General features: G+C 38.0%; 3 protein-coding genes and 2 long non-coding RNA genes across 14 annotated transcripts; 3 read left to right on the top strand and 2 right to left on the bottom strand.

Annotated features, from left to right (window-relative positions):
• Positions 1–8217: 8217 nt before the first annotated feature.
• Positions 8218–38536, top strand: BEND4 (BEN domain containing 4). Of its 2 annotated transcripts, none has more exons than XM_086891171.1 (5): positions 8218–8632; positions 16705–17271; positions 28188–28279; positions 31372–31612; positions 34820–38536. In XM_086891171.1, the coding sequence occupies exons 1-5, from the start codon at positions 8269–8271 to the stop codon at positions 35035–35037; spliced, it is 1482 nt and encodes a 493-aa protein (XP_086747297.1). In that variant the 5' UTR covers positions 8218–8268; the 3' UTR covers positions 35038–38536. The 2 variants fall into 2 exon arrangements, with proteins under 2 accessions (XP_086747297.1, XP_086747296.1); XM_086891170.1 differs by having other exon boundaries at positions 8227–8632; positions 31372–31541.
• Positions 38537–46195: 7659 nt separating this feature from the next.
• SLC30A9 (solute carrier family 30 member 9) lies at positions 46196–79866 on the bottom strand. 8 transcript variants are annotated; one of them, XM_086891164.1, is made up of 19 exons: positions 77330–78174; positions 77122–77232; positions 76059–76235; positions 73579–73641; positions 70729–70828; positions 69850–69942; positions 69550–69632; positions 68416–68474; positions 67657–67724; positions 65094–65196; positions 63256–63311; positions 61794–61929; positions 61316–61355; positions 60800–60871; positions 60231–60338; positions 59141–59306; positions 53807–53936; positions 51125–51238; positions 46196–49577 (listed from the first exon to the last, which is right to left on the bottom strand). In XM_086891164.1, the coding sequence occupies exons 3-19, from the start codon at positions 76219–76221 to the stop codon at positions 49533–49535; spliced, it is 1599 nt and encodes a 532-aa protein (XP_086747290.1). In that variant the 5' UTR covers positions 76222–76235; positions 77122–77232; positions 77330–78174; the 3' UTR covers positions 46196–49532. The 8 variants fall into 8 exon arrangements, with proteins under 8 accessions (XP_086747290.1, XP_086747294.1, XP_086747293.1 ...); XM_086891168.1 differs by having other exon boundaries at positions 77979–78091; XM_086891167.1 differs by lacking the exons at positions 77122–77232; positions 77330–78174 and adding an exon at positions 79409–79866.
• Positions 78586–83395, top strand: LOC147652982 (uncharacterized). Its single transcript, XR_015287464.1, has 2 exons — positions 78586–78676; positions 83263–83395. It is a non-coding gene; the product is annotated as an uncharacterized LOC147652982 (long non-coding RNA).
• A 2855-nt stretch (positions 83396–86250) lies between these two features.
• On the bottom strand, positions 86251–97368 carry TMEM33 (transmembrane protein 33). 2 transcript variants are annotated; one of them, XM_023925299.2, is made up of 8 exons: positions 97277–97368; positions 97121–97185; positions 95735–95829; positions 95127–95314; positions 94111–94178; positions 93212–93345; positions 91187–91270; positions 86251–89800 (listed from the first exon to the last, which is right to left on the bottom strand). In XM_023925299.2, the coding sequence occupies exons 2-8, from the start codon at positions 97175–97177 to the stop codon at positions 89671–89673; spliced, it is 756 nt and encodes a 251-aa protein (XP_023781067.1). In that variant the 5' UTR covers positions 97178–97185; positions 97277–97368; the 3' UTR covers positions 86251–89670. The 2 variants fall into 2 exon arrangements, with proteins under 2 accessions (XP_023781067.1, XP_023781068.1); XM_023925300.2 differs by lacking the exon at positions 97277–97368 and having other exon boundaries at positions 97121–97179.
• LOC111928074 (uncharacterized) lies at positions 97360–99493 on the top strand. Its single transcript, XR_015287463.1, has 2 exons — positions 97360–98082; positions 98198–99493. It is a non-coding gene; the product is annotated as an uncharacterized LOC111928074 (long non-coding RNA).
• Positions 99494–111003: the final 11510 nt, after the last annotated feature.

The raw sequence follows: 111003 nt of genomic DNA, 5'->3' as shown, positions 1-111003 counted from the left end.
TAGACTGGCACCACTCAAAATTACACAGGTCATTTCAGAGTGGTGGTCTCAATGTTTTTGAGTGTCACTGCCCTGTTGTTTATTTGGTATTTTTGTAAGTCTTACACAGGAGTGTTACAGAGAATTAGCTTGAGAAGTCTTTTTTTAAAATGGATTGATGATACTTTTTACAACCTCCTTTTAACAAAGCTAGTCATATTTGAATATTTAGGCTTCAGGAACTTAAGAGAAAAAGTATGTCCTCAAAAGCTTTAAAAATTATGAAAATGTCAGAGAACACTATAAAAACATAAAATAATTTTCCAAACAGAATGACACCATGGCTTTACTTCCTGATCTTTGCAGACCTCCCTGGGTATGAAGACAGTACAATCGAAAGCTAAGAATTTCCCCTTTCAAGTGGTAAGTGTAAGAAGTCCTTTTCTAGCTACAAAAGGCTATAAGATGACTGACTTCAAGGCTAACTTGTAAAGGATTAGACACTGTCCTTTCTCCATCTTGTTCCACACTGTAATGTCAGGGCATCTCTGAAGCTGTATGGCAATTTTAGAGGTTAGAAAAAATCCTTTGCAAAGACAGAGTACTGAAAAAACTGCAGGGCAGACACTTGAATAACCCAGAATATAGGAGTGATTGATGTAGCTCATCTAAATAATTCAATATTCAATCATCATATGAAAAATAAAACACACCATACATGTATTGTCATGAATTTGTGACACAGAAGTGTACTGTTGGACACAGGGTTTTATTTCCCTGGTCAAAGACACATAATACGTGTCAGGATTATAAAAGTTTAATATCATATGACAAGAGCAAGATATCTACTGTCTTTGGAGGTTACTCTTGAAGAATGTCACCATAGACTGGATGGAATATACCACTAATAAATCACAGCAATGTTCTTCCAATAGACTAAGTGATTTTTGAAAAGGGCAAAAAAAATCAAATAACATATTCAGCTAACAGGATTTGATCAGCCGATCATCTAGTGAATATTAAAAGAGCTGATCTGATGAATAAATTATTCAGTGGAAGCAGGAAAAATTAACAAATTATGTATTTGCTGAACAACAGCTAAACCATTCAGCACATATATAATTAAATATTTATTCATACATATTTATAACTAGTTCTTACACCTTTTTTTTTGTTTGTTTGTTTCATCCAGGTGAATAAAAACTCTCAACTCTTTTTTTCTTTCTTCTGAAGAAAGTGGAAAGAGCCTGTCTTCAGAAAGCTTGATCTCAGGTCAGCATCTCATTGAAGCCAGGTTCATTTGCATTTTTAATCTATGTAAGTGAACATGTGAAATCTTAAATGTGTGTCAGCTTTTAATATTTAGTTTTCCAGTTTCCTGGAGGCAAGTGTGTCTGTCTGCAAGTCTGCAGTTGTAAAGAAAGGCTGTCTGTGCTCATGCTTTGGTTAGATGATGTACTGGGGCAATGGATTTTCTTTCAAACCTGAACAGATATATTTTTCTATACTTGAGATTTCCAGGAGCCACAGCATCTTGCTTTTATATGTATATATGTTTAGAAAACAAAAACTTCTTTGTAATTCATGGACTACTCCATCCTTAAGAGAGCTGACCAGAGAGGATTTTTTTCCCAGCAAAATTACAGTAACCATAGTATTAAAAGTGGTTGAAGAAGTACAGAGACATAAAAAGAAATGAAAACCCAACAGCTTTTCTTTCCTTAACAAGCTAAATTCTACATAAGTGAAATGGTTGTTTGTCGAGGGACAGCTAGAAATTCTTCCTTGATTAGACACTCTTCTACCAGCTGGGAAGCTTTCATAAATTTTTAAATGTTAGTCCAGATTAAAATAATATAAATTATGTAAATTCTGATCTCACCTAGTCTACCTAAGGGTGGCAGAACCAGAATCAAACCCAGTAGATACTTTCAAGGAGAGCAGCCAATATGAGACTTCCTCAATTTTAAATTAGAATTCAGATAGAGCATTGACTAAAGTTAACTCTCACCTCTCTGTTGGTATCAATGGGCAAATTCTTCTGCTGCAGGTCACAAATTCACTGTCACATAGCAAAGAAACAAGAATATAATAATGAGGATGCTCAGGATATAAAGAGATTCTCATGAGAGAGTGATCACAAAAGTAAAGCTGATGGATGCTCGGGGTATTCTCATATTATTATCTGAGACAACCACACACATCTCATCAATTCTTTTTTTCCCAGATCCTTTACATTTAAACAAGTAAAAGCATACATTTTTTATGGAACATTATTTATTTGAAATGCTGTTCTGAGATCACCTCTGGATGTCTTTTTGGTAGCAACTCATCTGCATCTGGACAGGCAGAGGTGGGTGACACATCAGGTGAACTCCAGCCTCTGCAAATACAGCATCTTTGCATTTACCCTTGAGCAAACATGGTACCACCTATTTTTTTTTTTTCCCTAAGCAAATGTAGCTGGTGGTGGACACATTCCCAAGCATAAAGACTTGAAGAGTGATAGAATTCCTTCTCACATGAAACTGCAGCAGTCTTTTGGCTCTATTTCCACAAAATTTTGCCTGTACGTGCTGTTGCCTTTTTTTCCCTCATTTCTATTAATGTGGAATTCAATTCCATTTATGTTTCAAAGTTTTTGGAACCTCTCACAACTGAGCCATTTTGTGGTGCACCAGTCAGTGTGCAATTGAGGTCTCAGGAAACTCCAGCTTTTGCCCATCCCTTTCTTCTTTTCTGGACCTCTAAGAAATTATTTTTCCCCCAGCTTTTTAGGATCTCCCACAGGATTACTAGTGCTGCTTCTACATGATTATTAATGTAGAGGAAGTCCTTCATTTCAGTTCCAGGAAGTGGTTGAACTCTGCATTTAAGGATGCAGAGAAGCTGCATCCCTGTCTTTTTTCCTTTAAGTTTTAGGGGCTTCCTGAGAATGGGATAGTGACAAAAGGAAATGCAGGGAAGAATTTGCATCCTTCTGTTCCTAGGCTCTCTTTAAAGCTGGCAAAGACATCTAATATGGGCTGGAGCCTTACTTCAGCAAAGAATCATGTGTCATTCCCTTGTCTCCATCACTGTTGGTATCTTCAGGCATCTTTCAGGCCCATGTTTTTTGTCAGATTAAGCTGAGTTTGCTCAGTAGACACCACAAGGCTGCTCATGTGTATCCTGCTGTGCTTAAACCATAGTCAGGTTCCCCATCTAGATCAGTTTAAGGAAGATTCTTCTTCCAGCCGTTTTCCTCTGTCCATCCCATCTGTGTTTTCATTGTAACTGATGTGCACAGCTTGCTTGACAAAATTTGACCGTATTTTTGAACAGCCGCCAAGCTGTGTGAGTGCCGGGCCCAAGTGTAACACTTCAGTGCAAAATATCAATGGAGTCTCTACTTGGGGAAATCAGCATTTTCTACTCTCTTTGAGTTCTATCTCAGTGTGGCTTCTGACCTGCAAGGACCACGTTTTTGCAAGCCTGGACAACAGAGATTGGACAGTACATGAAAGGCAGAAGGCAGCAGGACCAGCGAGAGTCACTCAGGTTTAGTCCTGAAGCTGGATCCCAGCCTGTGGAGCACCAGCTCTGCCTCTAGGTGCACAGCCAGCAGACCTCTCAGGATGCTGGTAACAAATTGCCAGGCATGCAAAATGAGGACTAGGCATTGCAAAGAGTAGCTATGCAATATAGAGCAACTCTACGTTGCATGGTGATGGCCAAGACCAAGAGAAAGCACCGAGCTTGGGCAAGGGCTAGGGCAAGAGCTAACGCTTCAGAAAGGTGAAGCTACTTTAAAACACTCCAACACAGACAGTGAAGATTTTTTAGGGCAGATGGAAGTTTGACACATTCATTTTATCCATGATGTATTTCTAAAAAATGCTGAGCAACAAGTGTCCTATACTGTTTCTCCCTGCTTGAAACTGCTTTGTGTAAGCTATCTTTAATTAAAACAAGCTTTTTTTCATGTGTCCACAATTGATTCCTTAAAATATTAATAATTTTCCCTACATTGGGTATCAGAGCCATTACTTCTTCCTGTGTATCCTTTAACTATATTTAAATAATTCATTTATCCATTTTCCAGCCCCCCGAGAGACTTGGGATTTCTTTTACACCATGTGATCCCATTTAAAACAGAGGATATTTCCTCCTCCTAAAGTTATAGGGTATTTTCTATCTTTACAGTGTTTACTAGGCATGAGAAACCAGTTAGCAACCATTTTATTAAGACACAAATGTAGCACGGAAATATGTGTCTGCCTGTGTATAAATGCCCTTTCCACCACTCATCAATCTTTCACTAATTAGAAAGACAAAAATATTTTAAAACCAATTAATGTCACTGAGAAACATTCCAGTAATTCTCAAAATACAATGTAACCATGATAGATACATTTCAATTATTTCAAAGCATGTTCGCAGAGCACTGAGTAAGCATAAGGGAAAAGAAGGGGCTGAAAGCTGCACTGCTCGGCTGATGAATCTCTGACACAGGATGTGGATTAAGGTTTAAGTGAGACCAGCAGTTCACATTCTCCCTCAAAAAGCTCCTGAGTCACCTGATTATGGTGCAACCTTGACAAATATGCACAGCGTTGTCTCTCACAGTTGGAATCACCAAAGAGGCTAAAAACAGCACCGTGCACTGCATAATCTCTAACCTCAGGGGACAACAAAAACAGAGAATTGCTGTGTCAATCTCATTTCCTTGTTAGGCTCATTATCATAAATGCGGGCCTTTGGTTTTGAATGCCACACTTCAATAAGATTTACCTATCAACAGCTGCTGAAATATTGAATTCCACAGTCATCTTTTCCTTTTGATGCTTTCCCTTTTGTTTCTTTATCCATAAACATGAGCAACTGAGCTAAGCTTAAATTAACTAGCCGGGGTTAAATGTTTAGGGCAGCAAATTATGGCTAGCCTGCTTGCAGAGTGGTTTAGATTACAGAGGAGAGTTGCCAATCTCAGCTCTCATCATGCACTCCAAATGTGCAGAGCAATATTGGCAGTTCATGGCCAAATCCTGCATGCTTTAGTTATCACAGGAGCGCTGCTTCCATGAATAAGTGGAGGAAGATTTAGCCCCTGCTCGGAAGATAGAGATGAATCACACTTTTATTCTTTGAGTACCTCACAGTACCTTCAACACAGACATGTTCAGTGATTGATAGCCTGTGTCTAGATTGGGTATTTTTCTATATACTGACAAATATTCTCTTTGCAATGATTTCTAGGAGCAGCGGAGTATATACTGCAGCAATGTTGGGCTTCTTATTTTTCATTGTGCCCGTTGTCTTTGTTTTGATTAGGTTTTCTTCCGAGGGTCAGTTACTTCCCATCATTTTTCCGCTTAGAGTGCTCTGCAATAATCCTGTTACAGATCTCCAGCCCTTAGTGTCAGTGAAACAGTGAAAACTTGAATCAGTAAGCAGGTAGGGAAAAACACAACCTTCTCTTCAGGGTCAAATCCTAAGTCATGGCATAGTCTAAGGGAAATGAAGGTGTTTGGCTTTCTGAAAATGAGCTGCTGGTATCACCTAAGGCTTTTTTTTTTTTTTTTTTTTTTGGTTGATCAAGGTAAATGCTATGTGTTAACTGTTTTCATCCAGTGTGCAACCAAACTGGGTTTGTAATTCAGAGTTAAATGTTTGGTTAATAATAATTTCATGACTACATTCTGAGACCACAGGGGAGCAGTAGGCTGTGCCACAGGGAGCAGCCATGGAAAAGGGCAGCCCAAAATCACTCACAGCAGATACAGCAGCATCTTCCCATGCCTGGACACCATCACTTCATCCAGCCTGCCTCTTTGCCAGTCTCTTCCTTTGCCACACTCCTCCACTCCAAAGGCACGTAGTCCTCCTGCAAGAGTGGCTGCATGCCTGTACAGAGCTCAGGAGCAAAACGGTGTTTCCTTAAAAAAGGGCATTCCACAAAGGAAAAGGTGGGACCACCAGGGTTAAACACTTCTATATCACAGGACTGACCTGCAGGAGCCCATCGGATTAGGCACAAAACACAGTCTTTTGGCCACATCACCAGAGTCCCTCATCTGAAACTCAGGGGAAAACATAAAAGGAAAGGGGGAGACATCAACAGATTTTTTTGGGCATACATACCTAAAAGAACCACTGAGAGAAAACTAGAGGAAGAGCCAAGCTTTCCTAAAAGCAACTGAAGTGGGCGCTGTCAAAAACCTCAGCAGAAAGAAATTCAGCACATATTCCATTTTCCTCACAGATGAGGTCCCCACCTCATTTCAGTGGCTTTGAGCCCCATTGACTCCAAAGCTGTTTCTCTCTTCCTGTCCATGGGGAGCCAGCATCTGCCCAGTGATCTGCCTGGAGCCGGGCACAGAGGGCAGCTTGGAGGACATGACCTGTCACCCCTGGTTTTCTCTGTCTGTACGAGGCTCATGTTAGGCAAGGACTGCTTCTTCCATGAGGAGCTCAGGGGTCGGCATCTACACCAAGGAGTAGAAAGCTCTGTGAATATAGTTGAGACCTGAAAAAGTAATTTTGGGCTGTTTATTTGAATACAACTTTTAAGAGCATAATACTAATTTTATACAATATTAGCGCTGACCTCCAATAGCTGCTGTGGCAGAAGCCAGTCAGATGAGACAAGGTAGAGGACATATTTAATTTCTGAGTGGGAACAGTTTCTCTTATTTCCACATATTTCCAGTCTTTATTTTGCATTACAGTACAACCGTACAGTTTTCTTTTGTTTGTTTTTTTTTTTTAAAGCAGAAGTGATCAGACTCAGGCAGGAAACAAAGAGACTTACGATTGATTTTGCTTAGGTAAAACAGTTATTTCTATTACACTAGCCTTTACTCAGATGCTTTTGGCTGCAACAAGGAATCGATTTATTCTACTTGTCAAAAAAATCAAAACCAAAACTAGCCCAGCTCCTGGTACACCCTGCAGGAAAAGAATGCCTGGCTTGTAGAACTTAACTCCACTTTCCTGCAGTAGATGGGCTGAAGATTGCAGGAGTTAATTACCACCAGCAGAGAAGGGCTGCATTTCATTACCAGCGAGCCCGACTCTGACTAAATAAAAAAAGCTGAAATGGGAGAGCAGTGACCACAATAAGTGGCCAAAACTCCTCGTGATGACAGAGGAATGATTTCCCACTGCCGCCACTTAAATACAGCTAAGGTGTTCTGCAATTTTACTTCCACAAGCCAGAGGGTTTATTGTAATCCTGATAAATTATAGCAACAGAAGCAGGCGAGAAGTGGGACAGAAGAAAGGAAATGGTAATGCAAAATATAAAATTGCTTAGCAGAAAAGAATGGAGAGAGCAAGTGAGCAGTTTGTTATCGTTTATTTTTCTTCAACATATCATTCGCTTTCAGCTGCCTCCCATCTCACCCAGATCTCCACCATTTCTCAGAAACGTCTCTCGATGGCATCTCATTCTCCTCCTGTCTTTCACCATCGTTTCATTATTTCTTAAGTGTCCCTGAAAGGGCCCGGGCAGGCGACAGGGGGAACGTGAGCGGGGGACGCGGGACCAGCCTGCGCCCCACGCGTCCGCCGCACTTAAGCAGTTTGCAAAAAGCGAGCGGGGGGCGTTGCAAATGATGTTAAATGTGATTAATCTCCCGGATTCCTGGAAATCTGACATGCATGAGTTACGGCGAAACCTCTTTTATTTCGCCATGAAATGCTTTTGCATAATGAGAAAGAAAATGTCCTCTGTGCCCTAATCAACTCTGACAGGTCCTGGACTCCCAAATACTTTTATTTATGGCATTATTTATTCCACCTCTAATAACCGGGGCGGCGGGCCCGCGGCTCGCTCCGTGTGCGAGAGGAAGGCAGGGAAGGAGGGAGGCAGGGAGGGAGGGATGGCCGGCTGGCGGCGGGGCTCCGCGCCCGGCCGAGGGGACACAAACTTTTCGCGGCGGCCGTCGCTCGGCGGGGCGGGGCGGTCTCGCAGCCCGGGGTCCCCTCGGGCCGGCCGGGGCCGGGCGGAGGCGGGGGGGCCCCGCGGCCGCTCTTTCCCCGCCCGGCAGCTCACCTGCCCCCGCGGGGGGGTGCCGGGGGCGGCGGCGGCCCCGCCAGCGCCCGCCTCCCCGCCCCGCTGCCATTAGCAGAGATTACCCCAAACACTCGCCGGTCGCCGCCCGTCTCCCTCCAGGCATTGGCGCGGCCGCCTGTCAATCAGGCCGGCGCCCCGCCGCGCCGGGGCTCCGCCGTGCCACAGAGACGAGCCGCGGCGGCGGCAGACACAGCCCCGGAGCGGGGCCGCGCCGCGGGAGGCGGCGGAGGATGGAGGAGGAGATGCAGCCGGCGGAGGAGGGGCCCAGCACCCCCAAAATCTACAAGCAGCGGGGTCCCTACAGCGTCCTGAAGACCTTCCCCGGGAAGCGGGCGGCGCTGGCCAAGCGCTATGAGAGACCCACCATGGTGGAGGTGCCCCGCGGGCGCGGAGCGGGGCAGCCCTTCCCTCACGCCGCCGAGCCGCTGCCCTACGCTCCGCACGGCCCCTTCCCCAACGGGCCCGCCCGCCCCGGCGCTGCCCCCGGCGCTGCCCAGGGCCACCCCCGGCCGCCGCCGCCGGCCCCGAGCTCCTCGGGCCGCTACGGCCCCTGCCCGGCGGTGGCGGGGGGCGGCGGCGCGGAGCTGAGCGCAGGTACCCGCAACTCCTCTCTCTCCTCCGCGCAACTTCGCGGGGCACTTTGCAGCAGGCGGGAGCGGGATGGGCGCTGCGGGCTCCCCCCGGCGACGCGCAGCCCTCTCCCGGGCGGCTGGCGAAGGGCGCGACGGCCGCGGGGTCCCCGCGGCGGGGCTGGGTGCGGCGGGGACGGGGCGGGCGGCCGGGTCCGGCCGGGTCCGGCCGGCCTCGCTGAAGTTGGCGCGGCGGGCGGGGCCCGGGGCGGTGGGCAGGGGGCGGCGGGGGCTGTGCAGGACTTGGCGGGGCAGGCGGGCGCCGGCCGGTGCGCACCTGCGGGAGGGAGCCGGAGCCGGAGCCGGAGCTGCTGCCGGCGGCGGGCGGGGGCGGACGGGGGCAGCCCCGGGCCGGCCGCTCCGCTCCGCTCGGCCCCGCTCCGCCGGGGAGGGCGGCAGGCTGGGGCCGGCTACCGGAGGAGCTGCTGGTAATGGAGAGGCTGCTGATAGAGAGGTGGTGATTTTAACAGGAAGAAAATAGATCGGCTGCTTGCCTGCACCGTTTTCATAAGATGCAGTGACAAACAGGCGATCAAATTATTTTTTATTTTTTTTTCTTTAAAGGTGTAAGATACCGAGATGCTGAACGCGTATCTTTCCTCTAGTGATGGCTTGGAGTTAAAAACCACGTAGATCTTGATATGCAACCTAAATTTGGCATCAGGAAATGGGAAATTGCATCTTTAAGCAGAGTACAATCAAAAATGAATTACAATAAATCCTATATAATTGCATAGGTCATTCTCTTTAATGAGATTTTATTAACCTGACTGTCAAGCTTTTGAGTCAGGCAGATATTTTATCTTCTTCAACTGATAAAAGTGTCAGCTATAAACCACCATATAAATATTCATAAATCTACACATCTGTGGCAGCCTATCAGCATCATTCTTTTGGACATTAAAAGCATTCTAATTACTTTCTGTCTAGCAGAGCTGAAATGCTGCCTGTTATAGTATGTGCTTGGCAGGCATGATTGCTTTTGTTTGCCATCACAAATAGCAGCATCCTATTTTATATACTGATGGTCCAGAATATATTCAGGGTTTGACTGAACAGGATGAATATTATGAAGCACCATCTGGTTTTGATAACATCGGGTATATTAACTCATCTGTTAATTTTTGACACATCATTGATTTATTTATTTAGAAAAATTGGATCCTGTTTTGGTATGTTGCTGTTTGCCTTTGTAACAAATGTGATGACATTTCCTTACTAAACTGGGAGATATGCTAGTTAATAGGATATATGGCTATGTTTTAATGCCTGTTTTGGCTTAGAAGTAGCCTTGTTCTGGATGAATTTATAATGTCTTGTTACAAAAAATTCAAGTACTTTACCAAAAAAGTTTAACACTTGAATAGATTAGCCAGAGAATTCACATCTCTGGGGCATAGTTCCGTCATCCGTGGCAGAAGGTCATCTTTCCTCATGAAATTGCTTCTTATATGAAATGCTTAAATGGTGGTATTTAACTATTCTTTTTGGCCCACAATCAAAACACTTATGATAAATGTGACACCTACATTTCTTTACAGAAGCAGATTACGCCATGGAAAACATTCAGCTGTCTGGTCAGATGATATATGAGGCCATATTCACAGCAAAACCCTCTGGGCTTTGATGAGCAGAAGTTTGGACTTTCTTTCCATGACGACATCGTGCTAACCAGGCACTAGAGCAGGCTTTGGAGCTTGTCTTGGTTTAGTTCTGTGCTAAAGAGATAGTGAAGGAACTGCCATTCATGCACCAAAGTTCTCTAAAGTCCTTGTCCCTTCAACTGCATGTTCAGGCTTTACTTTATGTTCCTGTATGGGTCCCAACTCAGCCTTTCTCAGGTTTAAGTGCCAAAGTTGGTAAGAGGACTGAAGCACTTTCCTATGAAGACAGGCTGAGAAAGTGAGGGAACTATGAAATTCTGCCTGGATAAGAGAAGGCTGTGTGGAGACCTCATAGCAGCCTTCTAGTGTCTTAGGAGAGCCCACAAGGAAGCTGTAGAGGGACTCTTCAAGAGGAACTGAAGCGACAGGACAAGGAGTAATATGTTCAAACTGAACGATGGCGAATTTAGGATATGCAGAAATTTTTTTTTACTGTGAGGATGATGAGCCACTGAAACAGGTTACCCTGAGAAGCTGTGGCTGCCCCATCCCTGGCAGTGTTTAAGGCCAGGTTGGATGGGTCTTTGAGTAACCTGGTCTAGTGGAAGATATCTCTGCCTACAGCAAAGGCTTTGGAACTAGGTGAACTTTAAGGTCCCTTCCAACCCAAAACGTTCTGTGACAATAAAAAACAAACAAACAAACAAAAAACCAATAAGCAATGTTTAGATCTCCTGGTTATTTAATCCCAGAGGTAGGGATGTTTTGCTGAGCTATATGCCCATCCTTCCTGCTTGGTGATGGATTAACACCATGTACCTTGTTCTTGGGAGCTGTAGCACTGCTAAGATGAGCAGGAAGCTAGCTGGGACCCCAGTGCTGTATGTATGTGGAGAAGCCCCATTGTCCAGAGGCTTGAAATTCTCTTAACTAATGTGTGAGCCAGTTTAATAGCACAGGCTGCCTCTGGGGAACCAGAGTTGGGGTTTTGCCCCTGGAGAGTGAGAGCATTTGCATGTTCTCCATGCACCTGTGGGGTCTCTGGGCTCCCCACAGTAGCAAGTGGAACAGAGCCAGAACATCTCTTAGCCAGAGGTTCATCTCAAGTGTTGTAGGGAGGCACAGATCATCCCCTTAGTAGGTGTCCAGCTGCTTGTGCATTCTCCACAAGGCAGTCACATCCATGATGTGTACAGTTTTCCCACTTAGTTTATCCTCAGCACTTGGCAGGTGCTTACTTGAATAAAGTAAGTGGAGTGCTGTAGGGCAGTTTTGTAGGAACACCCACTTCCTAAGTTCAGAGATACCCCTTTTTGCTGATTCCTTCTCACTTGTGCAGGCAACAGTGAGGAAATAGCTAGTAAAACACCTCTGCTGGAATGCCTAACTCTGCCAGCAACTTAAACACTTAATGCAGTTGATTCTTAAACTTCAGGCATGACATTTCTGGCCCCTTGGGATTCACAGCTCCAAGTTTGCTTTTGAAAAGTGAGCACCTCAAACACAGTCACAACTAAAGATGCTTCCATATTTTTGCAGTTTTTGCTAATGGTTAGAACTCATTGCAAGACTAACCAGATTTCCCCTCAGGTGCTCTCTTAAGAGACCACTCTCACCTCCAGACTCCAGCAGAATTGCAGGGAGAGGGGCTAGAGAAAGGAGGAATAGCAGGAATTCTCTACCCAGTGCCATGGTGAAGAAAAATCTAGCTTGAGATCTCATCATGTGGGGAAAGATCCTGTATGAGAAATGTCATCTTAAAATGAGAAATGTGAAGCTGCACTGCAACACAATCCTTCTCTCTCCTCTAGAGGTTACTCTGACTGCTGCTGCTGTTGTGAGCCACATGGATGGATTCATTCAAAGCACCAGCAGATACCTATTTTCTTCTGTAAAACATCAGTTATTTATTAATCTATCCAGATTATTTTTCTAGTATGAAAATATTGTGTATCTCTGTCTTTGGTAGTATGTGCATTGGACAGTACCATAATCTACCAAAATCCTTTTCCTTAAGAAAGCGTGATGTAGACCTTGCAGTGCAGCTTAAAATTTAGGGTGGGCCTTCCTGGAGAGCAGAGGAAGAAGAGCAGAGCTGGTAACACCTGTTAGCAATGCCAAAACCATGGCATGTTTGAAACTACCAGTTTATAAAGTTCTGTTCTGCCCAGACAGAAAAACAGGTTGTTCTGTGAACTGCAAAGATGAAAATCAGTGTTTTGACCCTTCCATAGGAACTGTGAGCCTTCATCTGGAAGTAGCTCTCACAGATGAGTACTGAAATGGCCAGACGCTTGTAGTCTTAATCTACTGGACTGTCTCAATGATCTTCATGCAAAATGCCCAAGAAAACAATGCATGGTCATAGGAGGTGTCAGATGCTCTCAATTTTGTGACCTAAGCACAGATATTTACAGCAATGGTCATATCTAAAAATGTAAAAATTACCAAGTCTCTATGCTCGGATAAAGGCCAGTTTGAGGGGCTGAAGGTTGCTGCCCCAAGATCTCAATTAATAAAAATATTATAATAAACAAATCAAGAAATACAAATAATCAGGTGAGAGGGCTGAATCATTGCAAGGTGAAGAGTGAGATGATTGAAATTGCTAAGGAACCTGAACGTCACAATCTTGCTGAAAATTAAATACCAATGAATACATTCCCTGCGGGGGAGAATGTATGGTATTCAGACCCACTCAATACTTATAAAGATGACTTTTTAAACCAGCTTCCCAAGAATACAAAGGAAACTATGGAAAAGCCACAACCTGAATCCAGAGCCACTGAGACCCAACACAATGCTTATTAATAAAGCTGTCTGATCTAAGTATTGAAAAGATCCTTAGGTGTGGGAATAGCTGAATTTTTACCTGCCAAATTTTCCAGACATCTTTTCTGATGCATTAGTGTAAGTTATCAGATTCAGCTTCAGATGTTTGCTCATACTAAACCCTGTTTTCATTCTGGCAGTTGAATAGTTAAGAACTTCCCCTAGTCCAATGAGAAAAAGATGTGAAGATGAATGCTGTGTCTGGGAGCTGATACCCCATTTGCCATATGATAGTATCTTCTGGTTGCTTGCGGTCTCAAACAATCTAGTTAGGAATACTTATGTTTTTAGCAATTTAATCCCGTTCTCTTAGCACTTTATGGGTCTTATCCAGCAAGTCCACCTCCAGGCAAATGTCTAGTTAAAGTCGATAGAAGTTCTGTAAGACTAAAGACTCTGGGGTCTGAGACATTAGAATTACATGGTTGGTGAGCAAGGTAATAGGGAAAAGGCATATCACAATAAGACTTTAATAAACTGCTTACACTGTTTTAGTCCAGTGCAGTGATTTCAATAGGATCCTACTTTCATAGAAAATACATACATTATATTAAATCTATTAAGAATCATAGATTGGTGTTTATTTAGTAGTAATCACATAAAAACAACTTTTTGTCATTTCTTAAGTGATTAGACATTGCACAGTGCTTGCATTTCTAATTATAGTCAGTGTATAAAAGCTGAAATCCCAATTTCTACAATATATGCTAAATGGGCACCATTTGTTTTTATTTTTTTCTCCATCATAAGAAAGAACTGTTGTTATCATTCTCATTTAGGGTTGATCAGACTGTGGGTGTGTGCACCATTACTGGTGTAGAAGTCTCTTCAAATCAGAACCTACCTCAGCACAGAGACAGATATTTCCAGAATATTGCTGAGAGCATCCCTCGCTATTGCTGTCCAGCAGCCCCCAGAAAGAAAGCATTTGTGCATCTCTGGGTCAGCCTTTCAAACAAGCCCTACTTTGCCGTGGCTCATTTTTATGTCTTTGAGTATGGTTAAGAAAAGTTAAGAAAAAAAACAGTAATTGCTGTTATTGTGTCATTGTAGTAGAACTGATACTGAAGATTAAATCAATAATGTCATTTCTGGATAAAATTTCAGTTACATTTTAAGCCACTATCACAGTGAATGTGCCTAGTGCATTAAATTTTAGAACAAAACTAATAATTATTTTAATCTTTACTGGTGTTAATGTGTATTTTGGTATTCTTCAAAACTAGTAATTTGAATGTCAGGTTACGTTTTGCTGTTTTTAGAATAAACCGTAATATTAGAGTAACATCTCTTATGATAGTCTAATCCCTTTTTAGTTGTTTCATTCATATCTTGTCCCCATGCAACAAGGATATGCAAAGAATACGTAACTGTTTTGTGAGCAGGGACAATAATGATTAAAATACAAACAGTATAGATGACTTCAGGTCTGGAATCAGATTATAGGATTAAAATGAATGAAAAGCCATTCTGTAGTAGAATTGCAAAGTTCCAGTCAATATCATCTTGTAATAATTTTAAAGGGGAAATGTGGAAAGAAATAAGGCAAAGAAAGCACATCTTGCTTGGTGTTGCTAGTGATGCTTGAATTTCCTGATTTCATTTTGGCGTATCTATCTTAAAGCTGCCATGTCACTAGGATTCTGTTCTTTTAATTCATATTACATCTGCTGTGTTGTTTTGCAGTTGAATTGATTGTAAGGGTTAAAGACATCTGGCCTCAGGTTAGTGTAGAAAAAGAGAAGCACCTGGCACCTCATGGGCACCCACTTGCAGAGGGGGCACAGTGCCTGTGCATTTCTGCCCCGTGGAGTTCACAGTGTGGACAGAGGGTATTGCATAATGCTTTGGATCAAAGATGTGTTGTAGAAATCTGCCCTTGTTAGTCTGAACTCTTCTACAGGAGTGTGATGGTGAGGATACTTGAAGTGGTCTTAGGGCCACTGGAGTTCTTCCCATGGAGTCCCTGGGCAAACCCTGCATGGCCCCAGGCAGCCTCATGACCCAGCACTGGGCTGGGGCTTGTTCTGCCCACCTCAGGTTCCTGTTCTTTCAGTTTAGTCCTCAGGAGACCACATCTGCTGGTTTTGTGCCAGGGAGGTCTCCTCTGGCTGCATTTGAGACTGAAAGTATTTGTATGCTGCTTCAGCCCTGCCCTCTTCACAGAGATCTGGAGAATGGTACAAATGCAAATTAGTGTTGTTTCAAATATTCTTCAGGCCAGCTGTACTGGCCTCAGTGTGAAGTAGATTTTCCACCAGACAGTGTATCTTCTGGATCTTGAAGAAATGGCTGTGAAAAGTGCCACCTCTTAAAGGCCTGAATTCTGAACACTTCTGTTCTTTATGTATTATGCGTGTGATGAGGCTACTGATGAAGTTGCACTAAATGAAGGTTTGGGGTGCTTAGTCTCATGTATCTGTAGCAGGTTGCCTTTTCAAAAGTAAATGTGTTTGTCACTTTTTAAAAGTCAAGCCTGCCTGAGAAGTGCTCTCCAAAATTGGCAGCGCTTTAACCCACCAGTCTTTTTTTCTTATGCAAAATATTAGTTAAATCTGTTTAGATACCTAGAGGAAATTAGCTTTGAATAAGGTAAAAAAAAATGTAAAAGGCACTATTTTTACTGGGGAGCCTAACAAGTTGTGTCATAAATATCTTGGTTATTTTCTGTCTGGGTTCTGGAAGTATTCTAGCAGCTTGAGGTATATGTGTAGACATTGCAGAAATGAGCCATCCCACTCTGGAGGTTCAGCTTGTAGCTGCTGTTGCTCCCTGAGACATGACACCTCCTGTCATGAGAGGCAGAGCTGACTAGGTGCAGCACGGCATCCCTATCCTACTTCCAGAGCTGAGCTGCTGTCTCCAGAAACTGCTGCACAACCCAATGCAGAGTTTCCTGATTGTATGCAGAGCATCTTGAACAACTCTGCTCTCCACTGTGCCACACTGGCCTGCCCACAAACCTGTAGGATGCCTTTGCTTGATTTAAGAAGAGGGGTTTCTGCTTATCTCTCTGAGTAGCTCCTGGACACATCTGGAACCTAGAGCAAAAGGAACAGAAGCAAATTCCATAGACTTGAGGGTCAGTTGTGTGGAGTGTCCTGTGCCCAATGTCAAACAAGTGCATCAGAGACAAAAAGGAGAAAAAACAAGGCTTGGAAGCCTTGTTGGAGAGGAACTGGGCATTGGACAAAGGTATGGTGCAAAGTCCTACAGAGATGTACAGATAATGCCCTCCAGCAGCTTCAAATTACTTTCAGGGCAGTACTTACTTGAACTTGTAGCAAATTGGATGTAATTTGTATTTCTTCCCCATTTTCCTCACTTAATCCCTCTGAAAGATGTTAGTAAGCTGTGTCTATCATCACATTGCATTTCTGATTAACAGCAAGGGCACAAGGGCACTCTCAAAATAGAAACAGAGTCAGGATTGTTTTAAATCACAGTGTTGCAGAAGTATTAAAGCAGAAGCCATCATTTTAATATGTTCAGAAATAAAATGCATGCTACTGTAAACAGTTGTGTACATTCATCTAGCTGCTACTGCCTGGCATAACCTTTTGCATTAGGTTTCTGTGATTCATCTTTTCTTTTGTTGCAGAGAGTCGAATGATTCTGGATGCCTTTGCTCAACAATGCAGCCGGGTTCTAAGTCTCTTAAATTGTGGTGGAAAACTACTGGACAACAATCACTCTCAGTCCATGATTTCTTGTATAAAGCAGGAAAACCCAAGTTATAGTGAAAGACAAGAGCAATGTCAGCTCGGGAAAATGGTCCATAGTCAGACATCAGACATTTTAGACATAGAGATGCAGTATATGCAAAAGAAACAACAAACCTCAGCCTTTCTGAGAGTTTTTACTGATTCCCTTCAGAACTATTTGCTTTCTGGGAGCTTCCCTTCTCAGAACACCTCATCAATAAATGATTTTAGCCATTTGGCAGATGTGGATCCACTTTCAGCCTCTCCAGTACACACTTTAGGTGGATGGACATCTCCAGCAACATCGGAATCTCACGGTCATCCATCATCTTCTACACTTCCAGAGGAGGAAGAGGAGGAAGAGGAAGAAGGTTACTGCCCTCGGTGTCAAGAGCTAGAGCAGGAGGTAATTTCATTGCAACAAGAAAATGAAGAGCTTCGTAGAAAGTTGGAGAGCATTCCAGGTAAATAATCTCCTGCCACATAATGTTGCCATTCAGTGATAAAAATAGTGTGGGTAATAGTTTATTTCAAGTTCTAGTCATTTTTAAAGGTTGCATTCATAGTGATCAGACACTGGAATTTGTCTCCAGCCAAAATTTCTATAGCTGTGCCCAGTGGAAAGTTATCTGCTGATACTTGCCTCTAAGAATATTAAGTCCTACATTATTAAGGTGTGTTCTGGTGGGGATATACTTGTAATCCCAAATTCCAAATATCAGGTGGTTTGTCATACTAATTTCAAATATATGTTTCATAACTCTTTATCTGTCTTGTTCTGCAAGTGACATTGCAGCTTATAAACCTAATTTCCTTTTGGGGCTCCTTTTTTTGGTTACTTTCTACTATTCAAAGTTACATCCATAGTTTTACCTGAAATAATTTTGGCTATTACCTTGAACAGTTTCTCTTAAATTGCTGCTAGTTAGTGAGAAGCATTAATACATCTCCTTCCATTCATCTTCAAATAAATCTGAAAAAAAAATAAAAAAAAATAAAAGCCTAACAACAACTTTCCAGTTCAGCAATAGGTAGAAGCCACTGGGAGAGAGAAAGAAACAAATAGAAGCCCCTTCTGTGAAAAGCTTTTCTTGGTCTTTAGACCTAGGACTTCTCACTGTTCAGGTGAGCCAAGATACTTGAAGAGTGGTATGGGATAAGAACAAAGTATCTTGGACCTGTATTTTCTAAACTTCCAGCACAGGCAAAAATACACCTCAAATAGTAGTACTAAAAGGAAATAGGAATTTAGCAAAGAAAGAAGCATACAACATGCTTTTGTCATGTATAAACACTAGGGAACTGCTCCTTTTTTACCTGAATTTGTGGTGCTTGGGGTAGATCCATGAAAAGTTAATTGAATTGATCTCTGAATGGCAGAAAAGCATGTATAGTACAGTATGAGCTGCAAGAGAGAAAATACTTCAAAGATGCTAACTATGCAGAAAGGAAGAAGGCAGTAACCAACTACTGCCCCAAAATGTAGAGGCAGTTCCAAAATCTGAGCAAAATGCAAGCAGTAGTCTTCATAATTCTCCCCAGCTCTCAGTGATGTACTATGCATTATTTATATCACATCATGTTTTTCTTCTGTGCATTGGTCGATAAGGATACTGGCAAATCCCATAAGCAGCATTGTTCAGTGCAAGGAAAACCCAAAATTTAGAGTAACTCCCTCACCCCTCCCAAAAATACAGAGTTACCATAACTCATGCACTCTCACTGGTTTCAGCAGTGGTTAGTACATCATCTGGTACTGCATGACAAAGGGAATTGTGTGGATTTCAACTCCTGTTGAGTCTTACCTTCAGGTGTGTAAGACCAGAAATGGTCCTGTAGGGTCTGTAATCTGACTGACAGCTTTCATTCAGTCACCTGTGCTGAACACAGTAATTTTTTTGACTTTCACTAATGCATAACTTGTATTTGACTCAAGTGGTATCTCAGAAGGCCTCCAGTCTCTGGTGAGCAGTGGCTGTATCTCTTACCTGACATTTGGTTCCAGTGTTAATTACACTGGTGAAAATATGTGCCTTGTTCCTTGCCTGACTACCTGAAATCAGCTTTTAGCCATTGACTTTTATGGTTTGCTCCACTAAATGAAGTGCTCTATAGGTCTTGGTACTTCTTCTGATTGAAGGTACTTACAGACTGAAAACTGATTTAATTTCCATTTTAAATAAACAAAGTAAACAGTACTGTTTGAAACTCCTGAAATCACTTGAATCCTTCTTTGCAGTTTTTTGGTTTTTTTGCCCCTTCTGCTAATTTCTTTAAAATCTGTGCACTGGAAATGCATGCAATATGTTCCTGTGAGCCTGATCAAAGGTGAATAGACTCTTTGCTCGCACCCATGGTTTCTTTGGTGGGTTGTGCAGCTGAGCTTCTCATTCTGTGCACATTTCTTCCTAGAAGTACACACTTTGTATTTGTCTGTGTTCGTGTACTAAGTGTTCCAGATTGCTCTGACTGTCCCACTTGCCCACTGTTTGCTGATTTGTCAATTTCCATATCAGCCAGAATTTTTCTAATTGTTTTTAAATTAACTTTGTGATACTGGTTAGAAATGTTGAATAGTATTGAAGGTGTTGTTAGTCCTTGTTGGGCCTTTCTAGAAACATGTCCATTAATGATGATTCCTGCAATGACAAATATTGGAGATGTCAGTAGCAGGTACCTAATATATGTGTGGTCTAGTCTGCTGGTGTTGAGTGTTGCTACTATTGCAATCAACTAACTCATGGTAGTAGATTACATGTCCTTCAGGACTCCTTCAGGTATCTGCTCAGCCCAGTTTTTCAGGTGAATCTATACACTTATCTAGGAATGACAATCGGGTTAGTCTGGCAGGATCTACTTTCCATTAGACCATTTTGACTGGAATTAATTATATTCATGTTCTTTAGTTCTTTGTCATTTGAATCCTGTTGTGATTGCCTGTATTTTGCTAGGATTAATTCTGGGTTAAGCAGCAAGTATTTACCTGGGTCATCATATTTAGCCTTCATCTCCCTTTAAAAGTGATAAATGTGCATAATCATAGTCATTTTACACCCCCCATGAGTCATGAAACTCCTTATTTACAGTGTATGAAAGAAGCTGACAAACATAAAACATGTGCAAGGGGGTAGGACTTCGTCTGCCAACATAAAATCATCATCAGATACATCTGCTGCTTCCTGGTGACATATCCAAATAGATCTGAAGTGACCCATGTGTTTGCAGAAGTGTTAAGAGCCACAGAAGCTCTCTCAGATTTTGCTACATGGTAGGACAGAGATGCTCATGCAGTCACACAGCCACCACTAAGCAAAGTTAATAAAAAATCAACTAAAGGTAATGTCTAATTATTTTTGTCTCTAATGTTCATTTTCCTCCTGTGAGCTTTTACTACCAAAAAAGCTGGCAGAAATTTTTCTGTGACTTGAAATGCCCAGCTCTGTTTGTAAAGAGGAGCTTGTTCTCTGTCCCTTTTTGGGTTTTTTTTGGGTTTTTTTTTTCCCATCAAGATGTTGCATGCCTCAGGAGGGAGGCAGAAAGCCCTCTGCAGAGTGTCAGTATTGTCTGCCACCATCTCTAACATCAAAGTAATCTCAAAGCACAAACTTTCTTCCCTGCCCGTTCACCCCCACCTCATGCAGGCCATCCGATGGGCCAGGGAAGGCGGTGAGCATGGGGGAGAAGCCACCAAGGTGGCAGCTAGAGAGTGAAGGTTGCCACCCTCTCTCCATCGAGCCACTGAAAGAGCAGGATTTTTTTTTATGTAGTGGTTTCTGTTCTCATCCCTGGGGAGCTAGTCCAGAGCTGCTGGATGAGGCGGGCAGGGGACCCTGTGGGGCGGTGGCAGTGCCCTCCCCACAGTCACTGAGCTTCCCACTAGCAACTCTACCAGCAGGGTATAAAAGCACCAACCCCTCCCTTCTGCTGTATAATATGAATCATTTTATCCTTCTCCTGAAATACTTTGCATTTCTTTTTTTTACTTTCCATATGCAAAAGCCCTTTTAAAATCCATGAGAGTTTGCGATCTAAAAATAGTTGCCGCTATACGTCTCTGCCTCTAGCTTTACAAAGCAGGGCTCACAAAGAGACTACACGAAAAAGGGTGTTTTCTCAGCAGATCTGAAGGCAGTGACACTCTTTTTCTTTTTTAACAAATATTACAGAAGACATATTCTCCTGTAGCTTTTGGACACAGAAAATAAGATTTTTCAGTTTTCAGGAGTCTGCCCTGTTGCTGTAGAAGCCCTTCAGTTCTGTAGTAGCTTTTTGCCTGCAGCCTAGTATCACTCTTTGGCAGATCACCACTGGAGAGAAATGATTACATGGATAAAATATCCCATATATTTTGGTTCCTGGATGGGTAGATGTCTTCTTCTCAAAAAAACCCCATTTGATTTGACTGAAACAATACTTAAATTTGTGTGAAATCTTAATTGTTCCAGAAGAAAAATTTGTATGTCAGTGCTTGGGGTTTAAAGCAGTGCAACTTCTTTCAACTTGTCCAGTCTCCCCAATACTTATTTTTTTTAGGGCAAAATATTAACCAAACATTTTCAGTTTATTATGTTCAGTTCGACTGAACATAAGAGGAACATTTTCATTCAGTGTGTTACCTTGTCTTCTTTTGAAAAATAATTAAAGTTTAGGTAATTCCTGGAAGGAGTTTGGCAAACTTACCATTGGCTCTTTAAGGTTTTGAGGTCATTAAGAACAAAACAAAGTAATCCATCCACATGAGGAGAAAAGTATCTCCTAGTTTATTTTCTCTGTATAGAAATTACTGTGGCTGGGATACTTTCCCAGTAGTGAATTTAAAGACATATTTGTGGAGCTGCATACAAGATGTGGATTTCAACCATGAGGATATTAAACAGTTCTTCATTATTATCAGCATGATTTTCTCACACTTTTTTACCTGAAAGGGAGAATATCCAAAAAAGAAATCTAAATAATATTTGATTAAAGCAAAGGTCTATAATCATGAGGTAGGGTTTGCCTCTTGTTGCTCCCAGCTTTGCTGTGTGGTTTTGGATAAACCCGTCTGAAAGTAGTGAAAAGGTCTAAATTAGTAAGTAAATGGAGCCGTGTGTGATAAATACAATGGTTATTCTTACTTTGTTAGCCCAGCAGCAAAAAATACTCCAGCAAATAGCAGAGGGATGGGGAAGGAAAACCCCCCCAAATGTTGAGTCCTGGTCACCCATTAGAGACTGCATTCATGGTGGCTGGAAGCAGCCAAAGCGAAGTGAGATTGCAGGTAGGGTTAATATCAACGTAATTGGAAAAGTCAGACAAGTTTTCCAGGAGGTTTTGTATGCCCAAAGCTTCACTCTTCTTCCTGACTATTGGATGATCTAATAAAAGATACTACTTTTCCCTGCAAATCCTGTCTCCTTTATACTTTCAGAGCCTCATGTTTCCAAAGAGCCTACCACAGCCACAGTGTAGATAAAGCAGCCATCAAGGGTTATGATGAAAACTTTTTCATGTCCTTTTTTTTTTTTGTCCTTTTTCTTGATGTTCACATTTAACCACTTCTTTGGTTTCCCTTGATGTTCTGGATGTTTTGGTCTGATCTGTGGCCTTGTTCTGCTGTTCAGCTTCAAAGTGTGAAGTTGCTGTGAGAAGAGAGAGCCTCGAGCGCGGTCACTCAGTGTTTGGCACAAGAATCCCTTTGAACTTGTAGCACGGCTTTGCTTGCTGCTGGGGGTGACAGCTTACTTTGCTAAACCAACCTGAGTACAAAACTTATTGAAACATGTAATTGCAGCAGACCAGGGCTTGCTTTATCTGTTTTCTCTGCGTTTCTGGATACGAACCCACAAGAATTTGGGAGTTTTGTGGGGAGCTGAAGTTCAGCTTGTTAAGGATGAACTCCCAGGGCTCAACTTTGGTTTGGCCTTTGCAAGTAAACATTTGGTTTTCAGTGGCACAAACTGCTGTCCCTTCTCACAGGGCACTTTTTGGTTTCCCTGCTAGTTACCAGTAGAAATGTGCACTAGAGGAATTTACAGAGGATGTCCCTTCCAAAGCAAAGACTTCACTGCTGAACAGGATCACAAGAAGAGGCTCCTTCTAATGAGCAGAAGGAAAGTGAGAGAGCACAGGCAAAAATAAAAGCCACAGGAACATGTGGCAGCATCACTTAAATGAGATGCACAGCTGCCTTGTTTTATCTCTTTTAATCTGTTTATGCAGAGGTGTACATCCCAGGGGTGTATGGGAGGGGAACATTCTTTTTTCTGGAAGAAATCTATTGCAAAAGAAAATTTAAAGTGCAATGGCTTTTCAGATGCAGATTTATAGAAATTAAATTATTTGCCTGGAAAACACAGCTGAGAGGGATTTTTTAAGTAATGGGATATTTGCTTGAATTTTTCTCTGTTCCCTGTTTTCAGCTGGCATGTGGGTCACGTTAGGAAATCTTTAACAGCCTCCTACATATAATGTCAATTATTTTGATTTCTGCTGTATCCTTTCACTACAAATGGGTACTGGTTTTATTTCACCATCCAGTCACAAATATCCCTATTTGTAGGCTCTTGAGCACTGAGATCAGTTCCTCCACAGATTGTAACCCACATCTCTCCTTGCCCCTTGCTGTTTTTCCAGCTCATCGCACCCCAAACAACTTGCCTTCGTGGACCATCCATGCAGCTTTTGCTGGCTTTCAGCTGACTATAGAAATAAAAAACCATATGAGCTAAAATAATCCAAGCTGTGCACACTTGTCCAAATCTCAGGCAGCAAAGGCATCTCCATTAATGTTATAAGAAATTCACACAGCCCTGTGGCTCGTCAGCATGTTCCCTATCATTTGTTAGATCTTTTTGACAGTCGAGCATCAATTTAGAAATGGCCTGCAATGAACTCTGAGAGAAGCATCGCTCAAGGTCAAGTGAAGGAGGACACAGTGCAGTGCTGAGCCTGTCTTAGCTAACAGCTGCTGGCCTGAGTGGGGTGGATGGAGATGTACACCCTTCCCAGTTCTCCTCCTCACTGGTGAGTCAGAGGTAAATGGTCTTGAGTGCTAAGGGATTCATCTTCTGCAGAGCACCAGGAGGAATGAATACTAGCCAGTGGCAGCTACAGAGCACAAAATCTTATTAATGAACAGAATAACCAGATTTCTTATTGTCTGTTTATGGGGCTGAGGCCACTGCAGAGAGACACGCAGCCACACTGGGGGCGAGCCATCCCTTCTCACTGGGACTGTCTGATGCTGCAAGTGAGGTTGGAGATACACTTTATTTACCTTGGAGATGTGTCTTATTTACAGCAAGCCCAAGCATCTCTTCACAGAGCTGTGCCTTGGCAATATAAACAGCTCTGGAATATTTTACTCTGGAGGCTGCATTTTTGGGAGGATAAATGAGAGTTCTCATTTTGACAGATACCAGTGTAAGTGATTGTGTCCCAGTAACATTTATAAAGAGCAAAAACCCAGCTCAAACCAATAATAGATATGTTCTTGGCTCTTCATAAAACTTTGGAAATGATTATTAGAGGCAAAGGTTTAAAAAGAAAAAAAAAAAACCTAGTGGGTGATAGTAGGGAAACATTAAAAGCATGTTTCTGAAGGCCCCAAAAGACTATCTAGGATGAAAAGTTTAATGTTGGTTACAAAGCCAACCAGTTCAGAGGGAAAGTAAAAGAACAGTTAGAAACATAACAAACAAATCAGAGGGGAAGTTCATGGTGATGTGTAAAAAGCAGAAGTTTGGATCAGTGGCAAATTAATAATTAAAATGAAATCTGGAGCATTTGTCTAGAGAAGGCTTCCTTTCTCTGGCAAAATAAAGGAAAAATATGACATCCTAGTAACAGGATTGGACCATTATCAGATGGAAATATATTTTATCAGTAATAGGGAACTGCTCATTGAGTATTTCTGTTCTGGTACTTGTGAAGGGTAGCATGATGGAGTCACACCAATATAATGATGATGGTAAGCCAGTAGAAATGTTTTCCATTTCCATTGTAACTCTGGGTGTTATCACATGTTCATCATCAGCTTCATGTGGGGCTGCAGCCTCAGGTGCCTGTCTCAACTGCCTCCCAATGCTGGGACAGCTGAAGAGCAGTAGCTGCTTGTGCACCCCAGCTTTTCATCCCTAAGCACACATCAACTTACTACCAGAGGCACTAAGCAGCTGCTACCAAGGCATCATGTTTTCAAAACCATGAGGTTTGGACAACTCGCTTCAGGAGCTAAACCAAACATGAAAAAGACAATACCATAATTTTTCTGACCGTAATTTTTCTTTATGCTTTCTAATATTTTGGATGCTTAAGAAGACTGAAAGATGGAAATAGGATCTGATTTTTTTTTTTAAAGGACATGAGATGTCCTGGATGGTAATGGTTTCATTGGCCTGATATTGAGCCGAGACAAACTAATTGCACAGCTGATGCTAGCTTCAGTTAATAGAGTACTAAACCAGAATAATGGCATTAGTGTCGGGTAACATCTTGCCAAACTATGATTTTGATGAGATGAGAAGTTTGGTTGATGAGTATCGCCAATATTTAGGGTGTTATATTGTATTACAAAACTTTATTTAAAAATACAAATATATTTGTGTTTAGGAAATTTGGGAAAACTGCCATGATACAGTAACAGGCATTTTCCATTTCTTTTCCAAAAATTCTGTAAATCTATTTAAAGGAAAACAAAATGCAGACTTGAAATCAAGTTTATGTTCCTGTGGGTAGAAACTGCATCACTGGGAGATGACTACTTGAGTTCTACTGTGTTTTACCCACTGATGCTGTCTGGATTTAGTCCAGGGAGTCACTGTGCTGTGTGGCATCTCAGGCTGAGAGATCATAGCCTAGATTTTGTCATTGGCACAGTGTGTGACCACCACAGTCACTGTTCAACTATTTATTAGAAATTAGGATTCTCTGCAGAGAAAGCTGTGACAAGCTGTGCTGAATAAGCACTTGTTACAACATACAGATACCTAGAATAGCAACAAAGTCTTAAACTTGGATCGATAACAGCAAACACAACCTCCTACATGTGCCCTGGTTAAGGTCTTAGCCAGACCAGCCTTCCCTGGCACACCAGGTTCCCTGTAGGCCCTCCTCCTCCTTGCCCTTTATCTCCTGCAAAGACCTTGCCCTTTCATTCTCTGCTAGGCTACTTTGCCATCCCCAGTGTCCATTCTGAGATGCTGACACTTTGAGAAAAAAAAGGCTCTGGAAACTTCTTCCCTAATGGGCAGGAAAATTACTCCTTCCCCACAGGCTTTCTACTAAATCATAACAAGTGTTATCTCAACACAAGTTGGTATCTCTCCCACTACCACAGTTAGAACAAATCCCTGTTGGTGATGTCCTGATAGTGGATACCTGCATAAGCATGCACAATTATCAGCCCTTGGGGCTATGATCTTGTTAACTCTGTAGAGACCACATCAAAGATAGACAAAATAAATAAACAAGTAGACTTAGTTTATTATTCATCTTCCCAGCTGGGATGCCCAGGCCCTTACAAAGTTACATGGGGTTTGGTGTAGACAGTTCTCAGCAAAGAGAACATCTGCAGAGCTGTAAGAGGGACACAGCAACAAAACCAAAGCTCTGACTCTCCACCTCGTGCTGCCCTCTTTGTGGTTTTTTCTAGGCTTCAGTTAATATGGCAGCCCAAGAAGTCTGGATTTGCAGGTAGCACCTGGTGTTTGAAAGACTGAGGTTATTTGTACCAACAGCAAACAGTGCTGTGTCATGGCTTTAAAGTCAGAAGTGATCAGCATCCTCCAGTCACTACACCAATAAAATAATCATACAACATTGTGCTCAAAACATTACTGCTTTTATGAGGATACAAGTTTTTATAAGCATTGGCCAGCTTTTAATACTTTCATGTTTCTCACTGGTAATGAGAAGGCATTTTTCAGCAGCATAGTGTTAAAGTAGAGCTGCACTTCATCTGCTGGGGACACAACAGGTTAAGTAATTTCCTGTTGTCTTCTCACTTGAGCCCCATCCCCTTGGAAGAGCACAGGTAAACACATCCTTGGATAGCCTGCAGTGAGATTACTTACTGTGTGAAAAAACAGAAGCAGGGGTAAATACACTGGTGGGTTGTCTTTACAGAGAAGTTACTGTGGGGTGCAATAACAGGAATTTATTCATCATATCAGGAACTTTGCTTGACTTCTGTATGCAGACTGCTGGATGTAACTCCTCTTATCCCACTGTAAAGGGTCTGTTTTGCACAGAGTAATTTTGTTCTGCACCCTCTCTGCCTAGACAGGGCCATAGTAGCTGTGTGGTGTGAATGCCAAAAAAAGAGGGCAAAATACCCATAAATCCTACCTTCAGACATTCTCAGATATTTCAGTGCTTGCTTTCAGATTGCCAGCTTAAGATAAAGCCCAAAACACCACATTTTTTTTCAAGTGTAAAGAAATAATAAAATGCCAAGAAATAGTAATAAAAAAACTGAACACAAATATTTCTTCTGGGTTTCGAGTTGAAGCTATGATTAAATCCAAATACTTTAGAAAAACAACCCATACAAAATGTGAGAGTCATAAGGTACCTTAAAAACTATGCTTATTTAGTCTTGCACAAGTCAGTTTTAATGTTGGATTAATATCTGTTTAATTCTCCTATGGTGTTTCAGGCTCAGGAGAAAAGAGCTGTATTTCAAAAATACTCCAGAGTTAATCAGGGATGTGGCAGCATCTGCTTAAGAGAGACCCATAATTGAATCATCCCTAATTAACCTATCACCTCAACAGAAGGGAATAGGATGTTGGTACCACTACTGAAATGGATGAGAGTGATGGGAATGGAAAGAGGGGAGGACGAGGGCAAGGAGAAATAAAGCAATTTGCCTAACACCTAGTTTTATAACAAATTTGGGAGGAGGGAGGGAGTAGAAATTAAAGTATACAAGTCATTGAATCTCTTTAGTATATTTAATCAGACTGTAGTTTGAAAAACATTTGAGCATATTTACATGTTAATCAGTGCATTGTTAAGGTCCAAGGAATGTTTTCTCCTTTGTATGGTTTGGGATTTTTACAGTGTTTACAGATTTATTTTTTTATTATTATTAATATTATTATTACTGCTGACCTAATTTGTTTTTGTAGTAATTATAATTTCAAACTCAGGAAAAACCCTTTGAAAACTAGAGGGCAGGAAATAAAAGTAATTTCAGAGATCTTTTTATAGGAAATACAATACTTGTACATTTATTAAATTAAATATCTGCATAAATCAAAATTAGTATTTCCTATTTGAAATAAATCTCACAAACATAGAAAACAGATACTAAGGAACACTACTTGATTTAATACTGTTGTTCTATTTTGTGTTTTATAGCTAATATACAGTAATTGCAATTTGTTTCATGCAGTGCCCTGCCAGACGGTTTTAGATTATTTGAAGACTGTACTTCAGCATCACAACCAGCTTATGGTACCACAGCCAACAGAGCATCCAACTGAGGTAGGGTACAGTGAAAACAAGCTGCATCTCTTTATGCTTGATAACTCATCACAAACATGTAGGCAAAGAATTCAGTGGGCATTTAGTAGTAAAAAAATTGGTTAAAAACTGTCATTCTTAAGTACAGTAATCTCCTAAATGGAGGAAACACATCATTTATAATATAATAATCTAGAATGACTTTACTGAGCAGCACCTAACTCCCTCCATCAGCACCACGTGTTTCCTTGCTTTGGGTAGTTTTTCTCTCCTCTTTCTTCAGAAACACGGTGTTTGTGGGTAGAATTTAAGCTAGGGCTAGCCTGGTGACAGCTGTAGCTGTGACTGAGAGTGGCTGCACATGGTGTGCAGCAGTTCTGGGTGTGTATCACTTTGCTCCTCCATTCAGTTTTATCCTGTGCAAATTGATATATGCATATTTATATTGATATGTATTACTAGCTGTTGTAATTCAAGTATATTCCAAGGATTCATTTTTCTCTTTTTAATGCTCTTTTGCTTAACTAAAATTTTCAAAGACTGAAAAAACTTAGTCTGTTCTGTAATGTCTCACAAGGAATAGCTTGTCATAGTGTGACAGAATTTTTTATTCAATTAAACACACAGATATTAATCTTTTATTCATAAATTTAATCATGTACAAATACAAGCAGTATTTTGTATTTTGGTTCTTCCTTCAGAGTCTGCTTATTTCACTTCTGGGAGTTTTTATGTTTGTTTTAGTTTAATGACTGCTGGACACATCAAACCACATCATATATTTATTGAGAATGTTTTGCCCAGAAGTGCTTTACTTTCCAATGAAGCAATGAAAGTGTATCTGTAGCAGGAATCCAGTAATTGTTTGACAGAGTAGCATAACACTATATCATGCCTTGGAGAAGAAGGAGGAAAAATATCCTGCATTTCAGGGGGAGCAAGAGAGAAGTGTTATAAAATTGAGGCTGAGGAGTTACGTTAAATTTATTACCCTCTCCTCAGTTAATAGGAATGTGAACTCTCATGGAATCTGGATGTTGGGCCTTTCTGCACCCTGTTTTCATCAATGCTATATATATAACACAGAATAGCTTCTAGGATAGCTTGCTGCTTAGCAAAGCCACATCTGAACATCTGTCCTTAAGGCACGTGGGCGAGCCTGGAGCCTTACCCTGTGCCATTATGGGCTTGCACTGCACAAGCCAGGCCTGACAGGGCTTAAAAGCAAGGCAGTACCTACAGCTACCTGCAGCTTATACCTTGCAGGGGTATCAGTAAGAATGGTCATTGCTTCACTAAAGGGCTTTTTTAATAGGAAAAAAATAGGTTTCAGAAATCTAAGGTAGGAGAACAGCTTACTTTATACAAAAGGGAGGTGAAGCTAGCTGCTGAAAAATTAACTACCAGCGTGAGGATCACATGGTCCTTTGTACTGATGTAGTGGAACGAGCCAAGGGAGTACTCATGCCAGCTCCCCCTGGGACAGAGTGGTCACAATTACTTCAGCATAAGAGTATATTACCTCCAAAGAGCTCTTTCCATGCTGCCCCTCTGCTCTTCTTCCTTCCCCACCTCCTTCACAGTGTTGGGAGAGGAGCTGGACTGGATGGATTGTGATGTTCTTCCATGGCAGAGCTCTTCAGACTTGTTACTGGCTTGCCAGGGTTTCATGTGCTGGGCAAAAACTAAAGCAGTTGTTTGTGTCATGAATGGAGGGGCAGGAACTGACCCTGACCTGTTTGCAGTGACATGAGGAGATAGTGAAATGCAAATAGAAAGCCCCAAATTATAACATCCCAGTGATGCTAACTAACCCCACTGGGAGGTGGTGTGAGTCTAGATCGTACAGATTATCTATTGGTAATCTCAGCACACTCTTCACTAAATTCAATCTTCCATATATTTATCAAACTTGCAAAAAAAAAAAAAAAAATAAAAGCAAATACCTGAGGAAAAACTTCAAAGATGCTCTCAAACCATCTCCCAAGATGCTGTAATAAATATATGAAAGAAGGCAAGGATGTAGTCCTTAAAATAGTTTTCAGGTATCAAAGGCCTGGAAGTGAGAACTTTGCAGCAGTTCCATCCCACAAGTGTGGCATGTGGCTGAGTGCCTCACTGAGCACCAAACCTGTGTTTCTCTAGCTCACTGCAAGCTCCTGTCGAACCTGAGGGCTACACAAAGACTTCACTAATTGGGCTTCCAGATTTATGTGTTTTGATAAAGAGGTGTAGCTGTAAAAGTGAATGAGTATCTAGAATGGTGTGGTTTGGGTTTTTATTGTGTACTTCAATTATTTCAAGTATATTAACAGTACCATCTTACGTTAATTGGGTAATCCTGAACCATAGCATTTTATGGGCAACAAGAATTAAGTACAATTTAGGTACAATTGACTTAAGAGGGCTTATAATGTGTGTGGATTACAGGAATCCCCATAATTAGTCCCGCAGCATTCGTTTAATGTTGGAATATTGAAGCACACAAATTACGAAGGTTAAAAGCAAAATTTCTTTCCAGCTGACACAGTGGCATTTCTTTAAAGCTATAATTTGAGTTAATACAGCATTCATTAATAATAATGAAGCTTTTAGTTTTCATAGGTCCTTTATTTATTTTCTTTACATTTTTCACAGTAACATAATTGCTGTCAAGTTTCAGGTGTGTTCTACAGAAGTAATAAATTTATTATAAAAATAGACCAAAAGAGTCACTTCTGAAGGAAACTAACAGCTATGATGAAGTGATCCATTTGATCACTCTCTTCAAAGACTATTTTTTATGCATTTTACCACATTAAGAAGAAACATTACACTTAAATAGTATGCCCAGTTGCTGATTCTTAACTCTTTTTAACCTACTTGTGGAAGTGGAACTTATCAATAGCTACACCTCTCAAAACATATTCATCATACCTCACCCATTCTAAGTTCTAGAAAATGGAAATGTAATTTTAGAAGTACTCATTCTCTGTAGGAGCAATTACATGTTCATTTGGGGTTGTGTTTCACTGTCAGTATTGTGGATACTTAAAAACATATCTTTTATTGCAACTGACATCTACACCTATTTGCTTTGTAAAATAAGCAACAGAAATATTTCACTTTTTCAGGGGAGTAAGCAGCTGCTGAACAACTATCCTGTCTACATCACTAGTAAACAGTGGGATGAGGCTGTAAATTCTTCCAAGAAAGATGGACGACGGCTCCTTCGCTATCTCATCAGATTTGTTTTCACAACCGATGAGCTTAAGTACTCATGCGGCCTTGGAAAAAGGAAAAGGTCAGTGCAGTCAGGAGAGACAGGTCCTGAAAGACGTCCTCTGGATCCAGTTAAAGTAACATGTCTCAGAGGTACTGCATCTTTTCGCTCAGTGTCCACCATATGTGATCTCATTTCACCACATTGGCTCTGGCTCAGTAGAAGCATTTGGCTGACAGTTGCAGGACTAGAAGGGGTTTCACAGGCAGGTGACAAGCACCAGAAACCCTCCACTTTCTTTTCATACATACATACAAGTATGTATGTATGTATGTATGTATGTATGTATAATATATGTGGTTTGGGTGTTTTTGATGGGAAAAAACAAGGCCTCTTACTTAAGAGAGACAAATGCAAGGGCACATGACACTAATACACTTTAAAAAGCAGTGAAGCAAAACCAGACAATGCTGATTACACTCTTTTATAATGAACTCAGGTCCTTTGTTAACACCAATACACAACAGAACTAACCAGAGGAATAGTTACAGTCTGATGTCTAATAAGAACAAGAACACAGTGCATCATTGGGGTCAGAAGCTGAGTTTCAGAGTAGGTTTGAAAACATCTTCTAGGGTTAAGAACATCTGCAGGTTAATTACCTACGAAGTGTACACAAGCATGCTGTCAAGACTTCAGTGTACTTTTGGCATACTGATGCAACATTGCCTGAAAATGTTAGGGAACAACTTTCCCCCATGTTAGCCTAGAAAGGGAGTGGAATTTTGCAAGCATTTCACAGTGTCAGAGAGTGAGGATATTGCACAGAAAGGGTACAGATTGAAAATAATGTTGTGTACTTTGGTTTCCTAAAATTGTTTGAAAAGGCTGGTACCAAGCTTTGTGATAAAACATATGAAACAGGACTTTCTAAACCCAAAGTAAAAATATTTTTAGTATCAACATCTGCACTGTATAAGTGCATATGCTTATAATTTCTTTAATTAACTCATGATTAAGTTTATAGTATTTTTTTAAGCACATACATGAAATTTTGGTTGAAGTAACCTCAAGAACATTTTACTAATCAATGCAATGTAAAAGTCTATATTGTGGTCAGTGATAAAAATATCTTTTACTCCTTCAACTGGAGCCAAAGTGGCTATACATTTCAGATATATGTGCCTCTTCCCATTTAGGGTAAAAGAATCCAAAAAGGCTAAGTAGGTAAGACTTGTGGTTAGGGTACATTGATGTAACCAGGTAATGAACTCAGATTTTACATACAGACAAATTAGGCAAACAAGCTCCTTTTGTACTACAAAATAATCTTGTAAGCTGCTGTATGAGACTCTATCAGAGTTCTACCAGAGCTAAACTGAAGGGCAAGTCTATTACACACCATGCTGCAGAGGTCTAGAGAGAGATTCAGGGGTCCAGAAGGTCTGGAAAATGAAGGCTGGATACAACTACTTTAGCATTTACAAAGTTACTTTAAGTATCACCCAATAATTTACGCACAAGCGCAGTGTTGATACCCTTTTCATCCCCTTTCTCTCACCTGCCTCCTAAGACTAATAGTAAATTCACTTTTACTTGGAATTTTGCTTGTGGCCACTCTCTTTTCTGAGGTCCTGGGCATGTAGAACGTGGGGAGCACTCCTAGGGAGAAAGAGAAAGGGTAGTTTCTTTAATTATCAGAAGCTTGAATAGGAAGCCAAAACATGCAGTATGTAATGACCAGCTAAGAAAGCAGAGTAGACAGCTCTCCCTTTGGCCTTTTGTGTGTAGGTGGGAACATGACAACTTTCTCCAGAGAGTTGGCCACTAGCTCCTACTCATTTACAAGCCCAGGTAACAAGTGTCTGACTAATTCTCAACACAGCTAATTATGCCTTTCCAACATAGCAAGGAGTGCAAATTGGTTCTCTGTCTGCACTCAGAGTTTAAATATATATAAACATTTTTTAATATATTCCTATAACTGGCTGGTGTCTGGAACCAGTTTTAAAACATCCTGGCATGCTTAAATTCTAGCATTACTTCTTTACATGGTAACCATTTCTCTGAGAAAAAGACGAGTCTGTGGGGGCACATGTGAACGTAACTAGGTAGGAATTACTGTTGCCTGTGTGGATTTCCAGGGAAATGAATTTAAAACAGAGATTGCTATCACTTTTGCAGACACACTGCTGGAGGAGCTATGCAAAAATCACATCCTAATTGTCCAACAGATGAGATACCTTGCAGGCACGGGAACTCATGTAAAAGCACAGCATTCCCTGTCTGGAGATGTGGTGACAGTAATGAAGTTACCTTACACCACTTATTGTGCTGTTGGCTTGTCAACAGTAGAAAATAGAATTTAAAAATATCCTGGGACACACAGTGCTGCATGAGGGAATAACTAATGTTACAGAATAAATAAGCAGCTCAGTTTCTATATGAGGTACAGTGTATCCAATATCTCTAATAAGATGCCCTCACATTTAAAATCATATTTGGATGTTTCAAAGTCCAAATACACCTATTTGAGCTATGTCTAGCAGTTACAACTCTGGAATTGGCAGGGCACCTTCTGCAAGTCTAGCATATAGCACATCAAAGAATCTGAAAAATAAATTATAAAAAATGTAATCATCACATACAAATAGCTGTACGTGGCAGCAGCAGCTATTTAAATAGCTAAAATACACTCAGTACAATTCATTTTCTCCTGCATCTGTAAGGAGAAAACTATTGTAAGGCTCCCCAAATCAGCCCTCTGATCTCATTTAGCCATTTCTAAGGCCAAATTAGTCTCTGAAAAAATAGGTGTAAAATACAGGGAGGTGAAATAGCACAACTTAAAAGAAAGATATCCCAAACAGACTGGAGCACCAAACTGAAATAATGGCAATGACATTTTCCAGCAGGCTGGAGGGTCCTGCAGGTTGCAGGTGCTGAAGGAGCCAGCAGAGGGAGGTCAGAAAGATCCAACAGCGATCACCTTGAGGTGTAGAGACCAACAGGTTTCTAAAGAAATATGTCCTGGCTCATGTTAGCTTCCACACATATTGCACACGTTGAATCACAGCCTTCACTTCAAAGTAGTTCTTTGTATTTCCACAAGAAGGGATTTTATATCCAGGTCCCATGAGTCACCTAGTTAGCTCAGGTATAACAACATACACTGCATGTGGAGAAACACACTTGTGCGGAAATGAAGTAGGTCCAAGTGGCATTATCATGGCATCCCCCATAAGGCTTTACTTCTGCTTAAGTAGAGCAGCAATACCTCCTTTCTTATTTCCCATGAGCTTTTGATACCAGATGCTGCAAAGACAAGTTGCTTTTTACCCTTGCTTGTTTTCCTGCAGAGTTCATTAGGATGCACTGTACCTCCAACCCAGACTGGTGGATGCCATCTGAGGAGCAGATAAACAAGGTGTTCAGTGACGCGGTGGGACACGCGCGCCAGGGCCGCGCCGTGGGGACTTTCCTTCACAATGGCAACTCCTATTACGAAGGGACTGACCACCCAGGATCACAGGACGAGGTCTTCAATAGAGGTATGCAAGATGGATCTGGAGATTGATGGCAGTGAGAACCACATCACACAACAGTAGCAGCCACTTAATTTAGGAGAGACTGTTAAACATACTTAGCCCTGCAGTCATTTAGGAGTCCAAAGCATGTTTGAACACATACCACATACATTTCAGCTTCTCCATCCTACCGTATCCCAGTTAACAGAAAGAAATCCATTTCAAGACCTGCATTATGGGACTTCTCAGTGCCTATTATTTCCAAACCCTTCATAGCACACTCAAAGGGAACATGCAGTTCATTTCATCCAGTTGTAGAGGAAAGGTCATTTAAAAACTATAAAAATGTCAAGAGAAACAGCAGCTACTATCTCTTCAGCCTATTGATAACAATCCTAGGCCTAGACTCAAAACAGCTAGGTGCTATTTGCTTTCCCTGACTAGAAGATTTAAGTACAAGTTTGCACACTTACAAGGAAAAAAGAAGTGGTTTCCCATTTGCTAACAGAAAAGAACACAACTATAAATGCTACCTTAAAATACCACACAAGGTAGAAAATCCAGGGACTTTCTAAGCCAACTCTGTCAGGAAATTAAGCTTCCCGAGTAAAACAGCAGCACTCATCAACAGCAGAATCCTTCAAAGACCCAGAACAATAACAGGCACTTCTAACAGATAAAAATTGCATTGTATATCAGATAGACAGTATATTTATCTAGATTTCTAGAGGATTAGAGTTGATCATGACAGTTTTCATTAAAACAAGATTGCTAAAAACAAATTGCCATTTCAGAAGACAGATTTTCCTTTGTCTGTTCCTGTTCTGCAACCATATTACGTAGCTTTAGAGGCTTTAAATTGCCTTTTCTTGTTTTCACTTTAATTTGTGTTTTATATCTGTTCCTTGAATGAGGTGAGGCAGTGTGCTGGTTTCTCTCAGTGTTACGTTCAGGGAGGGGTTGGGCAAGAAGAACCTGGTTTAGTGTTCTGTAAAAGTAGGCATGGGATCCAGAATGAGAACTGTAAGAAAGGAGCTGTTGGAGCAGAATTCACAATGCTGCACAATATTGGAAGCAGATACTAGCTTTAAAAACAAAATTCAATCCACAAAATAAGTTTGATTTTAAACATTTAGGAGTCCATTGTCCCTCTAAATTGATCCACGCCAGAAATATGCAATGCCAAAGAAACGATGCCCTTTCCTTTCCACATCAGGGTGTTTCCATCTCCTTACCTTTGTGTGCTCACTCAGGCCAGTGTTGGCATCCTCCGCAGCCTGAACCAGCACTTCCTGAGGCAACATTTCCCCACTGGCAGGTACAGGGAATTGTGTTTTGGAAAGAAAGCTCACATCACTTTTGACCATCCTTAGTGCTACCTCATCAGCGTTGACTCTCCTGAACGCGTCTCTCATACTCCCCAGCCTTCCTCACCGCCTTGTGCAAGCCACAAGTGTAGCTACTAATGGCTCCTTTTACCCCCTCCTCCCCTTCCCCACCTTCTTCCCGCACCAGGGCAAGGCAGGAGGCACCTGGGCCCTTCCTCAGACATCAGGAAGGGCTCTCTGGGCTGCAGCACTCCTCGAGGCCCAGCCTGGCCGCAGTCTCTCCGAGTTCAGCTCCTTCCTGCCCTCTGCCTCCCCTTGCCTGTGGTTGTGACTGCTCTCTCCTGGCCCATGGGGCACCTTGGGACATGGGCTCACCCTGCACTGCCATAGAGAGGACTTTGCTCAGTCCCCATATGCTTTAGGCCCTCAAATATCCAATACCTCCCGGTTCACTTTCATTTTGGTGGGTTTTTTTCAAAGGGGGTTGAAAGGTACTCATTGGCCCCAAAATAATTAATTTATTTTCTAAAAGTCAGCTAGCAGTTTAGTCACACAGGACCTCACTAGACCAAGGGGTTTAGGACAGCATTCCTTCATTACAGGCAGGAGTTGACTTTCTTGGAGTGGTCACACCACGCGGTGGCCTCTGGAGGAGAAACTCAGTGTATAGAAATGTCACAGTACAGATATCCTATAGTAGCTTTTCGGTGTTGAACTTACACTTTTTTAAAAAGAACTATAATAGAAGATGTTACATTGCTCAGATGGTGTAAGTCTTGCTGGTCTATGTTTAATGTGGTGACACATGCCAGAACTATTTGGTAAAACATGTCAGAACGTGTGAGTCAACATTATACTGTAAATTTGTCCACAGCGATATGTATCATGCTGTATTTTTGTAAACATTGTGACTATTTCCTTTCAGATGCTTAATTGTATGATGTTTAAGATACAAACACTTTTTAACAGTCACAGAACAGAATTACTGAACTGGACAGACCTCTCACTTAATAACTGAAAGATTTGCTGAAATAACTGGTAAGCCTAGCTTTATTTTTAGTGTAAAAAGCATAGCCAGCATCCTGGAACCACTCACAATCCTCTACTCTCATTGTGCAAGATAACCAAAAGTATAATTTCATCCTGAAAGCCACTTTGCCACTTGAAATGGCATTGCAGGTTTGGACCTTTCTTTACAAACAAAATTTTGTCCTCAATTGCTTATGCGCACTGGCCAGTGACATGAATCATGGTCACAGACAGGCATTAACAGACACCAGCTCATATTTGTGTTCATGTTTGGTTTTAAAGTAACAGAGTATAAAAACTTTTGTTAGTTGTCTGATTTTGATTGCCATCATGGCCACCTGACCCACACATTTCATTTTAAAAATCCCAAACCTGGCACAACAACTTATTCCAGTTAATTTGTTAAATAGGTGTTATAAATTCATACACATTGAAGCATCTAAATATCTGCAATATGTTAGATATGGGACCTGAAATAATAGATAGCACATAAACCCTTGCAGAGGGAGATATCCATACTTAGGCAGTATGCTTTATAAGCCAGCACATCCCTTCCCAGTGACAGAAGGAAACTGCTATCTATCATGTCACTCCAGAAAGTCCCAGGAGGATAGAGATTCTTGTCTTATCCTTCCATATGCTTTAATCTTACTGTCATTTATGTATCTGCCTTCTCTCAAACTTTGTGTAGCAGCACCGCACGCCCATCTGTGCCAACATGCCTTCGCTATATTTTCTATGACAAATATTTGTGGAGAAACTGTGATTAAAAAAAAAACATTAATCCTGATATTTTTATTGTTATGGTGTAGTTAATTCTATGAATACTTTCTTATGCTGAAATTGATGATTGTACTGTGTAGAGTAAGTACAGGTTAGGGATAGACCTTTATCAGATATTGTACAAAAGAAAAGTGCATAGTGTAATATAGATTAGTAAGGTTTTTGTGACAATTTCTATAGGATGTGTGAATTGTTTTCTATGTGGCAACACACATTTCTTTTAAAGAATATAAAATCTTAGAGAATTTTTTAAACAGTCAATATTTTTTGATTATAAAGACATTTGTTACCTACAGTTTACTATTTCAGGTGTTAATTCTAATTTGAATATTGGTTTTATTACTACATACCTCCAGTTCCATTTGTTCTGTTGCATAAAAATGCACAATAAAAGTTAGTCTCTGGTTAACCTGTCTTTCTTTCTCTAGAGGCAATCTTGTGTCAGTGTGACAGCCATGATACCTGGGTCTCACTGTAAATGTAAATTAAAAGTTTTAGATTTACACGAAGGGCTAGAGCATTTTCTTTTGCATTAAATGCTTGTTTGGTATGAAGCACCAGAAAGCACAGTGAAAGATTACAAAGAATTCAAGTATGAATATAATATAAATAATTTTCACCTCAATGTACAACCACATAGATTTATGTGCTGGTTGAATAGAAAGACTGTTCTAAGGAAGGATCCATCTGCAATCTTAAAACCTGGATTTTCAAGCAGTGACGTTTAAATCCCATTTTAATTCAGAATCCAGTGATGGCTGAATGTATCCTGTTCTGTTAAACACTTTAGAAAATCCTGGCTCCAGATAATTTGTAGAGGAATTACAGTGACAAATGTTCACCACAGCAAACCAGTGCTGCTGGGCTGTGAGCCTGCCCACAGGCTGGTGTCAGCCACTTGAAATGGTTACCAAACAGTGCCATTGTAAAACAATGCTGCAAAATGAACTAGGGCTGGACAAGTATTTTCTAGCTGAGGGCCTTCAGCTGACTGGTTTTTTTTGTGAAGATCACAATTAGTGAGAACAGTTCACTAACCCCCCACCAAAATAATTTCAGGTAACTGAGAAATGGAGGTAGAAAACCTGTATTAATCCATCTTCAAAAAATTATAATTAGCTTCTCTTTGAAAAATTTTGACTTCCCAGACATTCAGGCAATGGCTGGAAATTTCTGAGGGTAGATCCAGAGGCAGGAGAGAACGGGGATGTGTAAAGCAAGCAGGGTGAAGGAGCAGTACAGGCAGAAACCCAGCAGGGAAAGCTGGCAGGGGAGAGGAATACCTAAGGGAACCAGAGGCAGCAGCTGGGTTTATGAAGCTCAAAGAGAGAGATTGGGTCCAACAGCAGTGTGTGGAAGAGGATGAGCATGAGAGGGGCTGGGCAGGCAGAGAGAAGGGGCACAGAAGAGGTACCTGGGATGGGGAAGAAGCAGTCCTGGGAAGTAACTGCAGTGGAACAAGCAGCACAGATGGGGAGTGTAATTCAATAATGCCACATTTCATCACTCTTCTTCTAAATACCTGTTAAACATACTGGTTAGACAATGGCTAAACTGTGCTCCTGCTGTGCAGCAGCGCTGGTGTCCTCAGAAGCATGGCCCATGCTGGCAGTTATCTCCTGAGGCACAAGGTGTCCCTGAAGAGAACTTCAAGGTCCAAGTCAGACATTGAATCTCATGAAGGTATTTAGTTTTTACCTCATTTGCTTTGAACAAGCTCACGTGCAAGCTCATATTATTAAATAAATACTTCATTAAGATTATTCACATTGCAATATCTTGTCCTCAAGAGTTGAGCTAGGCAACTTTTCTCTCTCTGCCTCCTTCCCTCTGCTGAGACACTGACTGAAGCCAGTGGACTGCCACTAGCACCACCAGCATGGACAACAATACCATGTGTACTGGCTTGCAAAGTGAGTTTCTGTTTGGAAACATGCACATAATCACAGAAAGAACTCCATAGTTCAAAAAGAACTCACCTTTCCCTACCTGACTCTTATGCTCATCGGTAACTACAAACAGTATGCCAGTGCTTCAGCACAAGGTAAGTGTGAATACAGCTCCACATAAATCTTAGCTATTGGTAGAGCAAACCAACACCATTGATGTGACCTGACCACCGCTCCTTGAGGCCTATTTAAATCAGAGGCTCTGTCTGGGTTATTTCCTAGCAAGTTCATACATAAACAGCTCTCCAGGGACAAATCTTCCCTGCCACACCAGGGAGGCCCTTGGAATACTTGGCAGATTTCAGTATATGACCTTGCCCTGTGAATGCAAAAACCCTCCTCCACAGACCCTTCAAGATCTGAAGCATAAAAGCAGCTTCTACTGCAAATGTATCACATTAAGGGAAAAAAAAAACCAAAAAAGCCACACCAGCAGATTAATTAGCTAAATCGAGAGGAAAAAAAAAATCTAACATGAACTTATACAACAATGTTGAGAAAAAGCTAAAAAACCCTTTTGTCCTTAAAAATGCTTTAAACTTTCCCACTCATCTGACAGATATAATTGCCTCAACCTAGGTTGTCTTTGTAGGAAAATGGAAAGAAACAGGTTTGCTAATGACTCAAAGTAGTTACCCATTAGAAAAGTTAATGTTAAATTTAGTTCCCATTTAGGAACAGGGTCAATAGTACAGCAGAAAAAGTCTAATTAAACCTTTCAAAAATGCCTGGCAGCAATGTGATTGAAAAGCTGAAATTCTTCCAAAATTAAGTGAGAACCTCCAAGAGCCAAAACCCGAACTATGTATTGAACTGATGGAAAGGGGGATTTTTTATTTGTTAAAGGATAATCCAAAGAAGCAGAGCAGCAAGTTCCAACACAGTCTCTTGCCAAACGGAATGTCAAGGAAACACCTGGGCTATTTTTCATATCCACAGCATCAGGAAGACTGTTGCAGGCTGAGACATTTCCATGAAAACAGTTGACCTTAGCACATGAGTAAACCCACCAAATGCTAGCCAGAGTGCACTGCACATCTCCCTCAAGGATCCAGAAGTGTCCAATTACCTACTCAGCAGATGGAGCACCTGGAACATAGATTTTGGAATTCATCTTCTCTACCTAAAACCCTTGTTTTCAACCACCTGGAAACAGGCTCTACAGTGAAGGGCAGAATCAATTAAATCATAAAGGGAAAGGAGCAGAATGGGTTCAAGCCACAGCCTTACTGGAAAGTCTTTCTTGCATCAAGGTTTCCAAGTTGTCCAAATTCATTAGGATATTATTCCACAGTATTTTATTTTTATTTTTGCTGAGATGCTGAGATAGTTGTCTTTCATGAGAAACACACATCAGTGAGGTACAAATCTGCAGCCAAAGATACCTACACACAACTACAACATGCAGGGACAGAGGTTCGTATATTGATGCATTTTCATGTGCATCAAATTCAAGATGGATTTTCTTTATGATTGCCTTAGAGAAAAATAAAACCTCCACATTTAAACCCTAAACTTTATGCTTTGTGTATCCAGAATAGCCTGATTTAATGGTGAACTGCTGTTCAATCAGCATTTAGGGTAAAAAAAATACTTCTTGAAAATACTGAATATCAGTTTACACTAGAGCAGTGAATAACATTTAAGTCACCTCAAGTATGACTTGAGAACCTTGTGACAAAGAAAACCTAGAAAAGATCTTACTAAGCCCTAATTCAGCATCAGAACTGAAGTTTAAACTTAAAAAAAATAAAATCGCAAAGAGCTTGGGTAAATCAATACACATAATTTACTGGGAGCTGAGCTGGCATAGCTTCTGTGAAAGCAGAAATTATGTCCCTTTTCCTAGGGTCTTCAAAAACAGTTTAATTCAAATGCTAAAGAAAGGCTTACATTTCATGATCTTTTGATAAGTCACTCATAAAATATTTGCAAAGACAGACAAAACTTATTCTTGAACACGACTTTTAAGATCACCTTCAACCAGCTGACTGCAAGGTCCCCCTTCAACCCATTAACCCCAATTTAACACAATTATTTTGGAATGGCCTTTCAATAAACGCAACAGACATCAAATAAAGAATTAATTTTGAAGATTCCAGGTTACATTATGTGAAAAGACAGAGCTCTCTCCCTCTTTCAAAGTGGCTGAGACCACTTGCTTGGTTATTCCAACAGCCCAAAGACAGCCCAGGATTTGAAGGTGACCTCAAACAGACAAGGGATGAGGCCTTCAGGTCAGTCACTTCTCTGCTCAGATGGATCTTGTGCCATTTGGTTCATTAGAGAAAAAAAGGAACACAATAAAACTTCCCTTGAGAAAGGGAGCCTCTTAACTATGAAATTAAATATCTTTAGCAATAAGGATACAGAGTGCATAGCCAAAATCTTTCCTGCAATATGTTGCTTAACCACTTCATTTCTGGTATCTGTTGAAAAACCTCCTTTTTTTCACATTTCTCCACTTCATCAGCCAGATTTCTGACATTTTTGACTCTTCTTTCCAACCACATAAAATATTTTCATGCCAAATTAGCAGTTCTTCCCATAAGTGGATAAATAAGCAGTTTTATCTGTTTTAGTGATAGAAAATGGCACTTAAGTGTACCAGACAGTACACTAAATCCTTTCTAAGCTGACTAATTTCAAGCTTTTTCTTAAGAGGCTTGGACAGCTTTGCTGGGATTGTGAAACTATGGTTACTATGCAAGCCTAACACTTAAATCCAACCTCTTCAAGGAATTCTTCATACCCTTGACTATTCACAGACGTGCAACCCATCTGTAGTACTTTCTTCATGCCATCCTTACATCTGGATCAGGACAGGTAGTCCAAACTGGAGAAAGAGCCAGCGGGGCCTCTGAGCTGCCTCAGTACTGAGGAAGAAATTGCCCTCTGAGAGCAGGAGGTGAACAGGATGAAAGGCAGAGTTGCCAGTGAGGTTCAGAGAAGAAATGCAGGGCTTGGCCAGCCTGGGCAGGTTGCTCCCTCAGCAAGCGCATGCTATTGAACAATGTGTGCCAGCGTTGCGAAGGCAGATTGAATAACTAGTACAAATAGATGGATAGAACTTCTGTTTTGCATCCATAAAATAATTATATGCAAGTTGAATTCAGAAACAGAGCAAATCATCAGCTGCTTCAAGCCACTGTTATTGCTTACTTTTCCAATACATGTAAAATTGCTTAAATTAACAGAACACAACCCTTACTGGCTATGTAACATTTTACTGAGTAATTACAACTTCCAGACATGATACAGAATGTACTGAATTCAAGTATAATTACAAAACAAAGAACATATGCAGGTAAGTATTCCAATATCTACACCTCATAAATCAAAATGACTTCCCCATACTAATATGGAGTAACCAAGACACAGAATGAAAAAGCCAACACACCAAAATGCCAGGCGCAGGGTAGGGAGGGGGCTGGTGAATCCGATTAAAAGGCTGCATGGAAAAACAGATCTTGACTTTGAGATTGCCCTTTGAAAGTTCTACCACAAGTGAAAAATCCTCACTGTTGACTTTGAAATTTAAAACCATCTTGGCAATGGCCAAAATGCTTTCCAAATGCTTTAGGCATTTTTCGAACACTTCTCACACAGTTCTTCAGCGTATTTCATTTGAAGAGAAACTTACAAAATCCCTTTTATACTACATCATTTATACATCATTGCTTTTTTTTTTATTCTGACTTCAGATTTGAAGCAGCTGATCAAAACCTCTAAAGTTTTAAACACAGTCTAAACTTAGATTACAAAAACCAAATTTATGCTAGATTATGGACCTGCATTCCACTATTTTAACAGGCACCTCCTCCCCAGAACAGAACTATTAATGCTGGCTATACAAAAATTTGACTGGGCTTACTGTTAGTGTAACACTTGTAAAAAGTAACCATGACCTTTTATTTTAATTGGTGGCTTTGATTTATGCAGGAAAAAAAAATGTCCACAAGTGCCCCACATAATACAGAGTATTTTCTGCCCATCTAGTATAATGTGCTGTAGTGTCTGTGGTATTTAAGACACATACATCCTTTTCACATTACATTTTGAATGTTTTATCTCCTTTTCAGAATGTGATTTAATTAGAAATCTTGCTTATCCACAGACATCTCAGCAAACTGAAATATACAGACTCATGTATTCATCAATGACTACAGTCCACTGCAAGAATTCTGCAGACCTTAGAACAGAGCACTTCTTTTTCCTCAGCACATTCAGTATGGTGCTTCAGTCATCTTCTGTCTAAAAGAATCAGTTAATTTTCTTTTTCATTCACTCCAGCTCCCACTTCCACAAGTAACATTATTCACCCTCTACTTCCCAAACACATACTTCACCAACAAAAACCGAGATTACAACATCACCCTTAGCATTTCTCAGTGGACCAACAGGCTACCTGCAAGGCTGAACACCATATCAGGACATAGTTAGACAGAGGCTCTGATTTTCAGTACAGGAATAAAAAGAGTTCTTGCTGACAGAATTACTCAACTATCAGAATATTGGTAAAAGAAAGAAAACATTATCTTACCTAGTTTTGTGCATTCTAATAAAATATAATTTCTTACTGTTCTTTACTTCTCCAATCATTATTTCTTATTTCTGGACAAGTTTTCTAGATGATTTTCATCTTTAGCTATTTCCAAGTGCTCAGTGTCTCGGGTCTTTTCCTTCCTTGTATTCTTTTTATCATATACACCTTTAGTTTAATTTCTTTTGCTTCAGCAAAGCCTGACTGACTGCAGTTTCTATAGACCATACATCCAACCTAGAGCGTCCGTTTTATTTTCCTCAAAGGACATACATTTCAAAAATTGAACTATTGTGCTTTAGAGACTGGATTCCTATTTCTGGTTTTTTATGTAATATAGTCTACTTTTGATCTTAATGATTTGTGTCTCACTAACAAGAAAGGAAAAATTACTTAGGCTACACAAACCCTCTATTAAAAAAAATATTTTTGGTACATCTCAACTTTTCATTTACATTATGCAGGTAAACTGCAAGATAGATAGATGTCAGTGGTACTCTCTATTCAGAGCCAACAATAAGAACAGAAGCAGCACAATACTTAAGCTAGAAGGGAAAAAAGCACACTGTTATTTTATATTCACTTTTGTAAGCCTTTAGGTATGAGCAAGAAGGGCAAGTTTTGTACAGGAGTCAATATTCATCAATTGTTCTACCATGCCAAAATGCCTCAAGAACATATGACCACAAAAAGGAAACATTTTTTTTTCAGATCTTAAATATGGTGCTCTGGTTTCCTCTATAAGGAAAACATCTAAGTCAAGCTTAGAAAAAGGATTACATCATTGACAATTTTCAAAAATTGACACACTTTGAATAGACAATGGCATAAAAACTCTTTGAATGAAGACTGTATTTGATGTACTCATCACTATTAGAGGTATTCTATAATGTATATTTTTTTTTCTTTGTAATAGAGAAAAGAAAAAGCAGCCAAAATTATTACATATAAAGAGGACACAGGACTCCAATTAATATATAACTTAGACAAAACATACCTAAAAACATTCCTGTACTCTCCTTTACCAAAGAGGGGGCAGTAGAAATCTCTCAAAAACTGAGTCTCCAGATACAGCTGAAAAAGCTGCACCTGACAGAACCAGAAAACTTGGTTTTGGCTAACATGGTTTGTAGCTCTCAGAACAGTAATCACTATTCTCAACTATTAATGAACAAGAAGTACAGTACAAAATTCACAGACCAAAAGCAGAATTTAGCCCTACATTTAAAAATATAAGATGTTCATAATGGCTTCTTCCTCTAGGAGTCACTTCAAAAAAAGCAATAAAATCTGTGTGGGAATTCAAGGAAGGAAAAAATAAGAGTCTAAAAAGCCTTCAGTTCAAGGATATGTCACAGGGAACAAAGAATGTAAACTTGTCCTTAAGAAATGTGTTCCCCTCACTACTTCTGGACCAGAATACAAACCACCAAACAGTTCCTGCAAAAAAGGAATCCACTGGGGTATTTACTACTACCACTGTATTCTTAATAAATACTTGAAAAGTGGAGGGAGAAAGGGACACCACATAAAATGCTGAATTCCAGTGTATAATGAAGACAACTTAGACTTGAAGTTCATTGCTGGGGGAAAGATAATCACTTCCAAATTTTATCTTTTACAGAAAAAGATATTTTACAGAAAAACATTATTAGTATCCAGCCAACTCAGACTTAAAATACATTAAGATCATTCAGCATATTGGAACACTAAGACAAGTTTTTCAACCATTGCAAGTTTTACAGAATTGTGAGTCACTGCACAGCATTGTAAGAAGTCTTCCACAAAGCAGAGAGGGCAGCCATACTTTGAACACAATTTGAAAAAAATAGAACCTGCAAGGCCAGTGTACAGGAATAAATTATTTTAAAACACCACACCTTAATTGAAAAAATCCTAGCATATAACTTTATTGTTAGGTAAATCCTCACTTCTTTTCCTTAAGATCAGTAAAAAAAATAATTTTGTAATTGCATTTGTGATAAAGAAAAATTCACTCCTCCACACATGTACATTTCTTCAATCTGAGGACTCTATCATGTAAATGTATTAGCTAATCATTTTCCCCAAAAACATTAAAAGAAGAGTAAACTAAGTAATGGACCCACATTACGTCAAGGTTTTGACTATAAAGACAGTTAAAGAAAAAAAATCAGTAAAAATGTCACATCTGTTAAAAACAATTTGCAAATTATAACATATAAATTAAAATGTAACAGCTTGGAATTACTTTGCCTTTCCAACCTGGCAGGCTCAACGAACCAGTTCTTCCATCCAACTGCATGACATGTAAACTTACAAGGTACTGCCAAAACCAGACTGCCTGCCTTTTTGTAGTACATCACCATCCAGGTCACTAAAAAAAGCAACTGTGTCCTCAGACTGGTCAACAGTAATGTACCCAAAACATTCAAGTCCTGGCATCTTGAATTTATCATATTGTAATGCTATAATCAGTAAAGTAACTGGGAGACAAGGAATTCAATTCTATCTTGGAATATAAACAAAAGGTGCAGGTGAGTATTTTTCTGACTCAAATAAGGAAACTAAGATCAGAATTCAGATTAATTACATCTCCAATGAATAAAAAAACACTCTATAGGCTTTTGGAGCAGATGTCCTGTAAGAATATAAGCTCATACCTCCTTTTGAAAATGATACAGGAACACTTTGCTATTGAGATAACATTTACTAACCTTGCAGGGAAAGTTCTTCCCTGCAAAGTGCACACTGACACTATTTATTCATCACTAACTCCAACATGCAAAACACTTGGATAACATTGGCTGTCTTCACTAACCTCTGCAGGAAGAACATTTTCCCAGTTTTACTTCTCTTCAGGTTTTTGATTTCTGAAATAACTGGTTTATTAATGTGTTTATACAAATTCAAAATCCATATAAATATTCTAGGGAGAAGAAACATGTTATGCATTACCAGATTCCAGTGCTCTTCATGAATAAGACTAATACCAGGAGAGTGCATACTGAGATGAGATGAATTTTACATAGAAGGGCGAGGAGAAAGGTAAATTATTTATAATGTGCTAAAATATGCCTTATTTATTTGATATGGAAGACTTCCAAATTACCTTTAAACTGCATTTTAAATCATCAGGCTTAAATATACTAACTAGTTTTACAATAGGAGAAAACTAGATAAAGTAAGCCTCCCTTTGAATTAGACATAATAAGGTAATATGCTATAAAGAAGCCACCAATGAACAGACATTATGGAAAAGGGTACCGAGGAGATCCTTTCACCCACAATTACTGTATGTGAAGCCCCATCTGTAACTTAACTTTGGAATGTTTTTCTGCTTAAAATGACCAGCATGCAAAGTGCTTTGCAGTTGTCAAAAAGGCATGTTATTTTAAATTCTCATTGTTCACTGGTAAGTGACTGCTAGTATGAAAAAAAAAATATTATAAAATACTTTTAGTCAAATCTGGGCATATTGGTCTCCACAATTATTTGCTGCAATGCTTATAATATAATCTTACATTGATTTTTGAAGACTCATGTTTCACATCAACATTTCCTCTTGCAGCAATTCAGCCATTAATCAGCAACTGAGTTACTAGGATGGTCTTATTACCACCTGTCACCCACAAGCAAATCTTATTTTACATTAAAGTGCATAAAGAATTTTCCTCAGTGCTATTTAAATATGGTTATTTAACTTATATTTCCACTTGCATGTTCAGTACTCATGGCCTTATTAATAATAAAGGCTGGGTCTTACAGAATCTGGTACAACTTGAGTACCTACTGCAGAAAGCCTTGAGACAATTGAACACAGTTCTAGAATTTCACATTTCAAAGTTATAAACTAATCACTTATCTCTGGATTGTTGAGAACCACCAGATAGAATTACTCTACTTCCCCAAACAAGCAAGGTCAAGTTATCAAAAAATTCAGAGTAAGTGGTTTTGAATTCAGGTAATATCTAAAGGCAAATAAATTAAAAATGCAATGTATTCATTAGTTTAATTATAAATAGATCATTTTTTACTATTATATATTCCAGCTACATCTCTCGCATCTTCCAGCAAAGACCATATCTGGCAATAGAGTCTATTAAAATATAAAAAGCCAAAAATGCCAGGTAACTTTTAATAAGCACTACCATAAATATCTCCCATATTACATCTGAAGATACTTACAAATAAGAAAACAAGTGTCAAAGTAGGGAAAAAACCAAACAAAATTTAAAGAGAGGAAGTGCACCGAAATTTGTATGCAGAAATTTTTCACAGTAAGTTAATGTACTCTGGCTAAACCCACACAGCTGGCTCCTCTATGGTGAAAAGCCTTGTTTTCCTGAAGTGCAGTTGAAATCTTAATGGTGGCAAAAAGCAGGTTTCCATGTCATGGTACTTGAGATAAGGCCAGTGCCCATTTGAAACAATTTATCTCATAGAAAAGAAAAACTGTGAAACAATCACACAGCTGAAATATTAAAATTTAAGGTTGGCAGGTTCCACTGGAACAAACTCTTCCTATCTAATCTTAATATCTCCCAAGAACCTTTAATGATATCTTGAAAGAAACTAAAGAAGTGCAAACAGACTGCAAAGGGACACAAATGGAAAAACTGTTTGTGTTGTATAGTTTCAGGCAGCTGTATTTGCCTAACTAAACCTCAAGTTTAAAGTTCTGAATCACAGTTGGACAGACTCTCCTGTGGAATTTAACTCAAGTAGCTTTTTGAAACTGATTTTGCCATGGAAATTTTTGTCTGCAAGTCTAGCGCTCTTCCAGAAACAGAAGCAGTGCTAACAGTCCAGGACGCCTACAGCAAAGGAAGCGAGGTATGGTGCTGAGGTCACTGCAATCTCAGAAGCTTTTCAGCCCTTTAAGTGACTTCTTTCCATGAGGGCAGCAACTTGAAGATTTCTCCTGTTCAAGTCTACAGTATCTCCAAATCCACATGACGAACATCAGGATTTCGTTGCTGAAATAAAATTTAAAAACAATGTATTGAAAATATTCAAATACATTTTTGCACGTGGTTACAAGTAATGTGTTTCTGGTATGATGTTGTCAACTGGATAACAAATCCCCTTTTTGGGTAACATAGGGACTATTTTAAAATGAGAAAGAGTTTCAATAAACATTGCCCATATTATAAGGCATTTTTGGAAGGCTAAGTCATCTTTTTATTTGAAAAATACTTTTGAGCATCATGGATAAATTAGTTCTTATGCTTTATAAAGTATGGAGGAGCTCTCAATTTTAACAAGGGAGTAGAGTTTTATATAAAACTCTTCAGAAACAGGTACATGTACATATACATATCTCACTTTCTTAAAGTTTTAACAGATACTTTCCTGAATAACAGGCAAGACTGCTGAAATAATTTGTTCTATGCCACTGAAGCCATTTATAAAGATTCAGAACACTGTTTCTATTAAGAAATATGCATTTTCTGATATTACAGAAATATGTTATCACCATTCCATGAATTCTATAATCCATGAGAAAGTCATGACTTCAAAGACATCCAGCAAGTGAACCTGACTAGCATATTTAGTGAAACATATTCAATACCAACACAATCCTTATATATACACCTATACCAAAAAGCAGTATCCATGTTTATAAAAAATTTAGGCATGATCCTGCTCCTCAAAAACCACACATGAAGAACTGATTCAGATGGTGCAATTAAAATCAAAAATAATCGTTTGATTCTTAAACAGGATAACCCTAGGGATAGAAACTTAAACTAGAATACTTATGAAATGTAACAAGCAAGGACAGATATGCTCTTGAGCAGTGTCTCACAGCTAGAAGAGACAGTCATGGCAGGACTGCATTTATCTGGAGATTAGTATACTTGAAGTTCTGAATTCACACCAGGAAGGTAAAACTGACAGGCCCCATATATTTACAAAATTAAATATAGGAACAACCCTTTCTTGCATCAGCTAGAGGATATTCAAATTGCAGAATTAAAAAAAAAAGACAGCTGAGAGGCTTTTACGAAGTAAAACACTGTGTGGCTTCAACAACAGTGAAGATTTTGAGTAGCAGTCCCATCACCCGGATATATTTGATACAATTCTAAGAACCAGTTAAAATAAAAAAACAAAAACAAAACAACAACTGTTTAACAACCAGTTAAAACAAAAAAACCAAAAACACAAAAAAACCACCCAAATTTACTTTTTTGCAGCCAAAACAGAATTCAACAGCCTATAAATAGTCTGACATTCTGAGAAGACATATCTAAAAAAGACATATTCAGGTCTAATGAATGAAAATTTGTTCTATGTTGGTACAAAATGGAACAAAAAATGTAACAAGTAGATCAGTAGTAAAGTAAGAATTTGCAGGTGGTCAGAACGTAGATAATATTATAGCAAGAAAAACTGCATTTGTAATATCAGCTTCTTTCCCTCTCTCATATTTACAAATAAAATCCCAGAAATTAGATGCAGCAATACTGTTTAAAATATATCACAGAATAAGCACTCACTAATAAGTAGTTAAATTTACCTTCAGGTCCTTCTCAAGTCTGTCTACTTCAGCACCCAGTGTGTCAACGATATTCTCACCATGCTTAAGCATAAAGGCTTCTAATTCTTCAAGGGTTTTCACTTGCTGAATTTCCTAGGAAGAAATTAAATTTAAGAGATTGAGATGAGGAAAAGAAAATAAAGAAATAACACTCCAGAGGGTCTTGACATATTTCAAGAGGGAGGAAAAAAAACCTAAACAAAACACTTCAGCTTTTGCCATTTACTCTCAAAACATCATCTGTTCTTGTGTCTCAAAGACACAGAAGAGTAGCATCTATTCGATAAAAACAGCTGGCTCTGTCATTATCACCTGCATTTGACACAAAGCCTTCTATCTTTAATTTATTTCCTCCTTAACTTTCTAAATAAGTTTAGATAATTTCATTCATTTTCTAGAAGTTTCTGAGGTATTCCTCACAACAAGGTAGAGCAGGGTACCCCCATGTATTCTTTCTCCATTTTCTACATTCTTGCTGTTTCATTACACTGCCTGGGCATCATATAACCAACTCATCTGAAAGTCCACAAGGATTACAACAAATGCTGCTGTAAATATGACTGCTCCATAATATCAGACTAAGAGACCAGCAGCATATGAAACTGAAGGAATGAGATTAAGGAAGACAGGATGTTAAACTCCATCCTCCAAAAAACCACAGACATAAGCAGCAGCAAAGCAGGTACTACAGTATTGCCATAGAATCCTACAATATTTTGAGTCAGAAAGGGCTTTAAAGATCATGTACTTGTTCCCCCACTGCCATAGGCAGGGACACTCTCTGCCACACCAGTTACTCAGGGCCCCATCCAAACTGGCCACCACAGTGAAGAATTTTTTTCTTATATCTACTTTATCCATCACCTTTCAGTTTAAAGCCATGAGCTTTCCTTAGAGGTCTCACATCAAGCTGCCTGGAAGCCATTTGTCCTGTAGTTTATCTCAGCTGCAGCATGTTTAGGACAAATAGGTTATTTCAAACAGACACAAACTATGAAGCAGCTAATTCTTCTTGTACATACGAGTACATGACAGCAACTTCTTTTGCCTTCTCACTACTCTAAAACTGAAGAGGAATAATGTAATTGAGCAAGCTTAAAAACATATCTCAACCACAATAACCTATGACTACAATCATAGCAAGTCTAACAAGAAAACAAAACAAGGTAATCTAAATGACAGTATTTCAACAAATATTTCACAACTGTAGAAAGAATAACGTTGACAGCACTGCTAGTTGAATGAGCTGCTTATTTGAAAAAGTATAGGTCAAAAGGCAAGCACACTGCTTTTGACTTTGGATTCCTGAAGCCTACTGAAAGGAGCCATCCTTCAATGATGGTTTTATAGCTGACATGAGCGCACTACATGAAACAAAATGACCTGTGTAAGAAACAGTTGCCAACCTAGAATCAATAGGGAAGATCTTTCCCAACAATACTTGAAGTATTGGAAGAACTAGCGATGCTTGTATACAACTGCCAAAGGGAATAGCAAGAAAAGAATAAAAGCTAACAAAGCCTTTAAAAGAAGACTGGAGTACTAAAAACTGCAACAGCAAATCAACTGGCAATATAAAACCAGGCAAACTTGCAGCATCTCAGTGGTACAGAGCTGGTAGCACTCTTCCTCTCAAAAATGTATTAAATTGAAATCCAGTAGATGAACAGATCAGATATTGCACTCTACATACACATACACAACTCTTATTTTGACATTAACATGTTTTTAAAATTGATTTAATGATTTAAAAATTTCAGTGTAAAATTTAAAAGTAAACGTAACTCCTAAGACATTTTTAATGGACAGACAAAATGCAGACATCTGTATTTCATTTTGAAAGGGTAGAAAATAAATTTTGTACATAAATATACATAAGCAAGGTATCCGTGAAAATAAAAACACTGTCTTGTCAAAACATTTGGCTCACTTAAAACTCTCCTTTTATTTTCTTCATACTTCACAGTTCTGCCATGTAGAATACAGCAGAGAACAGTTCTGAATTTCTGTGTTGAAAAGAGGGTTTAAGAAAAGCTACTCTGAACTATACTGAAATCAAGAGACTGACACTAAAGGATGGTTAATTTTTAAATGTCAACCCCAACACTGCATCACCAACACCCAGGGCAACACCATGGCTCTGCCAAAACGGGTGCCTTTTTGCAGGTGACAAGCTTCAAGTTTTAACTGCAGATCTTGTAATTCAATAATGTATTGGAAGAGTTATGTTCACATCAAATTTTATTTTTTTAAGAATCTGTATTTTCTAAGAAAACAATCACAGAATCATAGAATATTCTGAGTTGGAGGGGACACAAGGGGTATTGACTCCAACACTTATATGAATGGCCCATGCAGGGAGCAAACTCACAACCTTGCCATTATTAGCACCTGGCTCTGACCACCTGAGCCAATCTCAAGGATAATGAGTTTAAAAAAAATCTACCTTTCTGCGTCTCAGGCCAAAAGTAGGTCTTTTTCAGTACCACCTAATACAGTTATCTCTAAGTACATTTAAAACACTAACATAAAGTAACCCTGCAACCCTTCAAATGAAGAGGTGAAATGTATCTCATTCATTTGCAAGTCTTGAGTTTAGAGGTACTTGAAATTAGAAAGTATCAAATAGTGGGGGTTACAAAAGCAATTTTTTACACATACTTGTAGCAGCTGTTCAATGTCTTGTTTTTCCAGGTAAGACCGAGTAACAACACGTCCATCGAAGTCTACTTCTGCCTTAAATCTCACTTTGCTCATTCCCATGTCCGTGGCTTTAACATCATGAATTGCTCTGAAACACACACATTTTTAAAGAAAATGTAAAACAACACAGAACAAACCACCAGTTTATTTGATATCTCATGTTAACAACACTGTCATTGCAAAATGATCCTGCAATTTTAAAAGGTCAGTCTTTGACAAAATAGCCTCATTTTACCCACCCATTAAATATTTACCCACTTCCATTAAATATTTATTTATGTTTAACCAGTTATATTACTTCCACAGGTCTCTGCAACACCAATACATCTATAAATCATTGCAATAAAAGACAGACAACTAGAAGCATCACAGATTTAGAACTAGACTAACAGTATATTAAAAAAAATCCACAATTAAAAATGTGAGAACTTCCCCATTCTATGTTAAAAGTTGAAGTCCAACTTATCTTCCACTGCTGAGAAGTTTTTGTGCATATATGTGACGCTATTTAACAGTCTAGTACCCTAAATTCTAAGGAAAGGAACAATAATCTGTTGTTAATCAATGAAAGGACACATTGCAATTATAGAAGTGTCCTTTCCTGACATTGGCAGAGGCATGATCTTCTGGAGATTTTTCAAAAATACATTTGACATAAGTTATGGATATTTTGTTTGTAAATAATTTTTGATCCTTCAGAACTATTAATCACAGCTTATCAAAATACACCTGTTTGTAAATGCTGAAAATGTATATTTATTTAAAGGCTCCTAATAAATACTAGAAAATGAAAGCTCTAATGTTTATATTTTGGTCCTTTGAAAAATTCTGGGTTTCTGTAGCAGGGTTTTGTTTCTTGTTGGACAAATTCTAGTATGTGAATATAGGTAGTAAACAACAAGCTTTAAATTTTTCTGGTATAAGAAGCAAACTCGGGACCAAGATATACCATGATGAATTTCAAAAGTGATATAAACACAAAATAAAATACTATTTTTTTTCATAATTATATAAACAAAAACTCAGTTTATCTTCAAAGCCAAGAAAATTCAGAAGTGCCACTGCAGAGTAAGTTTCCACTTTTTTCCATCAAGGTCAGAAAAGATGAGATTAAAACCTGGGACACAAATCACAAGAGGTTCACATTTTTTCAATTCTTGCTTCTGGCATTTTCAAAGTAAAACAAGTATAAAGTATTTGAAACACTTTAAGTTTTATTAACAGAAAAATGCATTCTTGGCTATTTGGTAAATTCTAACACAAAATTTAGAATGCAGCAACACAGTATTGCAGCAATTCAGCAATACTGCCATTTATTTCTGTAAATTGTGCAATTTCATAGAGTCTGTAAATTTAGCATGCCCTTTGTCTTAAGCAAATTTACCCTTCCCAACTAGAAATGCTTCTTTGCATCTGAATGTTTATAAATCAGAAAAAACTTCACAGGCAGTGCAGGAAGAAAGCAAAAGGCATGTATGTTGGGAGGAGCCTGTTAGAATGAACAGCCAAAAAAGAACAGGAGACAAACTTTAAGATGAACAATCACAGGAAATTTTTACTTCTCATAATATTAAGGTTGGAGGAGAGGTAAGCATATTAAAAAATAAAGAGAACATGAACTAAATAAAGAGACACCAAAATATACATCTTAGTAAATATTTAAGCAGATGAAAAGAACTATCAGCTTACTCGTAGCAATAAAGACTTTTCAGCTCCATTCCAATTCACACAACTATTCTGTGGGAAGTTATCAAATCAAAACAGTATTAATTGGAGTAAAGTAGATGGCATCAAACTACCTCATCCCAAAGAAGGTATTTAAGATAACAGATGTGGTTAATAAAGAGAATTTGGAGCCATGTGATTCAAAAATGTTGAAGACATATCAAGTGCTTGTCAGAACTAAGCAAGAACAAGTAACATTTGAGATTTTCATTGAGCAGTAGACTGATAAAATGCAGTAAAATTATGCATATTCTATAAATGTGAAGGAAAACAGTCTAGCTTAGTGCATATAATCTGCCCAGGAAAGATAAGACAGTGAGTCAGGAGGAGAAAAATCACTAATCATTCAAAAATATAAATGTGTTAAGGTACAAAGCTTGCTTATGGAAGCTTCTGGATGGTTAGTAGACACCATCAATTCTAACTAGGGAAAAGAGCAAGTTTTAAATCAATGAAAAATTTGTCAGAAAACATCAAGTTACTGGTTTTGAGCAATTAATTTTAATATTTTTGTTTTTCATTTAAATCAGAATGACAGATTTTCCAGCACAACAGAAGAACAACTACACAACAGCTGTTACAATGAAGTAAAATTAAAGATGAAACTGTCACTAAGAATAGCTTACTCCTAGGAATCTGTGATTGAATTCCATAAGAACAGAATCAGGACAGAGTCTGTACCACATCACATATTTTATTTCACAGTTATGAAAGGCTAATCTCCCACAGTTCAGTTAAGATGAACACAAGAATGATTTATGCACCAAAGGTGTCAAAGAGAGTTAAGAATTCAATGTTTGTACAGCAAAAATAAAATCAAATAATTTTCCAGCTGAGAACAACTCTGAAAGTCTATTCAGGATCATGAGTTAAATATTGGGTACAACTAGAAATTACTAAGAAAAAATGAAAATAAAGGGGAATAAAGAGCCATGAGCCTAAAAGAGAAATTACGAAGTCCAACAAGCTGAAAGGAAAAGCAGAAGAAAAGGTCACTGAGTGTGATACAAATCAACTTTTTTTAAGTATATCAAAACCAAAGGGTAACATGGAAACAAGTCTGCTACTAGACAGAAATGGAAAATCGTTACTGATGAAACAGAATAGGAAAAACATACAGTAATTGGCTTCTTGACCTAAAAAAGCAACAAATATTAGTACAACAAAGCATTTGTCTACTAATAGCAGAGAAGCATATTGGATATTTAAATGGAATAAAAATGCTTCTAATCCAACAGGTTCCATAACTTATATTCAAGAGGTAAAAGAACTAAGAATAACTGTAAAGGTGCATTAATTTCTCATCTTGCAATACTGATGATAATTAAACCAAAAATAAACCAAATTAACAACACTGTGCCAAAATTTAAGAGTAAACAAGTCCATCCATTTAAGTGAGGACAACTTCACCTGAGAAGGAAAAATAGTGAGAAAAGTGGTGAGAAGAATTCTATATTAAGAACATTAATTCCAGTCATTAAGATTTTAAGGAATATAGGTCTTGTCAAACAATCCTGTTATAAAAAAATACTAAAACATCAAGATTTAGTTGAAAAAAATATCACCACCACAGAGATTTAATTTAATAGGACAGTAGTTAGCATTGTCTGATAATCAAATACTTCATAATTAGCAGTGGATCTTGATGTTCAGGCAAGCTGCTGCTAGAATAGTAACTTAAGTGGTGGTGCTAACAGGGGCTGAGGGAGTAGATATCAGAGCTCCTGGATCCTCTTGTCAATTTGGATCTAAAATACCTTCTGATGAATACTAACTGATTCCCTAATATATCTCCTTCTGATTTGGCAAAACGCGTCTAAAAATAAACACTGCAAACAATGTCTGAAAGAACAAGGGAGGAATATTCTGGGAGCTGCAAAAAGCATTGCATTGAGAATTGAAAACCCTGAAAGATTGAAATAAACAAGAAAGTATTAGTCACAGTTTAAGAAGCAGGCCAGTAATCAGGAGCTTCTTCTTTTACATTTGGTGTCAGAAGGATATGTAAGAGTACAACACACTACTACACATCTCCATTTAAGAAAATGTGAGTTTGAATATTCAAGAAAACACTGGCAACTCCTAGAAGTCCAAAGCTTATGATGAAAATATACAGGCAGCCCTTTGAAGAAATTCTTAATGTTAAAAGGCTTCCTCATTTCAGCTGCTATAATTTTTCCTTATTTCAGTCTTTGGTTTATTTGTTTCAGCTTTTTCCTCAAATTATACCTAGTAACAAGCAAGGGTAATGTAAATTTACATTGTGGAGAACTCAGATTAAGAGCAGGTGTGTTGCTAGAAGATGTACATTAACCAAGCTAGAGATAGTAAGCTGGTTGTAAAAACTTGGTCAAAGACAAACTGGGCACTGAGAGTAATCAAAGCTGGTAACGTAATGGCTCTAAGAAAGAGGTAACTGAAGACAAAATGCATACAGAGGGTATGATAAGCACCTAAACATGTTTCAGCTTCTAACCTCAAAGAAATAAAAAATTGCACCTTCTCAGAAGTCTTTTTTTTCTTTATTATTCATGCTTGTTTAAAATTAAGGTACTTCCTGTTTTAAAAGAAATGTCTACTGCAATAAGAACATGAACTAAGTCTGCTCAGTTGAGAAGTTAGAGCCACCTACAAAATGGAATACAATAAAAATGGCACATGGCCTAGGAGAAATTTTACTGACATGTGAAAATTCCAACAGAATTCTACTCCAAATAGCATTCTTGTTCAGTCTCTGCAATGAAGGGCAAGTCAACCAGAAGTCTTGCTTGGAACTGTGATGATGCAGCACTTGGTTTCAGTCAAGTACTCTGGTATTAACTAATGGGCTCAAAAATTACTACAAATAAAAAAAGCACTAGAATATTTCAGCTGATTTACACAGAAATATATTCCTAAATAAAGATTTAAAACAAAACAAAAGAAGTTTTTTAAAACAAAAAAAAGAAGTTTGCTTCTAAATCCAGGTTAACAGGGTAAAGCTAAAATAGCTCATTGAGAAGCATTTAAGCAAGATTTTAGAACTACAATGAGCTATAAGTATACTAAAAATTGCAGACTTGCTAAGAAGGAGAAATCAGCAATGAGTTAGTTTTATAAGCATTTAACATGAAGAATCCATTGAGTCATAATGCTACTGCAGCACATCCTGCCAACTGCTACAGAATTCCACACGCTGTGTATTAACAGTATCAGAATTTAAATATTTAAGTGCTAATAAACTATTCAAGCAACATAACAGTATCATTTAAATGCTTGCATTTCATGATTTTGAAAATAGTTTTAAGTTTGTGATGGCTTTCTCATTAGGTCGTTGTCAATTCCAGTAATCAATGTGACTGTTAGAATGTATCTGCTATGCTATTTCAGCTGTTAAACATCTGTGAGGTAGAAGTATTATTTTACTGAAAGTTTTAGCACAGAAATAGAAGTTAGCAATAATAAAGATTCTAGAATCCCAATATAGAAGATTCCACACTAAAAATAATCATCTTACCAGATTTCTCTCATAAAATGTTATTTTCTTGGGTTTTATTGATTATATTAGAGACTGAGTTGTAAAGTTACCTTACTACAGGATCGCTTTCCAGTAACTCTGTGAGCCGCTGCAGTTGTTCAGGTTCAATGGATCGTCCCAGCAGGGCCTCAGTGTTAGTGTAGATTAGAAATGCTGACACAGTTCCTAACAAAGTTCCAACACCTAGAGATCCCACACTGTCATAATATGGGTTTCCTAAACAAGATACATCAAATTAGTTTCACAGAGCATTTCTAAAACATATTAGAGAATCCCAATTTCACTACTAAAAAGAGTACATAGTTTTGAGGGGTTTTCTGGGGTTTGCTTTTTAGTGAGATTTTTTTGGTTGGTGTTGGCTTTTTTAGGTTTTTTTTAGTTGGTCATTTATTTTACTTTTTTTTTTTCTTAATTCAGTGGAAATTTTTTCCTACCGAGGAACATGATGACGCTGGAACAAAACAATTTATCATAAAGCAAAGCCTTAAGTCCCTCATGTCCCTTGACCACTCCTGTCTCCTGCAGAACTAATAAATTAGCAAATTCTTCTCCATATGTGTTTCTGTATGAGTAAACATAAATTTATACACGAAGTTCCATACACAGAAACATAGGTAGCAGCACAAAATTCAGTGCTCTTTATCAGTAACTCAAAAATTTGCAAGTATTAACTATATCTAGAATCCATTACTTATTAATAACTTCTAAACACTTATTCATGTTCAGACCTATAGAAATAGTACTGCGTTTTTAAGCTGATGAAGGAAACTAGAAATGAGATTTTAAAAAATTCTTCTATATAAAAAATTAAACTTGCAATTAAGTCATTAGAAGCCACAAGAAACAAAATCCCAGTATTTATTCTCTTTAAAAAATCAATACTTAAAAAGGGATGAAAAAGTAATCACCACTCTGTAGAAAACTTAACTATGCAACAAAGACATACTTTGAAACACTTGGCATACAGATCACCTTACATGTAGTAAAAAAATAACCTAGTTTGTATGACAAAATAGCTCCAAAATCTGCTCACATAGTGTAGAGACATATTTAAGTCAACCAATATAAACTAAATGCTCTGTGTTCGTATCATGCATGGGAAAAAATCCACATTCTGCCTGCCTCTGTGCAGAATATTACCTGTTAAAGAAGTCAGGCCCATACAGGTAGCAGCGACAGCCACACTCAGAACTGCTGCAGCATCCTCCAGTAACACCACGTTGGTACTTGGATCACGACTCTGCACAACTGCACACACAACAGAAACAAAGTTACATTGTTTGAAAGCTTAGCTTTACTACGTTATGCTCCGTGCTTAAACTATACTAACAACAGCAATTTAAAAGAACAATTTATGCAATTGTATAATTGCATAAATTATAAACTGGTGTAAACTGAATTTTTGCATATGCTCACACTTCCATAAATGCATTTATACATACACAGTACCAGCCCAATTATGGAAGCTTCTCAAAAATGTTAAAAAAAATTAAAAGGGCATTTATCCTGAAAAATACATGCACTTTGCCACCTATTTAAGTAGCTCTTAAATCAACAGTTTTCACCTAATTTGCAAAATGTTATTTGTTAGTAGACTAGAAAACAGATCAATAAAGGCAAAAGGAAAAGGAAAAATAGAATTTTTTTTCTATCATTATGCAAATGCTAGTGAACAGATTGTGTTTACTTACTGCTATAATGATACATACCATATTGATAAAATGAAAGACCCTTGGCTCGAGCACTCCTCCGAATTTCATTTATAGCAACAAGTAGGGTGGCTGAAACAAAAAAATTGTTGCTGAAAATTGCTAGATGCAAAAAGATTTGTTTCTATTTTGAAAAGAGGGAACTTTTAATATTATAGGAACGTATCATCAGGAAAGCTCTGATTATTGGTACTTTGAATAAAATATAGTTGCTTTCTTTTCTACAAGAATGTCTCCCATACAAATCAGAAGAGCTGTATTCATTGATAGCTTTATATTCATTGATACCAAAAAGGCAATCCATGTCTACTTTCCAAATTATGTGTTCTTCAACTTCTTATTATATAGACATACATAATAAAGAAAAATTTTCATGTTTCTTTTTGTTTGTTTACAGGTATTTGCAACAGAGCTCAAAACTTCACTGTGTAAACAAGGATTAATTATTACTGTAATTAATGACACTGTAATCTTAAGAGAATACAAATACTTAAGTAGAAACTTTAAAATGCATACCTCCTTCAGATACCAATGAACCTGCTAAAATGCAGTATGCCTGTATGGAAAAAAAAAAGTATCAGATAGGATACTATATTATGTTACATGCATATTTCTACAGGTCTCTTCAACACAGGCTATCCAACCATCCATTCCACAGCCACAAAGGCCACTGTGCTGTGTAACTGCCCCTAAACAGAAGGAAAACAATAATAATTGAATCATGCAATATAGTCCAAAACAGGAAAGGAGGACCTCTTGGATTGGGGGTGGGAATATAAAAGGACGATGCAGGGTTTAGAGAAGAGGTCATTTTGCTGCAAGATCAACTGTAGTTTAAAGATTTTTTTTATTTCTTAAAACACATTTTCATTAAGAATGGTTTGAGTTAATTGTGTTGGAATTCAAACCAACTCAGGAAGTGAATTGCAGATTATGCCACAATTTTTTCTTAAGTTACTGGTGTTAACTACAATACCAAATGAGATTAGCTTACCCAGAGAAGAGATTCTACAGGATGAGGGTGGAGTAAACCTATGATCCCATGATACCAAGAAAGTCCTGCACCCATCATGAAAATGCCTACTCCACTAATCAAGGAGGCAATATAGCGCATATTTGTGAAACCATACCTAGAAGAAAGAAAAATATTTTAGGAATACAAAATTCTACATCTCTACAAACAAATCTCAAAGAATGCCATTAATTTTGACATGTCTTAAATTATCATTATATGACATAGCATCTATTTAAGACAAAGCTGCAAAATCCAATCTAATCCAAGGGGGAAAAAAAAAACCTACTTGAAAAAGGGTATCAAATACATGCAAGGACATCAAGCATAAATGTTTTTCTAACTTGCTTTTAAACAGCTGTATTAGCTTTTGCACAATGACTGAAAAAAAACCCAAAATAGACAACATTTGTGTCACTTCTAGATTTTAGTGAAATGCTACTTCTAAATGAGGACTCTACTTCTGTGAGCAGCCAGTCTACGTAATTCATAAAGCTAATTTAAAGGGAATAAAATTTATACATTTCCCAGTAGTTCAGCTAACTACAGACAATCAACACTTGCAGTTTCTAACTGCAATGAAGGAATTAAAGCAATATTTAAAGTTTGTGTTTATTCCTTTTCTTTGGTTTTAATTCCATCTACAAACAGTGCATTTCTTTTGTCTATACTGAGGAAGAAGGGAAAGAAATGAGAGGGAGAAATGAGATATGATGAATTTTTGCACAAATTTAAGCTTTTTAAATTTTAATGATGCTGTTAATGAAAAAAAAGCATAACAAATTCCATAAATTAGACATATTTTTGATCTAGTGGTTAAAGAATGAATGGCTTGTCCAAACATATGAGGAGTAAAACAGGTGAACACCGAGAAAATATCAGAAAATATTGAGCTTATAACTTTCATGAGCTTGTAAGAACTTACCAAGTAATATCCCTATTACTAGATACAAACAAAGAGCAGTTTATGTCAAACACAATTACTTGTGTACAACACATTACTATGGTACATTGTGATTACTTATGGTAACTAGCTTGCATAAAAGCACTTTGTTGAGAAAAGGAAGAGAATAGTAATTTTTATTTTTAAAAAATCTTGTGATTCACACGAACAGTGTTTAAAAAGTAGATCTATTAGTTGGAAGAGGCAGAAGAGCCCAGAACAACTTAGAGAAAAAACAACAATTAAAATAAAATATAGCAAAAGTATATACAAAAAAAAAAACCCAGCATATGCATCAAACCAAACATATGCACTGAAACTACAACTCCTGAAACTTTAAAGAAAACCCTTTTCTGATTTTATTTGTTGTAAAAACAAAAGCAATACGTTTCAGAAATTATACAGAACAGCAAATTAAAAACAACAAGGTGATGCACAAACAAGAACTGATCTTACTCCTATATATAGTTACCAAAATCTTTATTTACTCAAAAAGCTTACGGATGACTAGGGTCAGGTGTCCTTGCAGACTGACTGATGCCCAAAGCTAGCAACGCCTATATAAGACAGGAGGTTAAAAAAAAAAGAATTAGAAACATTTGGTATCAACTGAACTTGAAAGGTAAAGACAGATGTAATTTGTTGAACTGTATATATGCTTTGCTACAGATATCTTATTAGAGCTGGAATATAATCCTCAAAATTTGTCATCTGAATCTACCACTCCCAAAAAATTGCTAGTTATACCTATGTAGATAATATATATGCAATTATATGGTGTGTATATATAATTACTGTTAATTATAATTTTAGAATCTCAACTGAAAATGAACATTACATGCAATCACAAGTGTTGCTGTGCTTCAGCATGAAGGAATGAAGTTGCTCAGGGAACAAAGCTATTTAAATAAATCCCTCTTGAAGAGAAACTACACTGAGACTGTGGTATAGTAGGGTGATGACAACATTTAAAGCAGTAACTTTACACTGCAACTTCTCAGCATATTTTGAAGGAAGAAATAACCCCTTGCTATCTCTGTCTGGGGTATATTTAATTAGGCATGTATTAAGTTGTTGATGCAGTAAATTGTAAATCTAGACCTGAATTTTGCAAAGCACATGTTCTGTTTAAGAGTACTGATAAGGAAACACAGTAACCAGTATTAAAATGCAGATACTTTAGTCTTAGCAGCAGCAGCAAGCTGATTTGAGGCAGCAAGGTTTCTCCTGTGTTTTTTCCCTAAACCACACACACAATTATTTGAAAAAACAAAGCAAACCTTACACATTTCAGTGGAACATTCAAATTTGATATTTAAAAAACAGAATAGCTCTTCAATGTATATAATACCACTATCAAACCTGGTTCACCTATACACTGACACACTTGCCAAGTGAAAACTCACACTTTAAGGCTCCCCATAAATTTAAGTAGTATCAGTTGAATTAGAAGCACGCCTGTCTTCACTTTACATCTGGAACAGCTGAAAGGTTGTGTGAAACCATCAAACAAAATGTGAGTTGTCAACTCAGTCTTTCTGGACAGCGAAGCATACCAGATCCAACTCAAAACTGTATTAATAGACTTTTCAAGATATTCAGTCTGCTCTAAGGCTCCACAGACTCCTCAGATTTGGAGGAGCACAAGTCTGTTGCATTTTAATGAGTTGCAATCTACACAAGGGCTCCACTTGCTTGAGCTGCAGGAGCCTTTCCTTCAACCTTTTCTTTAGGTTGACTTTTCTCCCCCTGAAGCCTTACAATATCAATTCAAGGTCTCATAACACATGCTTCAAGCACACTGTAGAAAACAGTGGAAAAAACAACATTAATTTTATCCCTGCACATTATTGTATGTCCAATTCTGAGCCTGCCAGTCCACTGCTCAAAGCAAACGTGCCACATATATGGCTACTTGTGCTGTGAGAGGCTGAAATCTAGGAATAGAAAAAGAAAAGATGCTCAAATTCTCTATTCATCCAGATTCTTATTCATCTAGAGATGAATAAGTAACAAAGTCTGTCATTGTATTAGAATAACTGACAGGAGAAGCATTTCAAGTTAACATTTAACCAAAATATTAACCAAAATAATTTCAGTTTCAAGTACCACTCATGATCCATGAAGTAGCTGAGTACGCTTCTCACTGCAACTCCCCTCTTTCATTTTATTTCTAAAAAACTTCAATATCTACATTCTGACTTCTCATTTTCACATGAATACAAATTAAGAAGTATCCTATTATTTTTTTAAGTGCTCTACAACTACTGTAAGTATCTGTCTTTATTTCCAGTTTTACTACAAGTACTACTTTTAGCAGAATGGAAAAAAATACTCACCTGGTTACATGTGTCTGCTAAAGAATGTATGGCTTCTGAAAACATACTTGCAGAACCCGTGTAAACCCAGGCAAGTAGCTTAAAGAAAAAATTCAACCCATTTCTGAAAACAAAAAGCAGAAATAACAGAATATTTGATGTTTAATATTCCCAGAAAAACCAGAAGTGCTGTACAATCATGTGCTATCTGCCACAAAGGAGTAAACTCAAATATCAGTTTAATAATTAGAGAGCTGTGCAGACATACAATTAATAGAGATTTTCTGCATAGTTACTGTGAAAGAAGTCCTTTCAGCTAAACTTGATAAAGATACAGAATTTATTTTTCAGAAATCATTAACTTCTAAGCACTCCCAAATAAGTTACACCTCCTGAAAACTACCATCACACTCACTACTCAGAAACATTCATTTTCTACCAGAGGGAGAATACAAGTCTTAACTTCCTTTTCTACTTTTTCAATTCTTTGCCTCCTACACATTCTCACCCAATACTATAAGCAAGGTTCCTAACTTCAACCTCAGTCTGAGCCATCCTCAGCAGGATAGTGATGTGAGACAACAGGAAGACAAGGCTGTCACTAGATTACACTGTAAAAATTATCTATAGAACTTCTCCATTAAGATGACACACACAATTCTGTGTGAATTGTGAAGACATTTTTACAGCTGCAGGTTTACTGGAGTAAACATTGTCTTATGTTGTGCAAAGGTAACTATTAACAACAAAATCCAAGTCTACGTTCTCATTTCAAACATTATCCAAATCAGTAGGTTTATTGCTACAAATAAATTGCACAGAAAATGAGACTAGAGTTATAATCTCCTCCTCTCTCTTTTTTAACATGAGTTTAATTTATTGCCAATTTTTTAAGTATCTAAATAAATTAAGTGTTATAAGAAGTTATTAACAACATCTTCTAGGGGCATATTTTAACACGTGCAAGAGATTATATTCAAGTTAGAGGAAGTAAACCAAACAGATTCTGAGAAGGCAGTTAAAATCCTGATTTGGTTGGAAACAAAGTTACATTTTACATCAGTGACCACCATTTCTGAAAGTATTTCCTCTATTGCACTGGACTGAACTGACTAATTTAGCTACCTTATTGCTATCTGCACGGACCTGAAAGTAGGAAATGTTAACAGAACACAAAGTTATTAACACAGAGTGTTCCAGTGCAGCTGGTCTATACCCTCACACATGGATCCATAGAACAACTCTGCTTTTGACTGAACCACATTTCATCCTCACAGAGGAAGTCTGAAGTTTGTTAAAAGTCTACCAAATAATTTTAACTGGTAAAGTTAAGACAGATTGATCCTCCCCAACACAAAGCCAAAAGTCATTAAAAAGACCACAAGAAAAGGAGCACTGATGGTGGCCTTGACTTAAATCTCTAAAAAGTCATCAGATATTTGAGTTTCAAGAGTAGCTTGAATTTCTGAAACAGCTCCACAAAAAGATGACTGAGCACCGTAACTGTCCCTATAAACTTCTCCTGGCAAGCATTCATGTATAAAAAACACCCAATAATCAAAAGGTATTTATGAAAATAATGCAATGTTTACAGCAATGCCCTATCTACAAAGCAGGAGAAAAGATCTACTCTCTCTGCAGGAGTGTAAGAAGCAGAAGGAAGTAGAAATGACCACAATACCCCCAGTCTTTTTTTTCCATTAGAAACATCCATGATAAAAATTCTTACATTTTAAACTTAGAAGACTCTGAAGCTAGTATTATATTCAGTAAAGAGGGAGGTTTTCAGTCAAATGAGCTTTGTATTTTTCTTCCCCAAATAAAAGAATACAGTTTTGCAGAAGCTCAAAGAGTTACTTCCTGCTCCAAATGTCTTGTTTCCTGGGCCAAAAAAAGTATTTTCCCCTTTCTATTATTTCTATTATTATTATTATAAGTATTTCAGCTGTATCAATAGCGTCTTTAAAAAATAAATAGCTTTAATAAAACAAGATGTATTTAAAAACTGCAAGGTTTCATAGCAAGTAATTTCCTGAGAGAAACTTAACACACTTCCTCCTATTTCATGCCAGAGAGTCTCGGTGATCATTTGCTTTATATCAGGATCATTGTTTCATTCAAACTTGTAAAATATGCAAAAGGTAAAAAACTCTAGAAACATCCCCTTTTCAATTGGAAAATAAGTAACAGTATAAAGAGAAAAGTGAACCCTTTTCTGTTGTTTATATGGAAGATACTTTAAAATGTATGAAAAGCATCCTCTCAAGAAGGAGCAAGAAAAAAGGACAACTTTAAATACCTCCCTCTTCAGGTCCTTCAAAATTTTAGTTTTTACTTTAAGAAACTGTATAGTCTGAAAAATGCTCTTCTCTCTTCAGAGATATATTCAGTACTTGACCTCTATGTATTGATCAATGTATTCACATAAACTCTCTCCTATCAACAATAAACAGATAAATCTATTAACTTTAGTTACAGATACAGGTATCTTTATCTTAAATACACACACTGTTCCTATTTCCAGGATAATATAAATAAATTGCTTTTTACTTGCATAAACAAATTTATTTTTTTTTTTACTTACATGCATATAGCTACCATTACCACCTTCCCTGGTCCCTTGAAAAACATAGCTGCTGTACTGGAGCGTGGCTACATAAAGAAATAACAGATTATTTAATAACTAAATCTTGATCTAATGAGACACCTACCATACAAATTATTAAATAAAAACTTTGCACTGCCTTGTATTGCGAAAGTTCTTGAAGGCAACTAATTTACTACTGAATGTTCAGCCAAATTGCAGGTGAGTCTTATGTATTTGTACAAATGGTTGGCTATTAAAATGATAAAAAATCCAGTGAGGTCTCCAGCAGAGGCCACTGCAGCCATAAAGCCCAGAGCCTGCTAAGGAATCATTCTGTACACCCAAGCACCTGGATCTAGGGTGTGTGTCTGCTTAAACAAAGAGGAAGGGCCAGCAGTGCATAGACAAAAGCATTAACCTTCTGGGTTCATTTTTCTTAAACTTATTTAGTTTTTAATTAACAATATATTCACTACATATAGTAATAGGTTATACTTGAAATCATGAGTACAGCTGCAATTTTGATAAGGCAACTGAAAAAAAAGCCTTCTTACTGATGGATTACACTGTCACAGTAGGAACCCATTTTAGCTGTCATCATAACATTTACTACTGCACAACAATCAGATATAGATCTGGTATATTACAGCGCAAAAAAGTCTTCCAGCAATATTCAGTTACACAAATTTTCCTTCAAAAGGTGTTATAACACATTTCATGACACTTTTCTAGCCAAACACTTGAAAATGTCCCTACCTTAGTATTTCCAAAGAACTCCTTGTATTCCCACAACAGCCTTTGGTTTCTAAACAGATCTGCAGTACAAAATTCGCATCATGAATATGTAGTAGTAACCAGTAGTTTCAGGAATAGAAATCTACTTTTTTTATGCAGCAGCCAACTTCTAAGAAGAGCTAGATGATCTATCTGTGAAAAAATTCCTCTCTTGATGTTAATCAGAAACACATGTTGCTATACATTCATGCAAAATGCCAAATACAATCTGTTATGATCCTATACATTGTTACCATTTCTACCAACAAATGATAATGCACGGAGGGAAAAACTCAAAATACACTTCTGCAAATTCAGGCAGTAAAAATTAAAATTTTATTTTTATCCAAAAATTATTCTTCAGATCAATAAAAATTTTGAGGCTCCTGACTGCACTTTCAGTACACTTACAGATACCTCAACAGGCATCTGCAATTCTAGCCTTTTTTGACAGAAGGGTGTTCTAGTGGTACAACCGCTTCAAAAAAAAATTGACCACTCATTTTAAGTGCACAACTGGACTAAATATCTTGTAGCAGCATAGCCTCCTGTGTGATTTTAAGTAACTAGACAGATCCGAATACTTTACAAACTACTGATTTGGCAATATATGTTATTGATAATGCCAGCAATGATAACAAAAATATTACACAAAAAAATTAAAAAAAAAAAAAATAGGGGGTACACTTCTCCCCTTCTGAAACACTAAGGCAAGCTGAATTCTTTTCAGAGGAAGGAAAAAAAAATGAGTAGCAGCATGGTATGAAGATTTCGATCAGTTCTAACTCTTTTCAAAATTCTCAATTAGAAAAAATGCAAAAGCGCTGAAAATGTAAATGTTATCATTTAAAAATGAAAGCCCTCCCCAAAACAGTATTACTAGGGACCTCCATTGCATGTATGTTCTTGCTGTATCACAAAGATGATCAATTGGAAGATAGTAACAGACTGTATCTGCATTGATAGTAACATTTTACTCTAAGATTATGGCAAGAAACCTCATCAGCAATTGCTAGTTCCAAATGTACATGTTTTCAATAAAGGATCACTATCTTGTGGATTTCTAACAATCATACTTTCTTGCTGCATTTCAAGGTATTTGAAAATTGTACTCACTTTCTCTGTACTTGATCTCTGCCTCTTTACGTCGCTTTTTTTCTCTGGCAAGAGCCTCTGGACTACCCCAAACTTCAAGAGACCTGCATGAAGTAAAAGGAAATTAACAATGTTTCTATTCATGCAACTTTTTTTTCAAGCACAAAACCATACACTCCCATTTTATATACACAATCTAATTATAATAATCAAGATATAAAACATGTTTGGATAGAAAATGGAAAACATTATTGCCCTTTTACAATGCAAACCTGACTTTTAAAACTGTTCTCTCATATCAGCCCTCTTGAATGTTCTTACTTTGCCTCTACGTCCGATCTCAGGTACACGGTGAAAGTCTCAGTGTCATCATGGGGACTCCGGCGCTTAATTTTTCTCAGCTGGTCTAAATCACTAAGGAAAGTGAACAAAGTGTTTAGTGTAAGAAAAGGATCATATTGTTCTACTTTGACTTTTATGTCTGGATGATGATCCATAGTTTTAATATAACTAATTTTTTGTACAAAAAATATGAAGTTGTCTACTTCAAACAGAACAGACAAACATGAAGTAAGCGATCTATTGAAAACTACTGTTTTTCACATCCAAATGTCTAAATCATGTCCTCATACTATGAAATGCTACACACAAAAGACAAAGTATTAAAATAATAAATAATAAAACATCCAATGAATGATCTGTATGTAACTGATAATGTACACATATGCTGAACAAGAGGCTTTATGAATTAGCCTCCCTAAATGGAAATCAGACATGTGACAAGAAAATTTAAATAGTTTAATCACAAAATTTACACTCGCAGCACAAGCTGCAAAAGGCTGAAGATAACAAAGTTGCTTGGGAAACAGATAAAGTTTCCTGTGCTAGCTACACATTAGGGCACCTACACCATTATGTAAAAGCAGGAGGAACGGATGTGTCTTCCCCCAACTAGATTTATGGTCTCATAAGTATAAATAAACCACTTTAAGAAGCAAGTACTGAAACATGAAAATTTCGTGCAAGCTCCTTGTCCACTGTAAAACTAAGCAAGAACTAACTTCAGCCCTTTACAATTATGTACAATGCAAAAGCATTTAGTAAAAGTTTTTGTGCAAAATCACTCTACAATCACAACTCCTTCTCATGCATATATGAGCAAATATTCAGAATTTAAATCTCAACTCAAACCCGTCATACCTGGATTTAAGACAAAACTCATTTATTGCTCTGACTCCAGTGATGAAGTTATTCTGTGTGTATTTTGGTCCATACTCTCTTTTTTTAAGGACTGCTTTCACTTCAAAAAAAAGCATAGATACACAAGTTAAGTCACTCATAGAGACTACAGAAGAAACTTCAAAAAGTAATTCAATCTAGTGTCATATTGATATTTCTTAGTCGAAATCTGAAAAACAATGATTGTCAGTGACAGAGAATACTGACAGTGAAGAGAAAGGTATCTTTCTCATTATGGAAATGAGCAAGATTTGAATGATTTACCCCCAAAAATGCTACTTACTAAGCTGTATTTCAGGGTTCTCAAACCTAACTGCCACAGTCAGCTACCTCTCCAGCTTTGAGGTCAGAGATGGCGCTTGGCTATATGCAATATGCCATATTACATATGCCATATGTAACAGCATTCAAATATGGCCATTTGGAAACCCTTGGTCTAACAACTGAAATAGCAACAGACTGCTACGTTTCTGTTTTTTCCAATAATCAAGTACACCTTCTACAGATAAGATTTTTGACTTTTGCAGAGCATACAGAGAAATGAGACAGACTGTATACATAATTAGTTACATTCAAAATTAGTACTCCTAACACTGGGCATTTATAGAAATTAAAAACATACATTCTTTATTTATAATGCTTTTTATATCTGGAAGATGCACTCTTATCACATCAGATTTTCATGCACAAGGAAAAGAACACCACACATATTCAAAAAAATTATAAATGGAACTTTAAATTTATGCTATTATTTCCTGCTTATCTGTACATACATAACTTCACCTTATTCTCAAATGTAAAATACTGTACACTAACATGCATTAAAAACATGTTTATTGGAAGAATAGTTACATTCAGAAGGATGTAACACAACTAATACTGTAATATAATCTACATTACAGAACACAGCTTAAAACAAAAAGCTCTGATTCTACTGGTGAGAAGACTTTAGAGCACACATGACCTCCTTGAGAATCACGGGACTGATATAATTTCTATAGCTGGTCCAGAGCTACTCCTTCAGTCACAGGATACTGACAGAAAGATACTGCTTTTGAAGACTCTGAGAAATTTTTTCCCAGAGTTCTACACTGTCTAATTTCTGTGTTTTGAAGTTTAATGGCAAAATACATTGCTTGTCTCTCCATGACACACTAACAGCACAGGTATCAATATTTATCATAATAATCTGATTTCTTTCATCCACTTTGAACTTGGAACAATTTTTTAAGTCTCTGAACAATCATATTCATCCCACAAAGCTCTTAAGTGAAGGTGATGAAAAAAACTTCATATACTTCCTAAAATCAATACACCGTTTACTGTGGTTAGAACAGGTTGATAATTTTTAATCAGGAGCACTTCCCATCGTTTATTTAAAACAAATATACACCCAAATCATATTAACCTTACTAAAAAACAATTTATGGATTTATCGAACACTTACTAATTCATCTTTCACAAACACAGGTACATTTCACTAAAATAAATCATATATTGTACACTATATATATTGTACTGTAATTATATGTGTTAATGTAATTATGCATTATGCATAATAACGTAATTATATATGTATTATGTAATTATATGTGTATATTGTACAGTATCTCAACAATCCTATTCCTAGTTCAAGTAACTGTATGAAACTGTAGTAAATTTGAAGGAAAAAAACCAAATAAAACAGTTTAAAAAGCACATTTTTTTTAGACTAGTGAGCCTTGAAAAATGCTACTGTCTTTGTAATACTTAGTAATACTTGGATTAGTAAGTTTCTAAGTCAGAGCAGCATTTTAAGATTAGAATTCCACTTTCTAGACACTAACAAAATCTTTAACATAAACATTTCCCCTTGCACATCTTTAATTAAGGGAGGGAAAACTTTTACATATTTTCACAATTATTTCACAGAATTTTTTCCTATCTACCTTGCATTTTCTCCCTCCACACATACACTAAGAGATAATAAATCTAAAGAAATGGACGTCCCCTTGCTCCACTAGGGATGAGAAGGTAGAGAAAAGCAGGAGTTTAAACCTGGGAAGAAGTGAGGGATTAGAAGAAGGTGTTTTAAGATTTAGTTTCTATTTCTCAGTACTATAGTCTGATTTGACTGGCAATAAGATAACTGATTTTCCCCAAGTCTAACCTGTTTTGCCCATGACAGTAATCAGTGAGTGAGCTCTCCCTGTCCTTAACTCAGAAGCCTTTCATTAGATTTTTTCTACCTTATCCAACTAAGAGGAGGAGTGATAGACCAGCTTGGATGGGTACCTGGTGTCCAGCCAGTGTCAAACCCACATTACTACACACAATTTTATAGAACTCAGATTGGGCAGTTCATGTCATCAAAATATATTTAGAAGAAACACTGATTAGATTAACTCAGTAATAAGAAAGAACAGAGGAAGACTTAGACAAAGGAAGAGGGAAGATCAAGTATTCAGCTTAGCCACATTATGTCTGAGAGGGGAATGGATGTGCCTAAAAACACACAAGGAGGACAGTCTGCAACAACATGTGAAAAAACAAATCAGTCTTTTCCTGATGAATTTTGAAGCTTAAAGGAAAATTAAACAAACACAGAAGAGTGAGTAATTAGAAGTAATACTGTCATGTTTGATTTTTTTAGGAGTAATTTCCAAACAAACAGTACCAAACAAAGCTGGCACACAAATGTGTTTTTAAAATGCTATTCACATAACTTGCTTACACAATTGAAGAGAAGCCAGAGTTTCCTTACACTTCTTTTTTCTATTTTTGACTACTAGCAAACAGCATTAAGTTCCAATACACTAAGTATTTCCTTACCTTTTACTTGGATTGGCTGTTTAGGTGAAGACTGCTTTTGGCCTGCATTGGTTGTATCTTGTCCTGTAAAATAAAATTAAAATTCATTGTAAATATGGAAGTACCTACTTTTCTTCTTAGTAAAGAGTCTGACTGACATAACCTTGGAAGAGATCTTAATACTGTATTGCACCCAGACAATTAGAAAATATATTTACCAGATTTCTAAGCTTTAAAACTCTCAAAAGACAGAAACAAAAAAAAATAATAATTTTAGGGACAAGTTTTATGCAAAGCTTTAATTATAATTAATTCTAAATGGCTTATGGCTGCTATGTATCAGTGTTTCAAAGTTTCCAAACTGGGATTCAATTTTAAGGGATGGAAGCTTCTTCATTTACAAAAAGTTAGCCCCTTAAAACACAGAATATTAAAACTAAAATCCACAACTCATGTAACAATCTGGAGCTGGAACAAAATCAAATTCTTTTAGCTGATTTTCAAACTTGAGGATATGGTTCTATTAAAAAAAACGCAAAAAATATAATTTACAATAATTAAAATGAAGTAAAATGAATCTTAATATTTGAAAAACTATAAATTCCAGTAATTTTAGTGAGATTTCTACTGAGAAAACGGAAGTACTACTTGAAAATTCAAACACACGCTGCATTCTTCTCTCATACATAACCTTCAGAATAAAAACCTTATGGTTCTAACATGTCAAACCAACATACCCACTCTTTTGTGCCCTTCCACTCTATAATTATGGAGGTTAGCCACACATTCATAATCATTCACAAAATTAAGAATTCTTTTATTGAAAGTGATATATTAAAAAAAAATAATTATTATTTTAGCAGGTTAGTGTTACATAATGAGGTACTCCTAGCCCAACACGGTACATAAATACTTAAAGATCAGATTCTCCTGAAGTCTGAACTACACAACTATGTTTCAAACAGGCAGTTAGTTAATGCCCTAAAAGCAACTGAGAACTACAGCCAATTCAAAGATACTTTCTTGGAAAAATAACACTTATAAATTTATGAAGCTGACCTTACTACACAGCAAGTAAGGTTGCACCATAACTAGCATTCCTTAAACGATCATCCCTTTCACTTGAAAACAAAAGAAACAAAATCCCTCTGTTGTTCCTTTCTTTTCTTACCTGGTTTAAAATGCTAAGCAGCTGATCTATTAATATTCATGATAAAAAACTTCTGCTAAGAGTGCTTTGCAAACACTGACTAGCAGCTTCCTTTCAAAATGTACAACCATTTATATCATCAAAAGAAATATCACAAACACTATTTAACAAAAGATTGAGTCACAAGACTTCAAGGGGTACGGGATGGTTGAAGACAAAAATACTATGATTATATCCATGCACAAAGATCTATGTACATAAGTACCCTTTCAAAGTTTACTACCTCACCTTAGAGTCAAAACAAAATTACAGTGCATCACTGAGGAAAAAGGATACAGAATATTTTCATTCCCACTCACTGTTTTTCAGACAAGTAGATGTTGATATGGTAACTTTCAAGACTGAACAATGTTTAAGAGTCACTTTTGTACTTCCAAACATCAGAATGTAATCCTCTTAGTTGGCTACAGTTACAGTTTTTAAAGACTGTTGCAAGCCCCAGGAATTTATAAATTACTATAGAAGGAACTAATACCTGCTATCCTGACCAGAAAAAGGAAATTTTCTTAGTAGACCACTCCATTGCAGACAAAAGCACAAAGAAAGAGAGCTTTCATTTTGAAAAGCATCTGTTATCGCTTAAGCACAGTCTTCTGAGCCTGTATCTGTGCAGTCCCACAGTTAATAAGCACCAAAATCAGAGGATGTTACAATGGAGCAAGGACAAGACAGTTCTGAATTTCACAAGCACCTAACAAGCACAAGATTGACAATCTAACAGCAGGAAGGGTCAGGTTACACACACTGTATCAAATGTGTAATGTGAATGCTGCAGTTCTAACAACTGTCAGATTAGAAAGCTCCAGCAGATGAAACAGCTCAACCTTCTTTACTGGTCATTTATAGCCTGGCTTTGAGATGCCACAATGCTTAATAGTGGCACTCATTCAATCTTTATCATTAATTCCTTTGACACAACACACCAGAAATGCTACCAAAAAAAATCAAATAAACAAGCAAAGTTTGAAAGATGAGTAATACATTCTATTTCTTATCCCTTAAATTACTTAATCACTTTCAGCATCCACATTTTTTCCATCACCACTTTAAATTTGATTACTCTAAACTTAAACCTTTAAAATATCAGAATGACAAAGAAATAAATTTCAGCATTCCTCCCTGCTTATGCATTTGAATTTGCTATATAGATGCCCACAACCAAAAATACCAAGAATTTTGTAATTGTAATCTCATAAAATTGGAAAAAAGAAAAAAAAAACAAAAAAGCTATCAGTAAATATATTAAACTTTTACATTTTTAGAAATACTCTTTATTGTAGCTTAGTACTACCTGTTTCAGTTTTTTGCAGGGTTTCTCCACGGGCTGATCCATTTTTATCTTCTGATCCAAGATCTTTCTTCTGACCATTGGAGGTATAAACTCTCACTTGACTCACCAACTGCACAGGCAGGCGATTACACGGTAGAATATAGTTCAGGTTCCCACTTTTCATTGAAACTTGCCATCCTAGCAAGTGGAAGAAGAAAAGCTGTTTCAGGCAGCCATTTTGAAAGGAAAAAGAAGGGAAAGCAGTCCTGCTCTAGCAGCATAAGTTATGGAAAGGTTTTTCTACCTTATCCAACTAAGAGGAGGAGTGATAGACCAGCTTGGATGGGCACCTGGTGTCCAGCCAGTGTCAAGCCACATTACTACACACAATTTTGCAGAACTCAGATTGGGCAGTTCATGTCATCAAAATATATTTAGAAGCTTCTTTAGAAAATAAGCACTGACTCGTGCTTATTTTACCCGTATTTATGAACTACAAAATGAGACTACATAGCATGATTTCACTACCTCCCTTTAAACACCCACTTTTAAATTTCATTCTAATATTAGGGGGATTTTCCCACACTCCAATATGCATTTTTCCCAGAGACCTCTGGATGATCTCAAGGGTTAAAAAAAAACAAAACAAAACCAAAGCCATCTGACAAGACAGACTTTCTGATACATTAATTCGTTCCTAATTCATCAATTCAATTCTCATTCTAGTCATACTGCCTCCAAGTCTTTAAAAACCATATATTGATAAAAGAACAAATACAGACCACTACAAAACTATTAGCCAGTGTTGCCACTGCATTTTACTCTGTGCTCACCGTACAAATTGCAGCTTACCAATGAAGAAAAACTGAACTATGTGTAAATTATACAGTTGCTACAGAAATCATGTAGAAAAGCACACAACATTGGACAAAACATTTTATAGGGAAGCATCTTAAATTTTGCAGCATTCACAACAGACAAATTGCAAGATAAATACGCAAAAAGTCCATTGAGAAACTACCCTTGGTAGGCAATCTTCCGTTTCAAAAGATTAACCAAAAGCAGAGTTGCAGTACAGACCAACCTGTATTAGCAATCAGTTTCTTTTAGGGACCACAACACTTTTGTAGAGAGGGTAACTAACACCTCCAACCAGAAATGCAGCAGGGAAACTGGCTGCTTTGGAAAGCACTCACTAAAAAATAAATACATTTTTTAAAATAATTAAGAGTTGCCAATAAATAAAATCATACAAAATATGATCACTCAACTATGAATAACACAGCTCTCACCAAAAAAAAAGATAATATTTTACGGAACTGTCCATTCGTAGAAGACTCGACAGCTTTCCTTTTTTCTTTAGTCTTCTGCACACTTGCTTGTCTACATGTACTGACCTGAACCTTACTGAAGGAAAAATTTCCCCAAAAGAGGACAGCTCTTACTGATAGCTGTCGCAATGTGGCAAAAGCCCTTAATACCGAACTCAACACAGCTCACTGAACTCACTAGTCACTAATTAATAAAACACTACGATAAATACGTGGCAGCAGATGACCAGTGTTTCCCAAGCTTTGGTGATACTGGAGCAGTTGAAAAGGGGAAACTTAATCTAGAGGGAAACTTAATTTAGAGAGCATTCTCCCTCCTAATTGATGCTCATACAAGAAGCCGCTAAAGAGCATTTGCTGCAACTTAACCGTGGCTACACGAGAAGGGGAAAAACTGCTCAGAATTCAAATTCTATGAGATCTGTGGCCTAAAGGACAAGCTCGCTCCTCGGTCCAACACAAGCCCTGTAAAACCGCGCTACGTTTTATGCAATTACTGCAATCTTCGGCCCCGGCATGGGCATGACGCGCCTGCTTTACGTCAGGCGGGGCTGGCAGAGCCCGCCCGAGGACACCCCGGCCCCGCACTGCGCTCGCAAAACACTTGCACGTTTTCCTTCTTTTTACAGCCGACCCTCAGAAAGCAGCCGGCGCTCCCGGGCCCGCGGGTGCCCGCAGCCGGGAGCGGCGCTCCCGCCTCGGGAGGGACCCCGGCTGCCACCACCGCCCGCGAGCGCCGGCACTCGCCGTGCCCCAGGCAAACGCGGAGCTCCGTCCCAGCTCCTTACGAGCCGCGGCCGGCGCGGGACTCACCGTGGCAGGCGCGGGGCCGCGGCGCCGCCTGGCACCGCAGGTACAGGCGGTAGAGGCCGCGGCAGCCCCGCCGCTGGGCGGCCAGGGCCGGCATCATGGCGGCGGCCGCTCGGCAGCGGCCGGCGGGCGGGCGGCGACTCGCATCGGCGGAGGCCGGCGCGGCTGCGGCGGAGCCCCGCTGGCCCCGGGCGGCGGCGGTGGCCGGAGGCCGGCGGTGGGCGGCGCCGCGGCACCCGGATGTGCGGGGGCACCGCCGGGCCGCCGCTGACTCACCCGCCCCGCCCGCCGCGCCTGCGCCGCCGCCGCGCCTGGCCCGGGGAGCGGGGCCCCGGCGGAGGGCCCGGCCCCGGCGGAGGGCCCGGCCCCGGCGGAGGGCCCGGCCCCGGCGGAGGGCCCGGCCCCGGCGGAGGGCCCGGCCCCGGCGGAGGGCCCGGCCCCGGCTGCAGCACCTGGGGAGCAGCCTCTGCTCTGTTAGCAGCAGATTAATACATATGGGTACGTGTAACAAACGTACGAGCGTTAAGTTTCTTACCACATGTGAAAACACATTAGAGAATTTTTTAATAGGGTCACAGAAATAATTAGGTTGAAAAGACCTCCGAGATCATCGAGTTCAACCTATGATCGAACACCACCTTGTAGATTAGACCATGGCACTGTCAGCCACAGCCAGTCTTTTCTTGAGCACCACCTCTCTGGACAGCCCATTCCAGTGTCTAATGACCCTTTCTTTCTATGAAGAAATTCTTCCTGATGTCAAATCTAAGCTTCCCCTGGCACAGCTTGACTGTCTTCTCATCCTGTCACTCATTATCTGGGAGAAGAGACCGACCCCCACCTGGCTAAAACCTCCTTTCAGGCAGTTGTAGGGAATGATAGGGTCTCCCCTGAGCCTCCTTTTCTCCTGAATAAATACCCCCAGCTCCCTCAAAAACACCCCACAACACTTGTGGTCCAGACCCTTAACGAGCTTCAGTGCCTTTCCCTGGAAATAGATAACATTAAAGCATGTATTCTAAATCTGTTTGCATTATTTCTATTTGAAAATATAGAAATTAGGCTGCACTAGCCTAAGCCGTCCCCTAAAATGCACTTCCCACATCAGTGCTGATAAAATAAGATTTTAAATGATGTCTTCCTTCAAGGAGAGTGCCATGTGGCTGATCCTGTGCTCCAGGGTTGTAAGGGCTGCCTGTGCCCAGCTGTGACACCTCCTGCCATACTCACCTACAGCCTGGCTCAGGGCTATGCCTCTAATCAGTCCCACTGGCACTGCATTGCTCTTCTTTATAAAAGTGTTTTTTTTCTTTTTCCAGTATAGCTTTGATATTTGTTTACATGACTGAGAAAATGTCTCAAGCTTCCTTGTCTTCTTTTGCACACTGGGAGGAACATGGGAGCTCACCAGAAGTTAGCTTTACAGGGAATTTGGATAATTAATGTACCTGATAATCCACAAAGCATTTGATCACTGAGGAGAGTTATTATGGTGCCTGTCTTTAACATACATAATTAGATTTTAAAACAAAGTTTGCTGGCACATCTTTACCAGCTACCTAGTGAGCAGCATTGCCAAAACAAGTTTTCCTTGAAGCCCAGGGGAGACAGATTGAAATAAAATACTTCCCTAGAATAATTAACACTCGTCTTCCCAGTAGTACAACTGCAGCCATACCAAATGAATCGGGAGTATTGCAGCAGATGCTGTATCATTAAGCACCAGATGTACAGCACTGAAGTTAAATACTAAATTGACTGCAAGTTGTAAAGTAGCACAGGTGAGGTCAATTCACCAATTTCAGTTGGAGTCTAACATGCAGCTGATGTATGTTTTGCTGGCTGCTTATTATTTTGGCAAGAGCCTAACAGTAAAAAACAAAACGAAGAAGTTAAGAGTTCCCTGATTTTTTCCCCTGTGTAAAGACGTTTGAAAACATATAGGAATTCTTGAAACATTTGTACCTGAAGAGTTGCTGCTATACTCTAGAAGAGATACTAAGTTTAGGTTTATTGTTTCCTCTCTAAAACCAACCAGAACCACTAACTATTTCACATTCTGTTATCCATCTGATTAACTGAATTTGTTTTGTCTGGTTTTGGCATTGAAAATATGAAACCAGAAGGAAAATAATAAAACTGGAATATGCTAGACAGATTAATAGATACTAACAATGTGGTGGTCAACCAGGATTCACAAAATCAGCTGCTGTGCATGACCCTTTATATTGACAAACACTGAAAACTGATGGATACAAAGAGCAGGTAAAAGTGCATCAATAACAGCTTATTCTACATGGGATAGCCAAGTACATAAAGCAATTGATAATGAATTACCAAGACTCCTAGCATGCAGCTGCAGCATCCTAAGAAAAAAATATCAGCCTTATTTATAAGCATCTCAACCAAGCTAGTAAAAAAAAAAAAAAAAAAATAGGTAAAATTTCATTCACATTCAAGTAGCTGAATGATAAACTGATAAAAAAAATATTATTTCTACATACCATGCTTCTACATGGGCTTTTGTGCCATCTGAACCTCTGTCTGGGAGACCAATTGTGTGAAGATCTTGGTATGTTGCTCATAAGAGCGGGGAGACATGCTACCATGTCAGTCATTTCCTCAGGCCTCCTTTTGCAAAAACTCTAGAACCATTTTTTATACAGCATATTACCTTGCCTACAAAAATTATAAGGTTGCATTACCAGGTCTTCAGGAAGAACGGGAACTATGTTTACAACCTTTTAAGATTTAGAACCTGTTTTATGGAGACACTTGAAAAGTTTACATAGAACTGCTTGTAGACCAAGAAAGAAAGGTGACTGGATTGAAATACAGGCCTTTGAATTTTTTTTTTCCTCTTTCCTGTTTATTTATAATAACTCAGTAACTGACTGTATTACTCAAGCTACAACAGTGCATCATGATGAAACTCTCCAGTAGAACTATCTAGAAAGAAATATGTGATATGTAAAGGCTAATAAGAAATTAGGGATTTTAGTGTTCCTTGTATGAAAAATGAAGTAATATTAAGCCAATCAAATTCATTAAATATTCCAAGTTCATACAGTGGATGGAAACTTGCAATGTCCCCAGATCTACCAGAAGAGCTGATGGTATTGACTATATTAATATAGTTTAAATTATTCTTCAGGATTCCCATCATATCCTGCCTTATAGGTCTCTCATACAGCATAGTGAGGGGGGAAGAACTTTTGATTTTTGTACTTTTTATGATCCTACACATATACAGTTAACACAAAGCAGCTACATACCAATAGTACAAAAAAAATGTGAATAAATGAAGTGTCCAGTGACCCCAAACTGCCTTTAAGATGTTCAGGAGAACCATTTACATTCACAGAAAATTAGACAGTATTTCATGGTGGGCAGGTACACAAGAGGAATGACTCTTCCAAAGCACGGAATGGTGAATCTTCAGAAGCTTGCATAACACCACTCTGAGTCATGCCAGTCTGTAAAGCTATTTCATGGTCACTGGGTCAAAGATCTACATAAACTAAAAGTAAATATTTTCATTCCCAGCACATGGGTAAGTGTTTTCAGTTATTCACATGCAGTTCATTCACCTGAACATCAGCAGTCATCTGCAATTTTTTAAACTGGGGGCAGCTTTGACTGCCAAAGGACAATAAATCATGAAAAGGCATTATTCTCCTGAGAAATTTTAATGGAAAATTACTTTCCTGTAGCAAACAGACTCAGCAGAAGCACATTACATTACTAGAATTTTTAGCTTCATAGTTGCAAACCAGCCACTAGAGGTCAGTGGTTTGGAATAAAATTAGCATATGGAGGAAGAATTCAATTTCATTTCATATGGTCAAATCATAAATCAAATAAAATTTCCAGCCTCTGAGTAAGGAAAAAGGACTCTTAAGGTTATCAGCACTTACCTTCATCCAAAAGCAAGAAAGCTAGCTTGAAATTCTTAAAAACAATACTAGGTACATAATACATAAAGTACTGAAACAATTCTACAGTAATATACAGACATGTATAAGAACACAGGACTGGAGAAAGCTTCTTGCATCATCAGCTCCAGTCTCTTGCTACTCCACTAGTCCTATAATTTCTTACATGAATCAAGCAAGAACCAGCTCAAATGTAGCTTGATTCGTAAGAAAAAACCCCAAGAATTACAAGAATGTGAAATAAGCTCAATTAGTACTTTTGAACTGCACAAAGGCATTATATTAGAAACATCTGTGCAGTGCAGGAATCTTCTTTAACAACTATTTCCCTTACAAATGTGTAACACTCTGCAAAGAGAGAAGGCTGCCAGAGGACAGGAAGAGGCTGTTTCATCATGAATTGTGAAGTGTATTACCATTTCCAAAAAGGAGAAAAAAACCCTCAAAGTATTACATCTTATTTAGTAATTTATCAACTGCTCCAACTATATATACACATGATCCATTCACAATACATCCATATTAATGCAACTGAATGTCTTACCTCTGCCCCAGAGTGATGGTAAAAAATTTGAAATAATTAGAAATATGAATAGAGCCATTGGATGCTCAAACACATGCATGCTGAACTTGATGCTTGTTGCTGTAGTTTTCTAAGGTTTCAATATTCCTCTGTATTATACTTACATAGTTGAAAATGCCACTAGACATATGAAATGTCACAAAGTCAACCTCAGATTTCCATGTACCGTTACAAAAGCTTTTCATTCATGGCTTTGATTTAAACTTTATCACTGAAAGGATTCACAATTATTTTTGTTGTGCTTTTGTCAGAATCTAACTGAAGTTGTTGAAAGGGATTGTAGTATGGAGATACTTGTTTGGTGAGATTTTCTAGATTAAAAAAAATTAAAAAATATTAAAATACTAAGTTACAAATATCATGTTCTAAGCAAACACACATCAGGACAGAGCCTCACAAGTTGCACATACAAGGTCTTCCCCCAGATTGCCATGAAAAAAATACAGCAAAGCAACATGGAAAGAGAAAAGCCAAAAAAACAAAACAAAACAAAACAAAACAAAACAAAACAAAACAAAAAAAAACAAGAACACTGGATTATTTCTTTCTTTGCTTTTTCATTGCAGAACTTTCAAGCATAATAGAGAAGAACACAATTCCACTGCAGCTGTTTTCCATTTTAAGTAAAACAAGATAAGACTGTCCAGTGTGGCTAATTCAACAGTATTTTAATGGAGAATAAACTATACATAATTTACAGCTTGAAAATTTAAGAACTATCCAGAGGATACTGATGGCATGAAACCATGAATGGTGAAATGGGGTTTGTGAAAGCAACAGAGCACCCAGTAGGATTTCTAGACATCTTTGTATCACAGAAGTGGTGTCCCTTGGAGTGTCCTGTGTAGGGCCAGGAGCTGGACTTGCTGATCCTGACTGGTCCTTTCCAGTTCAGTATATTCTATGATTCTATGATTTTCTGTGTTCTCATTATTTTTCTCCCCATTCTTTTACTTCCTTTTGCTATTGCATTTCTACCTTCATGAAAACTATACTTGATATTGCTTTAAGTCCTACAGCTAACCTAGTCCTGTACCCTTTACAATTTCTGATTTTCAGCTTAGTTTTCCTGTGAAATACCTGAATTGATGCATCATCTTCATCTAACATGCCTTTAACACTGGCAAAGGAACATGAGTGAATATTCATAGGGACACATATAGCAAATGAAAATACCATGATCTGCACTTGTTCCTGGAAAGCAGTTTCCTCACACCAGACAGGAGTCTGGACTGTAACAACACTCACCTCACAAGCAAGTTTTCATGATGAGATGCATGGAAGCTGTGATAAAGATGAACTCAAAGTAAGAACAAAGTTTTTTTGTGGTTCCTCAAAATACAATCCACACTACTGTTTTCACAAAACCCCAGTTGTATGGTGGTAGCCTGATGTGGTAGGATAAAGCCCATCTGGTTGGCACTTGGGTTGAACAGAAGTCACTTACTAACTGTGCCATCACCAACGAGCTAAGCCTAGCCCACAAGAAGAGAGTAACATAAGGTCACATTATTAAAAACACTGGTTCACAATTTTGCTTAGTAGTTGCAAAACAAATTATTATTATTTGGACAAAATTCCAAGGAATTCAGCAGTTACTACAACTCATTCTCAGTTCAGTAGTGGCACCTACTTAGGTAGTAGGATGTAATCATAGTCTCAAAGTAACCTGTCTTAAAATTAAAAGGATGGAACTTTTGCCAAAACACAGGTGTACAATTTTCTCTGCTAACTCCTACACTGAAAATATGGCAGTAAACTGGGCACATAGGTAGATTTTTTCCACAGGACTTGATATTACCTATTCCAGATATAAAGCTGAACTGTTCCAATGAATTAAAGGCAGGGATCAGCTCTTTTTGTTTCGATATAAACCTCAATCTTCCTGCTCCTCTAGTAAATGAGGTGCTGCAGTAGCTCACTGTATTCTGCACTATTCTAAACACATACAAAAAAAAACAATGCCCAACATGCACCTGGAACACTTAACACAAAGCTGTTGGTCAGTAACTCAAACTCACTCAAGAGATTTGAACTTAAGTAAGTGCTGTTTTGCAACACACACTGGTAACATTAAAAATCCAGAAAAAAATACACCATTTGATTCAAGAACATCGACAAAACAATAGGTATCAGTACAGAAAACTATTTAATTTGTTTCAAAATAAATATTTGACATACAAAGCACATACAGTGAAAAAGGGTCACAATAAATTACAAATGGAGATACTTGCTCATTCACTGAGAGAAGCCCTTGGTATTTCTAATTTCATACCATCAAATTTGTCATTCTTGCTGATTTAAGCACAGCACTGAACAAATATGGATCCCAATGCTTTCTTTCACAAGTACTGGTATGGATAATTTACTGCAGTGATCCAATTTGAAAATCAGTAGGGACCAGTAAATCGCTGCATAAAAGAAAGAGCGAATGAGGAGCTTTTTCCTTAGTGTCAGCAGCCTGCGATTATTATGTTTATTACATTTTCTTGAAAGGGCTTCACATTTTCTCAAATATGCAGGAGAACTATATTTCCCCTCTGAGCCCTTACATTAGCATTTTGTGCCTCAGTCCTTGAATACAAGTAAAAGATGAATTTTTCAATTAATTTTAAAAGTTTATACCATCTGGATGGCACAGAATTAAGCAATGAAAGTCCCTTACCTGCACAACATCTGCCATTACCACAGAGCTAGCTTCTGCAGAGAAGTTAAAAAGGAATGCTGGGATTTTATGAAAAAGATTTTTGAATCCACATTCAAGATTAAATTCTATTACATTATCCATACTGATATATTTCCATATTTGAAATAAAGAATTGCTTATGGTTCTGTCCTTAAAAGGTGATTTAAAAGAACAAGGCCTGACTGTTCCTGTGACTTTAAGAAAATTATAGCACTATTGAAGTTACAATACAAAGATACACTAACCAATTTCAGTCTATATATAACCACAAATAGGTGTACCACAGCAATTAAAAATTATTGACAATTAAAACAGATTAGCATACCCAATACCATGTTAAATGCTTGGGATCTTACTCTTGCAATTTTTTTTGTCAGAGATGATGATACAAGGGCCACACCTAGCATTGTACATGAAGATCAATTTTTTTTGACACCACTTTATTCTGAGCACTGTAAGGTACAGCACTTTTTATCTGAGCACTGTAAGATACAGTACTTTTTGAAGTATTTAAGACCACAGTTACAATAATTTTAGGAGCAGGACTAACAAGTCATATGTAGAGTAGAAACAAATCAGTTTAATCTGGGCACTTGTCCAACCCTTATTTTCTATTTCCTGCTCTGCCAGAACTCTTATATCCACTCAGGCAAGTGCTCTTTCCTTCCATGTCTCCGTTCCTGTCTATAAAACGGGTAAGAACTTCCTTAATAAACATGGCATCTGTACATCAGATGTTGCAATACAGGTGCCTAACAATAAAAGGGTCAGACACAGACTATACATCATAATTTGCTACATTATTTGTTTGGACAGTACTATCACATACATAGTTAGCAGCTCAAAAACTGTTGGAAGAAACAGTGGCTCATAATTGTAATAATTTTTATTTAAATCCTTACAACATTAACAAATATTGCTCCACTTAAACACCCACCAAAGAAGGGAGCAAAACATAAAACCGACAGCACAGAAATGACAATATACGTATAATAAAGGAGAGGATGGATGTATTGGTGAGTTACTTTGCATGTAAGAAATCCTAACCAGCACTAGCTATTCAAACAGACCCAATGGCTCCTGATACTTTATCTACAGATGAAAACAGACAAGTGTTAAACTGGAGCACCACTTCTTCAGAAAATCTTGCACAGAGCAAGGGTTGGTACAGCACTTAACTTATGAAAGCTAAGATGACAAAAAGCAATGAGCAGTGTGATTTATACCAGTGGAAACAGTTATCACATCAGGTAGGAAACCTTTCAGTAATACAAAAACTCTTCTGCTTCATTTTGGGATTGGCAGGCACTTTATGGTCAGTTGCAAAATTTCTCTACAATCACAGACTTCTGTCACAGCCTCTGCACCACAGCTAGCTGTTGACAGCATAGCAGCATGAACATAGAGCTCTCTTCACCAAAAAAAACAAACTCAAACTATCAGGATACAACAAGCATTTTACATTTAATTTAATCATTAGAATAGAAACAGTCACAAAGTGCAGTGAGGAAGCAGGCTCAAGGATAGAATGTTTTTGCCAGCATTGAGGAAACTCAGTGTTATCACTTAGGCAGCTGAAAGGCTCCAGTAAAATCAAAGTTGATGCAGAGCACAGGTCAGTTGCCCTGTTTATTGGCTTGAACATAATTCTTACAACATTGTTCCATGTTTTCTCAGCACATCAGAGAAATAAGTTTTACCAGGCCACAAGCTGCTAATTTGTCAAGCAAAGCCAAGAGTATGCTACTGGCCAAACCAAATCAAATCCCTTTTATGAAATTCCCTCCTCTTGGTCCATTTTCAAGACTTAATAGAAAGAGATAAATTTAGTATCCACATCTAAATTCTACTTCATAGCACTGTCTTCCAACTCTTTACTCACAGCATTGTCATTCACTTAGTCCTTTTAATCCTCCTCCTGCATTCATTGAGTTGGATCTCTACTTAGCATCCTTCAGTTACAGCTGCATTACATTGAATCCAGTTCAGACTCATCTCTAATTTTGTAACATCATACAATTAAGGAACAGTAGAATGAACCCATAACAGCAGTCAGACCACAAAAATTTGCTCAGAAGTAACATCTTGTTTTGCTTACAGTAATTACAGATTTATTTGCCTTCCACTCCCAGTATGAGGGATCAACTTAGATGACCAAATTAATTTTTAAATTGCAGTGGTGCAAACAGCTGAAGAGAACCTGATGTTACGTTTCAAAAAACACATCATACAACATGACAGACGGTCTAGAATCGTGCTGAGGACCTGAAACAGTAATAAGTAGGTCTAGGTTTTTTTCTCTGATTAGATATTATTGTTGTAGTGCTTATTCTTGGGTCAGATTTTGAAGGAAAGGGCCATAAATTTTTGCACTTTAGAAGGCAAAAATTCCCTATCAAATAATTTAGAAATGCACAAGACATTATATATCCCAATTCAGAAGCAGCAGTGGGAATATAAGAACATGTACACATACACACAGGACAGCATTCTGCTCAAGCAAGAATCAATTCCAAGTTCAAGCATCAGTAAGTTGTGTTAAAGAGAGAAAATGAGCCTGAAGAGCCTAGCAAGTTACATTTAACAATCTTTTTATTGCAGTAGAAATTTTAGTTTTTATAAAATCCTCAAATTACAGGATATACACATATAATCAATCTCATTGCAAGTCTTTAGCAGCTGTAGAGCATTAACTGCATGCAGTTGCTTCTGCAGTGTGCAAGTATTCCATAAATAGCTAATCATGTTCAGAGAGCAAGACAAGTAGTCAAAGAATATCATATTCAATTACCAACTAGTTCATCAGTACCAAGAGGTTGAGCAAAAAAATGAGATAAGTTTATAAATACATGGCTCTGATCTAAAAACTAATACAACTGGAATGTTGGAATGATATCCATATCACAAACAAGATAACTCAATAGTTACAGGAAAATACTTTGCTTCAAGACTATTTTTGAAAGATTTTCTCATAAGGTTTCTCTGACCATGGAAGAATAATTAAGTTCAGTGCTACAGTTTACAAAAGGCCAATGAGAGCTCTTTAACTTTATGCAATTAGAATACTAGCATTAACTACAGAAAATTTGGCTAATATTTTGCCTTGAGTTTCTGGAAAAAAGTTGTGTTCAGAGAGATAGCATTATTTTTCCATGACCTACCCTTCAGCTGCTGGGTAAATGCATCATCAATGTAATTAATTTATGCACTTAATTTAATATTCACTTCTGTAGCCATGACACTGGCTTCAGATCAGTCATCAGATGGATTTATGCCAAGAAATACTACACCCATTTTTTTCAGAAGCTGCCTAAACAGGTGTGATTCTTTATGCAAATTTCCTATCACAACGAGGGCCTCAGAAACTGGAATAACAATTTATACAGAGCTACCTACAGATTAATTTTCTAAAAAGCTAACATGCTTGAATTACTGCAGTCTCACATTTGTGTGGACACAAGAACAAATCTGCACTGACTTTGCAAAAGTTACTTCAATAACATTGATTAGTTCATTTGAGACATGGTTAAAAGTTTAAGCATTGCATCTTTGTCTGAAAATCCTACAGGTCAGCAGTTTGGCTTGGTAAAACAACTCATTATGACAAGAAAACTGCACAGAATTTTCTGTGATCAGTCTTGGTATTTCTTCCAACAGTGTAATGTAAGTTTATGTCACAAGGTAGAAACATGGGAGAGTTCTTTTTAAGTATTATTAATAAAAATAGCCTCTCCTTCAGAAAGGAGTGTTATCTCTGTTAGCTTGATAGAGTTTAATCCCTTGTGTTAACTTCAAAGTGGGCTGTATTTCTACACTGAGTAAAGTAAACTGGACAAAACAGTTCTACAGATACATTTAGTAAGCAGAAGAATACTGTCCAAGTGTACTGCATAGGTATGTGTATCAACTGCTATCCACTGGAGACACCCTAAAGTAACTATAGTTCCAACTAACATAAACCTACTGAGCACAGATCTCTTATTATAAGTTTCAATCAATCTCAAACAATCCTTGATTTAAATAAACAAAACAAAACAACAAATTTGTATGATGGGGTACATTTTAGGTAGGATGTAGCTACTTTTCTCATCAATTAACAATACAGCACGGTTAATTTAAGTTTCTATTGTTTGTTTTTGATATGCTAAATTTCATATATCTCCAAGAAAAGCATATATGTATTTTTATACAGCCTGGAGTGAGATCAGTGTAAAACCAGGAATTTCCAATCATCAGCAGAAGTGCCAGCTGCTCATAATGTTCACAAAACACGAGTGCCTGAATTTGGCTATGCAACAGTTGGTGCCAATCTGCTTATAAAGGAAATGCCACTGAGGCATAGTCTTCTTACAAAAACAGGGCACGAAGGCTTCGTTATTAAGTGTTCAACAACGATCCTGAGCTCAGTGAAGAGAATCCTGAAAAATCAAATTTAAAGACAGTTTTAAAATCCTACAGCATTTATCAGAAGTATTCAATATATATATATATATTTTTCATTCACTTCTTTTCTCAATATCACACTCACATACACATTTTAAGTTAAATTCTTTAGACAAACTCAGTGCTCCTTCCAAGAGCTTCAGAATTCTTGACTTTTAAACATTAACATTTTAACTAATTTTATACCCATCTTCAGCAGGAAGTTACTGAACTAGAGACAGCAGAAAAACTCCACCTTCAAGCAAAAAAAAACCAAAGAAAAGAAAAATACTATAAAGGCTACAGAACCACTATAAAAAAGAGAAAAAAAAATAATGCTTTATCACAAATAGTGTAAGGAGCTAGGAAGCTATTGTGTTTGCGTTACCTCTTGGCAATATGCAAGAACCCTTCTGCAGTGCACTGCAGAAGCAGCTCTTAGGAGACAGACATGAGAAACAAAATCCTCATCACCACTTTCCCTTAAAACTACAAAAATGCCAGCAGAACATTTTGGATAAACTAGTTCTACTGCACTAGTCAATTTTAGTATTGCACAGCTTAAATTATTTTTAGATACTGAAGTAGTAAAGCAACTTCATAGATGTTGTTGCTGTTGTCAAAAATAAAGATATGTAGTAGGATGGAACAATTGATTTCTTGCAAAAATAGGGAATAGAAGACACTTAAGCTTATGGTTCTCACACCTGTCTTTGCATAACATGGCTGCCAAAGCCACTTTCTTGCACTCTAGCAAGCCATTTTCTGATCGAGTAGACTGGAAAGTTTGTTCACAAAATCTTATGCTATGCAATGGTCGTAAGAAAACTTCTGAGAAAGCACTCACCTGCTCATTGGAATATTTATGATTTCAAAGTCTGAAGCAGTAATATTGGCTTGACCAACTTTCAAAATCAGTAAGGTTCTATTTCAAATACAACTAGCCTTATTTATGAATTTAACTAAAAAAGGTAATGAACATGTTTAAGATCATCCACAGGATTTCTTTTTCAATATTACACAAGTTTTTGAGTGCCTATTCATATTTGGGCTTAGCCTCAGATGTACCTAGAATCTAAAACTAAGGATATCTCTCTGATAAGGAAGACCTTCTTCTCCCAAAGTGTAGTTTTAACTAAAAAAGCATGTTCTGAAAGCTCCTGTTCAAGAATGGTGGTACATTTCTGATCACTTATATCAAATAAATCTAACCTTTAACCAGCCAGGATTTTATTTAGTGTATTAGGTGTATTTCACATTCTACAGTTGCCATTTGCAGATGTAGTATTACGAGTTCTGCATTCATTTGAGAATGAAAAGTTTCTGAGTACCTAAGCACCATGCAGTTAAACACTAACTTCCAAAATCAATTTAGTACTTACCGACAGTACGGGTTTCGCCGAGAAGAGTAGCGTAATGTAAGAAATCTATAGTAAATGAATGGCTGGAGCAGACTCCCTTGTCCACTGAAAAAGAATAGTTCAGTAGAGCTTATTAAGTGACAAAAAAACCAAACAAAACACCAAAACAAGGAATTTTTCTAAGAAAAACAAGCAAACTACTTGGGCTCAAAAAAAAGCTAGATTTGGGTTACATCGGTTCAGAAAATCTAGATCTGACAAGAAAAAGTACCTAACTATACACTTAAAAATGCAGAAACATTACAGAATAAAACTGCTCAATGAAGCAGTTACAGAAATGCTGTTCTTGTATTGATTTTATATTTATGAAGTGTTTTTATATGCAAAGAATCACAGGAATGATGGTGGACATGTGTTCCAAAGCAAGAAAACACTTGTTGGTCAAGCCCAGAAACTGGCTGACGTAAGTAGTCCAGTTACAGTGACCCTGCTCAATCTAATTGTAGCACTTCGAATATCTGGACCATATTTCTAGCATCTTTTTCAAAACTTCTCAGAACACACTGCAGACAATTACAGATGTATAATGAGACTTTAATGCCAAGCTAATACCCAGTTATTTCAGTTACAGTGAAATTGGGCTTTGGTGTTTCACAAAACTGCTGTTTGACACGGCTGTGCTGTGAAATAATGGAAACAGAGCACACAAACCATACACAACAAAGCACAGAAAAGCCCTAGGTTTTAGCGACTGAAGCCACTTTAAATAACACATTCATAACATAATAACATAAAAAATATGTTTGAATTTAAACATGATGGTAAGTTCCAGTAAGTAGAACCCCTTCAAGTATTAGCAGCATCTTTACCCAGAAAAAAAAATGTGAAAAGTGAAATGAAAATGAGTTACAGAAGGGAAGAAAGAGGAAATCTTGAAACCTGTGCAGTATTGATAAGCAATGTAATACGCTACAACGTTTAAAGAACAAAATCTCACAATAGCTACATTTAACAATCAAATTATTTTTAAGTCTGGAATATGACCTTTTACAAGCTTCGGTATCTACCAGATGGCATATCAAGTAGCAACATTTCACATACTAAACTCTTCACAGAGAGGCAAAAGAAAAAAAACCAAAAAACTATCCTAAGTCCAAAACACTTGAAAGTTTCAGATACTGGATAGAGCCTATCTGTCAGCTGGTAAGTGATCTCCAATGAAATGCAATCCTTGAGGGCTGAAGCATTGAAATGTTTAGCTAATATACCAAAAGACAAAGACAACTTATGCATCCTATCCAAGAAGGTAAAGCCTCCCTTCTATGGCTTATGAGAACACTCAAGACAAATGTCCCCACTATGCTCTAACTTGTATAGAAAAAAGGCTGCATTCCCCATCCAAATATTAAAAGGCAATGACCCAAACTTCTGTGACTGGCAGGTCATTATGCCTATACAACTTCAGTAGGATTCCAACATGTTCAAGATCCCTAAAGTGATTCAACAGGCTGCACAGCAGGCAAAATAAAATGGAATTAAAAAACCCCAGAAGGATCACTGCTCAGAAGCAGCATAGGAGAGAATGCAACCTACTCCTGCTTGTGTGCTTATGCACACTTTTTGCATAATGAAACTTTACCATTTAAATTTCAGCAATCAAATTGCCAAAAATATGACTTCATTTTCAGCGAAGCTGAGGATCTTAGTATTCTCCTAAAATAACCAAAATTAAACTTACTGAACAATGTACTGATAGAAATGTAGGCGAATTAAAGTTTCAAGCCTGAAAAACTCCCATGTGACTTATCACCCACGCAATGAAAGGGAAGGTTTTTTGGTGCTCGGTCACATCATAGTGAATGTCTTTTGATGTCAGGATGCACCAACTTAAGAAGCCTAAGAATCACTTAAACTTTATTTTAAATTCAAGCCTTGGTCAGCGAGAACCAGACAAACGGAATACTATGATCTACAGAGAACTCATCTGCAAAGAACAGTCTTGTGTAGCAAGTTTCTAAATATTTAAATATTAATCATAATTCTTACCTGAAGAGCATAAAAACTGTAGCTGGCATCAGGAAAATTTCATTGCAAGCAATGAATTTTAGAATATTCTGTTGATTAGCATTCAGTTTCTCTAAGAGATTTCTCAAAAAGGGCAAACTATTTGAACTTCGTGCCTTTAAAGAAGAAAAAAATTGTTTACAGAAAACATAAAAGTTACACCTGTCTTCATTAGCACACAGAAAACAAAACACAAACAAATGCTATATACCACCCATTTCAACATTTTAAGACTTCATCAGTTTTGAGATTAACATCCTAAGGAAAACTACTGCAGGCTTGGAACTCCATAATCTACAGAGTTTAACTAAAAGTATCAGATGTTGCAATTCCCTCATTTTAGGTTCAACTGCACAGAGAGGGCCACGAGCCTTGTTCAGTCCACCAGAAGGAAGTGCCCACGGTAGCAAGACAGCCCAGTTAGGAACACGAAAGCCTGGAGATACGTTAAGATGCACAAGGCAGTGCACTAAGCAGCAAGTCCAACTGACAAGTATTTTGCTTGCTAGTCTCATCCTCTACTTTGTTACTTTACTACTGAAATGGAACAATAAAATTCACAGGCTGTGGTTTAGCTTAGAAAAGACACTTCTTAAGTTTCAGCTTTACTGTTCCACAGATTCTGTTTCTTCAAAGAAAAGCATTTGAAGAAAAATAGTGTCAACTCCAACATATCCCACAGCAGGGGAAAAAAAAACCCACAAAAAACAACCAACCCAAAGAAGTCTTCTCAAATTCTGTGCTGAGATTCCATACCACAGTTTCACGCTAATTCCTTTAGTGCAGCCAAAGAAAACCAAACCAGAGCTGCAACTTAAACCTGCTTATAAACCCCAAGAATACCAACTGTATTAATTGTAACATATACATATCATACTTACATCAAGAACCTTCTTTGTGTATGTGGCAGCATGAAGCAAAGAGAACAGCAGAACTGGAAAAATACTCACTGAAGCAAGACATAAGGAAAATTACAGGCTGTGCAAGTGCTTCATTTCACCATGATGTTATACTACACCAGTCATAGCTTGATAGCTCTTTGCAAAAGTTTGGCCGGAATAACCTATACTGGATGACGATATGTGTAAGTCTAAGACCTGTATTTATAGCTCTTCTTTTTGCTTCTTACACCTCTTTGCTATGTGTTTTTATTTACTTCAAAATATGGGTGTCTGCAAGTATGTAAAACATTAGACGCCAGTGCACATCTACTGAAATGTGTTCTCTCTGCACAGAAGGCACATGAGCTTACTACTCAAAACCACTTCAATATATGGAGTCATATTTTTTGTTAAAAGATGCCACAAAATTAATTTCTTTACCAAAGAACATGCAGTTGCCAGCCATTCCGATTTTACAGAGCAAGAATTTAGACATTTCTCTGCCAGAAGGACTTCAAGATTAAGCATACATAGCGTGGCATAAAGTAATGTCAGCTCTGACGTGTCACTTTTGACAATCCACAGGAGCGTGTTTTGCAGACTTTATCGGTTTGATAACAACTTACCTGAGAAAGCTACTACTGAATTATTCTCTCTCTACATGATGAATGTTTGCTACCGTGAGAAGACATGTATAAACCCTGTACTGGCAATAAAGGAAAATTACCAACTTCTCCAAATATCACTGGAGGCTGGTTATAAAATACATCAAACTTAAGCCTGAAAAAAAGAAAATCTAAGTAGCCAGAGAATGCAGTGCACTAATTATAGAGCTGATTAAACTGAATATGGATCAATCAACGTAAGCCTCTCATATTTTACACAGAGTATGTTCTATAAATAGCAAACATCAAACCAGTTCAAACTAGTTTTTCAAATCATAGCAAAGGTGATGACAAGAACCATGTTTTTAATATATTTAAAAACATTAGCAGGATGACACAAGAAAAGGATACTTGTAACAGGGTAGGAATTCACAAAGATAAGGGAGTACAACAGGTAATGGCAGCTGTCCTCCAGCAAGGCCTGGGCCAGAAACACCCTGCTAAGCTGGAAGTGCGGTAGCCTTTGGTGTAGTCGGAGGGCACTGGTAAGAGCATTTGCCAGCAAGGCACGCTGATAAAAGCTTGCTGCTTCATGCAACCTGCAAATCATCAGAGGAGATGTTACCATGTGAACCAAGCTCAGAAGTCTGCTACCCTCGAGAATTGCATCATAACTGAACAATACCTGATTTATTTCTATTATTGTACTAAAGCACTATTGCCAAAAAATAAATCAGGTACTGTTTAACACTGACTTTACTGCAGGTGCCTAAGACAACTCAATATAATACTCCATTTGCACACAAAAACGTGCATTTACCACTACTTTATATTTGTTCAATACATTTTCCAAACAGATCTACAAGTGTTTTAAACCAATCTAAAATCTGTAAGCTATTCTGACAAAAAGTACCCAAGCAAGCTAAATAACAGCAATTCACCTTACATGAAAAAACAATTCTGTGCAAAGGAAATCTGGAATCTAATCTAATGCTAGTTTACAATATTACAGTACATACCCTAGTAGAGGCAGGACAAATAAAGCTGAGCAGTAAACTGTGAACAAGCGGGAAATCCACATTGCTGTATCCAACTTGTTAGCCATCAGAAATTGCTACATTGGAAAAAAAAAAAAAAAAAAAGTAAAAAAGACCAGCCCAAACAGAAGCTGGTATCTTAATAGTTGCATACAATGAACTTCTTCCCAACCCTATTAAATTGCAAATCTTTCTCCAACCTCAAACGTAAGTTTGAAATTAAGCCTGAAGCAGAAAGTTGTGGGGTTTTTTTTTGTTCTGTGATACTTGGCTCATATGATGTTACTAGCCAGATCAAAAATAGGTCAGCTTCCTCAAAACCAAGAGGCTCCTTTGTAAATTACAATCAAACACAAATATAGTGGTAAGAACTTCTAGAAATATAGTTTTTCTATACAAACACGCCTCACTAAACAGTCAGTTTCACAAATGTTATCATGTAGGATTTCTAGACCTTACTAACTTTTCCTTCAAGGTTTCTTTTGGAATACACTGCACACACCTGTGGCTAAATCTCCACAATTCTTAGTGAGGGGGAAAAATATAGGGTCGGTAAAGTTAGCATAACTACCTTACAAGGAAAATGGCATCGTTTGATCATTTGAAAAAGTAGAAAACTTTTCACAGTAATCCTGCACCACTGTTGTTGTTTAGCTCTCTCCCTAACCACAGCCCTCCTCAGTCCTGATATAGCCAAAGTGCCAGAAAGGCTCTAATGAAACAGAATGCTTTTGGCTATGTGTGCATCAGAGTCAAAACAATAACCTCCTTCCATCTGAAACAGTTCATATTTTTTTCCAAATTTGGACCAGCTTTTGAAGATTCCTCTTTTCCTCTATATTCCTAGTGCATCTCTATAGAAATGACCAGAAACCTATAAGCAGTTTCATAATATAATTTTGTACCTTACTCGCACAAAACAACTACAGAAATGGCATGAAGCTGTGTCAAGGCTAGATTAGATTAACGGGAAAAGGTTTTTCACCCAGAGGGTGGCTGGGCACTGGAACAGGCTCCCCAGGGCAGCGGTCACAGCACCAAGCCTGGCAAAGCTCAAGCGTCTGGACAATGCTCTCAGGAACATGGCGTGACTTCTGCGGTGTCCTATGTAGGGCTACACGCTGGACTCGAGGATTCCTGTGAATTCTTGTGATGATTTTCCCTATGCTACCACACAGAATCACTTTCGATTCAGCCATTTTCAAGAGCGGCGGCACACGAACAGCAGGCTTTCAATCGGAAACGAGAGCCGCTCAGCCCTGCCCGCACCAGGGCGAGCCGTGCCTCGCTGTCATTGAAGCAGGACCCCCCATCCACCGGAGCAGCACCGCGGCCGGCCCGGGCCCCCCGGGCCCAGGAGCTCCTTACCACGGCTCCGCCGCCGGCCCCGCCTGGCATGGGCCCGTTCTGCGTGGAGTCCGCCATGGCCGCACCTGCGGGGAGAGAAGCGCCTCAGTTTGTGCCACACGGGCGGCCGCGGCCGCCGCCTCCCGACCTCCCGCTCCCGGCCCGGCCGCGACCCACCGCAAGCGCCACACCGCGCAGGGAACACGCTCCGGCGGATCCGCGCTCCCGGATGCGGCCGGACGCCACTTCCCGCGGGCCGCGGGCTGCCGGGCAATGTAGGCGGTGACTGGGATGTTCCCGACGGCGCTGGGGGCGGTGCGGGGATGGCCCGGCCGCGAGTCTGCGGCTGCGGGGCGAGCCCGCCGGGCGGGACGCTGCTCCCTTCCCCGCTGTCCGCACATCAGGTGCTCAGCTCCGTCTGTGGGGCTTGTTCAGGGACACCGGCGTGTGGTGACAGCAACGGTGACAGTATAATGCTCGCTGCGGCCCCAGCTGGGGGAGTGTTCTCTGTCTGCGGGCCGGCTGCATTTCCAGGGCTCTGGGTTTCCAGGCGACCTGGCGAAGCTGAGTGCTGTGCATCGGCAGTATAGCGGGAATCGTAGGGTCACAGGGCCCGGGCAGGGCGCTCCGCGGCTCCCGGTGCTGCGGTGGCCTGTGCTGTCACACAAAAACGGTGCGAGGTTGTGTCCCTGTGTTTTAGTGTCATTGGTTCCCTATAATGTAACAAGGCGGGGGGGAAACCCAAAAACGCAGCTCTTCAAAGCCACATGGGCCTAAAGACTCTCAGAGGTATTATGTTTAAATGCAGGATCTTTTAAACAAGTTTCTGAAACCTTTGGGCAATGATCATCAAACCATAAAGTTAGAGAGCTTTACTCAAGTATAGGTGTATCAGCAGCCTCTGACAGGAGGATGGCACAAAGCAGAAGCAACCTTCTTGCTCACTCTCCAACATGTAACTTATGTAATTTGCAAGGTTTTAGGTAAGTTTAATACTCCCTTCACTAATCTTCCCCTTGCCTTGAGTATTGACTTTTTTTTTTTTTTTTTTTTTAAATATCTGGATAGCTATGTGAACATATTTCTGTTCTCATCTAGAAGTCTGTAACTCGTCTGAAGTGGCATCAAAGCAAAAGAAAAAATGCGTGCCTCATGACCAACACCTTTGACTTCTGGCTGCTATGGCTTCATGTGTTTCTGGATTTCTCTCAAGGATGTGCAGCAGGTTCCCCCTCCTGGCAGCATGGGTTTCAGGACAGTAAGCCACCTGCTCCAGGTTCTAATCGTCCCCAGAGGCTTTCGATTCAATTACTCTTTAACAGCAAGAAAGACATATTCCAGTGACCAAGGATGTTGGAATCAACATCCACAGTCAGCCTAATTTCTGGCTTATGGTGATTAAGCCTGAAGACTGATTGGAAGACACTCAGGAAGAAAGTGTAATGAAGTATGTTGACAAGAAAGGAGCAAGAGTCAGCTGATAGGGCTTCTAATACCATAACAATTACAAATAATCTAAGCAATCTCAGTCTAGTTAACACTTTTAAATTGAAGATGCAGAACCTGATTTCCCACTTCTCTCCCAACCATTCATCTCTAATTTAGGTGACTGAGAAGTAGTCACAAGAACTACCTCCTACTTTGAGATGATTTTTCTGTAGGTGGAGGAGACTCTACAAAACAGCAGTAGAGAATTAGGACTCTCAGTGTGTCTGCTGGGCATTCCCAGGTGTGTAATAAAAAGACTGACAAACATTTATGCTAAAACAAAATAAAGACTTCAAATATAGCCCAGTAAATTTAAGTTGAACCATTACCAGGTTACTATTCAAAATGAAATATATCTAGGAGATTTGTTTAGATGCAACAGAAACATGAAAACCACTTGATGTTTAACTGAAATGTCACAAGGGAAGAAAACCTGGCTGGTGTTCAAGATTACTTGTTAAATGAATCTGGGATGACAACTCCATGTCTGTAGCAAGAGTGCTTTTTCATTTCTTAGCACTTGTAATTTAGAAAGTACTCAATGCACTTCTATGCAAAGCACTCATTTCTAGATTCTGGTTTGGTGTCTTGGTCATGACAGCAAAAGTTGTCTTTCACAATTTTGCCTCAATTTCATTTAAATAGAATGTAAAGCTATTATTTATTTATGCAAGTTAATGGATTTAAAAATGTCATACTTTGGCAGATTTAAGAAGAAATTGCCCTTTGCCCTTTGCAACTAGTCCCCTTTTATTTCATACCAATCGTTTTCCTGACTTTCCCCCTTTTGTTCTACACCTGTTGTTGCTTCTTGTTTGATATTGTCTCTCCTGTTGAGCACTTCAGACCATGCTACTGTTCAGTTTAACTTGAAAGTAGACATTAAATTATATTTTTAAAAATCAAGTGTCAGCTGTTGGCTTCTCCTTTTCCCAATTCTCTGCTATGACATTACTGATTGAGCTGGGAGGAGGAGCAGAAAATGCTCTGTGTGTTATTAATGATTTTGTTTCCAGCAGTTGTAAGAGGATTCTTCCATACCATCAAGGCACCCCTTTGCTTTCATGGGTGATTGATAGTTCAGATATTTAGAAGACTATCATTGGAATTGCTGAGGAATTATCTACCTCATTGGCAGTACAGTCCCATTTCTCCACTGTGGCAGTCAAACACAATCAGCACAGACATGGCTGAAATTGTAACTAAAACTTCCATGTTTTCCCCCCAAAAAATTTATACACATATCAGAGAATTACTGACAGTAATGATACCTGGGATCAGCTTGCTCTTAATTAAAAAAGTTATGGCTGCAAAGGGATATATTTTGATCTTTTATGCCCAGATGTGTACACCTACTTCCACTAATCCATTTGATGTCTCCTGGGAGAAAAAAATAAAGCACATTAGTATGTCTCAAAAATAAGTCACACGTTTTAGAATTATATGGATGAAAATATGAGTAGTTTACACTTCTTTAGCAAGGCTGGGACTGAAAGGCTGAGACTCTCCAGAGGCAATGCAATTTTTCTAATGTGCATAACATCACCATTGATTAGATAAAGTTCAATGAAGACTTTAGGTCAAAAAGGTGAGTAATTTACTTGTAGGCACACAAGCAGTAGCATATGGGTAGAAATGGAATATATAATTCCAAAGCCATCATTGCCAGTTTTCTTTTTAGTCACTATGTGTTTTCAGATGAAATCATATGCAAAACTCCATAGGCAATTTGAAGGCAGTTTGAATATCCAAAGAAGGCTCTGATGGTATTTCAAATTAATTACTGAGAACCTCATTACAGACACTATAGAGATACTTTATAAACAATAATTCTTTGTCAATGCATTTTGACAGCCATAATAAATACTTTATAGAACTGGTGTTTTGCATTAAAGTTTGTTTTAAATTTGATTTTTTTATTGTCTTTTTAATAGCATCACCATCACAAGCATGCAATCTTTAGTGGTCTCCAGTGGCATAAGTTCATCATTTTAGCAGATGATGGTGTAGCATTTTTTAGGTGGTGTTCATCACCTTGCAGCAAGGGGCACTTGAGGTTCAAATAATGATTTATCTCTTGTGTCCTTGATTTGAAAGAAGGCACTGTTTCTAACATCTGTATGCACTTTTCATTTATTTCAAATAAAAGAGTGAACATTCGTCCAAGATTGATAGGATTGCAGTTCCTCATAGCCAAACTAGCTCCATTATTTGTATCAGTGGTGTATAATGCAAAGATAAAATAAGTTTTTATGCAAAGTTCTAATGAACAATTTGGTTCTTGTTTGTGCTTATCTCAAATCAAATCCAAATCTCAAGAAACAATAAAGGACATTGGGTGAATGCCTGTTACATTTTTCAGAAAGCAAAACAGAAGTCTTCTGTCTCTACCAGATTGCGTTGTGATTTTTGCTGGATGGTCTGTAGCAATATCAAATATGTTCTTCTTTCTTTTCCTTCGCAGCTGGCGTTTCCATTTACTCACCCTTCCTGGAAGCATTACCCTTTTAATCAGTGAGAGTGTGCCAAAGAAGTGAAAAAGAGAAGCCATAAAGTTTTTGAAGATGTGTGAAACAGATGTACAAAATTCCTTCCAGTTACTTTCTGTGTCAGCATTTTCATAACTCTCAGCATTTTGTTATATCTCTATGTTATTACAATAAATGACACTGAAGCTCCAAGTGTAAGCTTAAGACTGTACAAAGAAAAATGGTAACTTTATATATGTCTTTTGTAGGATTCAAGGTGTGGCACAAGGATTGTCATGTGATTGAATCAGAAAGCAACCTTGCCAGTGTATTTTATTTCAATGTCCTACCCATTAAGATCATGAAAAATATTGAAAATTTAAGAATGGTAAGAAAGATGGGCAAGTGCTCTTTTAAAAATTAATGAAAGGAAGATTAGGAAGATTTTAGAAATCTGCAGCAAGAGACCGTATCAACAAATGGAGGAGCATAGTGAATTATAGATGTAAACTTTCGACTACCTGTAGTGCTTGATTATAAATACAACAGCCGGAGAGATTGATAAGCATCATCTTGCAAGCTCAGAGAAGCATCAGAAAGTGTATTGATCAATGCTGAACTCAGTACTGGGTTACTGGTAAATGGCTTCCTTATCTCGTACTGATCACAGGCTGCAATGAGGGAGTCAAAAGAGGACAAAGGACAAAACCCCAAACCTGTGAGCTTTCCCAAGAATTTCTGTTATGATGCGAAGAATGTTAGCTCTATGTATGCAGAGAAATGTGAAAGGAAACTTCACTTTTTAAAATACTGTCTGTTACATGATCTGAGCAAAACCCCATAAAGATTGATGACAGTAACACTTAGCATGATTCTGCACTAATAACTAAAAACTAATAACACTATAATCTGTGGTCCTGTTTTCTTCAGAAGAAATATTATTACTTTCTTCCACTCATTCAGTGCAAGCAGAAGTTTCCAGATAAATAATTAGGGTTGCAAGTTGTATAAACTGAATAAAAATGAACCATCGAGAAATTTTTTGCTTTTATCTGAAGGTGACACAAACCAAAGATTTGTTTTGCCACAAATATACCAGCCAGTATGTTGGGAATTCCATCCTATTCACATACAAAAGTTTTCTCACACAACTACAACAAATACAGGGGCTGCATATTTTTTGTTCTCTGCACCCACAAAGCTGCCTCTGGTTTAATTTACAAGCATCTTTAGACCTTTGATCATGTCTGTCTGCATCATCAGCATTTTTACCATCATCATAAATGTCCTAGGCAGTAAAGGTATACAGGTGAATACATAGAAGACCTTATTGAAATTAGAGGAGGCTTCAGAGAAAAGCTTTAGATTTTGGACAGCTTTTTTACATAATCCAATATGTTTTCCTAATCAGTAAATTTCTTCATTCTTCGTGAGATCCCATTCAGAAATTCAGCCACAGAAAACTGTATGGGTGATTACATGAAAGGAATATATAGAAGTATTTTTAACATTTGATATTGGATATTAAATTTTAAGCACAGTTGACTGACATGTCCACTGACATTTTCCACAGATATTTTATTGCATATTTTGAAGGTGGGAATATTTTTATTCATTGGTGTTTATTCATGCATGGCATCTCCAGTTCCAGACATAGCAGGCAAGTGTTCCAGTTTATAAAATTATTCCCCCTATTTTTTATTTTATTCTCTGTAATTCAGTTAAATTAAGTTTATAATCATTGCCAAAAAAGGGTTTATGCTTATTATATCCAACAGTTTTTTGTGGCCACTGATAATCAATAGCAGCTTAAAACTTAGAAAAGATAAAGAATACATGGAAAGACAATCAGGTTAATTAGATTTGTCCTTCCAAACACTCATAGGTAAAGTCCATCCATTTAAATCCGATTTAATCATGTGCTGAAGTGGTATGAAATTGAATGAAATCAAGCTGTCCATAGCCCAGAAATGTTCTTACTAAGATACAAAAATCCTCAAGGATACCAATTAGTCAGATACTCTACCTGATAAGTCAAGGAAAAGTTTCTCGCTCAGTCACAAATCTTCTGATTTATATATTGACCAAAGTGACTGGTAACAGAAGGATATTCTTTGAGGCTCATAACTTTTTATTGTTTCTGTGCTGTGGCTTTTGCAGAAATGACCTAAGACTTCCTCTTTAGCAATCTTTGCTTGTTTATATAGAGCCAGTAGTAATTACCTCATTAGGAAGGTGAAATACAGGGAGATTTGGGTTCAGGGGAGCTATTTGACATTTGCACAAGGGAAATAGTAAGCAATCTAGAGAGGATCACAAGTAAAATGAAGAGTTAAACACAGAGCAAGATTATTGACATGTATGACAGCTTCTGAAATTTAATAGTCAATGTGTTATCAGTCAGTGACTTGGGAAGAGAAGCACAAGGAATTCAGGGTATGGCTATAGAAAACTGAGTACACTCACTCAGCTTCTTCACTGAGGTTTAATGGGACTTTTTTATTTATTCTTCCTGATAGGAATTTCAGTCTGTTGCACAGTTCTAGAAAGTAAGCAAATTCTCCTAATCAAAAGATAAAACTGAGATTTTAAAAAAATACATTCTTTAAGTTTGCTTTACATTACAGTTGGTCCAAGACTACTATAAATAGTCCTTACATGGCACCTTTGTTTTAATCTTCATGGATGACATTAGAAAGAGGATCTTTATTAAAAACCTTGAAATACTAAAAACTCTGGCAAGCTCATCACATGGTTCCTGCAGAGTCTTTTATCTGCAGCAATAAAAAATGTGCAGATGTAACGTTTAAAATAATTTTGACAGAAGCTGGAAAAAAGTCCTGGAAGTTCACCCAATGCAACAAAATTCAATGACTGCATGAATAAGCAGGAAAGATACTTAAAGGGAAAGAAACCCAGACAGTTCTCAGTATAATTCCTCTGTCAGTCCATTGGGGAGGCAGAAGCAATGGGAAAATATCCTCAGCAAGTAAATTTGTGATGAGTGAGGTAGGAAACAGGAAGATTTTTGGCCACTAGGAGTTATTCATGATTTTGAGCCGCATTCTAGGATTAGGACTGACAAATGTGGGAAAAAAAAAAAAAAGAAAACGGGAGAAGAAGATAAAAAAAGAAAAGTTTGATTTCTATACTAATTTTAGCACAATTTTTAAAAATGCCCCAAAAACAGAGAAATGGAGGTGTTAAAATAGCTAAACATCAGTCTGGAGAAGGTTGAATTATAAGAAGAGAGCTGTATCAGGCTTAGTGAAAGGAATGTGTTTGGCAAATGAGAGATGAACAATAGGAAATGAGAGAATAATTTACATGCAGCAGGATATGAGTCTGTATCCTTGAAGATTTTCAAGATTCAGCCATAGTCCGACTTCAAGAGGGGAGATTGGACCACCTAGTCCCTGGGATCACTTCCAATCTATATTTGTTTGGTTTTGTGCAAAGTGGGAATCTTAAGCAGCAAAACTGAAGAAACAGGAGCAACTAGTGATGGGTGTGACACCCACCATTGTCAGGATAGCAATACCTCATGGAGTAGCAGACATGTTTTTAAGAGGTACAGAAGGATAAGGAGCCTTAAAGATTCATAGGAATTAAAGTGATGAGTAACAGTGAAGGTTAATAACAGAATAAATATTTTAAAGTATTCTATCATAATGAGAAGTGTTAATTTCTAAGATACAGGCAGCAGAATACAGGTTATTTGCATCCATATAGTGCAGATATTCTGAAGTTCTACAGCTCACAAACTTCCTCATTAATACTGCATCAAAAAGCTGAGCTGCTACACCAATCTTGGGTCTGGAAATAAAAAAAAATTATAACTATTTGTTGAAAATAACAGTGGACTAAACAATTGCAAGTTGACATGGCCCAAAATAAAATTGAGTAAACTACAGGTATTTCTCTAAGCTTTTTATATTTTACAAGAATATCCATCAATAAATTAAGTAAATTATTAGTGATGCCATCCATTCAGAGAAATTCAAGTAAAAGTAAAATAAGAAAAGAAAAAAAATCATACATGCTACAGCAGAATATCTGTATCCCCTTCCCAAGTCTCTTAAAATGGCCAGGAGGAAAAAAAATCTCAATATGAGGGAGTATAGGCTGGTGATATAAGTTAAAAAATAAGGAACTGAAACAGATTATAAAGATTTGTATTCTTCAGAGGTGTAGCAGATCTTATGAGAGGACAGAAGAAGATAATTGCTCTGTATTAGGTAACAGCAGGACAGGAAAGCAATTAGTTAGGTTGAAGTCGATATGAAAAAATAAAGGAATATAAATTGTTAATCATGTATTTGAAGAATCTGTAAGATCCTTACAGTGAAAACAGTGGAATTAAAACATCTAAAGACTCTTAAAATGGAGTTTTAGTAAATTTGTGCAGCTTGAAAATCCAGATGATTCCTTCTGGGATGCTAAGAAAGTCTCTGAATCATCCATAGAGGGTTTGAGTTAATTGTACCCATTAACTGGGAGGTGTGAAACAGCATCAGACATGATTGTTTTTACTCTTTCATTTTAAAGGACACTATGAACAAAACCACAAAATGAAGAGGATTTCAGTGGTTAGTGCATCCTTTAAGAACTGCTGTTGCTAGTGCTGCCACACTAAAACTCTAAGTAATTATTAATTTTTAATAGTGAAAGTGTTTCTCCATCATGCATATTTATTATTTTGTGATTTTCTTTCAGTAATCTCAGAAAGTTGCAATTCTGCAATTTCTGAGGGAAAACAATTTTGCAAGATGTCTGTAAAAAAGCATTTCTGAGGTTCTGTGACTAAAATGAGATGCCATAGTGGATTCCATAGTCAAACAACTAAAATGTTGCTAAAAATTTGCTCCCTGCTTTCAAGCTGGAGACAAAATTCACTTGGAATTGTCTAAAAAACAAGTCACAAGGTTTGAGAACAGTCTGTCAATGCTCTCTCCAAGCACAAGTTAAACCTTGACTTTCATCTTAATTTCCAGACATCAGTCTCCCAGACTTCACTGAGTTTCCAGTTGCTGGCTTCCTTTTGGATCTCTCTTGGGCACCAAGAAAGTCAGAACCTCATTCATCAGCTATAATCCTGAGATCAGCTTCTCTTTTCCACGTGGATGCTTTGGACCTGAGGTACTGATGGGCTAACATCCTGAAATACGGACAGAGAGCAGGTCAGACAGAAATTCTCACAGACAAAACAGGTCCTCTTCAAATTCACAAAGGAGATGTGACACTTTTGGCCAGGACACCAAACATTCATTCAATTAACATGGTGGAGTTGCCCATGACTCAGATAAGGGCACTGTCAGAACTCTGAACAAGGTAACCACTAAAGGTCTGACTGCTCACAGGACCTGCTTCCTCAAGAATATTTTCTAGTGTGTCTGTTTTTATGAAGACCTCAGCTCAAAAGAAACAACTAAAGATGCTTTCCAGAAAAAAATAGGAATATTGGTAACATTTGCTAGTCCAATGACCTTGTTATGCCATAGTGGCAGTGTACGCTTCTAACTTTTAAATATGATCCATATTTTAAAACAGTTTTATACCAGTGGTGCCTCAGGCGTAAACCATAAAATTTAATTATTTTCACCTGTGAGCATCAGCTCATGCAACAAAATAAAACTTGTGTCAATCAAATATTCATTTGTCTTGGCTTTACATATGCTTATCAGAGTAGCATATGCTTTATCATGTAGCAATAGAACTGGAAAATAATAATTCAGAAGTAAAACATGGATGAGTCAAAGAAGAATGTAAATAAGAATTTGGAGATCTAACTGTGACTTTTGATAAATGTTAAAATTATTAGTGAATCATCAGGTTAGTACATTTCTATTGCTTAAGTATTTTTACCTTTAATTAGAATATAATTTAAAATAGCCTTGTAATATACAAAAAAAATCATCATAAGAAAATAAATAGACTGTTGTCCTCTTTACTTGTTCAAATACATGGCTATCATGAGGACAAATGTCTTTTGTATCCTCCTGTCAGGGTGAAATCCTGTGTACTAGTGCATGGCCTAGAGAAGAGCTGAAATGCTGCAAAACTAATAAAAATAAATTTATAGCAGGTAAAGGGAAAGGTATGGTTAGTGGTCAAACATATTATTTTATGCCAAAAGAATAAGCTGAATTTTCACATCTCTTTTGAAGATGCTACATCTTGCTCAACAAGATACAGCAGGGCCAGAAGATAGATTTGTTTTCATTATGTCCCTGTCAGTGCTGGGAAACCTCACAATTGATTGTGTTGTGATAACAACATCATATCCAATGCATTTCAAGTCTTCCTCTCACTAAACTCCAGTGAATGAACCTCACTAACATAGCAAATCAGTGGTAACCTTGGTTTTGAAATACATTTTGTCATTCTGGAGTTAATAAGAACTCTTACATAGTAGATGGGTGATGAACATGGGTGAATTTCCTGCAGTTTTCTCAGGGTACAGTTTAATGGAGATTTAAAGCATTATGATCTGACAGTTTGTATTCTATGTGTACTGAAAAATTAAAATCCTATCTTTTCTTTCAAGTAAGGTCATTTATGATAATCCAGATGTCTCATTATCCAGAAACTGGATTATGCCTACTCATTGTTTTTGAAAACTAACTAGACCAGTACATTTTTACTTTTTCAGTAAGCACTAAGAGGTGCACTTACTCGGTTGATATGACCCCACCTACTTCAGTCAGGGCCTCAGACTGCAAAAGCTAAGGAATAAAAAAAGTAAACAGCAAGATTTCTTTTAATCTGAGCAAGTGCAGAATTCAGCAGAGTCTTAATCTTTGAGGCCTATAGATGTAGTGATTACAAAAGCAATAAGACACAGAACAATGATGACTGCAAATAGTACGTTCATAATTTATTGCATAATTATCTCATAAAATTTCACTGGAGATCCTCACACTAAGATTCTTCTTGTTTAAAGTATAAAACAATCTATCACTGCTAAAAAGGTCACTAGAAATGAATAGTGAATAATATTTATTACAAGAAGGATAGTTAGGAGACATATTTTATATGTTGAAGGACCTTTTGAGTGGTGTTGGCATCCCAGTATTTCTGGCATCTGCTGACACAGAATTGCATGATATCTTGTAGGAATGGCATTTCTCAAAGAACAGCAAAGTTTAGTAGGAACCAGAAATAGTGTGGGGGGGGAATTTCTTCTTAAAGTCATAAGAGAACTTTCATGCTATTTATCTATTCTTTTGAAAATGGAGCACTCATGCCATCTAATCACGACTTCCTCAGATTCTGCAAGACCAATAAAAGGGGCACATTGATATCCAGTGAATACAAATACAGTATTACATTCTGGATTTGATCTGTTCTGTGCATTCTTTATATTCAACCCATAATATTCAAAGATTGTTTTCATGAACCTAGCTTGCTCAGTCACAAGTCATCTGATTTTGCTCTGCTCTGGAGATCAGTGTGAATAGTTTTTCTTTCCTACTTGAATACTGAGTATCAAGCCAACTAGTTGGAGAAATACTTTAAATTAATGTCTACCATATGTATTAGTTCTGCATGAATAGAGACAGTGTTTCAATTTCTATCAGTTGCTGAAAGCTTTTTCAGTAATGCTATCAGCTGAGATCAATTTGAGTAAAGGCATTAGCACCTGGTATCAAAGTAGAGCTTTACTTTATGAAGAATAAAATTCCTAAGGCTAATACCAAACAGTTTACTTGTGTTTGATCTTTGATTAGACTATCTACTGGTTTTAAAACCACGAGTGAAAATCAATGCAGTGTTTTCCTACTTGTTCCTTGTAGATATTTGTCCAGGTAGCAAAGTCTCCACACAATTCAGTGTGTTTATCAATCTAAAAGTAAAAGCAAGTATAAAAGACAAATATTTTTCTAGGTGAAATAGAGTTTGGGTTATGGTTTAATATACCACAAGAACCTATGGATGAGGAGGTTCAATCATAAATCATTAGGTGAGAAATGACAGAAAACCTGTGCCTTAGTCTAATAACTCTTTTAAGGCTGCAGAAGCATATATTTTGCTGAAGCAAAATGTGATGGCAATCTTAATTCAAAGATCTATCTGCAAAGATATTTTTCCTATTTCAGGAAGTTTGGTCTCCTGGCCTCTCTCTGCAATCCATCCCATGAAGTCATCTGGCAGTCCCTAGATGAGGTGATGCTGAAGACAGTGTGTGCACCTTGGACCAGCATAGAAGGTAAAAATTCAAATTTTTAAAGATTCATTTGATGAATCCTCAGCATCATTTCTCATTGCACCAGAAATCCAGGGTAGTCAGGATGATGCAAGGGGCATTTAAGCTGTTTAATAAAAAGGATTCAGAAAGTGAGTTTGAGCAGCTGTGGTAGACTGACTGACCACACTCCCAGTTCCTCCTTTGGTCCTTGTTCTGCTTTAGATTACTTCCATAAATTTTCTTCAAAGAGAATCTGTAAAGGAGACAAAAGCCAATGTGGACAAACGTTGCTTGGTCACTTGAAGTCAGCCATACTGCCTAGTCCTTTTAAATTTAAATTTACCTGTGACAGTTGTCACTGAGACACTGGTATGCAGGCACCTTCTAACTTGTCCTGAGCAAACATGGCTCTTGCCCATTACTAACACTAAGAAGCTGTAAAGATAAAAGAAATGCTGTATTCTGAGCCTTTCTTTCCATTTCCATATCATGCATGAGGCTCAGAGTGGCTTTACTGATGGAACATTTAAACTGGGAAAATCAACACTATCAATTCTGTGCAGTTCCTGTAGGTTTCAAAAGAAATTTCCCAGCACAAAGGAAATTCTTGTTCAAGATCAAAATTGCTCCTGGTAAGTTAATAATTGCTGTACTAATTAAAGACATTTATGTTGGAAGTTGTTGGGTTTTTTTTTTTTTTTAACAAAAGCTATAACCAAATGAAAACTTATTCATACTCTAAATTCTGATTCTGTCAGAGTGGAATTAGTTCCTCCTGAATGTTTAACTGCATGGCAGGAAATTACTTGGTCCAACATTTTTACCTAATAGCCTTTCAAGATGCCCTCAAAATTAAACAATCAGATAAGAAGAAATTGCTTCATTTTCCAGCTATTTATAAAAGATACTATGAGAAAATAGCTACCAACATAAGTAAGTAAAATTGTCCTGAGTCTTTTTTCTGGGCACATGGATAAAATATACAAACCCTGCCTATATTACCCTACCGGGACTGCTTATTAGAAGCAGTCCCAGGTACATATTTTCCCCCCAAATAATGTCCATCCCTTGGAATGGGTGAAAAACCTGCCAACGAGCACTGTAAATATTGAATAGGTCTGGCCAAATATACAGGCCCCTTAGATATAAAAATTATTCAAAATGTTGCTCAAAAGTAAATAAAATCACAGGCAATTGCAGTGTTTTGTCTTAATTCTTGCAATCAGTCTGGCTATCGCCACACACAAATACCAGCCATATCCTGCCATCAAGCTGTCCACAAGCTCTTTTTGCCAGAGAAAAACAGGCTTATGATCAGATATATTTTCCTGAGATGCTGCACAATACACAGCCACATAATTGCATTATACCTCTGGTCCTGACTGTAAGCAATGAACCTGGCAAGGCAGGGTTCTGGGCTAACTATCCTAATGGGCCATTTCAGTTGTTTGTTTTCAATAAAAAACCTTCTGCATTGTGTAGCAAGATTTAGGGTCCAAAGAGGATGTTATTAAGCTCGATACATTTGTAGTCTGTTCCAGCCCTAGCAGACTTAATGTAATATGGCAAATTTGGAAAGAAATGTAGGATATTTCAATTGTATATTCCAAATATTTGCATAGTTCCATCACAAATATCTGACTACAACAAATTGCTGAACATGGCTGAGACAAACGTTGTGGATGGGGAAGGTAGGAGAGACACATATTTTAATTAAATTTTTTTCCATTTATTTTTGGTATATTGATAATAATTTAATA

This window comes from Cyanistes caeruleus, chromosome 5, assembly GCF_971803275.1.
Source record: "Cyanistes caeruleus chromosome 5, bCyaCae1.hap1.1, whole genome shotgun sequence".
Lineage (NCBI taxonomy): Eukaryota > Metazoa > Chordata > Aves > Passeriformes > Paridae > Cyanistes > Cyanistes caeruleus.
This window is presented reverse-complemented; position numbering and strand designations above follow the sequence as displayed.

Coding starts and splice junctions, on each gene's coding strand:
- SLC30A9 (XM_086891162.1), bottom strand. CDS start 78,278: ATGATGCCGGCCCTGGCCGCCCAGCGGCGGGGCTGCCGCGGCCTCTAC. Junction 76,236..78,181: donor GCGGCCCCGCGCCTGCCACG/GTGAGTCCCGCG, acceptor TCCACTTGCTAG/GATGGCAAGTTTCAATGAAA. Junction 59,307..60,230: donor GGGCCTGACTTCTTTAACAG/GTAATATTCTGC, acceptor TATCTTGTTTAG/GAAACCCATATTATGACAGT.
- BEND4 (XM_086891171.1), top strand. CDS start 8,269: ATGGAGGAGGAGATGCAGCCGGCGGAGGAGGGGCCCAGCACCCCCAAA. Junction 8,633..16,704: donor CGGCGCGGAGCTGAGCGCAG/GTACCCGCAACT, acceptor CTTTTGTTGCAG/AGAGTCGAATGATTCTGGAT. Junction 28,280..31,371: donor CAACAGAGCATCCAACTGAG/GTAGGGTACAGT, acceptor TCACTTTTTCAG/GGGAGTAAGCAGCTGCTGAA.
- TMEM33 (XM_023925299.2), bottom strand. CDS start 97,177: ATGGCGGACTCCACGCAGAACGGGCCCATGCCAGGCGGGGCCGGCGGC. Junction 93,346..94,110: donor ACACAAAGAAGGTTCTTGAT/GTAAGTATGATA, acceptor TCTTCTTTAAAG/GCACGAAGTTCAAATAGTTT. Junction 89,801..91,186: donor CGGCGAAACCCGTACTGTCG/GTAAGTACTAAA, acceptor TTGATTTTTCAG/GATTCTCTTCACTGAGCTCA.